The 139,211-nt window shown below is 32.3% G+C and overlaps 19 protein-coding genes and 1 long non-coding RNA gene across 28 annotated transcripts in view; 11 read left to right on the plus strand and 9 right to left on the minus strand.

Moving 5' to 3' along the window:
• Positions 1 to 3,969: 3,969 nt before the first annotated feature.
• LOC126674391 (uncharacterized) lies at positions 3,970 to 6,892 on the plus strand. Its single transcript, XR_007639522.2, has 2 exons — positions 3,970 to 4,053; positions 4,290 to 6,892. It is a non-coding gene; the product is annotated as an uncharacterized LOC126674391 (long non-coding RNA).
• A 94-nt stretch (positions 6,893 to 6,986) lies between these two features.
• LOC126674390 (NAC transcription factor 25-like) lies at positions 6,987 to 7,922 on the minus strand. The gene is made up of 3 exons (XM_050368837.2): positions 7,727 to 7,922; positions 7,331 to 7,632; positions 6,987 to 7,193 (listed from the first exon to the last, which is right to left on the minus strand). The coding sequence occupies exons 1-3, from the start codon at positions 7,905 to 7,907 to the stop codon at positions 7,134 to 7,136; spliced, it is 543 nt and encodes a 180-aa protein (XP_050224794.1). The 5' UTR covers positions 7,908 to 7,922; the 3' UTR covers positions 6,987 to 7,133.
• Positions 7,923 to 13,733: 5,811 nt separating this feature from the next.
• Positions 13,734 to 15,112, plus strand: LOC126675495 (40S ribosomal protein S19-3). The gene is made up of 4 exons (XM_050370140.2): positions 13,734 to 13,901; positions 14,102 to 14,192; positions 14,282 to 14,465; positions 14,871 to 15,112. Exons 1-4 carry the CDS (start codon positions 13,818 to 13,820, stop codon positions 14,944 to 14,946), a joined length of 435 nt encoding a protein of 144 aa, XP_050226097.1. The 5' UTR covers positions 13,734 to 13,817; the 3' UTR covers positions 14,947 to 15,112.
• Positions 15,113 to 17,921: 2,809 nt separating this feature from the next.
• LOC126673134 (diacylglycerol kinase 1) lies at positions 17,922 to 25,702 on the plus strand. Its single transcript, XM_050367123.2, has 8 exons — positions 17,922 to 18,071; positions 18,204 to 19,601; positions 20,111 to 20,477; positions 20,958 to 21,034; positions 21,602 to 21,721; positions 23,831 to 23,995; positions 24,315 to 24,452; positions 25,317 to 25,702. Exons 2-8 carry the CDS (start codon positions 18,441 to 18,443, stop codon positions 25,464 to 25,466), a joined length of 2,178 nt encoding a protein of 725 aa, XP_050223080.1. The 5' UTR covers positions 17,922 to 18,071; positions 18,204 to 18,440; the 3' UTR covers positions 25,467 to 25,702.
• A 2,516-nt stretch (positions 25,703 to 28,218) lies between these two features.
• Positions 28,219 to 33,098, plus strand: LOC126671003 (plant intracellular Ras-group-related LRR protein 7). Its single transcript, XM_050364692.2, has 10 exons — positions 28,219 to 28,514; positions 28,849 to 28,918; positions 28,998 to 29,044; positions 29,289 to 29,397; positions 29,584 to 29,669; positions 29,940 to 30,030; positions 31,024 to 31,109; positions 31,793 to 31,879; positions 31,953 to 32,092; positions 32,752 to 33,098. Exons 1-9 carry the CDS (start codon positions 28,416 to 28,418, stop codon positions 32,061 to 32,063), a joined length of 786 nt encoding a protein of 261 aa, XP_050220649.1. The 5' UTR covers positions 28,219 to 28,415; the 3' UTR covers positions 32,064 to 32,092; positions 32,752 to 33,098.
• Positions 33,099 to 47,958: 14,860 nt separating this feature from the next.
• LOC126671242 (zinc finger protein ZAT4-like) lies at positions 47,959 to 50,109 on the plus strand. The gene has a single exon (XM_050364996.2). It carries the CDS (start codon positions 48,345 to 48,347, stop codon positions 49,815 to 49,817), a length of 1,473 nt encoding a protein of 490 aa, XP_050220953.1. The 5' UTR covers positions 47,959 to 48,344; the 3' UTR covers positions 49,818 to 50,109.
• A 1,994-nt stretch (positions 50,110 to 52,103) lies between these two features.
• Positions 52,104 to 53,652, plus strand: LOC126675320 (uncharacterized). The gene is made up of 2 exons (XM_050369942.2): positions 52,104 to 52,693; positions 53,034 to 53,652. Exons 1-2 carry the CDS (start codon positions 52,439 to 52,441, stop codon positions 53,193 to 53,195), a joined length of 417 nt encoding a protein of 138 aa, XP_050225899.2. The 5' UTR covers positions 52,104 to 52,438; the 3' UTR covers positions 53,196 to 53,652.
• Positions 53,653 to 54,659: 1,007 nt separating this feature from the next.
• LOC126672871 (uncharacterized) lies at positions 54,660 to 57,011 on the minus strand. Its single transcript, XM_050366819.2, has 2 exons — positions 55,185 to 57,011; positions 54,660 to 55,091 (listed from the first exon to the last, which is right to left on the minus strand). Exons 1-2 carry the CDS (start codon positions 57,009 to 57,011, stop codon positions 54,660 to 54,662), a joined length of 2,259 nt encoding a protein of 752 aa, XP_050222776.1.
• Positions 57,012 to 59,523: 2,512 nt separating this feature from the next.
• LOC126673519 (uncharacterized) lies at positions 59,524 to 65,961 on the plus strand. 3 transcript variants are annotated; one of them, XM_050367690.2, is made up of 8 exons: positions 59,524 to 59,631; positions 59,963 to 60,150; positions 60,299 to 60,401; positions 60,837 to 61,431; positions 63,935 to 64,070; positions 64,318 to 64,485; positions 64,576 to 64,687; positions 65,616 to 65,961. In XM_050367690.2, exons 2-7 carry the CDS (start codon positions 60,019 to 60,021, stop codon positions 64,630 to 64,632), a joined length of 1,191 nt encoding a protein of 396 aa, XP_050223647.1. In that variant the 5' UTR covers positions 59,524 to 59,631; positions 59,963 to 60,018; the 3' UTR covers positions 64,633 to 64,687; positions 65,616 to 65,961. The 3 variants fall into 3 exon arrangements, with proteins under 3 accessions (XP_050223647.1, XP_050223648.1, XP_050223649.1); XM_050367691.2 differs by having other exon boundaries at positions 65,760 to 65,961; XM_050367692.2 differs by lacking the exons at positions 64,576 to 64,687; positions 65,616 to 65,961 and having other exon boundaries at positions 64,322 to 64,488.
• Positions 65,962 to 70,423: 4,462 nt separating this feature from the next.
• On the plus strand, positions 70,424 to 76,459 carry LOC126672872 (uncharacterized). Its single transcript, XM_050366820.1, has 4 exons — positions 70,424 to 70,549; positions 70,724 to 70,838; positions 73,931 to 75,720; positions 76,034 to 76,459. The coding sequence occupies exons 1-4, from the start codon at positions 70,424 to 70,426 to the stop codon at positions 76,457 to 76,459; spliced, it is 2,457 nt and encodes an 818-aa protein (XP_050222777.1).
• Positions 76,460 to 77,789: 1,330 nt separating this feature from the next.
• Positions 77,790 to 78,750, minus strand: LOC130015347 (uncharacterized). Its single transcript, XM_056105252.1, has 2 exons — positions 78,204 to 78,750; positions 77,790 to 78,107 (listed from the first exon to the last, which is right to left on the minus strand). Exons 1-2 carry the CDS (start codon positions 78,710 to 78,712, stop codon positions 77,885 to 77,887), a joined length of 732 nt encoding a protein of 243 aa, XP_055961227.1. The 5' UTR covers positions 78,713 to 78,750; the 3' UTR covers positions 77,790 to 77,884.
• A 20-nt stretch (positions 78,751 to 78,770) lies between these two features.
• Positions 78,771 to 81,069, minus strand: LOC126672873 (uncharacterized). Its single transcript, XM_056105083.1, has 8 exons — positions 80,465 to 81,069; positions 80,242 to 80,385; positions 80,054 to 80,146; positions 79,797 to 79,976; positions 79,457 to 79,663; positions 79,332 to 79,385; positions 79,012 to 79,202; positions 78,771 to 78,930 (listed from the first exon to the last, which is right to left on the minus strand). Exons 1-8 carry the CDS (start codon positions 80,915 to 80,917, stop codon positions 78,771 to 78,773), a joined length of 1,482 nt encoding a protein of 493 aa, XP_055961058.1. The 5' UTR covers positions 80,918 to 81,069.
• LOC130015287 (uncharacterized) lies at positions 80,928 to 83,194 on the minus strand. The gene is made up of 4 exons (XM_056105084.1): positions 82,898 to 83,194; positions 81,564 to 82,421; positions 81,105 to 81,348; positions 80,928 to 80,971 (listed from the first exon to the last, which is right to left on the minus strand). Exons 2-4 carry the CDS (start codon positions 82,269 to 82,271, stop codon positions 80,928 to 80,930), a joined length of 996 nt encoding a protein of 331 aa, XP_055961059.1. The 5' UTR covers positions 82,272 to 82,421; positions 82,898 to 83,194.
• A 10,073-nt stretch (positions 83,195 to 93,267) lies between these two features.
• Positions 93,268 to 96,699, plus strand: LOC126675206 (SNAP25 homologous protein SNAP33). Its single transcript, XM_050369815.2, has 6 exons — positions 93,268 to 93,464; positions 94,305 to 94,862; positions 95,215 to 95,308; positions 95,581 to 95,711; positions 96,112 to 96,209; positions 96,322 to 96,699. Exons 2-6 carry the CDS (start codon positions 94,365 to 94,367, stop codon positions 96,419 to 96,421), a joined length of 921 nt encoding a protein of 306 aa, XP_050225772.1. The 5' UTR covers positions 93,268 to 93,464; positions 94,305 to 94,364; the 3' UTR covers positions 96,422 to 96,699.
• Positions 96,700 to 100,226: 3,527 nt separating this feature from the next.
• On the minus strand, positions 100,227 to 100,749 carry LOC126673870 (uncharacterized). The gene has a single exon (XM_050368180.2). It carries the CDS (start codon positions 100,681 to 100,683, stop codon positions 100,429 to 100,431), a length of 255 nt encoding a protein of 84 aa, XP_050224137.1. The 5' UTR covers positions 100,684 to 100,749; the 3' UTR covers positions 100,227 to 100,428.
• Positions 100,750 to 101,135: 386 nt separating this feature from the next.
• Positions 101,136 to 105,114, minus strand: LOC126674405 (heparanase-like protein 1). 3 transcript variants are annotated; one of them, XM_050368852.2, is made up of 10 exons: positions 104,686 to 105,114; positions 104,006 to 104,280; positions 103,831 to 103,867; positions 103,551 to 103,734; positions 103,230 to 103,378; positions 102,904 to 103,137; positions 102,642 to 102,831; positions 102,392 to 102,517; positions 102,168 to 102,267; positions 101,136 to 101,672 (listed from the first exon to the last, which is right to left on the minus strand). In XM_050368852.2, exons 2-10 carry the CDS (start codon positions 104,216 to 104,218, stop codon positions 101,292 to 101,294), a joined length of 1,614 nt encoding a protein of 537 aa, XP_050224809.1. In that variant the 5' UTR covers positions 104,219 to 104,280; positions 104,686 to 105,114; the 3' UTR covers positions 101,136 to 101,291. The 3 variants fall into 3 exon arrangements, with proteins under 3 accessions (XP_050224809.1, XP_050224808.1, XP_050224810.1); XM_050368851.2 differs by having other exon boundaries at positions 104,006 to 104,269; positions 104,686 to 105,113; XM_050368853.2 differs by lacking the exon at positions 104,686 to 105,114 and adding an exon at positions 104,614 to 104,668 and having other exon boundaries at positions 104,006 to 104,269.
• Positions 105,115 to 111,657: 6,543 nt separating this feature from the next.
• LOC126675540 (uncharacterized) lies at positions 111,658 to 120,288 on the plus strand. 4 transcript variants are annotated; one of them, XM_050370195.2, is made up of 9 exons: positions 111,662 to 112,165; positions 112,799 to 113,222; positions 113,319 to 114,421; positions 115,350 to 117,146; positions 117,353 to 118,441; positions 118,609 to 118,713; positions 118,862 to 118,951; positions 119,216 to 119,326; positions 119,406 to 120,288. In XM_050370195.2, the coding sequence occupies exons 1-9, from the start codon at positions 112,106 to 112,108 to the stop codon at positions 119,907 to 119,909; spliced, it is 5,283 nt and encodes a 1,760-aa protein (XP_050226152.1). In that variant the 5' UTR covers positions 111,662 to 112,105; the 3' UTR covers positions 119,910 to 120,288. The 4 variants fall into 4 exon arrangements, 3 of the variants coding, with proteins under 3 accessions (XP_050226152.1, XP_050226151.1, XP_050226153.1); XM_050370194.2 differs by having other exon boundaries at positions 112,799 to 114,421; XM_050370196.2 differs by lacking the exons at positions 111,662 to 112,165; positions 112,799 to 113,222 and having other exon boundaries at positions 113,463 to 113,554; positions 113,643 to 114,421.
• A 96-nt stretch (positions 120,289 to 120,384) lies between these two features.
• LOC126675541 (F-box protein At5g49610-like) lies at positions 120,385 to 121,971 on the plus strand. The gene has a single exon (XM_050370197.1). The coding sequence runs from the start codon at positions 120,687 to 120,689 to the stop codon at positions 121,830 to 121,832; it is 1,146 nt and encodes a 381-aa protein (XP_050226154.1). The 5' UTR covers positions 120,385 to 120,686; the 3' UTR covers positions 121,833 to 121,971.
• A 1,262-nt stretch (positions 121,972 to 123,233) lies between these two features.
• On the minus strand, positions 123,234 to 125,332 carry LOC126675542 (dolichol-phosphate mannose synthase subunit 3). Its single transcript, XM_050370198.2, has 4 exons — positions 125,146 to 125,332; positions 124,891 to 125,015; positions 124,386 to 124,493; positions 123,234 to 123,616 (listed from the first exon to the last, which is right to left on the minus strand). Exons 2-4 carry the CDS (start codon positions 124,990 to 124,992, stop codon positions 123,557 to 123,559), a joined length of 270 nt encoding a protein of 89 aa, XP_050226155.1. The 5' UTR covers positions 124,993 to 125,015; positions 125,146 to 125,332; the 3' UTR covers positions 123,234 to 123,556.
• Positions 125,333 to 125,897: 565 nt separating this feature from the next.
• LOC126673653 (uncharacterized) overlaps positions 125,898 to 139,211 on the minus strand; it is a 14,997-nt gene continuing 1,683 nt past the window's right edge. The window contains exons 4-24 of one of the 2 annotated variants that reach the window (XM_050367881.2): positions 138,948 to 139,123; positions 137,784 to 137,857; positions 137,549 to 137,584; positions 137,365 to 137,455; positions 137,019 to 137,078; positions 136,189 to 136,324; positions 135,633 to 135,829; positions 134,784 to 134,885; positions 133,697 to 133,807; positions 132,727 to 132,792; positions 132,535 to 132,633; positions 131,490 to 131,708; positions 131,226 to 131,381; positions 131,018 to 131,125; positions 129,339 to 129,647; positions 128,992 to 129,179; positions 128,685 to 128,787; positions 127,611 to 127,756; positions 127,357 to 127,436; positions 126,639 to 126,811; positions 125,898 to 126,418 (exon numbers count right to left, since the gene is read on the minus strand). In XM_050367881.2, coding sequence (XP_050223838.1) covers positions 126,302 to 126,418; positions 126,639 to 126,811; positions 127,357 to 127,436; positions 127,611 to 127,756; positions 128,685 to 128,787; positions 128,992 to 129,179; positions 129,339 to 129,647; positions 131,018 to 131,125; positions 131,226 to 131,381; positions 131,490 to 131,708; positions 132,535 to 132,633; positions 132,727 to 132,792; positions 133,697 to 133,807; positions 134,784 to 134,885; positions 135,633 to 135,829; positions 136,189 to 136,324; positions 137,019 to 137,078; positions 137,365 to 137,455; positions 137,549 to 137,584; positions 137,784 to 137,857; positions 138,948 to 139,123 — 2,747 coding nt within the window. In that variant the 3' untranslated portion in view covers positions 125,898 to 126,301. Of the gene's footprint in view, positions 126,419 to 126,638; positions 126,812 to 127,356; positions 127,437 to 127,610; positions 127,757 to 128,684; positions 128,788 to 128,991; positions 129,180 to 129,338; positions 129,648 to 131,017; positions 131,126 to 131,225; positions 131,382 to 131,489; positions 131,709 to 132,534; positions 132,634 to 132,726; positions 132,793 to 133,696; positions 133,808 to 134,783; positions 134,886 to 135,632; positions 135,830 to 136,188; positions 136,325 to 137,018; positions 137,079 to 137,364; positions 137,456 to 137,548; positions 137,585 to 137,783; positions 137,858 to 138,947; positions 139,124 to 139,211 lie in introns of those variants that run through there. The other variant, XM_050367883.2, reaches the window with a different exon arrangement.

A 139,211-nucleotide genomic window follows, 5' to 3' on the forward strand; every position in this document is an offset into this window, starting at 1 on the left:
TTGTGAATAGTAATGAAAAAGTGGAATACCTTGCATAATTATTTGAATATAGTTGTAGATCATGATCAAAGAAATTGTAGAAATTCATTCGTTTTACTATAAGTCAATTCCATTAATATATTTATAAACTTATTTTTAACTTTACACTAGTGTGTGTTTAATTTACTTACAAATTTATTTGAAAAATGTAATCTTTGATCTAACTATATTTTATTTTATTTTGAAAATATGCTAATGGATAGTTGACTCATTGAGAGCATGTGATAATGATATAACTAAATCATTTTTTTATGGAAGTTTATGTTTAATTATGATATAACTGATAGTAGAATATGCTATGGAGTTTATGTTTTCCTCTATGAAAGTTTTGTGATGTTCTTTATGGGTTTTGACATTCTCTTAACTCTTTGTGGAGTTTTTAGTGCATCGGAAATCCGAATTGTTTTAATTCAGATTTTAGTTTTTTAGTTTTTTAATCCGATATTTTCAGAGATGAAAATGATGATATGTGCTTTATAAAAACCATCAAGTGGAATGCACGCTCTCAAATGCACATCAAAATAATTCTATCAAAACGGTCGAAGAACAAAATATAAATCTTCATAATATAATTGAGCAATTCAGATTGAAGCTGTCATAGCTATAAATTATGATTTTAATAAAATATATTTTGAATCAAATGCCCAATTAACGATCAATTGAATCCAAGTCGGTTGTTTGCAGAAGATATTATGGTACTTGATCAAAATGTTACAGTTTTCCGTTTTCAGTTTGTTATCACGGGAATTTTTTATCTCATTTATTTATAAATTTGTAGCAATTGGTTATTTTTGTCTGCTAATGTATTCGCAAACAAGTAATATGTTTGAGGTTATAATTTGTAGTGCTGCAATAAAATATTATATTTATTTTAAAGAAAAAATAATTTTATTTTTATAAAAATTGTCATCCATAAATACTCCACTTTTTTGACTTTTTATGACTCAAAATTTTCCAATCTTAAATTTTAGTCTATATTTTAAGAGGCTATAACCCTACTTTTTAATCCACCTTTTTAATTCAAGTGACGTGGCAATGAAAGAGTGAATGGATTAAAAATTGGTATTTGATATACACTTTTGGAGGATAATTGAACGAATTAAATGCTGGTACGTAAGGGAAAATTAAGGTGGTATAAAATGGTGGGTGAAATTGCATTTTTCATTTTTCAATTTCAGTTTCAATTATTTCACAGTACATCATATTGTTTCAATTTGCCTTTTTATTATCAAAATTTTAAAAATGAAAGATAAAATTGACTTTTTTCTTTCCAACTTAAACAAGGCCTAATAACAAAAAAAATCCAAACCTTACAACTTGTTCAATTTAATTCAAAACTTTTAAATTTTGCAATAAAACTTAAATTTCATTTTTCTATTACAATAATATTCAAATTGGTGACGAAATTTGTTATTTTTAATTTGACTATTATTATTTTTAATAAATAATAATATATTAAAAGCCAGAAGTGGGAAAAAACTCAAAATCTTTCGCTTAAAATATGCAATTTGGATATCATTATAACAATAAAATTTGTTTGTTATTATAAAAATTAAGAATTTAGATTAAATTGCAACAAATCTAAAAGGTTTATTTTTTTTTACCATTAAACCTTTAAACAAACTACTATTGAAGGTGAAAAATTAACTAAAATATATGATTTTGAAATTTTGGCCATAAACAAAAAAAAACTTATAAACTGGAAAAGTTTCGATAAGTAAACCATCTATAGATAAATTTTTAATAATAAATAAAAAATACATAAATTTTTTAAACTAAATGTATTTTAGTCTACTACTTTATTAAAGTAAGATTTTATTTTTACTTGTTTATTCTTTTAAATTAAATTAGTTAATATTTCATATTTAGTTTTCCTTATGTTATGGCATAAGTTCTATGGTGTGTATTCATAAAAAAACAAAACAAAAAAGTTCTATAGTGTGTTTTTTATGTTTTGGGTAACTCCAAAAGTGTTGAGCTTTATCAGTAAGATTTCGATGATATTGGCAACAATTTCTTCTAAATCTAAGGACCTTTAAATTGTATCATTTTCAACCAAATAATCTAAAAGAGAATTTACATATCAAATTTTTTGCTTAGCATCACAATTTCTTATTGTGAAAACGGTAACCTATTTTATTGATATACAAATTATTTTTATATGATTAAGTGGATATTTATTAAGTTGTTTCGAAGTTAAATTTGAGCTTGTTATTTCAAACAACTAACTTATATACTGAAACAAAATTACACAAGAAAATAAATTTTTTAATAATATTGGAAAAAATATATTTATAAAAGATTGATTATTTATCAAAAAAAAAAGATACTTGATTAAAAAAAGATTACACTGGAATTAAGCCAAATTTTTAGAGTTTACTTTCGATTTACGTTTCAATATTACTTTTGGGACTTAAGTAGCAATTTACCCTTTCAACTTGTAAGCAATGGGCAATTAACACATAAATTAACTTTATTGGCAAATCAATACACGAACTTGGTGATTATGAGCAATTAGCCCATTTTGACAAATTAACTTACAAGTTTAGGGGGCAAATTGCCAGTTTAAGATACAATTAACTTACAAATTAAAGAGGTAAATTGCCAAAATGGGGCAAATTGCCCATAATCACCAAGTTCGTGTACTGATTTACCCACCAAGTTAATTTATGTGTTAATTGTACATTGCTTACAAGTTTAGGGGGCATATTGCCACTTAAGTCTTACTTTTGGTTTACTTTCAAAATAAAATGTCAAAATATATTAAGAGCACCTGAAAATTCTTAAGATACTCTTAAAAATTACCAAAAAATTACACTAAAAACACCAAAAAAAACCCTTGTAAGATACACCAAATAAATACTTTAAAAAGTCATATTTAACCGTCAATAAAAATTATTAGTCCACTAGTCAACATTTAGCATATCGTGTGTTGACTGTATGTTTACTGTCTGTTGACCATCGTCAGTCGAATATTTTTAAGTTGAAATTTTATCGATCGATCATTGGACTCTGGGGTGTAACTTTTTTATGTTTTGTGGTGTTTTTCTAATGTAGTTTATTATAAATAAAAAGTAAAAAATGTTAAAATTGTCAAATATAAAATGCAATTTGTATAAATAGTATTGAAAGATGACGAATGATGTGCTTTTCTCATTTTAAAATTGTATTCTTAGAAAATGACTTATTTAACTTTATTAAATGTTTAGTCAAAATACTAGTACTAAATTTATTATTTTATAAGATATAATCTCATATAAATTATAGGCAGAATCTATCTTAACTCTTAAGGTTCATATACTTTTAATTTTTTCTTTATTTCGTCCTTAGACGATTTAATTTCTTTACTTAATTCATGTACTTTCGAAAATAATTTTAAAAATTTATTTTATTAATAAAAGTACGAAAGTGTGAGGGATCGAGTTAATTGTTTTTGAAAGTGCAAGGGTCAAGTAAAAAAATAAAAAGATTTTATAAAATTATTTTTAAAAGTATAGAGATTAAGTAAAAAACAAAAAACTACATAAAGACGAAATAAAAAAATGAAAATACAGAACCTTGAGATAGGTTAAACCTAAATTATATAAACAAAAATTTATATTATAATAGCTTTAATTAACTCAGTGAAATATTTTTAGATTATTTGTGTATAAATAACTTTTATTATTTTTCTTATTTTGTAATTTTAAATTATTTTATTAAATATTATTCAATATGATTCAACTTATTATAACATAAAAATGAATATTAAAAATAATAATATTTTTCATATAATTTTAACATTAACATATCACTATCCATAGAATAGAATTATGGTTTTATCTTGGATAGTTTATAAATTTTAAAAAAAAAACTAAGGTTGGATATAAACGTAATTTAGAGAAATTATGAGGGTTTGAGACATAATTTTTGTGCTCAACAAAGCTTTTTTTTATTTAATGATACAAAACCCTGACAGGTTTCCGCGCGCATCTTCGTCACTACGCCGCCGCTGACCTCAAACTCTCCGGCGAGGTATTTTCCTTTTCTTATTTTCTACACTTTTTAAACTTATCATTATGCTCGCATGACTTGATTGTTAATTAGCTGAATATTTATTTAGCATTGCAGTTGATGCGAGGTTTCAATTTTTTTTATGAATTATGCTGTAATTTGGTTTAAAATTTGGGAATTGTAATAAATGTACAGCGTCTCTTGTGTTTTTGATGTAACTTATGTTGACAATCTCGAACTGAATCGATAATTTACAGCAAATAAAAGAATAAGTTTGAAATATATGCTATAGTCTGAATTGAATTGGTCAAAGTTCATTTGGAGTATGTGCCTATGAGGGGTTAGGTGAAGCTTAATACTGATGGAGCTCGTGAGAAATCAACTAACCGAATTGCTGCAGGAGGTTTAATTCGGGATAGTGAAAGCTCCTGGCTAGGTGGGTTTGCAGCTAATCTGCTTAGAGTTTTTCATGGTCTTAGTTTTTGTTGGCAAAAGGCTTCTGTAGGGTGATTCTAGAAATTGATAATCAAAGTGTGGTCACAAATTTCAGTAAGCGCAATGGGAGGATTAATGGTCTTCGTCAGATTCTCCATCGTATTTTTCAGCTCAAGCTAAATTGGCATGTCGAAGTTGTCCATGTTTACCGAGAAAGCAACCGTTGTGCAGATATGCGTGCTAATCTAGGATCGTCCGTGTCAGCTGGGTTTCATGAGGTTACTGCTAATCCAAATTGTGTTTTTAGCTTATTGCAGCAGGACTGGCAGGGTATTCCCCTAGAATGGTTAGGCTGTGAGTTTGTTTTTTGGCCTGTTGCCCCGTGTCTTAGTTTGAAAAAGTTGCAATGCAACTTATACTTGAGGGGTGGTCTTAGTGTTGGTGTTCATTCAGGAGGATTTATGGTGGGAGCGAGAGGAATGGAAGTTGCTTGGCGAATTTAGGTCTGAGCAGTGATTCTATGGCACTGTATGTTTTCACTATATGCATAGAAAGAGAAAGGCCAAGAGTAGCTTCATAGCTTTGAAGTTCTATTTGAGCAAGGCGTATGACTGATTAAATTGGAGATCTATAGATGCAGTGATGGAAAAATTTTGTTTTTCCTATTCAGTTCAGGAATTTAATCATGAAATGCTTATCATCGATTTCATATTCGGTTATGATCAACGAGCGCCCTCGGGACCGATTCCTCCCCTATCTTCATTTATATATATCATGTGTGCGGAGGCTTTTCCAGGTTTGATATATAATGAAGTTTAGAATCAGAAATTACATCGTATCACAGTTGGTCGAAATGAGCCAGAGGTATTACTTTTTTTTTTGCAGATGATTCGGTCATTTTTGCCAGAGTTGACAGAGAGGGTTAGAAATATAACATGTTATCAAATGCTACAAGAATGTGTCCGATTAGGTGATCAACTTTGATAAAAACAACAATTACTTTCAGTAGAAATGTAAGTAATGTGAGCAATAGATTGATTGCTGGAGCCTAGTGGGGAGATCTAGAAAAGAGAGATGTCCAACATCTTAATGAATGATTCTGGAAAAAATGTTCTGATGGAAAGAGAAATTACATCTTTCAAAGGCGGTAAAAGAGGTTCTTCTATTATCAGTCATGCAAGCGATTCCTACAACGACCGCATTTAAGATTCTGATCGCCATCGTTAAGGAAATTCAGAGCTTATTGTCTAGTTTCTAGTGGAACTGTGGGGACTGAGGAAAGGAACGAGTTAGGTCACTCAGTTGGGAAAAGTTGTGTATGGCAAAAAGATAACAGAGGTTTGGATCTCAAAAACATCAAGTGCTTTAACAATGTTATGTTAGCCAAGTGAGGATGTTGCATGATATATGACGAAACCTCATTGACAATAAGGATTCTAAAAGCCAAATACTTTCCTCAACAATCTCTTGAAAGCTAAGCTTGCACCAAGTACAAGTTGCACCTGGAGTAGTGTGCATGGAGCTATCCTGTTATTCAAAAAGATGATGAGGTGGAAGATAGGAATTGAACATGAGTTCCGGTTTTCAAGGATCTATGGCTTCCTCGCAATAACGGAGGTCGATGAATTTGAGTGTTTGTGACCTCGTTAGTGCTAATGGGAAGGTTGGGTTACTCATATTATTGATGAAGTGTACAGTGAGTTTGACACTGGTCAAATAAAGAAACTGTTGTGGCAAAACTCGAGTCACTGTGATTTGTTAATGTGGCATTACTCTAAGAATGGTTTCTTCTCTATCAAGGCAGCCTACTACCTCGCTGTAACGAAGCTCTCGAAGGCTAGCACTTCTAGCTCCTCTGAATATCATCTGCAACATGTTCTCATGGAATCAAGTTTGGCGTCTTGAAGTTCCTCTGAAATTCAAACACTTTGTGTGGCGAGTGCTCTAGCAATAGTATTTCGAGCAAAGTGCCATCTTATGGAGGACTGGACATGGAGACGGTTTGTGTCAGCAGTGCAGCGAATTGAAAATAATGGATCACGTATTTAAGGACTGTCCAACTGGCCTTGGGTCTGCGGTTACTGGTTTGCAAGCTCTTTCGTATTGGACACGGCTTGAGTTGAAATGCTGAGGATATTGAGCGGTATATTTGATCCGCTTGTAATTAGTTATGTTTTGGGGGAGTAGTGGAAGTGGAGTGTGGCAGAATTCTTGACACTAGCTAGAACACACTGTTGGAACTTCAGGCAGTGACTAAACCCAATGGTACAAGGGCTAAGAAGGATAGGGTGCGACGTTAATGGGCACGTCGGATAATCACATAAATTTTCGCTGTCATATAAATATTTTTAACCTACTCTTAAACCCGCCTATTGATCGTATTGATTATATAATTATTGAGAATGTTTCCTCTTTTCCTGATCAATTAGTAAATTGTATTTGAATAAAAAAATAACAAAAATTGTACTCTTGAAGACCAAAAATGAAATTCTTGTAAACTATTAATTTCAATATGGAATTATATGAATTGATAACTGTACTACTAATAATAATAAATAGCAACAAACTCGTGTCTATGATGCTAAAAAATTAACACGAGTGTTTAAGAAATTTAGATGTAGTTTTGCGAAATTTAGAAATTGTTTGCGATAGAAAAAAAAAAGAAATTAGAAATAGTTCTTGTAGCTCATTCCTCTTTTAAGCCTTCCTAGTACCCACTCCTTTCCCTGCACACAATTTTCATTTGTAAAATATCAGCAAAACTATATACAAACATAAATTAAATGTTACAAATAACAATAAAAAAAGTCAATTATTATATCATTATAATTATGTACAATTACCACTAATTTGATTTAATCACCTTGCAATTGCAATTTTCTCTGTGAAATTGACCACTAGGTAATCGATAAATATCCATCCTCCAATGTGTTTTTCTAGCATCTTTTGGAGAATTTCCTGAAAAATAAGTAAACTGGATTTTGAATGCAAACACATCCCCATCACAATTAAAAATAGGTTGTTCTTGCCCGTTTGCTCTCCAAAACCCTAATCCCTCTCCAACAATTCTAATCGACGATCTTTTATTTCCTTCGTCGTCGACAAACTCCTCTTCGCCTATGTGAATAAAGAAGTACCACTCTCTTTCTCCGCACGAATACTTCACTGAAATTACACAAAAATAATTATCTTTCTATTTTAATAATGAAACTAATATAAATTAAATATGGAAAAATATTTCAGACCTAGATAAAATTACCAAGATTGCATGGAGGCTTGCTATGGAGTTCATTGTCCTCAATTTCTTGAAAATCATGAGGAGGAAGAGACTCATGATCAGAAACTTTGTTCATCAAATAATGAGTTATTAACTCTTCATCAGTAGGTAAAAATTTGTAGCCTGGTGGCATTTTTGAAAGAATACAATTTTGGACAGCCATTAGGTCAATTGAATCCTAAATTGAATAGGAAAATTTAATTTGTGATCTTTGTGTTGTGTATATTTATAGACACAAAGTACGGTACAACAAAAATATCCTATTGGTTATTGGATTCCAGTATAACACTTATACCAAGTGTGAACAAAGAATTTGACTTTGTTTTCTCCACTCTGTCTAAATTTTAATATTACTTCCAGAGATATAATAGGAATCCTTAGCTTAATGGAATTCTAAACCACAATATTGATGAGTGTATTAAGAACCGGGTCAGACCGACCGGTTCAACCAATTCGACCAAATCTGGTTATGGTTTATCACGTTGAACCGAGAAGAATTGTATGAACCATTCAATCATTGAATTGGTCAAGCGTTAAACATATCGGTTTTTGTGAATTAGCTAGGTTATATTATAAGTCAAACGAAAACGGAAATGGAAAAAAAATGACGTGAAACGGATACCCTAGAAACATTATTTTTACAAATTATATAAATAATAAATTATCTACAAATTATATAAATATAATATAAGTCAATAAAAAGTAAGATAATATTTGTCATCGGATCTGAGTAATAAAATTTATGGGTAGCTAATTAATTATTTTTATTTGTTGTAAATGTTATATATTTTTTTATATAAACGAATGCCTAAATTTTTTCTTTTATCGACACAATCCCAAAACGTATCATACAAGTTCTTGAGAATTTTGGATACCGAAATGTTTAAAAAATGAAAAATAACTTTTTTAGAGTTTTTGTGCTTCATTAATATTAATTCATTTATTTATTTATTTTAAACAATCAAAGCTCATAAATAAAGTCTAAGTATATTTATCATTGTCTAAAAGAATCTCATAAATATGCTAATATTTACTCAAACGGTTCTATCAATGATTAAACTGATTAAATTAATTTAAACCGGTTCAATCTGGTAAATTTTGAACCGGTGGCTACCGGTTCCATCTTAAAATATTGTGTTGTGATTTTATTTATATTCTTTGAGAAAATCTTGAACAATTTGAAATTATTATCGAAAGATCAGGGATTGCTTGACTTTCTAGTAAATGCTGTTCTAGTTTTAAGACAAAAAATATATATTTAGTTCATTTTTCTGTTATCTGTATAAGTTTCTATTTTGTAGTTATATTCATATGCGTGTTCTGCATGAAGTTTTGGCTTACCTGGATAATCTAATTTCAGTCTGATCTTTTAAAATTAATAAGAATTTGACTATCAAATAATTTTATAGAAAATACTAAACACACGTTCTAAAATGTAACTAAACTTCATTAATTTTTTTTCTCAAAAGAATAAAACTTCATTACTTTTTAGTAAAATTATTTTTGACTTTACACTAGTTATGTGTTTAATTTACTTACAAATTCCTTTCAAAAAATTAATTTTAAATTAAGGATCCTTGATCCAAATTTATAGTTGACTCATTGGGTGCAACTGAAATTTATTTATAAATTTAAGTGATTGTAATAAATTTGCATACAAATTTATTTTAATTTTAATTTTGTTTGATCCCAATATACATATAAATGAATTCTTAATAAATATAAGAGCAAATTACTTAGAGGCTCTGAGTTATATTATAATTAAAACAAAGGATCACTTTATCCCTTCATCTTGGCACAAAGTATTAAAAACGTTCAAAGTAGAAAAACCGGATCACTTTTACCCTGAACTTGGCAAAACCGGGTCAAAAAAACCCCTATGCTGATGTGGCATCTTAATTAGAAAGTGGGTTTCTTAAATACTCATTAATCCTAATTAAATACGCATTAATCATACTTAAATACTCATTAATCTTAATTAAATCAGGGGTCTTTATGAACTTTTTTTGGAAAAAAAATCAATTTCTTTTTTTACAAATTCCGGCGAGGAGGAGCTCCTACTCACCGGAACCTGCTACTGCTCGTCTCAGACGAGCATGTCGGTGCTCGTCTAAGATGAGCAAGGATCTGCTCGTATGAGACAAACAGATCCTTGCTCGTATGAGACGAGCAAGGTGGTGCTCGTTAAAGACGAGATCTGCTCCTCTGAGATGAGCACAAGCTTGCTCGTCTGAGACGAGCAAGAACGGAGGAGCTGCTGCTCCGGCAGCAACTCTTCTTCTCAGGCGAGCTCCTCCTCGCCTGAGAACATAATTTTTTTCGCCGGGGTCGATTTTAATATTAAGTGTATAATTTTTTTTTACGATTTTTGATTTTATGAAATTAATCATATCTATATAAATTAAAAAATATATTTTGTAAAAAAATCAAAATTGAAGGGCTAATTTGTTATTTTAAGTTTAAAGGGATGAAATTGTTTTTTTTAATCATTAAGTATTGATTTAAAATGTTTAAAAAAAAATAGGACCATTTTAAGCCTTTTTCTATCAAAAACCACCATGGTAAAATGAAACCACCATAAAAAATCGGAGAGTGTATCTCACTCTCTTAGGTGAGATTGGGCAGGGGGTTTTTTGTACCAAATTTGCCAAGTTAAGGGTAAAAGTGATCCCGTTTGTTAATTTAGACGTTTTTGATATTTTGTGCCAACTTCAGGGGGTAAAGTGATCCTTTGTTCATTATAATTAACAGTTTTATAGCCCTTATTTTAAAAATTTACTTAATGGTCCATCAGTTTTAATTCCATTAACTGAGAGATTCTTCTATTAATTTGAAAGAACAAATCGTTTAACGGATTGAAACTTGGTACTAATCGTTTAAAAGCGAGGATCAAATTGTTTAATAAAATTAAAAGTGAGGGACCAGATCGTTCATAAAATTAAAGGTGGGATACGAAATCGTTTGAAGTAAGTGAAAAATTAATGGAGAGACTTAATGGTTAACAGAATAAAAATTAAAAGACTATTAAATAGACTTTTGAAATAAAAAATACCATACTGTTAATTATTATATACTTTATGAACTTTAACATAGTTTATTCTAAATATAACTTCTATCTATCTATATTTATAACTATTCTATTTCTATAAGTGTGAAGGAGGAGATAGGCATACATAATTATCCTCCAATGATTAAAAAATTTATAAATTATATACAAATTCAATGGATAGATAAAATTATAATATAAAATAAATATAAATTAATAATATCTATAAAAATAATTATACTCCTGATCAAACAATATTAATCGTAATGTCTTATTATATAAAAAAAAACTCACAATGTCTTATAATTATGATAATTTGTTGCGAAATTTTATACTCCTTATCAAACACTACTAATGATAACTGGTTTCTGAATTCTATACTCCTGCTCTTATTAAAACACCACTAAGTATTTATGTCTTAAAATTACGGTAATTTTTGATAAGGATGAAATAAGAGAAACTTCTTCAACCATCATTTACTAATTGGACTGATAATCTCTTATAATTACGGTAGTTATTGATTGTGTTAGATATTAATTTATGAATATAATAATACATTTTTCATTCTACATCCAGCTATTATCAGAAGTTTATTCTAACTAGTATTAGAAGTTACGTACTAAACAATTTTAAAAAGGATTTACTCTTTCTCAACCATTATTATTACTAAATTACTAATTGAATTGTATGTTAATTTAAGTCTAATAGTAAAAAAAATTCAAACCTTTACGATTGATAGCAATTTAAACTAAATTTTTTAGTTTTTACAATAAAAGCCAAACTGCATTTTTTTATTATAATAATAGCCAAATTGGTGGTCAAACTTGTTGTTTTCAATTAAAATATTAGACTATTATTATTTTTTAATATATAATAATATATTAAAAAGTATAAAAATTGACAAAAAAACTCAAAAAAATCACATAAAAGTACAAATTTAGATGTTATTATAATAAAAAAATACAATTTGGCTATTATTGCAAAAATTAAAAGGTTTTGGTTTAAATTGCAACAAATCGTAAAATGTTTGGATTTTTTTTGCCATTAAGCCGTTAATTTATGAATACAATAAATATATTTCATTCCGCATCCAACTATTATTAGAAGTTTATATATATACGTGTTCTTAAAAAAACTATTAACACAATTAATTTTATATTTCAAATTTATTCTACGATAAAATAATTTTTTTATAAAAGTTAAATTAAAAGAATAAAAAAATACATAAATTCTCCACAAATTGATACAATTGAAAATGAAGTTTCATTTGACAATGAAGTTAATAGTAATAAAGATAAAAATAAAAAAAATTAATTTTTTTTAATAATTGGTAAGATTGAAATAGAGGACTCCGTTGATCCTCTCAATTGTATAAATACATAGATTATAAATTTACTTTTTTATATTATTATTTTTGAATTTAATTAGTGAAATAGAAAGAGTATTTATTAATATATGAAATTGTAATATTTTAATGTACGGTTCTGTTTTGTCATTTATATGAAATTTATTAATTTTTTAATATGTGTGGTTTATTAAAAATGAATAATTTAATAGAAATAGAGGAAGTATTAATAGTTACTTTAGCTTTATTAACTTTTAAACATAGCTTACTGAATTTAATTTAAATAAATTATACTAAAATTAGCTTCTTATTTATAGACTATAGTCCTTCTAGAATTAAGATTAATTATAATAGGTTTAAATTATTATTTTTTCAAATCAAAATTTATTAATATGATATTCATTTTCATATAATTTATTCATTCCCTTCTAAAAATTTAACCTTAGTAATTTTACATTAGTATCAATAACAATAATTAATCAAAAAAAATTAATTAAATTCTACAAATAAATGATCTGTATATCAACCAGTTAGTTATCATCCAACGGTTGGCAATAATTATGAACTATCATCAGTAGAGAAATGGTTTATTTACGGTTTATCAAAAGCGGTTCATGAATACAGACACACACATCCATTTTAAAGGGTTTTACTATTCGCCGCCCCTTTTTATTTAACACCGTCCCTACAAAAGACATTTTCGTCCTTCTAGCAAAACCAAAACCAAAAAATTCTTTCAACTCATTCGAACAAATACGTAAAAAGTTGATTAAAATGACGGACAACGATTACAATTCATCGGATAATAATTATCGACGTTCGGAAATAAATTTTTCCGATTTTTTCGAAAAAAATAATATTTTTTTTAAATTACTCGGAGATATCCTAGAGGGACATCCCTCCAAAGGGAGGGACGTCTCCGAGGGACGTCTCTCTATATGGAGGGACATCCATATTGGAAGTCCTCCGGGATTTTTTTCGAGTGATTTTAAGAAAAAAATGTTTCTTTTTTTAAAAAAAACCGGAAAAAATTATTTCTGAACGTCGATAATTATTATCCAACGAATTGTAAACGGAGGGACGTCGATAATTATAAATTTTTAAACGTAATTATTTATGTTGTGCAGATTCATTTAGAAAATTTTGGCGGTGACGAAATTAATTACAGCGATCGGTCTTTTTCGGTTACATATTCTGATTCAGCCGTACGAAAAATTATTAAGTCATACTACTAATATTAAGTAAATATTAAATCGATTAAGTTTCTAAAATAACTAAAATTACAAAAAAAAAAAAATTAATTTTATATTTTTTTTTAACAAAAAAACCCGGCTGCGACGTTTCCGGTCGCAGTCGGAAACAGTCCCTTGAAGGGGACAGTCACGTAGAATATGGTTTTAGTTTGAATGGATTGAGAAGTTTTAATTTTGTTTAGAAATAGGAAAAAGGGCAAAAAGGTAAAGTGTGAGGGCGGTGGGTAGTAAAAAGGGGCGGTACTTAGCAATCCAGATTTTAAATTAAGACAGGACAAAACCGTAATTAAGAGAAACTCCAAGGGTAAAGATCAAATTCTCAGGCTCAACAAAACCCTGGCCGGTTCTAAAAACCTAATTATCGAATCGCCACTCTCTTCTCAAGTGTCTGCTGCGCGGCAAGGCGAATTTTCTCATCGGAAAAGCAGAATGGAGACACCAAGAACCGTCAAAGACGTCTCTCCTCACGACTTCGTCAAGGCGTACGCCGCTCACCTCAAACGCTCCGGCAAGGTCTTTTCATTTTCTTATTCCCTGCACTTTTTAATTAGAAAAGAATTATCTCTATATCCGCTTCATTTTAGTGTAAATTAGCTGAATATTTGCCTAGCATTGCAATTGATTTGAGATTTTTATTGTGTATTTATTTGATGAATTGGGATAGAATCTGTGTGTTTTATGTGATTTATGTTAGATGTTTTTCTGCTTGTTAGATTGAGCTTCCTACATGGACCGATATAGTGAAGACGGGCACGTTGAAGGAGCTCGCTCCCTATGACCCAGATTGGTACTACATTAGGGCCGGTACGTCTATGTGAAGGCGTAAACTGTTTACCTAGTTTGGTGAAAATTGTGTCTGTGTGATCTAATTGAGTTGCAAGTTTGCAATGCAGCTTCGATGGCAAGGAAAATATACTTGAGGGGCGGTCTTGGTGTTGGCGCGTTCAGGAGGATCTATGGTGGGAGCAAGAGGAATGGAAGTCGCCCGCCTCATTTTGGGAAGAGTAGTGGTTCCATTGCACGCCACATTCTTCAGCAATTGCAGACCATGAACATCCTTGACCTTGATTCTAAAGGGTTAGTAGTGTTTTTCTGTAATTCTCAAATGAGGGTATTGCTAAACAAGTTAGAGTTTTTTTGTAGTTTTCACATGAATTTTCAACTTTGGTAATGTAAAACACGAACTGTCTAATTTTTGTAATTTGGAGTACCGAGCAATTTTCCGGTCATATGGTGTCCACACCTATTTTATCGGAAAAGTGCCCAATATTCCAAATTGTAAGTAAAGTAGTTCGTGTTTTCAAATACCCAAGTTGAGATTTCGTGAAATTGCAAAACACACTAAAGTTCACAATTCATTTTGCAATAAACTCTTCAAGTATTGCTAATCGTTTTTGTAAATCAGAGCTGATTTATTATGTGTCACTTATTATTGCAATGCAATTGTGAAAATAACAACTTTTTTTCCCTTTGTTAACTCAGTGGGAGAAAAATTACATCTAGTGGCCAGAGGGATCTTGACCAAGTTGCCGGAAGGATTATAGTTGCTGCTGCTTGAGTGATTTTCCGTCTCCGATAATGATGACGAGAACTGGTATTTTGGAATAGAAGCAGACATAGAGAGAAAACTGTTTGTTAAACTATCTTGTTGGTTATTCTGATGTTGTTATGGCTGAGCGTGACTTTTGATATTCATTTGCAAAAGGTTTTGATTTTTGCCTTCATTTTCCCATCTGTTCTTTCACTTTAATTGGTTACATTCAGGCAGGCATTCAATCTTGGCTTGTTAGTTTTTTATAGTGTAACTGTTTCTTTTTAAAGTTATTTTTGTATGCAACCCTTTTAAAGACACTTTCTCTTGCTATTGTGAGATGGTTAGTAACTTACTGTGACTGATATTTTATGCAAAATCACGTTGAGTTACTCGGTTGAACCAAAAAATGGTGTTGGGTTCAAACTGAATTGAACTATATCAATTTGTTTATTTTTCAAAATTATATTGAATTGAATGTGGTCAATATTTTCTTTTTGCGCCTTCTCTTGCCATAATCTACAGCTAAAAACTAGTGATACACGATCAGTTTGCAGATAATAAATCTATTTTTTGGTCAGTTACTTTTATGTTTTATAATTACTTTTAAAATATTTAATTTAATTATAACATAGTGTAATGGCTAAAGTAAAATTACCAGAAGAGTGTAAATTTTAGGCTTAATTTCTTAAAAACCCCCCACCTTGCACTTTTTCTTCGTTTATACCCTGACCTTGTAAAAACACCATTTATACCCAATTTTGAGTTTTTATGTTTCATCCCTACCCAAAAGCATTAAATTGTACTCTTTTCATTTGGAAAAGAGTTTAAAACATGCTTTTTTCTATTTTTAAAAATACAAATAAATCCTTAAACTTAAAAAATAATCAAATACATCCAAATAATTAATTAATTTTTTAATTTTATAAAATAATAATTTTTTTTATTATTTTAAATTTTTTTGTCGGACACATTTTTTAAAAAAATAAATAAAAAATTAAAAAATTAAAAAAAAATCGGAAATATTTTTTAAAAAATTAAAAAAATTAAAATTATTTTTAATTTTTTGAAGAAAATGGTATTTTTGTACTATTAATAACATTAATATCTAAATAGTATATAAGTTAAAAATAAAGGATTGTTTTAAACTCTTTTTCAAATGAAAAGAGTATAATTTAATGCTTTTGGGTAGAGATGAAACATAAAAACTCAAAATTGAGTACAAATGGTGTTTTTACAAGGTCAGGGTATAAACGAAAAACAAATACAAGGTGGGTTTTTTTTAAGGAATTAAGCCTAAATTTTACACTAAAAGAATTATCAAAACATAAAAAGCTGACATAGAGTGTGGATTCAGCAATACAAAACAAACCTTGATTGTGGCTATTATCATGCTATGTCCATGTGACTCTATATGGGATTATGTCAACATTTAGTTTCGTTTGATTCTTGAATAAAAATTATTATGGAGTATATTATATTAGAATACAATAACTAATTTTATTGTTACATTTTAAATTGCATTTTTATTATATATTAGTAAATTTTAATATATAAATTTGGTAAATAATGTTGGGTCCCTGATCTGAGTCTCTGATAGATGAATTCTTTTAGGTGAATCTAGTTCACCATGTACTATTCATTAATTGGGTGAAATATGACGTTATTAAATAAAACTAATCACTCAAAAATAATATTTAATGATAATTAAAAAAATCGCCAATTGATGCACTATTTAATAATTGGTTATATTTATTTAATAACACCACATTATTTAATTAGGTTTATCTAAGTATTTCAACTTAGATAGGGGAAGGGTTCAAGTCTAAGTTCTAGGGCGGATTAGAATTTAAGTGGAGGGTTTAGAATATTAATTGGGATTTTATAAAATATTCCTTTTTAATTAAATAATTGTATTTGTATGTGTTCATTATTCCTCTTGTTATATCATATTTTGTCTCAAAATTCTTGTCTATTTTTAATAAATGTCAAATGATAATCCTTAAAATTAATTTTCTATGTCATTTTAATTTAAAATTCATTAATAAGTTAATATTTATTGCTATTTATCAAAATATGTAAAATGAAAACTAATGACTATATTAGACAATGTATAGTAGAAAAAATAGAAAAAGGTTATAAAAATATATAACATTATTGTGTTTCTAAAAATCATTTTATAACGAACACGTGAACAATAAAACTGGACGGAGGGATAACTTTTTGAAATAGCACTCTTAAAACTAAACTAATCGCATATATATAAAAATTACAAAAAAAATATTTGCATTAAACACGTGATTTATACAACACTTCTAAAGCAACAAAATTTGTGTCTTTTTCTTAGCATATGCTGATAATCCAATGGAAGTTTATAAGCACAAAATAAGATTCGTGCTCAATTCATTTATAGTATGAACAAACACAAATATAATTTTTACGAAGTTGAATGCGAACCCGTTTTAAACAGCTCGGATCATTTACAATCCTATTCATGTGAAGTTCGACCACATACAACTACTTTTCTTGCTTTGTTATGGATTATTAAGCTATTGGTTGTTTCGAATAAATAAAGAGAGAATAATTGCATCAAATTCTCTTTCCATTTTCAGAAAATTCAGATTCGAAGCCAATACCTTTCCCTCTCTTCCCTACGAATTGACATCTTCTAGATTAGGACTGAACGGATAGGTCACAGGTGGTTTGGTTTGGTTTGGTTTCAGTTGGGGCCTATTACAAAATTCAGGAGAAAATCTTATGTCGGTATACACGTGTAACAATATAAAATACCCTGTCAATTATCAACCCACCACCGTGGCAAACCCACTCGGACCGACATCACAGTGGGACCCAAACCTGCCCGCGTGGCCATTATTCAAATCAAGATTCATTAAGAATCTAATCTAAAGAGTCGGCCTAAACACGCCGTTTCCACATTAAACGCTGATTCTCTACACTTTATTCCATTATTTCTATTCTAATTTTGCCAATATAAAATCAAAAGTAAAGCCCATACTTTAATTTTCTGTGAATATCAAAAACAAATCTCAGATTTATTTTTATTTTATTTCATTTCCTCAATTTCCCATTATTTTTGTCAGATCACAAACTTTCTCTAGGGTTTTCAGTATCACTCGATCGTAACTTACTCGGTAAGCTAATCAATTATTTAATCACGTTTTATTAATTAATCAACGATTTACTGTAATTTTTGCTTAATTAATCATCTCTCTTACTTCTTTGGCAATCAGTGAGTAATTATGTGCTTTTAATTTTGTTTACAGGTATCGTATTAGCGAGTTCAGTCTTAATTTTGTGGAATTTGGAGCTAATTTTGATACTGAGCTGGCATTTTAGGTTAAATTGGTATATTAATTAGTAATTACTATAGGTTATGTTAGTTAATCTATGTTTTACTTGTGAAACTAGCTTAAATTGGAGTATAATGATTTTGGCGGTCGGTTTTTTTGATTACTTTAGGACTTATAGAATGAGGAAGAAATTGTAAATGTTCTGGAAGAATGGATGATGATAGGGAGATTCAAATGTTGCTTCCAGGTTGGAATTATCCGACGGAGTCTAAGATTTTTATTTTTTCGTGTCTTGTTGCTGCTTTAGTTGGGATTTTGACTATTGCTTACACGGCTTTTCAATGGCGAAGGAATATCAATTTAAGTTGGATGAAAGCCATAGCTAGGTCGAAGAAAAATCCCAAGACTAGGCATCATAAGGTTCCTGTGGCTCCACATGATTGGATTCTTGAATCTGCTTCTCGTGGAAAGAATTTGAGCTGTTGTGTGTGTTTTAAGTCTGTGTCTCCTTCACAGACTTATGGACCTATGGTTGCATCAGATAGTTTCATTCACCATTGTAGTATTTGTAGTGCTGCGGCTCACTTGAGCTGCTCTTCAAGTGCGCATAAGGATTGTAAGTGTGCGTCTATGGTTGGATTGGATCATGTGATGCACCAATGGGCTGTTCGTTGGACCGAGATTACAGATCAACCTGACGAAACTTCATTTTGTAGTTACTGTGAAGAGCCATGTAGCGGCTCTTTTCTTAGTGGTTCTCCTATATGGTGTTGCTTGTGGTGTCAACGGCTTGTACATGTCGATTGTCATAGTAGCATGTCGAATGAAATTGGTGATACTTGCGATTTAGGCCCATTTAGAAGGCTGATTCTATCACCACTTCACATCAAGGAACTGAACTCAGCAGGTGGGTTTTTGAGCTCTATCACTCATGGAGCAAATGAGATTGCTTCTACAGTGCGTGCCAGTATTAGGAGTCAGAGCAAGAAGCACAAGCATGTTAATGAATCATCTGTGGACACCGGCAATAGTGGTAGCACTTGTGATACTTCCATGGAAAGCACAGGTGATGCACATCCTACAATAAATGGTTCTCATGGCGTGGAGGACATCTGTAATGGTAGCATGAAAGTGGTTAGTCCACAAAATGGTGGTAATATGGATAGAACTGAGTCAAAGCGCAGTTTTAAAAGAAGTGGATCAGCAAATCAGAAGGATGAGTCTCAGACATTAGGAATGAGACAAAGATATGAAATAATTGATTTGCCTCATGATGCAAGGCCATTGTTAGTCTTCATCAACAAGAAGAGTGGGGCTCAGCGTGGGGATTCCCTCAGGCAGAGGCTGAATTTTCTTTTGAATCCTGTTCAGGTATGTGTGGCACCAAACTGAAGTATTTTAAAAGTTTTTATTGCTTTTCCAGGTTTCTAATTCAGTCAACCTCGGCTGTCCAAATAAAGTGCAAAAATTTGGGTAGAATAAGAGTAGGCCAAAGAAAGAGGTGATCAATTGATGCCTTTGGTTTTCCTTTCAATCAAAAGGTTGATTAGCGGAAAAATTTATTTCTACATGTTATGTAAGCATAAAATTCACTTTTATATCTGCACCTGTATATACAGAAGTGTAAACATCTCTTTTAAGCTGTCAACTAGATCCCCTTGCATTTATTAGCTGTTGCTGTTACTTTTAGTTGGTTAGTTCCACTTGTTCAATTTCAGTGCGGTTTTAATAGTGATCAGACGTTTTATTTAAATTTCAAGAACTTCATGCATGTGTAATACTCTGTTGGTTGAATTTTGAAAGGTAAACTTTGTACTTATTCTTCTTTGTTGTTGCATAATTTCCAATTTGGTGCGTGTCTAAAACAATTCATCTTACAGGTATTTGAATTGAGCTCAACACAGGGACCGGATGCGGGTCTTTACTTTTTCAGAAAGGTTCCCCACTTCAGAATTCTTGTATGTGGGGGCGATGGCACTGTTGGCTGGGTCTTGAATGCCATAGACAAGCAAAACTTTGTTTCTCCTCCACCCGTGGCTATTCTTCCTGCTGGAACTGGCAATGATCTTGCTAGGGTTCTCTCGTGGGGAGGTGGTTTGGGATCAGTTGAGAGACAAGGAGGGCTTTGCACATTGTTACAGCACATAGAGCAGGCTGCAGTAACCATTCTTGATAGGTGGAAGGTAGCTATTGTCAATCATCATGGAAAGCAACTTGCCTCACCCAATTTTATGAACAACTATCTCGGTATGTGATTCCTTACTGTACAGTGTTCTCCATGTAAATGCATTATTTAATTGATATTGGATGCTATTAGATGATATTTTTTTTGCGTGTAACGTTGGATATGCGCCTATTGTAAGGTTTGGATTGATGAAATAGGATATAGCTTGGACTAAACCTTACTGGATCCAAGTATCTTCTCTCAAACCTTGCATTAATTATTAACTTTGTGTTTCAAATGTTATATTTTAGTGGTTTAGGCCTCGTGGTTGTTACAAGATTAGTACCGTCAGATATTTCTGTAAATGTTATTCGGTTGCTTCTGTTATTCCAGAAGTGCAGTAAAACATGATGAATCAGTTTTCTTTGCAGCAGTTGTGTGAGCCTGCTATTTTTTATTTTAGAACTTGAGGTTGGTTTTGGTTAGGTGTACTTTATTTTGCTTATTCTAGAATCAATTTGTGCAGTATGATTACTCACTGTAACAACAAGCATTCTTTACAGGAGTTGGATGTGATGCAAAGGTTGCACTGGAAATCCACAATTTACGGGAAGAAAATCCAGAGAAGTTTTACAACCAGGTAACTGAAATGTTTTGGTAGGATGGAATACTAGCTGGTCTGAGAAATATTTTACATGATTAGGACCACCAAGGATGAAGTCTGAATATCATAGACTATAAATTACTTTGTTTTATCAAAATAAAATAAAAGTGAGTGCTAGCTGATAGAAAACGTAAAATTTTCCAATGTAAGGGAATTATGGGACGATTTGTGGTGATATTGGTAGAGTGATTGACATTTCAAATTCCTATGTGTATTAGTGTATAGATGATGTCATATCATAATGCCTTCTTGCTTTGGTTGTTAAGGTGCTCCTAAGCTATGGTACTAATTTATTGCACGTAGTTGACATTCTAAAAAGTAAAAAGATTACAGGGGAAATAGAGTAGAGAGGTGAAAAAGAAAGAACATCATTGTATGTTTTATTTTGTAGTGAACAAACATGAATCAATTCTGTTATGATCATCTTTACTCAACTAGGTAATCATTATAATGCCTGTTCGTTGCCTTTCTGCTATCATACTACAACTTGCAATTCTGCTTCCCAATTTATGTTGGCTGATATTTGTTAAAATGCAACTGCAGTTTATGAACAAAGTTCTTTATGCAAGAGAAGGTGCTAGGACTATAATGGATAGGACATTTGCAGACTTTCCATGGCAAGTCAGAGTGGAAGTGGATGGTATTGAAATAGAAGTTCCTGAGGTTAGTAGCATTGTCTCCTTAATTATTTGGGTAATGTGATTTGGTCATTTTTTTACGGAAAAAAAGGATTCACTCTTTTTTATTGGTAAGCGGAAAAGCAAAGGCTAAATGAGGGAGAACAAAGCATTTAGGAAGTATTCTTTTTTTTTTAATTCGTATTCCTAGTTTTTGAAAATATGCTTTTTATCTTTGCAAGATAATGGCTCCATAGCTCCTAGCTATGTCTAGCTTTGGTGATTAATACAATTGGCTGTTATTGCCGTCTTCCTAGAAAGTTTTTTGCAATGAGTTCTTTGACCTGCTTCTGTGTGCGGGATTACTCAATTTTCCTTATGGTTGCTTCAAGCCACAAATTAGACGCAACTCTGTATGTTTATAAATAACTCTTAAGTACCTGATTTGTTGGATAACATATTTTAGTCTCTTAATTTTGTTGAATGCAACATACGTAAATCAAATTAAGCACCTCGGATCTTGCTTGCTGAGTTGGTACTTTAATTAGGTAATGAGATTCTCTGAACTTGGTTTAGACGGACAAAGTTTTCCTTGTTTGTCTGTAAACAGTTAGTCCACATGTTTCCAAAACCTTCTAAAATGTTCAACATTGAGAAGGTCAGCATAGAGAAATGAATGTAGGCTTATGCTCTGGTACTTGGGACTCAAATAGGCATAGGTCCCAGGAGGTTTAGGAGGATACATTAAAGAAGAAATGTATATGTACAGTACAAGTTAAGTAGCATAGAAATGGAAACATAAAATGAGAACTAGACAAAACAGACACCGGAAAATGACATTTTAAAAGTAAAGGACACAAAACGTGAGGAATGTGTGTAAATAATAGAAATATAGCGATTAATGAACAAGTTTTATTTATAAAAAATATATTTTCATACAAACTAGTTACTATACATATAAAAATGGTTAAAGGGCCGAAAAACGAGTAGTGAGGCGTCAGTACGGAGTTGCGTCAGCGGTAGATATAAACTAGGCTAAGGGACAGACTTCATCTCTTCTATTCTCTTTACTTACACCTTACACTTCCGCTGAGTCTAACGAGGCTCGGGTGCGGAGCCTTCCACTGTGGACCGAGACTACGCAAAGGAAGAAGCGCCACTCGCTCTGTAGTCTTGTCATACAAGATAAGCACACCGCCCGCTTGCTGGCCGAGCGAATCTAAGTTCTCTTCCGGTCAACTATCCTCCAGTCAAGTGCAAAAAACACAGTAGAATACCGATCTTTGTTTTGGTTTTCAATTTCATCCCGACGTTGCAATTTTGTCAATGTTACCCTATTTTGGATTTTGGATTTTCAATAGCACCCTGAAGCATTAAATTGAACTCTTTTCATTTGGATAATCTTCAAAATAGACCCATCATATTTATCAAATAATCTAAACATTCTTTAATGTTATAAATTACACACACAAAAAAACATCTTCTCCAGAAAATAAAAAAAAAATTAAAAAAATTTAAATTGATTAAATAAATCTCATCCGACTCCGTCACCGCCTACCTCGAACCCGCCGCCTCCACCTCATTCTCGGATCTATAGCCGCTCGTCTTCCTCGTGGAAGACGAGATGCTCGTCTTCCATGAGCAGATCTGCTCGTCTTCCATTGAAGACGAGCTCGCAGTGGAATATATGAAATGATCCTTTGTTTTATGTATTTTAATCCTTATAGTGATAAAATCATCTAATTTTTCATGCTTCAGGGTGCTATTGAAAACCAAAAATCCGAAATAGGGTAAAATCGACAAAATTACAACATCGGGGTGGAATTGAAAACCAAAATAAAGGTCGATAGTTTTTCCGCTTATTAGCCTATAAAAATTAATGAAATAAATCATTTAAATATGCTTAAAACTTAAGCTCATAACAAATAATCTAGGAATTCTATGATTTGGGTTCTAATTTGGTAACACTATTCTTGTCATGTCACGCATGTCCATATTCAGAACAAGCATATATAATATGTAAATTAAATGAAGCAAGAATTAATTTGTTATATGTGCTAAATCTTTGGGGTGTATTACCTTTCATTAGAGAGCTCTCATTAGTCAGTAATATTGTGATGATGTTAGAAATTGATGATTTGTTTTACCTATTCAGGACGCGGAGGGTGTACTTGTTGCAAATATTGGAAGCTACATGGGTGGTGTAGATCTATGGCAAAACGAGGATGAATCCTTAGATAACTTTGATCCACAATCTATGCATGATAAGCTACTAGAGGTTGTGAGCATTTCGGGAACATGGCACCTTGGGAAGCTTCAGGTAACACACTGTGAAACTGCATCTGTGCATGTCTGCATTTGGTAATTGAACTGTAGAACTCAAAGTCCTGAGGACTTTAGAGAACATATGAGTTTTTGCAATGTTTCTTGCCCGAAGCCTAAAAGCCATAAATTTAGATTTTTGTCAGTGCCCTCTTTTTTGATTTATTGCTATCTTACTTTTCCTAAGATCCCATGCTTTTTCACCTGAGGCGAGATTTCTCTATCTCCATGCCCTGGATTTGTTATCAGTCAAAATAGGCTTACTGCCTTGTCTTGGCTGTGTTGATAAATATATCGAAATGCTATGTGTGGGATAGGTTGGTCTTTCTCGTGCTCGAAGACTTGCTCAAGGACAGTCAATAAAGATACAGCTTCTGGCTCCACTGCCCGTACAGATTGATGGGGAGCCTTGGTCTCAGCAGCCTTGTACATTGGTTGTATCCCATCACGGACAGGTTCTTGTTCTCTCTCTCATATTTTATTAAAAGCAATCAAATGTTATGCTACCTAAGCTGTGGCATAACATGTGTAAATGCTTTCCTGTATGCAGAGACTAAATGCTGTTTTTTTTTGTTTTGTGATTATTTATCTTTTTCTGGTCAGTACCGAGCCATAAGCTGCACTATTGCTCAAATACAGCTAAATACACTCTATCAGTTCCATACAAGTGTTGGTCTAACCAATTTATAGAAGACGTTTATTTTTGTTTTGCGCTTGTTTTAGTGCACAAGTACTGAGCATTTATTTCAGTAGTTGTAATGGTCAGACATAAACATTTTACTTGATTCGCTTTAGGTTCACCAGTGCATTGTGTGCACTGTGTCTGGGACAGTCTGTTTCATTGCATAAGAATCTTCAGATACTCACGCGATTAGTTAGTTTGTCCAATTAAGCGTCGTACTGAAATCTACTGCATATTTGAGTACCCTAATTTCTTGGTCACTAGATCCTGTCATCCTGTCATCAACTAAGAAATATGTTTTACAAGTTTGGCAGAGGCTCAGATTGGCCATCCTATAGTTTATCTACGTGCAGTGCAAATCTCTTGCATGGATTATATCCTATGGTTTATATTTATCTTTTGCAACTTTTTTCTAGCTTCTTTATTAATGCATATTGCCTGTAATTCTTGCTGTTTTCTTTATTTTGTGCGGTGCCTGAAGAGGGTTATTGTGGTTAAGCCTTTTAAGCTATGTTAAAATTCATTTTCTATCTTAATGTTTTTCCCCCGCGCATAAATTTATGTCTACAACTCAGAGATTCATCATTTTTTTTGTTTTCAATTAGCTTGATGATTAACCAATTTCTTTGATATGCAGGCTTTTATGTTAAAGAGGGCAGCTGAGGAACCTCTTGGTCATGCTGCTGCCATAATCACTGATGTGCTAGAAAATGCCGAAAGTAACCATGTAATTAATGCTTCACAGAAACGAGCGCTTATTCAAGAAATGGCAATCAGACTAAATTAGGTCGTCTCTGGCTGCCCAGCAAAACAGTTGCATGTCTTCGGTCATCAACTGCATCTCTGCATACAAAATGTCCCATGTTTTGGTGTTTAAAATGGTGCTTTTAGCTGCAGTATTTTTGTAAATGAACTCAGGTTTTTAATAGTTTTCCCCGTGTTGAAATATTAATTAAAGGGGAATTTTGGTTTCAATTTCTGAAGCAATATAGATATATGAAAGCAAAAGAAAAGTTTGAATCAGTATCCTTCTCTTCGACCTTTTAGGTAAAAATATAGAGAATGAAAAATAAACACTGGCAAATCTACATTAATAAATATTGTCTTGGATATGTACTTATCATCTTTAGACAGAATTGCGAGTTTCAACAAGGCAAAATGTATATTTGTTCCCTGGCTTGTCTTGTTTTTGCATTGGATCCATGCATTTCTATTCGTCAATGTTAATATTTTATACTTTGATTTTATAGACATTAGCTCTCCCAGTCATAAAAATAAAGTGCGAGTATTTCATGTGGTGTTAGTACAATTGAGATAAAAAAATTATTTATTTTCATATTTTAACTCTGAAAATCTAGTTGACATTAAGTTTGTAAGGTCTTATTACTTCGATCTCATCGCTAATGCCTTTTACGATGGAGGAACTCAAAATCTGAAAGTTGTAAAGATTTATATTGATAAATTCGAAGTGATTCAGTCCTTTTTAAACAGGATAAGTGTAGTGCCTTGAATATGCGCTATGCCTAAAACAATGGCAAATGAATTCTGATATGCATGGTTATAGATGAGATGAGCTGCAGGAAATTTCTATAATTGAAACAAATTTGCTGCTATCACTTATGTATTTCTTTGCAATAAATTACAAGATGATTGATGCTTTATTACAAAAGCTATCAATGTGTACACATTCTTTAGCAAATGCTCTAGAATCGGCAGCCAGGGTTTTATGACTCTGTCCTCTCTTCTGTCTGCTTACGCCATAGCAGCCCGTGTTTAACTTTCTTCCACAGCTTGCTTGCGAATCCTCCAGCCGTCGACCATGTACCTTTCCTGCTACATGTTTTATCAAAGGATTGTGTGCATTTAGAATACATGATTCTCTTCCTTTGTGTCTTTGCTTGTTCTTTGTAAATGCTATCTAAGCAACGGCCATAGAACGGGGATTTTACATACGACATGAATGTTGGTGACGAGCTATTTAAGCCTTGGATGGCCTTGTTGAGTTGGGTGGCCATAGCTTTGAGCTCAAACGAGTCATACAAGTTGCTGCCGTTGTTCTGCCAAGGACTCATTCCGAAAACGGGTTTCGTAACCTGGCTTGGTGGTGTCTCGACCTCCCTGTCGAGTGATCGAAGCATGTTTGTTTGATCCAAAGCCTCATCCATCTTTTCAGAACTTACTCGACAAGGAATGTTGCTATCTTAGGACCTTGATGATTTGGGTTTAGTTGCAACCATATTCGTTTCTCGATGTGCTTCTAGTAGCATTTCGTGTTGATCAAAGAAATTCGCTTTGTTATCCACGCCTCAGGATGTAATGGCAAGGATTTTGGAGTATTTTTATAAAAAAATCTAAGTTGTTCTTGTCACAGGAAAAAGACAAGAATGTGTTTCTGATGAGATCAAAGCCCTTGGTGTTGATTTAAGACATTAATCTTGCTTGATTTTCCCAAAAATAAAAAGAAAAACAATCTTGATTGTAATAGAATCTCTAAATAATTTTGCCTTTTAGACACTATTTTGAAAGTTAATGTAATTTTTTCTAGATAATTAATTACAGACATGTGTATCTTTTAAGATAATTCTATTTTCAAAGTAAGAATTGATATAGACAAAGCATTTTTTTTTACAATTCTTTTTATTTTGTATTAAGAATGAATAGATAGGCCCATATTAAATGAAGGATAATTTTGTTAAAACGGATAATATTGCTACGTTCCTATTAATTCGTGTTATAGAAATAACATGAGTCTTTTACATCTTTTGTAATCTGTAATTTCCATGGGTGATCCTATTTCCAGATCAAACTAGAATAGATTTTTTACATGATAAAATTCTTTTTCATATATAATTAGAGAAAAGGAGCTTCACAACATAGTAGAGTATTGCTTAGCGTTTATATTATTGAGTTATAGTTTATTTGTGAAAAAAAACTCTTATACTAAAGAATTTTTATCTTTTCAATAAAAAAATACATTACGTTAAAATAAAATAAATTATTCTGACTGTTTTAATTTTTGGAATAGCTTTCATTACCTTTTTATTATTAATAATTCTGAAAGAAAAAAAACAATGAGACCCTTTATATTTGACATAATTCACATTTTAGTCCCTCCTATTTGAAAACTAGATTATGTGGTCCCTCATTTTTATTTCCGTCAATATTTTAGTCCCTCCATCCATTTTTGGTGTTAGTTAACGAAGTCAAAAGATTTATGGGTAAATTAATTATCAAATTTGAGGTGTGAAATCGTTGATAAAAATAAAAGTGAGGAGCGGAATCGTTGATAAAAATAAAAGTGAGGAGCGGAATCGTTGAGAAAAATAAAAGTGGGGGACCATATAGTTTTGTTGACTTCGTTGCCTAACATCCAAAATGGACGGAAGAACTAAACCATTGACAAAAATAGGGCTATATAGTTTAATTTTCAAATAAAAAGGATTAAACTATGAATTATGTTAAATGTAGAAACGTTATAGTAATTTGCTCATAATTATTTTATTTTATTATTATAGAAAGAAATAAATAAATAAGTTGCTAAGCTAAGCATTAAACAATCTCTAAATATATAAAGTGCCACTAAAATTCCAACCAAATCCAATAAAAAAACGCGGTTTGGTTGGCATTTTGACCCTTCACTATACACAAACATCAAACATTTTATGGTAACCTAACCTCCGCTCCTTGGCTTACATATTTGAGTCTGATCGGAGGTTCAACAACCAGCCAGACAAAGATGGGCTGCTGTGCAAGCCAAAATGCCGACTCCAAAGCTCAAAGGACTGCTCGCTGGCGATCCACAGGCATTGTTGCTATGCGTGACGCTAAACTTAAGGTCATTTCAAATCCCAATTTATTTTAATACTGCTGCTATATAAATTTATTCACACAATTTTGAGTAGTTACTGTCCTGTGATATTGTTCATGACATGATTATGATTATAGTATAAGATTATATTTGACTTGCTGTTAAGTTTTAGTAATTTATTACAGAATTTGTAACTATAAGGAAGATATGAGAGGTTTTACTGTTGCCAGACATTTGAATGATTGCAGTTTTTATTCTACTGAAGAAGTTTTGTTGTTCATGTTACATCGCGTTGTTAGGCTTATATGGATGATTTTTATTGATCAGTTTGTTTGTTTACACTTGCGATTTTGATGGACAGACTTTTCCAGATGAGATTCTTGATCTGAATAGTAGTGTGCGCACCCTCGATTTATCTCACAATAAATTAGGTAATAGTTTTTTCCCTTTCTTTTGAAGCAGGTAAATTTCGTAATCTTCTGAAGCTGATTAATAATTGTTTTACTGCAGTTGACATCCCTATGGAGATTAGCAAGTTAGTTAACATGCAGCGCTTGGTAAGATATGCAAACCTCAATTTTATCATTGAGTATAATATTATAAACTGTGGTACCATTGCCTCCTATATTCATTTTAAACCAGTAATGGCGTTGGAGATAGCGTTTTTAATAACCATGACACTATTTTGTGACTATATTGGAGAGCGTGTTAGCTTGTTGGCATTGAAGTGGAATGTTGGTATTTTAAATGAAAGAAAGTTGTACAGTCTTGATTAACAATGAGGTGGCGTGTTCTTTTCAGGTCGTACCGCATAATCTTATCGAGCGACTACCAATTAACTTGGGAAAACTGCAATCTTTAAAAGTTATGACACTTGATGGGAATTGCATCACTTCTTTGCCTGATGAATGTAATACTCTTCTCTGAATAAGTAAGATAATTTTATTTTATATTCTATTTTGTTTCCTTGACAATTGTGTTTGTGGATTTTTTTCTTATGGTGTTGTCAGGAAAATGCATGCCACTGTTGTTTCTTGAGTGAGGACATATGATTCGGTAGTGACATATTTTTCTTTGATTTTTTATCTTGTGCTAGTGGGTCAGCTTGTGAGGCTTGAGCAGTTGTCCATCTCAGGAAACATGTTAATCAGCTTGCCGGAGACAATTGGGAGCTTGCGCAATGTAAGTGATCTAAACTAAATAAATTCCTCTACAAAAAAGAAGAAGAAGACTATAGTTTAAAATACTGAGTGTATGTGAATATTGAAAGACAAATGAAAATAAGTCTAAGACTATACAGGATGATTGCAGTAGCTCCTGAGATGCTGACTAACTCTGCAAAATTTGCATGTTGAGCGATTAGAAATTGACTGAAATTTTTCTTCAATTCCTTTATTATTTATTTGGCATATCACACCAAATTACATTATCAAATAATTTCTTTTACTGCAGTTATCACTTCTAAATGTGTCAAGTAACAAGTTAACGACTCTTCCAGAATCAATTGGGAGTTGCTTTTCTCTAGAAGACTTACAAGCAAATGGTATGGTCAAATAGATATTTTCCATTTTTTATATCCTTACCAGTTTCTGGTTTATTAAGAGTTAATTTTTTTCATATGCACAAGATGGCTAACATGACTTTTAGATGTGTGGATATGCTTGAACTTAATTCAAATTTGGCAAAAGAATGTCTTAGTTTTACATATGATGAAATCAAAACTAATTTTTCTTGAACGATCCTTAATTTCTGCGAGGCTATATGTTGCCTGTTTTTCTTTTGTACCGACACTGCTTTACTTCTTTTTATCCCCAATGTGGAAGATCCTTCATTTTTAACTTCCCCAATTATGGAAGCTGATGGATGGGTGTTGTTAATTGTGATTCTTAGAATGTTAGATGACACGATAATATCAACATATGTCACCTTAGATATGATTCAGTTCTATTATTAACATTTGGCTGGGAACTAGGAAAACTTGTGTAAATTTCATAAGCTCTGCAAATCAAGTGTGTTAGAAATTGAGCGTTGGGGAAAGAAGACTAGTGGGGGCGTGGTTTTGAATCGGAAATGCCTATATAGAGATACATTCTACTTTTCACAAAGGTGATAAGTAGAACATATCATGTAGACTAAACTGAGAACCTCCTTATGCTTGCTCTTCCTTGACCTTCTTGTAACTTGGTTTAATACCATAAACTTGATTTTGTTTGCGATACGCTGATTAAGTTTGGGAAATTTGCACGGGCAATAATTGTTCACCATGTTTACCAAAAGATTGGTCGCATAATCTTTCCACATGAAAGTGTTTTGTCACATTGCAATGGCTTATACTGGTTTATGTCTATTGACGTATTGCTTCGAGGAAATGTACAATTGTTTCACGGAATCATCGTTGTGTGGGCAATTGCTAGAAGACTTGTTATTATGTTTTCTGATGATTTGTACACAAATTTGTCTTATAGTATCTCTCGATATTTTTGATCAAGCTGTTCTATGGCGGTCGATATAAATAATCTTATACCTATTTTTACAGATAATTCTATTGAAGATCTTCCGGCATCAATATGCAATCTTGTTCACTTGAAATCACTTTCCTTAAACAACAATAATGTGAGACAGGTATTAATTCTTATCCGGCTTCCAATCCCATCATCAGTGGTCAACTTGTTTAAAAACCTTTTATACTTTTACTTATATGCCTTATGTTATTGGACGCAAGAAGAACTTGCACATTTCATATTGGGTAACTGCTAAGTATTAACTAGTCTAGGTAGCTTTTTTGGTCTGGGCCAAACAGAAGTGCCATTGTTACCCAACTTCTAGTACTGGAACTGGAGGAGCTCTCATGCAGGGCCTAACTGCCACAGGTCGAGAGTTCAGGCTATTAAATGGATGTTGGTCTAATTTAATACTTGGATAAGTATAATTACTAAATATGCTTGGGTAGTTTTGTCAGTTGGGCGTAATTTCAACATCAATATTCACTTGCTGATGGTTCTGACTGTTTTTACTTCTCTTCAGTATCATAAATATTTTTAAGATCATTTTTGTCGAAGATTTAAATATATGATATCAGAACAATTCAACTATTAGAGCAATTTAATTTTGCTGTTTGTCAGAATGAACCCTTCATTCTTTAACTTTTTCAATCAAGTATAGCATTTAAATAAATTTTGTGAAAATCAATTTTTTCTTTCTTGGACGATGTAAATAAAAACCAATGTAACTTGTACACTTGTCAGGCTGCGCCGTGATATTCACGAAAAAGGGGTCTTTAACTTTTCTTTGTTCATACTTCATAGATTCCTAAAAATTTGTTGAAAGACTGCAAAGCTCTCCAGAGCATGTCCCTGCATGACAATCCGATTTCCATGGATCAATTTCAGCAGGTAAACTCACAGTTGTCTCAATTTTGTTTTCTGTACTTATATAAAAATAAAATTCTTGTAAAATTGCTTTCAGATGGAAGGATTTCAAGAGTTTGAAGCAAGAAGAAAGAGGAAATTTGACAAACAAATAGATTCAAATGTGATGATTAGTTCTAAAGGGCTTGATGAGGGCATTGATCTATGATGAATTCTGTGATGACACTCCTTTCAAGAGTAAGTTTCACACGGTTACATGAATTAAGAACAGTGTATTGCAGGTCGCGGATGGTGCGAACTTATGTTTGTCTTGGAAATATGTATTTTAAGATTTCAACCTGGTGTTCGGTTATGTTGCTTGGAAATAAAAAGGCTGAAACCAGAAAGCTAAAATATAAAAATGGCAAAACTATAATTTTTAGAAAATTAGGTTAGATATATAAATTTTCGGAGTTGCATAAATGTTAAAGGAAATGAAGTGACGAAACGTAGGATTAGATATATTTCCGTTAAAGTAGGTGTCCGGCTAGGAAGCATATGATTTTGCTGGTTTGTTCTTGGCCGATCCCTTAATAGTCATTGTTTCTTAACTCCATTCTTGCACTATATATATTAAAAAAAAAGTAGTTTTCAGTGCACTTGGTTGCACAATCTGTATTGAGTGTATTACAGAGGTTGATCAAATAATATGATCCAACCAAAGTTTTGATGTCTAATTTGACACACACTAACACAAATTATGTCATATATAAGTGCTTGTTCGCCAGTTCTATGTCATTTCCAATCATTGTCCCCCTGTAAAAGCATATTCGCTATCGTTCCTTTTTCTTTTATCTTTAGTTGCCTTTACTTTTAGATGGAAATATGATTTATATTGACCAACTTCTGTTGCACAGCTCTCTAGATGGGGACAGGTTGAGGCGACGGTTAATGCAAGGGAATGGACGATAAAAATCTGCAGAGTTTTGGATTCGAAATAGCTCATGTTTAGCTGGGGATAGAAAAACGCCATTCTTGAATGTTGTTCGCGTGTGAAATAAATAAATTATATTCACAGCTGAGACTGGTTGTAAATGTTATAGCTGTTTCTGTTAGTTATTTGTCTGTCACATTGCAGGCTTGTATATGCTGCTTACACAGAGTTTTTTAAAGATGTTTTTTTTTTAATTTAAGCTACAAGCTGTAAGGTCTATATATGAATGATTGACTGTATAAAATTTACTAGAAACATTGTTGCACGCCATTCTTTTCTGTCCAAATAGATGACTGCTCGACAGGCCGTATAAATTTTTATAAAATGATAATATATATTATGGCGTTCACATTATCCATCTTTTTATTGAAAAGTTGTTTGATATTTTTGAATTATAAAAAGAATACGTAGTTTGCGTTTTAAATATTAAAACTAAAATTTCATATTAAAAATTCTCAGCATTTAGTGATGAGGACAAATATTCATGCGTCAAGAAACTATATTCTGAACAGTACTGCAACTGAAGATAACTGCTAATTTATGTATTCTTCATTATGGCATTTTCCATATCATATCAGCACTCCTATTGTTGGCTCAATAAAAGAAACTGAATTATTCTTATCTCAAATACTATTGTATTTTTGTACCACTAGTTGCATTTTGACTCATTTTATTTTCATTTTTTTTCTATGACCAATTCTTCACATACTTTGTTAATTCCTGCATTATTTGAACAAGAATCTTTTTAAAAAAAATTCAAGTCTCTTCATTCTTTTATAGTGATTCATGATGATGTAAAGCAATATCTTTTTAAAAAAAAGTGAATGGTTAAAAATGAGTTATAAATATAGGTAGTCAAAAGGATGAAGTGGGATTACATTACACACTTTTCTTCCTCATCTGCTAGCAATGCTGTGGAATATCTGTCTCTCTACATAAATTTTTCTATTTTGTGCTTTCGTTTTTCTTTCCGGAAATATTTTTAAAATTTCAATTATAAGAAAATGTAATTTTGTTGTTTTTCATTTCAAGGTTTTCGTTTTTGTGCAAAATCTTATGTTGCATAGAAATTTATCGAGTCTTATGTTGTGACTTTTCGTTTATATTTTTAAAAACACTTATGAAGTTTATGTATTGATAGCCTATTTTCATATATATAAAAAAAACATTTTATCATTTTCGTGTTCATACTGTTCATTTTAATATTTTTATTTCCGTGCTAGATAGGGGAATACTTTATGCTCTTCGCTTACATATCTTATTTATGATTTGCGATTCAATCTTTTTTTTTTTTTGAAAAAAGCAATTAAATATTTTTACTCTCTTATAAACCAACCATTGCATTTCTTTAATTTCCTAATTTATATTAAAAAGGGATGTTTTTTGCTGGTATATTTTAAGGGCACTTGTTTGCAAGTTGTAGGCATAGACTCATAGCGTAAGTGCAACCTAAACAGCATCTATTGCATAATCAAACATAAAGTAGTCTACTAATCGGGTAGACTTCAATTGGTAATGAAATCATTTGTAAGAAGGCTTAATCACTATAAATATTCAATATTTTTTTATTCTTTTATTTATGATCTAATTTTTAATTTTATTAATTTTAGTCTAATTTTGATAAGAACATTTTAATTGTAACAAACTATTCAATTTAAAAGCATATTTATCAAAAGAAATACATTTTGTTTAAATTTTTCAAAAAATATTAAATCTTTTAATTTCGTCAATTATAGTCTAATTTTAATAAGTATCTTTCGATTAAAAAATGTTAAGTTTGATAGTAATTGAAGAACCAAATAAAAAAACTTCGTTTTTTTACATAAATATGACTAGTTAGTTATAATTTAAAAGGTAATTATCGAATTTAGATTATAATTGATAACTTAAAAGATTGAACCATAATTGAAATTAAATGAAAAGGTTAGATATTTTTTTAGCGATTATGGCATTTAAGAATTGAGGTATAACTTATAGTGTGAGCTTTGTGTGATCATATTCTTTAATTAGTACTAAAGCAAGCTCAACATGTTTCTCTACCTTTGATATTTCTTTGCCATGGGGAGACTTTATTGTAGTTGGGATGTACTATATAGTCAAGATTAATACTCAACTGTAATGGATGATTATAATGACTGTTACCTATAATTAACTAATTTGTTTCTGCTCAATTTGTTATTATAAGAAAAATTGATTTATCGGGTTTGTTGGATCTTAAAAGTAAAAAAATTTAGTTCTAAAACAAATCAAATCAATCAGTTTGGTTCGATCTAATTTCAATATAGAACAAAATGAAAACTGTGATAAATATAGAACTAAACAACTACAAATGTATCAATAGAGTCCCAATCCGAGATTTGTAATTTTGAAGACGGGTTTTTTCATTAAACTTATTATAAATATTGGTGGGAGTAATTTATTATAAATTGGTGAATGTGACAATCCACCCACATGCTTATGAGAGTGTTTAGATTCAATTATAACCTAATAACTAGAACTAGTTAATCGGTGGTTGAACCTTCACATTTATAAACTCATTTATATTTGTCCTTCTAAATAATGTGGAATTATCTTTAACAAAACTATGCAAACTTAATAATAAATAAAATTAAATTTAAAAAAATTGTTTAATTTTGTTTGATTAGTTAGTTAGACAAAATGTTTATGTATCAACTACCAAAGATTAATAGAAAATCGTGGAATCCATTAGGAGGTGAGATTTTTTATTGACTTAAAGAAAGATTAGTAGTGGTTTGTGTTTGAAGGTTTCTATGCTAATTTTGCTCTCCAAATGGAATGTGCTCATTCTCAAAAGGAGTGGTGGTTAGCACCTTTATTCAAATTAAAGATATGTTATTATTATTATTCTCATTATTATTTTTATTATTATTATAATTATTATTATATATATTCTCAATCTATAGCTAAGGTAGCAACTTAATTTGCTTATCATAACTATATTCAAGGATGACATTATTTTTCGTGATGTCTTCTAGATGGTGATTCTAGACTCTAATTTACCTTGGTTTGTTACTAATTATACTCGAGTAATTTAGTAGAGTAATTATCTTATCATGAGTTATCATTAGAGGGTTGTATATAAAGTGTAACTAAAAAGGCAGAATGGACAGTTGTTCCGATTATTTTTTATTTATTTATTAATATTTTTTCACTTTTAGTCGTATTATTTCTTTTCGGGTATCAATTATTTTTTAACTGATTTTTTTATTTTCTGATTTTACCACTATATTATTGTTTTATCAAATAATTTGGTTAAAGGGAAAAAAGTCCATCTATATGCATTTGTCAAAAATTTGCCATTTCCAGTATAAAAGAGTACCTTGTGTCCTGAAATTGATTAAGCATTGAATTCAACAAAACTTATGGATCAAATTAAGAATAGAATGAGAGAGAGAAAAATAATACTTTGGGGAAGATAAAACAAGAAGAAAAACTATGCTAGTGGACATTAATAAAAAAAACAAGAAATTAAAAAGAATAAAAGTCTAGTTGTTATAAACCAAACAATGCTTATACTGACCCACAAATTTAATTTACTATCCAAGTTAAATTAATTTTTGAGTTTAAATTCTAACATTTAGTTCCTTTGTATAGCAAAACAATTAAATAATACTAGTATTTAATAACTTATGAATCTATAAATTTTGGATAAAAATAAATAAATAAATAAATTTTGGAATTCAATTTAATGGACTTGTTATATTTGATGAATTGCTTGAGGACATTTTGACTATGTAATATTAAATCCATCTAGTCCATAGCTACACTTAGCACAAAATATGTGGCTCATGCTTATGGGTTTAACAGATAATGAGCATGTGGCATGACTGAGCTCTAATTTAGTTGAAAAATTAGGTTATTGGCAAAAAATAAAGGTAAACTAATTCCAACAATTTGTAACTTAATTCTTTCCCTCAATTTATTTTTTTAATAAAATTATTAGTAAAAATTAGCAAGAACTAATTATTATTATTATTAGATATATTTTAAACAGACAACACAGTCTGAGAAAGTTGGGGGTCGAACTCCAAACCTTATACATTGTTATAAGAGCTTGGCCACTAAGCCTAGTCTTCAAGTGTTTTCCTTTAATTAATATGCTTCTATATTCTGCTGGAATTTAGATAAATCATTTTAAAATCTTTTTATCATTAATTAAGAATAATCAAGCTTAAACTGATAATAGTAAATATTTAATAAAGAATTATAGTGTAAGTTAGAGGGACTTATTGAGATATTTTCCATCACCAAATAAAAATAAAGTTAAAAAATACAGCATATGAAATTTTTATTGAGGAACATGGATTAAAGTTTAAAAATTGACTCTCATTGATGATGATTCAAAATATAAAATTGACTTTTTTTGGGTTGGAAATGGAGTGGAAAGCAACTATTCATGTCTTGCATGAAAGTTGAAACCTTTGTGATTGGTAAATGTATATATTTGGCTGCTTCATTTATCCACTTTTAGTATTAAATCCTTACAGTTTTATTTATCAGCATAAATCCTTATCATCTGTTACATAAATTAAATGTGTGCACTTCATGCACTATTAGTACTAATTAGTATGACTTTCATAACTTTTTATTGTTTTTTATATTTTAGTTATATGACAATTTAATCCTGCACTTTTATTTTTATCGTTATTAAGTCTTTTAATTTTTTTTTCGGTCTAAATTGACACTGTTAAAACTTTTTATTACAAAGAGACACCAATATTTATAAAATTAGAAGTGCAAAAATTCAATATCGATAAATAAAAAGACGGGGATCCAATACCAAAAATATTTTAAATGCAAGAATCTAAGTATGTGTTATGCCTTTTTTTATATTCTATGGAACACCCACATGGCTTTGGATAAGGAATATGCAACTAAATGTGCATACATAACATAACTCAACACACAAAGCTCAAAACCAACAAATAAACAAATCTAAGTGTGATAGATAGTGCTGGTGTGCTACCTCCAAACTACCTCTCTACCCTCCAAAAAACACTAGGTAAGATTTGGGACCCAATTGTAACATTTTAATTTCTCAACAACAAAATAATAATTTTTCAATTATTCTGTATTTGTTTTTATCAATTTATTTGTTTTTTAATTTTCATATTCACTCTTTTTGAGTATTCCCTAAGCATTTGCTGGTGATAACTTGCTCATCAAACACATGCAACATTATTACTAGTATGAAGTAACACATGCACCTTTATGATTAGGCCATTTTTATTTTATATTTTAAAGAAATTGTTAGATATGTGGCTGCTTCATAATTATACATAAATTATAAAATCCAAGCATTAAAGGCAATAGATCAAGTGATCAACAATGAACTTGTTATACTCTTGCTTCTTATAATAAATTAATTCTTCATTGTTTCTTATTCTACTTTTTATTTAAAAAAAACAGTAACAAATGACCAGTATATAGAATAAATATTATTTAGTTAATTAGTAAATATAATACTCAATCAATTTCAGAAATTTTTCTATGTATTGAAACTCATCATTTATTTGAAATGGAAAGAGAGTGCTTAGTTATTTGTGTATTTTTAGAGTTATATACAAAATAAAAAATAAAATTTTATGTATTTTACAATTTTTAAATATGAATTTTTAACTTTGACAATTTAAAACAAGAATAATTATTTTTTTTGTAATTCCAAACAATAAAGAATTTTTTAAAAAAGTATTGATGAGGACACCAGAACATGCCGTCCACATCAATATTTTAATCAAAATTCATTGAATCGTAAAAAGTTATAGTTGATGTTTTAAATTGTCAAAACTGAAAATTCGTATTAAAATTACAAAATGTACAAAAATTTATTTACAAAATTGTAGTTACCCCTATTATATTTTATAATGAAGCTAAATGGTTGAATGACTTGAGCTACAAAAAGCAGTTTGAGTAAGAATGCTTCAACCTTTTGAGACTGCTAAAGCATATATATGCATGATGGGATTAATTTAAAGCTAAATATGCTTATAACATATGCAAACTCTTTAATCATTTCTTTTTTTTTTCTTTTTATTATATAAGTCATCAATCACTTATAAGCATGTTGGTGAAAACTCTAAATTGATCTATCAAGCAAAATCAAACTGTGTGTCTAAATGAGGGTTAATCCAATTATCAAGTTTTTTTTCTTAATTGGCAATCAACTTGATTACCAATCTCTATGATGTAGATAATTTCATATCTAGCCCAATACATTTTATTTGTTAATGATTTATTTTAGTTTTATGGTTCATATTTATGTATTCTGAAAGGACAAAAACCTCAAAGTTTTATTTGAATTAAGTTATTCATTGGAAGTCCAATGAGTTGTGTGAACTTCGTAATAGTAATTATTTTATTCATTTACATTTTATAATTATTTGCACACTAAATCTCAAACATTCATTATTATAGCGATTTATTTTTTCAAAATGTTACATTGTACATCCTAATTTTTCACGGGATATTAAACAACCTAAGTTACCGAACTTATCTATTATTACAAATTGAGTAATGAACTTCATTTTATTTAAAAAGATCATTGATTTATACCTTTTGTTAAAACAGGAGGTCACTATATGACGTGCAGTTAAAGTTTGTTATAAAAAGGATACAATAGAATTATTAAAAAAAATCACTAAGCTGTATTTTTTTGTAGTTCTGGCTTGCCACGTAAGTAAAAACGTTGCATTTTAGTGTGAAAATGTTGCATTTTATTTGAGTGGTCTCATGTTATAACAAAATGCGAAGATGAGCGATCTTTTATAACAAAATAAAGTTCGGGCGTCTTTGTATAATAACAAGTAAGTTGAGTGTTTTTTTACCAAAAAAAAAACACTCAACTTACTTGTAATTATACAAAGTAAGTTGAGTGTTTAATATCCACCTTTCACGCTTTTAGAATATGTGATATATAGTCATTTTTTAACCAAATATAAAGCTACAAAATGTGTACAAAACCGGCACCTTAAACAACGCTAAAAAATAGAAATATGAAAGATTAAAATGTACGATTTAATGTTTTTAAAAAATAAGATTAAATATAAAAATAAAACGTTAAAATTTCATATGCAAATGACTGATATATATATTTACAATAAATATGATCAATTTTCATCTAAGTTAAAGTGAAAATATTAAACAGATCACTTTATGATTGGTAATTTGATTTTGGCAAAAGTACTAGTTAAAGATAATTCTATATTTTTTAAGAGAGCAAATATAAATGAGTTTATAAATATAAAAGTTCTACTATCTATTAACTAGTTCTAGTTATTAGGTCATGATTGAACATAAGCACATTTTATAAGCATGCAAATTGTTATATTTTCGCCAATTTATAATCAGTACTCCTACTGATTAATCAAATAATATTTCTAATATGATATCGGAGCGAGTCTGGCCCAAAATTTTAATTACCCAGCTGTCTGTCTGGATGTCCGATTCCAACGGCCCGATCCGGCATTGCCGCTGTATTACATCACAATTATAGTTTCGGAGAAGTTTCAGGTAACAACCATATGTTCAGTCCCGATTGTATTTGAGGAGGAGCGTTAAAGATAATCCCACATTACTTGAGAGAACAAATATATATGGGTTTATAAGTGTGAAGGTCCCACCGTCTATTAACTAATTCTAGTTATTACGTTATGGTTGAATCTAAATACATTTTATAAGCATGTGGGCTGTTACATTCTTATCAATTTATAATCAATATTCACACTCATTAATCAAATAATATTTATAATAGTACTTCATGTATTCATATCTGGACCAAAATAATAATTATATTCTTAAAAATACGATGACTATTTGATCCGTCAACTTTGTTATTTGTGATCAATATATCCAATTTTCATTTTGATTTTTTTTTAGATTTATTGTTATAGTTAGTGAATTAATTTTGATTGCATGAATAGTTATTTTATATGAATAATATTTTATTTTAATTTTGAAGAAATTATATGTTTAAAATGAAAATTATGTATCCGGAAATAGATTTAAAATATCTATTATAGATTATAAAATTAACGGATCACATTATCATAAAATTAATTTTAAATTTACATTTATCATTTTGATAAAAAAAAAAGTGAATAGATAAAATCATTTTTCCTTTTGATTTCTAATATTTGGAAGGTATAATGTAAAATACACATTTTTTATATGTAATTTGTTTAACATGTTGTTCTCTTTCTCTCTCCCCCCTTTAAATAATATTTACATCTAGAATTAATATTTCAAGATTGAGTATATGCATGTCACAACCAGATCTGTACATTAAAGAGGCAACTAATACTGGTAAAGGGTCATTCCACTGCTACACATAATATATGTACCAATTAGCCATTCTTGATTGTCTCTTTACAACATTTTGTAGTTTTTTAATTAATCATTTTAGCTATTACATTATGGCCCATTATAATGACCCCCAAAATTTATATTAAGCCAACTCATAATTTAATCAAGATTAATTTGCTAAGTCTGTTAAAGATTTAGGTCCTCATCACTTAATTTTCCCTTCTACTTTTAATTATCTTTCCAAAATTGTATGCATTATCTCATTAATTACACAATACTATATCATTCATTTAAAATCTAGCTAAGCTACACATTGTCAAATTTTTATAATTTCATTTTGCTATCTATGGAGTGAAGCAAATACAAAATCTTGAAGTGCATTTGAAAAGGTAACTAAGCATATGGACAAAAAAAGTCAAAGATTAAAATCCCTTGGGTGGTGACAAAGGAAGGAATGAGAAGAGAAGAAATTGTAAGCATAATAATATCTCTAGATGAGTAGAACATTAAGTGAAAAATAAATTGTTTACAAAGTTTTGTTCATCTTTTCATTGATTTATTAGACTCTCGAGTGTAATATATATTTTTAAAATAATTATAATTTCTTTTGAAAATTAAATTTAAAAATTACTATTTTACCCCTGTTTAAAAAATCATTATTTTTAAAATTTTAATTTCATGTGAGGTTTAGTTTATCAAATACTTAAATATGAAGAGAGAATCAGTCATCTTTTAAAATGCAGGAGGAACTCTATGATCCAAATGGTGCTAAACCAAGTGATAATAATGAAATTGGTACTTATTTGGATAAAATTAATTAATTTATGTTAAGTACCATCAATTTCTACTTGTAAATCACTTGATATTGCTTATTAGTTGTGAAATTTTCTAATACTTATTGTAAATGGATTTGGACTTATTGTCACTAATGTAAATGGAGAATTTTTTTCATCCTTCACACTTTTTAGTTTGTATTGAAGTCTAAAATACTGAACGGATCATCGCTTAGTTAAGTCTCTTTATGCTTTATTATAGTAATTTTGACTTGATTTTAAGAAGTAGATGTAGTTAATTTTTTAAAATCTAAAGATGACTATTTTACTATTGATATGACATACTCACAACTAAAATAAATAAATGAAGTAGTGAAGCTAGAGAAGTAATATGGTCAAATAAGTAGAGTAAGGGTAACAAATTGTCCCACACAATGCAAGGTGGTTCAAAAGGGTTAGGTCATGGATAGTGATGAGGTTGAGGAAGCATAAAGCCAAAGTAGGGCATCTTATCTCAGTGTTGTTTCATTTAAATGTTAGTAAGACATGGAAGAGGCAGAAGAGTGGCATATAGTCTTTCCTTATAGGGGGTATAAATCTTGTACGAACCAAAGTGAACCGAACCAGACTGAATCAAATTGATGTTTTAATTTATTTTAAAATCAAAATACCGATTTTAAAACTAAAATAAACTAGTTGGTTCGGATAATTTTTTAAATTTGGTTATCTCGATCCGGTTTTTAAAAAAAAATCAAAAAAGTAATAGAGGGTATGGAATGGAAGAGGGAGAAGGGTGGGTGGCCTATTGTCTTTCCTTGTAAGATGTCTATTTAAGCATCACTTTAGAAGGGGCACCACTCTTCACTCTCAAGTCAAGTTTTCTTTGGTGCATTAGCCAATAGGCCACTACTATATGCCAAATTAATAAGCTTTACTCTGCTTCTATTCTATGCCTTTATTTGCTTGGCCTGCCTCCATGTATAGTAAGAATACCAGTGTTTTAAAAATCGAATCATTAGCTGAATAGGTGAGGGCTATCGGTTTCAATTAACGGTTCATCTGGTTGAATAAATTATATATATAAACATCAGAAGGTAAACAAATGACTTTTTAAAAATCACGGAAATACTAGTAATTATGACCTAATACTAAGCGGGAATCAGCAGTTATCCCAAAATTATATATGGTTTTGGGCCAAATTAGTTTAACCGGTTCAACAGAGTCGGACGATTTTAAACCTAACTAATTATTTACTCGTCCCTAATATTCAGCAACTATTTTAAAATATAAGTAGCTTTTAGGTAAACTCCATCTTGTTGGAAACTTCTTCTCAAACCAACTCTTTCCTTTTCTCAAATTATTAAAAAAAATGAAAAAAAAAATTGAAAAATGTTACTATTAATTAGGTCATTGTTGTCAACTTCTCATTGAATGCCAACAAACTAAACTACATTATTCAGTAACCTGCACTTCAATGATTTTGCTCTTTATAAAAGGTGCTTCTTTTTTTTTTTCAGAAAATCCGGTTTTAAAACAAAGTTTAGAATCTTAATAACAATATTATATTATAGTAATTGAAGTTGTTAATCAATAATTGGCTAATTGCCTCTTACTTGCATTATGCTTCACACACATAATCTCTGGCTATGCCATATAATGAATGTGCATCAACATGTTGATTACTTATCTTTTTATCTTTTTAATTAACAATGATTTATTAAATAAATAAGAACAATTATAGGGAGAGAAAGTGTATAAGCAATTAATTATCCAGCTAAACAGTGTAGTAAAGTGCCGGCAAGAAGGGCACAAAGAAAGGGGTTTCTAAGAAAGAAGAAAACATAAATTAAAGAGTCATTTCGGTCTTTGAATTTATAAATCGAACTCATATAAATTAAATTAAATCTATTTTAGCAATTTAGTCCATAACTCTCCATATTTAAGCCAGACAAAATTGCTCACTTATTTTTAGAGCTCGTGAAAAGAAATTGTGAAGATATTAAATATACATATATTTAAAGGGGTGTAAGATATTAGAAAAAATTATAAAAATTGCTTGAAAGCAGTTAAAAAAACATTCATTTTTATATTCTCTATGTTTTCAATTTATACCTATAAGTTTTGCTTTGTATACTATGTATCATAAATATATCGAAGATGTACCATAAAATATATTTTTGATATATTTGATATATATTTGCAATGTATTTTCTTGTAGACGAAACTAAAAGCGTAAAAACAAAAAAAATACATTTTTAGGTAAAGATAATTTTTTTGGGTTGAAAGTGTATTTTTAAACATTTAAGATTTTTGTTAGATACAGTTTTATATCAAGGTATTGAACATAAATATAGCGAGATTGTCATAAGATATTAAACAAAAATATCCTCACGGTTGCTTTATACATGTTCTAAGATAATATGAATGGATCTGATTGGCTTTATAGAGAATTATAAATAAATTATCAAAATTGACCAAATTTGATTTATATGGACCCAACCCACAAATTCAAGGACTGAAATGACCCTTTACTCACAGAAGAAACATTACATATGGATATGGTTATTAATTTTGGTTGATTTGCTGACCTAATAAGACATTAACACTACGGTTTATGCAAGGTAATTAAGCCGGCTTTTAATTAATTTTCTTCATCTTGATTTGGGTTTTGGTCATCACATTCATATAGACGGCTAAATGGCCGGCACAGTCACTCTACAGTTTGGCCAATTTGTGACATTGTTAGTGAATATATGAGCTATGAATTTCCTAATTTGTCTACTCTATTTTTTAATTCTTAAATTACCAACAAGAAAGTTCCTGCTAATTAAGCAAGCTACTTAGTGTTGATATCATGCAATTTTAGATTCCTGTTGCTAATTGTACTACTTAATGACCCCACTTGTTTTTTCTTGTAATTTGTAGAAATTTATTACTAATATTTAGTTCAAACTTCATACCATAATTAAAAAAAAATAGTACTAATACGTTTTCCATTATATTTAAGAAGATGTATTTATCTTTTTGAGTATTTTATTTAAAATGTCTCGCTTCTATTTTAATATTATCCACGGTCCATAATATTTGTCGCATTTTACCATTTCACATAAATTAAAAAACTAATAAATACGTCTTAATTTTCATATATTTTTAATAAATTGTCCATATTAATTACCACTAATTTTATTTTTAACTAGTCTTTCTAACCTTACTAGTTATTTATTGCTAGGGATAAATTTGAAAAAATAGCAATTAATTATTTCTTGAAATTTTAAACATGACAAATATTATGGATCAAAAGAAATTCTCAAGCGCGACAAATATCATGAATCGGAGGAAGTACTAACATTTTATGTTAAACTTATTTTCCATTCCTTATTATCTTTTCTGAATTAATTACTTCTCTTATGAATGTAGTTTATAAAATAATTATTAATAGATATAAAAATTAAAAATCATCTCTGCATATATTATAAATTATGTTTAAAGTAGACATATTCTTTTTTTAAAGGATAATAAGAGATAAGAATAAATGTATTATAAAAAATTAAAATTAAAGAATTAAAATAAATATTTTAATTAAAATAGAATGGATGAAGTATACAATGCCGATATTCTATCCAAGGATGCCAGAGATCATCAATACAAAACTTTCAACTAATGCTAAAATTTAGGGGGACCATTAATTTTAGCTAGGCTTAAATTGATCCCTTAATACTCTAAAGATGCCATTTAAATGAATTTGAGAAAATTTAATTAAACAAATGGGTTAGTGTGGTGGATTAGAAGAGTGTTAGTGTAACAATGAAACAGTGAGATGGATACAAAAATGCCAGCTACATTTCTCAATTGCATCACCACCACCATTACCACACAGACTTGCAGGCTGCTTTTCCTTATAAATTAACATAAATAACTTAAAATTATTAAATTTTTTCAAATTAAACATTTTGGTCCTTGTACTTGTCCACTTGTTGACGTTAAATACTTGTACTTTATTTGTGGAATCCCTAAAGTGTTAATTTTATAGACATTATGTCCTTCTGTCACGGATGAACATGCACCGTTAATGCGGCTAAGATAAGTTATTTATTCATCTTTTTTACTTTAACTTAATCAAAATTTAGTTTTTATATTTTTATTTTTGTTAACATTAAATCTATAAATCAATTTTTTTTGTCAGAATTGAGATTGTAAACTGTTTTCTGTGATGGAACGACATATCTATAAAATTAAAAGTGTAAATATTGACAAATAAAATGGAGGGCTTTAATGCCAAAAACATGACAAGTGTAGAGACTCAACAATGTGTTTTGGATTCGAATCGAAACTATATTGTAACTGAACCAATTCAAACCAAAATCAGATTTTCAATTTGGTTTGGAATATGTGATATTCAGTTTGGTTTGATTTTTTTAATCAAATTTGGACGAAAAAACTAAAATGGAAATATTTTTTTAAACCCAAATATCTGATGGAAAGGAATCGAACCGGAATATTAAGTGAGTATATGAGTTCGGTTATTTTTTAAAACCGGAATCGTTGGTTTGATTCGAGGTCGGTGTAGGAGAAATATAGGGAGAGAGTGAGTGAGTGAGTGTGGTGGGTCTGTCTAATCTTCGAATCCTGAATAGCAAGACAAAGCAAAGAATAGTTAGTTGTAAGTAGCTTCTTTTCAGTTTTGCTTATGTGGACAAAATCCTTTTGGTTTAAGAAAAGTTATACAATAATATCTAAACTTTTCTCAATCTACTATTTAGTATCTCAACTTTTATTTTTAAAATTTAACAAATTTTAGGTGTATCAAATGATTGTTTAAGTCATTTTCTGATCACTGGACTACGAAAAATAAATTTGATTTTTTTATATAATTTTTTATTTTAATCCGGCATATAAAATTATAGTATTTATACACAATATTATTATCTTTAGTAATATGGAAGTAAAAATTAAATAAATGAAATTTATATTTGATATTTTTAGTATATTGTTGACTGAAAATAGATAGAATCTCCTTTTTAATATATTTTTAAAAAGTTTAGACATTAAGTTAAAAGAACTAAAAATTCATATATTAGAAAGCAAATTCAGAAATATTGGTTTATGTGCTTAAAAAATCACGCACTTTAGCATCTTTTATAATTTTAACACAATTTCTTTATTTTTGTAATTTAAAACACAAATTATCATTTTTTTTTAAAGGCCTAATGTCTTAAAAAAACCCCGACCTTTTAGCCCCTTTTCAATCATACCCTGACGTTGCAAATTTGTCAATTTTACCCTATTTTGCATTTTTGTGTTTCAATTGTACCCTGAAAAATTAAATTAACGTCTTTTGCGTTTGGAAATTTGTTTAAAACATTCTACATGTCTCGCATATATTAATTGTATATTTTTAAAATTTATTTAAATTTAGTTAAATTAATTAAGAGTTTAAATTAGTGTTAATTTGATTATGCTTTTTAGTTAGTTTTTAAAAATAAAGGACTTATTTGTACTTTTTTTAATAAAAAAGAATTTAATTTCATGTTTATACTTAATTAATTGAATGATTTCATCATTTAAGTAAAAAAATTAACAAAAATTAAAATATTGGGGTACAATTGAAAACGGAAAATTCAAAAGTGGGTAAAATTGACAAATTTTCAACGTCGGGGTAGAATTGAAAAAAAGTTTAAAGGTGAGGGGTTTTTGAGTGATTAGACCTTTTTTAAAATATAGAACACTGAATGATTTTTCTTAAAAAAGATTAACGTTGACATTGTAACATACACTAATTATTCATATGTTTACATCTGCAATCTTTTAACGGAAAACTAATCAGTATGTTAAATTAAAAAATCGATTTGATATTACAAAAAACACTAAAATTCGTATTAGATTAACTAAAAAAAATGCTAAAATTTGTAGTTTTTAAAGCAATTAAGCCATTTTTGTTGTTAGAATTGGGTGAGTTTATGTATGGTAGAGTATGATTATGCAAGTAAAAGAGTTACACGTGCTCACTCACTTTCTCTTTCACTTTACCTCTTTTAATCTTTGCTTCCATGCATGGATTTCTCCTCCTCCTAAATATAGTGAACACTTGTTTTAGTTCTCACTAGAGAGAGAGAGAGAGAGATTTAGCATCATTTTTACACTCAACTTCTCTCTCTAAACACTCTGTTTCACCACTTCTCTCTCCTCCTCCCCCATCTTTTTATAATCTTTCTTGAAAATTTCAACTACCCAATTACCTCAATCACCTTATTACACACATTTGGTTCAGTTTTGTCAAATCTGAATCTTTTTTTTCTGTTGAATTCTGTTAAATCTGATCTGGGCCCTTCTGAAATCCTCTGTTTCATTGGTTTGGAGTGTAATTCAAGAATTCTTTGTTTGATCAGATTCAATTTTGCTTGAAATCTTGAGTTTTGTTTCAATGGAGGAAGAGCAAGAATTGAAGCAGCATGTATGCAAATTCTGCAGCAAGAGTTTTGCCTGTGGTAGATCATTGGGTGGTCACATGAGGTCTCATATGATTAATGACATTACTTCTCAAGCTGATGGCACTACACTCACCAAGAAAAAACTTCCATCTCTCACCAACTATATCAACAGTACTCATAATAAAGCTAATAATGAAATTACAGGCTATGGCCTGAGAGAAAAACCCAAGAAAACTTGGAGAATTTGTACTGATGGTGGTGATGATGATGATCAAGATCAAGATGCTGATAAATCTTGCAAAAAGTGTGGCAGAGTGTTTCAATCTTGGAAGGCTTTGTTTGGTCACATGAAGTGTCACTCAATTCTTGAAAAAGAAAAGGAAAAAGTGGTCAATAATGACCATTTTAGCCTTGAAGAAGAGGAGGAAGAGCAGCAAGAATCTTGGACTGGTGGTTGTAACCATAAGGTGGTTATGGATAGTCAATCTGATAATGAAAATACTACTCCTCCGAATCGGAGAAAAAGATCGAAAAGGCGAATAAGGTACATGGGTGCTGCTGCAAATTCTTCTTCTTTATCATTTGCTAATAATAATAATGGTTCTTCATCTGTTTCTGAAATTGATCAACAAGAACAAGAAGAGATTGCTATGTGTTTGATGTTGTTGTCTAGAGATGTTGGTGTTGGTTTTAATTCTGTTGCTGAATCTTCTGATAACAATTCTGTTTTTCTTGAGAATCATAATCTTGTTAGCTCCAAACCTGAAGTGAAACTGAAACAAATTCAAGAATTCTCATCAGTTTCTTTGATTCCAAGCAAAGGAGCTAACAAAATCAAGAATTGTTCGATAGATGACGAGAATTCGGTTATCGAATTGGGAAAGAATTTGAGCAAAAACAAGAGAAAAATGGATGATGAATCATTGGATCTTGAGTTGAAATCAGATGAATTCAAGAATTCTGACAAAGACAGCAAATTTGAGTGTACTACTTGCAACAAAGTGTTCCATTCTTACCAAGCTCTAGGGGGACATAGAGCTAGTCATAAAAAGACCAAAGGCTGTTTTGCTTCAAGAATTGACAGTACTGAAACCAGCATTGAAAATGAAATTTTTGTTGATCAATTGGGCATAGACAGTGACCATAAAGCTGAGACAAGTTATGGAGCAAAGAAGATTAGTAGAGGACATGAATGTCCAATTTGTTTCAAAGTGTTCCCTTCAGGACAAGCATTGGGTGGTCACAAGAGGTCTCATTTAGTAGTAGCATCAACAAGTACTGATCATCATCATCAGAAGAAGAACATTTCAATTCAAGAATCGATTTCGCCGCCGATTCGAGATTTTCTTGATCTTAATCTTCCTGCTCCTGTTGAAGAAGACACCAATGAACTTGTGGGGTTTAATCCATGGTGGATAGCAACCACCCACAAGCATGAACAGCTTTTAGGTTTGATCTCTAACTAAATCTTGGCCATGTTTTTTTTTTTCAATAAACAACACAAATTTTCAAGAATGTACAGATTCATTCATTCTTTTACACATTCAAGAACTAGCCTAAGGCATACTTCACATTTGCATTTTTTTTTCACTTCATCTATGTATCGAGGAAATGACGAAACGAAAAACGCTGAACGATATTTTTTTACAGAATTAGATTGAAAATATAGAGTTCTATTAGTGTTTTCGAAAGTGGAAATGAATTATCGAAATGTAAGACTCGAGGAATTTTCGTACAATATAGTTATTCTACTTTTTTAGAGTTGCAAACATTTTACATTATTGTAATTGAATTGGCATGTTTAATTACTTGATTAGACTTAGAAGTGTAGTTTGTTGATAAAAGGTAGTTTTCTTTTTGTGGGTAATTATTTTTTCTTTGCATCAAAGAGAGAAATATTTGAGTAAGGTGTTGAAGTTTGAGATGGGGTAAGTGAGTGAAGTCATGAGAAGATAAAGGCAATTTTATAATGTACACAAGGATAGCATGTGAGATCAAAGGTGGTTGTTTAGTCACCTACCATAAAACATGACAACCCATCTTACTTCTTCTCACTATTTCTCTTATATACTAAGTTAATATACCCATAGGAGTCTAATTTAATGGCATCAATAAACTATAATTTAGATAATATATGCGCTCGGCAGCATTCTTCTAAAACTAAGCAGCATTCTGCTAAAGTCGTGAGATTAAATTTTCTTTGAATGATAAAATAAAAAGGAGTTTACTTTAATGGCAAATCGTAATCTACTACTAGTGGGGTTAGTTTTGTGCTTATTTAAGGGTTATGTTAAGTTGAGACTTCACTAGCTATGTATTAAAGGGACCACATTTCTACTAGTTAATGTGGGTTTGATTAGTTCAGCAACATCAAGATAATTAGTATAAAAGGATTCTAATCCAACTAGATCAACAACATTTGGAGAAATAAACTTTACATGGAGGAAATATTTTTGGGAAGTCGTAGTTTTGATTAGGTTGAAATTATAACATATTTTTGGATTCAAAATTCATCATGTAAGTTACTTTTCGGACTTTTAAAGATTTGTACTTTAATTTTTTTTTTAAATCTTATTTTGGATTTTGAAAGCGAAAAACTTCCACTAAAATTATTCAATTAGCTCACCCGCTCATCAAGTCTAAAATGTATAGAAAAAATGTGTATAAGAATAGGGTTTTAGTGAAGCTCTTATTTTAAGTTGATGGGATTGATTGTTATTGAAAAATATGCAAAACTTTCATTAGGACTTATAGCGCCTTTTGATCTCATCCATTTAAGTACAAATAAACTAAGGTAGGTCAAAACTAGTGAGCTCATCTTAGCTCTTGGACGGCAAGCTTTATTTGTATGTCAAAATCTGCAAGAAAAATATAAATAATGAGTCATAGTGCAAGTAGATTGAACTATTTTTATCATTAGCTAATTTGTAATTGAGACGGTAGACCTCTCTCAGACAGTTTGAACTGAAAAATGATCAGTTGTTTGATCCAACTAAGTCTAAAAACTAAAAGTTTAGTCTTGGATCGAATTGAATTGGTTTATCCATACTTAACCGACATTTGAAATGGTACTACCATAAAATGTATTCAGACTATTGAATCGAAAAATGTTGCTCTTACCGGTTCGCCACTAGCTCAGATTTTAAAATATTAATTGTACCATCCAAATTCGAGATTATGATTGTAATAACTTTTTTTTTAAGAATGAGATATTCAACTACATTAGTAAACTAATACCACTTGCAAATTTCCTACGAATGGGGCAATGGATGAATGCTTCTTTGTGAAAAGATTATAGTAGTACAAAGAAGTAGTGGGCTACAAGTAAAGGATGAGGGTGATTTAGACATGGTCATGGTATTAGGGATGGATTAGGAAGATTAGGAAATATGAGGGGTCTTTTTTTGTCTATTTGGTTCCGTTCTACTTTTTAATTGGTTTTATCTATGAATAAATTTATTTACTATTACATTTGATATAAACATAATTATTTCTATAAGACTTAAAAAAATTACTAAATAATTTTTTAAATGAATCAAACATGATTATATTTATTTTTAAATGAATTTCAAAAAATTATATGGAATCCGTTTAGACCTATTTAATATTTTTTTATCAGAGATATTTAATACTATTATCGTTAAATATGTATTTTTAAAAATAGCCAAAACAATTGGTTGTCGAGGTTCGAGTCCAACCTGCGACCTAGAGATGCAGTAGTAGCGGCTAGGCCCTCACATGCACACTATTATTTTAGAGAAAATGTCACCATATACCCCAAAATCTGAAAAGTTTATGTTAGTGACCCAACATAATATTTTTAGCAAAAATCCCTCTTTTTTAATTTTCTATTTTCAGCTCTACCCCTTTTTTAGGCAAGTTACTTAAATAACCCTGTCTATAGTAGCTGCTTTACAATTGCTATAGTGTACTTCATACACTCAATTTTTTCCCCCCACTTTCTCTTCTCCTCTACGTTTTTTCCCTCACTTCCTCCATTACTCCATTTTCTCACTATCTTCTCTTTCCCATTATCTGCGAAAATCACTCAGCACAAACCTCTGTTTTTGTTATTAAATCATTATCAATGGCTCATACACGTTCTTCAAAACCGATTCCTAAAAAAGCTCTGAATATGAAACCGAAGAAAGCGGTTTCTAAGAAGAAGAAGGGTGAATCAAGCAATGTGAAGGATAAAGTTCAACAAGAATCTGTCTCTGGTGAAGGAGTAATCCGACAATCTCCTCCTTCTCTCAAAAAGAGACATGCAACCGAAATTACTAAGCCAAAGAAGAAGCAAAAAGTGATTTCAATCTCTGAACCAAAACGGCGAAGTCCTAAGGTACTGTTCTTGATTTTATTTTCAATTTTTAGGTTTTCGATTTTGTTAATTTTATGATGTTTGTTTATTTACTGATTATATGTTTGTATGTGTGATTCTATTTGATCCTTATTTGTTTCATTTTGTCATTCATTGATTTTCCCCTGATCTGGTTCAATTTAGGTTCTAATACTTAGTTTGTTTTGTTAAATTGCTTCATTCTATGTTTTAATTCTTTGTTATTGTCATTAGAATTGTTTGTGTTGTATTTTAGATTTCAATATGTAGTCCACTTTTAGGTCATATTTTGTTCATTTTTGGTTTTTATGGTGTCTGACAGTTTTATTATTTATTTTTATAGCTGTGGCAGTTAAAGCTCTTACGTGAAGATCGACTTCATTCGAAAATCGATACTTGTATGTCCTACGATACTATTTCTGAAATACAATCAACTTTGAGTCCTTTTGAGTTAGAGTTGTTTAGGAAGTCTTGTTTCGATCGGTTATTTTCTCGATATTCCTAAGATTATGGTTCAAAACCAGATTATTCATTGTTTGTTGTTGAGGGAAGTCGAGCAATATAACAAGTCTGAGATGTGGTTTGAGGTCGGGGGTCATAGGCTGAAATTCGGTATTGAGGAGTTTGCCTTAGTGTCGGGTTTAAAATGTCACGGGAATGTCAGTAAATATGGTTACCCGACGGTGTCTAATGGAATTTTGGACAAGTATTTTGGCGGTTCGCAGTCTATTTCTAAGCAAACTCTTCGAGATATTTTTAGGTCTAAGCGTTGGGATTGTCCGGAAGATGGTTTCAAGCTTACTTTTATGCATTTTTTGCATAACTTTTTGTTAGCTTCCCCTAAAACTGCTCGTATTCCTCTAAAAGATTTTGATGTTGTTGATTCCGATGACTTGAATGACTACCCGTGGGGTGTTGATGTTTTTAAATATACTTTTGATTCTTTGTCCACTAAGGCTGTTTTTGGTTCGGGTAGTCTTAGGGAATCTAAACACATGTTTTTGATTCATGTAAGTTTATTGAGCTGTAATTTTTTTAATTGTTTATAACTTAATAATGTCTTAATATGAACTGCTTAGTAACTAAACTAATTATTTGGTTTTCTTATTTTTTTGTTTCTTTTTGTAGTGATTGTGGAGTTCATATGTTCTGTGCTGCCGAGGCTTTTGTGGCTGGCAAAGTTTTGGGTGGCGATTTTAATATTAAAGAACAACGGACTCGGCTTGCTTCCTCGTTTTACACATATGCAATGTGGAAAGACGAATATTCTGCCATAAGTGAAGACGAAGCTCCTCCAAAAATGAATAGGAATGATTAGTGTTTTTAAATTTCAGTTCTTTATTTGGATTTTGGAAATTTTATTTGGTTGAATGTTCCGTATTTTCATACGATGAAATTGTTTATCTTGTTTCTATTGTCTTACAGATTCGATGGTTAATATTCTATTATTTTAAGCTTTTATTCCAATTGACCTTTATGGTTGTCTTATTTTTTATTATAGATATGAATAACTCTTATAATTGAAATGTATATGATGTCTATAAAACCAAAAATTAACCTTATTTGAACCTGATGTGAACCTATATCATTGAACTACTTTACTTTAATTTTTAATAAAATTTGTCTTACTTTGATATTTTATAGATACAATTGTGAGATTTAGTGTAATATACAAATTGAATCTTTTTTAAATGAAATATTTGGCAGACTATAAAACCAAAAATCTACCTTATATGAACCTGATGTGAACCTACATCAAATGAACTACTTTAATTCAATTTTAAATAAAATTTGTCTTGTTGCTCATTACAATCTTATATTACATTCCATATAGAGAGAATTTTGAGATTTAGTGTACTATAAGAATTTAATAACTGTTTTAAATTGAAATGTAAATTGATAGTCTTTAAAACTGAAAAACAACCTGATTTAAACCATATGTGAACCTCAAACAATACCACATACTGAACTATTTTTTCTTAGGCATACTCCTACAGGTCTTCACATTATGTCCATAAGCCTTACATCTGCTGCACCTGTTATGCCCTGTAGTTTCCACACGAGACTTGAATCTTTGCTTTTTAGGTCTTCCCGACTTTGTTCTTCCTTCTGGTGGATTGACAATCTTTTGTGCTACTTCTTCTGGCACATTCCAAAGACTCTTATCTGGCACCGGATAAACTGTTTCAGCATAAGCTTTGAGTATTGTTTCTTTTGTGTAATAAGTTGAACAAAATTTGTAAGGATCTTGATATAATTCTTTGAGTATAGCCATTGCATGTGGGCAAGGAACTTCATCAATCTGGAACCTTCTGCATGTGCAATTTCTTTCTTTGAGATCTACAATAAACTTTGTTGTATGCTGAAAGACTGATTTGACATTGTCATCAGAATTTGAAACCTGCATTTGCAGTCACCCATAGAAACCATAAACGAACCATATATTAACTACATATGAACTTTACTTATTGAATATTTTATAATCAAATCTTACCACTAATTTCAGAGAGAGAATGTAATTTTCATGCAATATGTCTTCTGCTCTTTTTGATAAGGCTGTGAATGTTTGTTTTGCCAAATTTCTGTTTGTAAAGCTCCAATCTTGCACCATTGTTCGTAGGTACTCAAGTAATGTAGTGATAGGGAGATCCTTACCTGCTTTGATTCTGGAATTCATTGATTCTGCTATGTTTGTTGTCAATATTTTGTGACGGTTATTCTCGCAATGTGACCTTGCCCATTTCTTGTATCCAACAGATTCTAGATATGGCTTTAAACCTTTACACATACTGTTAATTTGCTTCATGTAGATGTCAAATGCCTCAGTTGTATAAGCTTTTGCTGCTTTATAAAATGCTTCCCGAAGCTCTTTTGTCGACTTCTTGAAGTTCTTTTTGATATTGTTGAACAAATGAAATGTACATATGACATGAGCTGAATCTGGAAAAACAGAATTGGCTGCATTCTTGATGCTTTCGTGTCTATCAGATACTATACACATGTCGATTCTCACTCCAAAGGCATCTCTAATCCTCTTCATAAACCATTCCCATGATTCATCGTTTTCAGAGTCAACTACGCAAAATGCTAAAGGAAATATCTTACCGTTTCCGTCTTGTGCACATGCCGTTAAAAGTGTTCCTCCATATGCTGAAGTAAGGAATGTGCCATCAACTGCAAATACGGGAATGCAAAATTTCCATCCTCTTATTGACGCATTTAATGCCATAAAAACATAAAGCATATTATTGTCGTCTTTTACTTCTAATCTAGTGTAAGAACCCGGATTGCTAACCTCCAGCATATATAAGTAGCTAGGTATCAATGAAAAGGATTCGTCAGCTCTCCCTCTAACTTTATCCAGAGCTACTGCCTTTGACCTATAAGCTTTCGAGTACGACATTTTAATTCCATAGTCATCCTTCATGTCTCTTTGAATATCAGCAGGTTTATAAACAGTCTTGAGGTTTATGAATTTGGACTTACTAAACTCTCCAATTACACCTGATGTTGCTTGTCTTTGATCCGATGTTCTCACAACCATTGAGCAACTATGGTTGATATTGAGTTTCCGAATGATAAAAATCTCTGTTTTTCCTTGTTTTGAAGCATTAAGTTTCCATGTACAATCTGTATCCAAACAGCTCAAGAAATACTGTCTTTCACATGATCTACATACTTTGAATTGGAAATGGTTGTTGATTGCATAAGAGCTTAAAACTGACTTCAGAACCTCTTTGTTTATGTAGGACTGCCCCTCTTTGATCTCTTTATGTCTTGGGTCAGTTATGACATGTTCATGTCTAAAGCTACTCTCGGCTTCATTTTCATCATCATTGAAATTGTTTGACATGAACTTTGCATACTGTATCACATCAGATATATCTTCCCTTTCTTTTTCAGCTGTTGATTCAATCTCATGCGCTGATTTTGCTGCACTTGCTGACTGTTGTGCGGAATGGATATCCGCATTCGACACATTGAAGGTTGTTTCAAAGAATGCTAATTCCTTTCCGGACGACTCGAATGAAATGCATAAGGGGTACATCATGCAATCCGCTGTGTTTTTTTTTAGTTCCAAGTAGAATGATAAGCTCACGTTGTCAGTAATCTTCATTGGTGGGTAATTTGATTTCACTTGATATTTGATATCCAAACAGGTTGACATATGGTTCATATTCAGTTGTTGTGACAATATTTGTAGAAATTCTGTATAATCACTCTCCTTTCTTACCAACATTCCCATTGCTTCAAAGTTTTTGTACTCCATGTTTTGGTTCCATTCTCCATTATAATGAACAAAAATCATAATATTCTCCATATCTGCATTTATATAAGATAAAAATTAAATAAATGTGATTTTTAGCAGTAATATTTTTGTTATTGAGTGTTAATTTATGTATAACAGCTATAATATGAATTCAATGTCATTCAAATCATTTTTTATCACTTTGAACTTCATTGTTGCTGACATTAATTTGTTTCATTCTTATAATCTAATAACCTGTTTGAATCTGAATCAAACACAGAAAAACGCAGGTCTGAAGTCAATTTCACTTTCATTACCACTTTGATTTATTTTTAGATTTGTCTATGATAGAAATTTAATTGAAAAGCAATAGAGCAATTACTAATCAATCATAACTGTTACAATTCGAATTAATTACCTGATTGTGTTCTTGATTTCTCTTCTATTTCAATGATTGATCTGTTTCTATGTATTTGATCTTCACTTCAATTGCGATTTCAGCTCAATCTTCAGCAGCTGATTTGCGATGTTGAATCTTGTTATTTATTTTGATTATAATTTCTGTTTAGCTGATTTTGATAAGAAATATTGTTGTTGCTATATGAATCTTTGATTTTTGAGCTTGATGATCATGATTTTTCAGCTTGATAATCTTCCATTTTTGATTTGCTGAGAATTTCCTATTCAGTTAAACACGATACTATAAAGCAGGGTTAGTATAGTCATTAGCTTGTTTACATTTGTTTAATATTTAGTTATGAGGGATTTTTGCAAAGATCTGAGATCAATTGGGAGATTGTTGCTAAAAGGAAAATCTTGGGGTATAAACATAATAGGATGGTGATATTGGGGGAATTCTGTTTTTTTCCCATTATTTTAATCAAATGTGAAAATCGACTCTTTAGAGTCTCATGTTAGTTGTTAGCTACCGAGGCGTGGTTCGAATCCACAACCTCTTGATGGACTTAGAGACGTCTTAACCATTTAGGTTAGGCCCACATCAGCATGCACACTATTAGACTTGTGGCAATTTTGATAGAAATAATTGAAAGTTTTGAAACTGTGAAGTAAATGTAATTTAAAAATCTTGTATTTTATCGAATTGTATATACAGTACTTGTTTGACGATTGTAATGTATATGGATAATTTACATTTAATTAAGAAATATTTAACTCAAATCCACCACTATTAATCGTACTTAAAATCCAACCACGGAATATTATACATTTATTACAGGGAAGCACTATTGTTTAATATTAGAATTAATGTCTTAAAAACACCAATTCTTTAACGTCATCCAATTTAACCCGATTTTGTATTGTTGTAACTATACTCACTTTAAAATAATTTTAAATTTTATCTCATGTCAGCCATATCTATATTGACTCAATATATTTTAATCACAAATGTCGACATGTCACCTAAAAAATTGAATCGAACCATTTATGATCCTTAATCCAAAAATATAAAACTATCAACGAAGTTATGAATGACCATCAATATATTTTAATCACAAATGCCGACATGTCATCTAAAAATTGAATTGAACCATTTTGATCCTTAATCCAAAAATAAAACTATCAACAAATTTATAAATGACTAATGATTTAATTTAATTTTTAAATGATATATCTGCATTTGTGATTAAAATATGCCGACTTGTATGTGACATATAATAAAATTTTAGATTATTTTTAAAAACGATCATAATTGATATAATAAATAAGAAATTGATCTAAATATGATAATTTTAAATATGTTAAGTTTAAACTGATCTCACCCGTATAATTTTGATATTTTTAAAGCATTAAAGCTTAATACGTATTTGTATTAGACTTTGAAGTTTATATTATCTAGAATGGAATTTTACATTTTTAGAAAGAATGGGGCTGCACTCAATTTTTAATTAATTTTTTTCGGATCTAAGCAAAGAAAAATCTGCAGCCTTACGGATGTCAATTGAGTCAACTTTAATACAAAGTCAACTTCTTTAGAAATTTAAACAACTAACAAAACCCCAGTGGGCTTAACTACGTGTCATATTTTTACTCGTTAATATTTTGGAAATTCCAAAGCTATATGTTAAGAATATTCTTCATGAATAAATCAGAATCAAGTTGAATTCTTCACATTCGAATTTAGAAATCAACGTTATACTATGATATTGCATTTCGTTTTAAAACTAATCAATAATGATTAGAAAATTGATTAAATAATTAAAAGAGATTCTCTCTTAAATTGATAGATATTTTAAGACAAATACGATTATTTAAGAATATAAATTTGGCTAAATAAATTGAATTAATTTGGGAAAAATATTCTACTATTGTACTACATGATGGTGCACATCAAACACGAATATACATATACATTTACAGTAAAAACATTTTAAGCTATTTCTAACTCTATTGCCTCATCTATTATTAATTATTTTTCTGTTTTGAATAAAAACTGAATTTTATTTAAAGAAAATTACACTATCAGAATTTAATACAAGGCCTGAACCGAGTTCGGCCCATAAATAAGACAATTGAAAGAAGACCCAATTAGAATTGGGCTGTGCCCTAACCCCTTATCCCCTAACTTCAACCCTCGTTAATGTCAGTACCCAAATTACAGAGTTAATGAAAGAAAACACATTGAATTGAAGATAACTGAGGAGCTTTATTCAAAAATTATCAACTCTTTCAGGTATAATCTCTCAAGTTTCATTAATGGCTATTTCCTTGTAATTAAATTTTTCAAAAATATGCTTTAGAACTTTGTTTGAATAATTTTTTAAAGAAACCAAGGATTCTTAGCTTAGAAGTAGAACTGCTGTTGTAATGCATAAAATCAGTTAGTTACAGTTATTTTTCTTTATGAAGTTGCATGTTTCTTTAATTTATCAGTTGAGAAGCTAGAGAATGAAATTTCAATTTTGTTTTGTCAAATTTTATATTTTTTGTGTACATTTTATCATATTTTGTCATAAATGAAATGATATCATGTTGAATCATTGTTTCCTTCATTTTTTGTGTAGGTTTTTATGCTTAGAGAACAATATTTGTATCATCTGTTACAAGGCTTTTTGCTTAGATGTCGAGCAGCTCCAGCGACAGCGCTTTTGACATAGAGGAGCTTTTACAGATTGGGACGAGATGCAAAGAGCTGCGGAAAGAAAAGGACACGTTGAGAGAATCTCAGTCCCAGAGCTTCGAACTAATTAGGGTAATGTTTCATCTGATATTAGCACTTCTTTTATGTAAGCAATTCTGTGAGACATTGGTTTTTTTATAAAATGAAAAAAGGAATTGCTGTTTTAAAAAGAATGAAATGTCAATGGAAACATCCAATGGGCAAACTTTATTTGATGCAGAGACTAGAACTACATGTCAAATCTTTGTCGGAAGCTCGTAATGAGGACAGAAAGCACATCCAGAAGCTGGAAAGAGAGTTGGTTAACTGTAATCAAGAGATAGGTACTGTTCCATTCTTCTTTCGTAACATGATATTTACATAGTTTCTACTTGTATTTTTGTTTTTGCTGGTAAGATCCTAAGTTACTGCATTAACTTTAGTTTGAAGGTACGTTTAAAATTAACGTTTAATTTTAGGGTCATTTGTGGAGAACTTGCTACATGTTTGTTTTGTTGTTAAAACCATTAATGTTACGAATAAACTATCACTGATGCATTATTTTTGTCTGGACTTCATATTTATGGCATTTATTACTACAGTTCCATAATTGGTGCATTTTTTATTATAGGAAGATACAGTTGTTGCATTCATAGACTCCAGAAATTTTAGTCTATCTGTTCAGTATTAAGAAGAGACAACACATTGCGTTTGTCCAGAGTTGATATCTTAATTGTTTTGTCTGGATTGACAATATCATCACTTCATATCCCTCACAGATTACCTGCAGGATCAACTAAATGAAAGGAATGCCAAGGTTTATAGCATGGGAGAGCTTGTTCATGAGCTTGATTTAAAATTAGCAGAGATGAATAATTTACTGGTGAAGGTTAGTCAGTTACAGGAGGAAGTGAGAAAGTCTGATTCAGAGTGCTTCTTATTGACACAAGAACTGGAGAGCAAAGAAATAGAACTGCAAAAGTCAAATTCGTGTGTAGAGAAACTTGAGCAGTCTTATTCTTCTTTGGCCCTGGAGTCTCAATGTGAAATTGAGAGCTTGAAGCTTGATATAATGGCTCTGGAGCAAGCGTGCAGTAAATCTAAAAAGAATCAGGTTGAAACCACTATTGAAAAGGAAAGACTGGATGGATTAATCCAAGAACTGGCTGATCGAGATTGTAGTGCAGATGACATTATACAATGCTTAGAAAAAGAGAATAAAGAACTCAGAGACAAGCTTGATACATCTGAAGTGAATGGCAGACTATTTCTTCAAAGAATTAAGGAGTGGCTAAAAAACCAGGACAACTCAAATCTTTATGCACAGCCATACTCAAGTGAATTGGAGAGAGAAAATATGTTTAAAGAAATGAGGTTAGTTACAACCTGCTATTCTCTCCGTGTTAACTAAAAGTTCCTTATATTTATAACATATATGAAAGTGCGAAGGGAGAGGACCAGGGGCAAAAATGCAATAATAACCTCTACCGATACGTTGTGAAGCTTTTTAAGTAATTTATTAAGGGTTAAATACAAATTAAATAACTTTAGCTTGATTTGCAATTATTACATCAACTGTTAATTCAACAATATCAAACGCCAACTTTCATCTTTTGAAAATTCGTAACATCAATGGAATTTTTGATACAATTGCAGTGAAGTGGACGCTGGAAATTAACCTACCATGCCATGCTAAAATACAAAAGTCTACATGAAAATTAGTTAAATGAAAATTAAATCATACAAAAGTCTACATGAAAATTAAATTAAAATTGTACCTTTTGTTAGCATTTAACTAAAATACAGGGTTTTGACTTACAGACCATTGGTGTAAATCAATTTCTTCTTCAAGAAGCACGTGCGCCTATCCCAAAAGAAAAGCCAAGGCGCAGTTTTAGTTTACTCTCTGTAGATAAAAACAAGCAATTGAAGGAGTCCATTGATGTGTCTTTCATTAGGCATTTGCTTCCGATTTCTAATACTGATCAATTCTATGAGCCACATGATGTGGTTGATGCCTTTTATTGTCATGGCCGGGGGAAAGGAGTGGTCTATAAAGTTGATGTTATTGAGGACAGTGAGAGCTTCGCAAGTAAGTATATTGCTGTCTTTGAAGATTCATTTGAATAATTCAAATTTTCTTAAAAGATTTGATGTTTCATTGGGAGTGGACTAACGGGACATGGGGTAAATTTCCAAAACAAAAGGTACAATTTTAATTTAATTTTCAGATTAAATGCTAACTAAAAAATAATATTAAATTACGAATTTTAGCGTGTTCTATAGTTGTAGCTAAAGGACAGTAATGAAAGGATGCTTTTTAACACCGAAATCCTATTTCTATTTCTAATGCTAATTTTTAATTTTTGCAATGTCAAACATCAATTATCAACTTTTGACAAATCAAAACACTAATAAATTTTCAATACAATAGTGCTAAAACGATTGCTGAAAATTAACCTATCGTGCTACATTGGAACACAAAAGTCTGCATGTTAAACTTTCTACAGCTCATCGTTTTGAATGTCTAAAGGTAAAGGAACCCAGAAACCGTGAGAACCAACCATGCAAAACCATATAGAAAAAAAATTAAGGCCTAATTACTTAAAAAACCCTCACCTTGTAACATTTATTCGTTTATACCCTGACCTAGGAAAAAGTTCATTTGTACCCTTTTTTTATTTTTCATTTTCGTCTCTACCCTAAAGAGCTAATTTGACCTCTTTTCATTTGGAAAAATATTCAAAATGATCCTTTATATTTAGCTTATATTCTAATTAAACATTAATATTATTAATCATTTATAATGTTTTCATCCTTTAATTAATTTAATTGTCAACAATTTAAATTTTAGGGTAGAGATGAAAACGAAAAAATCAAAAAAAGGGTACAAATGAACTTTTTCCTACGTGAGGGTATAAACGAAAAAATGTTACAAGATGGGTTTTTTTTAAGTAATTAGGCCAAAAATTAATTAAAATTTTTACCTTTTTATTTTTGGGATTTAACCATGTCCATTAGTCCACTCAAAATGAAATCTCAAATCTTTAGGAAAAAATTCGAATTGTTGAAGAGGATTTTCAAAGGCAATAATATTTTTTTTTGAGCTGATCTTATAGTCCTTAAAAAATCAACATCAGAGACCACTCATTTCCACTAGTCATCATAATGAAAGGCATAAACCATATCATGCGGCTTATTTGACCGTCAATATGGAAATTGGAGACAAAGGTCCAAGGAAAGAAAGATCAATGGGCTCTATTAATGGCTTGTTTCCATCTACAATCAATGCCCTGGCTTTTCTTTTGGAGTAGGTGCCTGTGCTACACACTCCTGCTCCTGGGTGGTGCGTTTTCCTGGGAATATATCAGTATCCACTTTGATATCATTTCTCATCCTGTGTGTTCCTGCATGATATATTTATTTGTGAGAAACTTGAGTGCGTCACTACTATTTTATGAATTGGATTGTCTTCATCGAGTTGTGAGTTTACATTAATGAAATCCTAGGGAAAGAAATTGGAATGATAGCTGTGAAAGGAAAAAAAGATCAGTGTAAATTCTTTAATTAGTAAATTAGTTGAAAGGTGATAGTAATTTCCAACAAAAGAACGCAAATTCAAATGTGAACCATTTTTTTCCTATTGTGATCTAGCTAGATGTCGATAATCAGTTTAAAAGCCCTTGGTGATCTATTTCTGCAGAGTGAATTTGTGCTTTATATTAATACGATAATAGTCAATTTTTAGATAGGATGAAAAACTTTCTAACTTGAGTTTGATTTTTTGATAAGTTGCACTCAAGTTTCTATTTAAGGTTTTTCTTGCCTCAATGATTTTCATCTTTTAATGTCTTGTTATTACGTAAATTATCTTAAGCGCTTGTGGAGAGGTTCTTGGTCTACTCTTTTCAAAGCTGGCGATAGTTTTTGCACCAGAATCAAATTTCAAAAAGCAGATGGAGAGAATGTCGCACCAGATAAGAGGATATGAAGTTCTTGTGAAACAGCTTAAGGTATAAATCAGAACTCATGAAGATACACGTTATTTGAGCTGAGAATTTAGTAGAGCGTTGACAAGATGGATAAACAGAACTCGTGAAGATACACAGTTATTTGAGCTGAGAATTTAGGAGAGCGTTAACAAGATGGATAAACAGATTCTTAATTCTGATTTTGGCATGACGGATTTTGGTCCTTTCATAGTTTTGAGCTCTTATTATCTTACTGATAAATTGAGGTTAACATATTTGCCTTTTGTAGGAAGATTTGAGAGAGGAAAAACTAAAAGCAAAGGAAGAAGCTGAGGACCTAGCACAAGAAATGGCCGAGCTGAGGTACCAAATGACAGGTTTGCTTGAAGAAGAGTGCAAACGCCGTGCTTGCATTGAACAAGCTTCATTACAGAGAATAGCTCATTTGGAGTTACAGGTAGTATGATGTTTTGATTTGAGATCTTCTTCTTGCACCATAATCACTTAATTTCTTAAAATGTTTTGTGTGTGCGTCTTTGTCAAAAAGATACAACAAGAACAGAGGAAGTCTTCTTTTGCCAGCAGGCATCTCCATGAAGCATAAGAATCGGCTGCATCTAGACGCATTGGGGTATTGTCAAATAGAAATTGTGCTGAAGGTATGTATCTTTCTATTTCGTCGTCTTCATCAAAATTTGCTGACTGCTCTATAGACTTTCCTACATCGAAGATGCTGTTATGCACTTAATAGCTAGCATGCAAGTAGCTCTAGTTAACATATATTCCCTTCAAGTGCTAGCCATTATTTTATACAGTCACCATGAATGCAGATAGCTATCGATTAGTATATCTATGCATAATACACCAAAATACTGACCTAGCCATACAATAAAATTGGCTAAGCAAAGTGATAGGTAGTCATTAAGCTGTGCAAAAGCATTGTGCGCTAAACACTTGAGCTAGATATGATAATATGAATCTTTCTGCTCTGCATATGCTGAGAATGTGTTTGGATGCATGACTTTGAGTTGTAAATTTTGATTTTATATCTTGTAAATCTTGTTTGGATAGCATATAAAATTTCAAATATTAAATATGATATTTGTTTGATTCCATCTTAAAACCAATTGGTGTTAAGTGGAGATGTCCAACTAATATTTAAACACATGTTCATTCACACACACAACCAATGTGGGATACTCCCACTTCAACACTCCCCCTCACGCATAGCGTGTCTGGGCCGAGCAGCCAATCCCCCCTCACGCATCTTACGTTGGGTCGGTCTAAATTCAAATTGTGTGAATGGATAAGATACTATGTTGGATTCCATCTTAAAACCAATTGGTGTGTTCGTTTCGGCGTTTCTCGTTTCATTATATTTGTTGTTTATACACTTTACTGGGAGGGCAAATGTCTTTCTATATGTGTTCCTAGCCAAAACTGATAAAACTGGCTAAGCAAAGGGATAGGTATTCATTAAGCTCATAAGCTGTATAAAATCATTGTAAGCTAAATTTTGCATTAGATGTTGCTCATATGATCCTTTCTGCGCTGAATATGCATATAAATTGTGTTGTAACAAAACAGATGAAAATCATGGTTCAAATGTGTTGCCGTACAAGAAAGTTGGCAGGGTGGCTTTGATCACAAGAAGGGTGTCAAACCTGCCCGGCCGCTTCATTGATGAAGAACATTATGACCCGAAACTTGTCATTTTATGTGGTTTTGCAGGCAGCCATTTTTCTGAAGACAATATTATGGGCTAATGATTGGCTTGGGGTGGAACGGATTTTTCTTTTCTTGCTGTTTTGGTTCATTTGAATGTCACAATTCATATGTATATGGTTAGACTTTTTTGTAGAAGAAATCCGAATGTATAGCAAACGCCTGTTACATATATTTGCATGTCCTGATTTTATTGTGTTTCATATAATTCCTTCAAAGAAACTGAGAGCAACCATGAACCAGTAGGTAAGACCTCGTGTATACTGATTTTAAATGGACCGTGTCTACTACTTCCACAATATATAGGAACATGAAGTAGGTCGATCTGTTTTTGCTATATGATTATCTTAAATATGAATATAACACGATTAATAAGCATATTTTATACGAAAAAAAATAAAATATGATTATAAAATATAAATATGTTATATCGCCTGTTTCGTTAACTATAAAATAAAAATAATGAATAAATTAAGAATGATTTTGCTCATTTAGATAATGAATGATTAGCATATTAAAAGTAAGTTCATCTGATTAAATAAAAAAAATAAGCACAAGAAAATGCAATTTAGTTACAATTGATAAAAAAAAGAGGTTTTATGGTGGAAAAAATTCAAATGTTTAAAATTTGTCGTTATTTAATTCAAAAATTTTATTTTTTTTAATAATGGCCAAATTTTATTTTATTTTTGTCTCAATAATAGGCAAGTTGTACTTTTTGTGCAATTTTTTTTGAGAAGTTTTGAATTTTTTTGCCACTCCTTATGACTGTTTTTTATGAACACTCCTTATGACTTTTAATATATCATTATTCGTCAAAAATAATAATATCTAATAGTCTAATTGAAAATAACAAATTTGACCACCAATTTAACTATTATTGCAATATAAAAAGAGAAAATTAGGAAAAATACTTTATTTTCTAAAATAATATGATTTCCTACCTCAACAAGGAAAAGATCGAAAAAATACCTCACCTTTTTAAGAAAATTATTTTTTTACTTTAAGACATGTTTATATTATAATTATACCTACTTCTTATTATTATTTTACTCTAACTAAACTTCTTTTACTCTAATTATATTACAACCTGTCATTTTTTTTATTCTCTCTCTATCTCTCTCTCTCTTCTTCTTCTTTTTCCTTTTCTTTTCTATTCGCCATTTTTTTTACTTCTTCTTTATTTCTTCTTTGTTTTTGCTTTTTTCTTCTTCATCGTTCCTTCATCGCTCTGCCGTTGCTCCGCCATCGTTTCGTCGTCATTCTGCCGTTCTTTCATGTTTGATTTTAGCGATTTTTTTCATAATTCGTGGTGATCAATACGATTTATGTTAACTTTCAGATCTAAATAAATTACTCTTTGATTTTTTCAATTTTAGATCTAAAAATCTGCATGAAAAACGATTTTATGATGAAAAAAATAATTTTCTGCACAAAAAACGATTTTCTGCAAACAAAACAGCGTCTGATTATCATATGAGTATCACTGCATTATCATCACATTATCATAACACTGCAGAAAAAATAATTTTTTTGTAAAAAAAAGCCTCTGATTATCATATGAGTATCACTGTAATATCATATAGTTATCATAACATTGCAGGAAAAAAAATTTGCATAAAATAATGTTTGATTATCATATCGTTATCATAATATTATCATATATCGTTATCATAACATTATTATATGATACCGAGATGATGATATTTATGATATCAAGATGATAATGTTATGATAATATCTATGATTATGTTATGATAAAATAGTATCTGATTATCATATCAGTATCAATATATTATCATGTTGTTATCATAACACTGCAGTAAGATAACTAAATGATAATGAAATATGATACATTGATCATTATATGATAAGATGAAACTGTGATAATCATATGATAATGTAATACTATGATAATCATATGATAATATGATACTGTGATTTTGTCTAATATTATCTAGCAGTATCATCACATTATCATGTAATAATCTGCTACATACGATACTGATAATGACATGATAATAAGATGCCAATGCAATATGATACACTGATAATTACATGCTAAGATGAAGTTGTGATAATCATATGATAAGTTGATACAGTGATAATCATATGATAATGATACTGTGATTTTGTCTTATATTATCCAGCAATATCATCATATTATCATATAATAATTTGCTACATATGATACTGATAATGACACTATAATAAGATGAAAAATGGAAATAAAATAAATTCTTAACATTCATTTAATTTTAATAAGTTTGCTTTAAAATCTAGTATTTATAGCAAATGAAAATAAAATAAATTCTTGACATTCATCAGATACAAAAGAAAATATAATAAAAAAAATAGTAAAAAGAAAAAATTAGTTGCAAAAAAAAAAACAAAATGAGTAAGTGCAGGTCATTGGAAGAGAGAGAGAGAGAGAGAGAGAGAGAGAGAGTAGGGAGGCTGGTAGTTGGTGTGAGAGTAAAATTCTAAATATTATGCTACGGAGAGTACAAACACAAATAAAAAAGATTCTTAAAGTATTTTCAATATCTTTTCCGCAGTGAGGTATTATTTCATATTATTATTATTTTTTAGGTAAATACCTAATAATCTCATATAAAAATTCAATTTAGCTATTATTATAAAAATTAAAATTTTTGGATTAAATTAAAATAAGTCATAAAGATTGAATTCATCATTAGACCTAAAAACGATAAATGTTTGAATTTATTAGTGTTATTTTTAGGGGTGTGCATTCGGTTCAAACCGAACCGGATTTTGGCCTTTTTAAAAAACCGAACCGAACCGAAATTTTAGGAAAAGAAAAATTTTCAAACCGAACTGAACCGAACCAGTCGGTTCGGTCGGTTTCAGTTCAGTTATTTCGGTTCGGTTTACATAGAAATTTGTCCGAAATTTTTTTTAACTCAAAACTGAACCGAACCGACCAACCGAATTTCTTTGAAATCTCAAACCGAACCAAACCGAATTTGTCGGTTCGGTTCGGTTTTTCGATTTCGGTTCGGTGTACCCCTAGGTATTTTAGCTACGTAGGTTATCTTAGCACTATGGTAATGATTCTCAAAAGTATACCCAAGATGGAAACACAAAATTGTTATCCTATGAATACTTTACTTTGGTGATAAGATTTTGGTAATAAAATCGGGATTATATGTAACACAATAATATTTTGCCATTAATTGGCACTTTGGTTGCTTACTTGCTTTGTGTTTAATTCTTCAAATTTTATTGTCATGTTTGTTTTTGATTAGTTTCCTCGAAGTTTCCCCAAAGATAAAAGTTTATATATTTGATATTTCTTCCGTTCCAATAGAGCTGTCCACTTTGAGAAATTTTTTTGTTCTATAACTCTTATCCACTTTTAAAAAATAATTAACTTTTACATTCAATTTTTCTATATCACCCCTATTTAAAATCTACTAATGAATAAATTGAAAATAAATTGCAATTGGACTCTATATTGAATAGGGATATTGACAAGAAAAATAAAGAAAAAAAATTAAAAAACCCATAAACAATAATTACTTTTCTTAAATTGTATGATAAAAGCAAAGTGGACAAATTTATTGGGACGGAAGGAGTAATAATTTTAATTTTAAATGAAATATAGAACTATTTAACGCCGAAAATAGGTAACTCAAATCATATATTCAATTAATTTGATTATTCCCTTTTTTATTTTCTTTTACGTATCATAATTTGTAACACATATATTATTAGGTTAGTTACTGTTTTATTTTCTCTAATCAAAATAAATGTTGGTAAAGTTTATCAAATAAAATGCTTTAATAAGTGATTTGGATTTTATGGAAATAACACAAAATACATATATTTTTATGGCTGTTTTTATGGTTATTTTATTGTAATTTATTTTATATTGGAAGAATTAATATAAATCTTTCTAATAGTAATTACATTTGTGGCTAATTCTATTTTATTTTGATTAATATTTGGCTATTTAATTATGGAAAAATTATCGAAATTTTAAACACATATGGAGAAATTGCTACTGCAATTGTAATACCCCAAAAAATATTTAAGTATTTAATTGGACTATGTGTCCAGTCCTGATTCGCCAGGGTGGCGATATTGAAAATAATTTTTAAGAAATTAAAGTGAATAAGTCTTTAGTAGGTCGGTCTTGGGAAAGTAATTATGCAGAATTTAATATCATATTCCAAATCTAAAGTTGGAATTTTAGTTAAAAGGAAAAATGTCAGAAAAGTCCCAAACTAGAGTTCAGGGACTAAAGTGGTACTTTAACCAGTTAAGTCCCAAAAAGGAGAAATTAGTTCGCCAATGTCCGCGAAATATTTTATAGTATATGTGGTAAAAGTCTCGGGTCAATCGGAGACCTTTTAAAATTTGGACGCGGATGCGTTTGGGCTAAATTGCAACTTTTGAAAAGTTCAAGGACCAAAGTGCAAACTAGCCAAATAAATCTCGAGAATAGTAATTAAAAGATTATGGACGGGAAAATATTAATTTTGAGATTCGTATTATTTATTGGATATAAATAATACGTATACGTTATGATTAAATTGTTGATTTAGTTGTGGACGAAATTGAACAAAAAGAAAGTTTAAAGAACATATTGTATTCATTAAAGAAAACAAGGATTAAAGTGTTTCTTTAGCCAAACTATATAAGAAATGGATTATGAAAGAAGGAATCAGATAGAGAAAAGAAAAGAAGGATCCAGAGGTTTCAAAAATCGTCGATCAACTTCGTTCGCTTGCCATTTCGCCGTTCGGAGTCCGATTCGAGTGATTTTTGCGGCAATCTCTTCGGAATTGGAATCTCTATCAATCCTAAGCTTCATTTCAAGGTAAAACTCTCAAGATATGGTGCGAAATTGGTAATATGCTAACTGTTTAGAATAAAAAGTTATAAACGTGTCGTATTCGTCGGCAATAGGTCGGTTTTGATGTTTTGGAAGTGTAAAATGATAGATTAAGTGTTTCTATGATTTGGGTATGAATTGGTATGAGTTTTGGGAGTTTTGGAGCTCCGAAAATGGTCTGGGGATGCCGGAAAACGTCGTACCCGAAGGGGCAGGATGTGCTGGTGCACGACGTGCACAAGGAAGGGCACGACGTGCCCTTCATGAAAATTGAAGGGCACGATGTGCCAAGCTAGCACGACGTACCCTACTTCGATCGTGACCTCCGGGGGACCTCCGGAAGCTAAAAATAGCTTCCGAAAGCATGAAATGGACATGGAACTTGACGTTTTGAGCTAGACTTTTGGAATGAGCATATTAAGCAAGGCTTAATTGATTAGTTGAACACCACTAATGGTATTAACCAAGTTAAGAATGAGATTTGGTAATAGATATCAAGAAAGATACGTTTAGAACGCGACGGCTTATGTTTTGCGCTTTTGGTCATGTTTGGTGGTTAGAATAATCGTTAGAATAGATTCTTTAAGTATACGTTTTAACGATAGAATCCTATGATAGATGTGACGGGCTATCGAGCTACGAGTATGACGAACCAAGGAGCTCGGCAAAGATTGACGGGCCAGTCTCTTAGAGCTTACGTTCGGATATAAGAAATAGCGGTTTCTGTGAGTTGCATTTAAATACATCGTATCTATATAACTTGCTCGTATAAGATATTACTACGTTTGATTGATCCGCTTGTATGGATGATGTTTTATTCATTGCTTTGAATACATGAATCTAGTATGCGATGCAAAGAAACTAACTACCTATTGGGTGTCAATAGGTTGCGTGATCAACAGTATTGAGTCAGTCTAGAGTGTCTGACTTTGTGATTAAGATTTAATATGTTTATGCATGATATGATAGGAATGCGATACGAGAGTGAACTCGGTTACGGTGTAACCTGAGCCCTGTATCTAGTGGGTTGGACCCACTAGTGAGTTGGACTCACACTTTGAGATCCGATACGAGTGAGAACTCGGTTACGGTGTAACCTGAGCCCCGTATCTAGTGAGTTGGACTCACACTTTGGAATTAAGAATGTTTGATGTTTGCTTATATCATGAATTTACATACGTATTAAGCATATGATGCTATATTTTGATAATACCATTAGTAACTTGCAAACTCACTCAGTATTTTTCCAAATACTGACCCCTCACTCTGATGTTTGTAGGTATTAGAAGTCGGATCAGACAAGCCATCTCCATTGTGCCAGAAGTCATTGGACTTGCACAAGTATGAGTTCCTAGAGCTGCAGTAGTCAGTAGATGTCAGTATTAGATAGACGCTTTAACTTCAAATGATATTTTATATTGTAAACTCTGATATGATACTCTAATATCTATAAGTATATTATTTAAAAGAGTTCTTCCGAAAATGTTTTAGTATATAATATATATTATACTTTTATTTGCGAAAAATTATTAGTGGTTTTAGGCTTACTACGGGTTTCGGAGCTATCACTCCCATTCTCTAGCGCCGGTCTCGGCTCCATAATTTGGGTCGTGACAACAATGTCTTCTCGTCTTTAAAGGAACGATTATATTTTTTTTTCTTTATTGATGATGAGAGTTGAAGTGATAATTGGTTTCAGTTTAATTTTTCGGTTATTTGTTTTTTGGCGGCTCATTTGATAGTTAAAAAGTCTTATTAGATGACTGTTTTGTAGTATCAGTATTTGATTTTAATATCACTCACTCATTGTAATGAGGAGTTGTTATCTTTGTGTTATAAATATTTTTACATTATTTATTAAAATTTAGCCTATGACAAAAAAAAGATTATATATTATCATAAATAAATATTACAGTATTGTTTTTTTTTTAAGAAAAAGTGGAATTATTTATTGTTATACATGCTTAATTTAGTGATAAATACATTATATATAGATTTAATGCCGAAAAAAAAACAAAATCTTTACGACTTATTATAATTCAAACCAAACTTTTTAATTTTTATAATATTAGCCAAACTGCATTTTTTTGTTGCAAGTTCGGCCACTAATTTGGCTATTACATAAAGAAATATAATTTGACTATTATTATAAAAATTAAAAGAATTATTTAAATTATAATGAGTTGTGAAAGTTTGATTTTTTTTTATCATTGGGCCTTATATTTAAATCTAGAAATTGTTTTTGAACCTATATGGTTAAAACAAGGGATTTTTAGACAAATATATATAAAATAGGAAAAGAATCTCACAAATACAATTTGACCAGGACTTATAGAAATTTACAGGTTGACTTTAAAATCTAGCAAAACTATGTTTCCTCTTTCGCATATATACGATTCAATATAAATAGGAAACAAAACCCATGCAAAATCAATCATTCAAAAAGTTAAGAGATTCTGTTAAACTCAAACAACAAATTCTCTCAAAATTCAAAACAGAGCTTCGATTAATCACTGATTAGAACACGATCAATTACAAAATTGATCATCGCGATCAATCACAGTTCAACAGAAGAAGGATAATCAATCAAAAAATTGGAGAAAAAGCGATGAATCACGACGACATGTGTTTACCAAACGATTTCGGTGAGTTTGATCAATCACATTTGTGCTAACTTTCAATCTTAATCGTGATTTTTAAACGAGCTGAAATATCATACAAATTTAACTAAAAACAGATAATACTCAGTTAAACAGCTCAAATCAAACTAAATTTAGGTTTTGAATGATTCTCAAAATGTTTAGATGTGTTTATTTAGCTGAAAGCTGTGTAAATTGTTAAAATTATGAGTTAAGTTATGTATTATGAGTTAAGTTAAGTTATGTAAATTGTTTAATAATCAGTTAAACACTTTTAGTATTGTTAGTTTACTAAAAGTGTTCTATGCGTTTGAATATGTTACAATGTGTATGTGTACTGAGTGATGTGTTACAACGTGTATGTGCATGAGTGAATTTCAGCTTTTGAGAATTTAGAAAAATTAAACTTACAATATTTTTTTATAAGTTTTCAACAATTATAATTATCACTGTATTTTTCATTTATTTTAATGTACATTTCTTAGTTTAGGTATTCTGTTTATAGATTACGAGAACTTTTATAATAAATTAAGTGCTAGTAAACAGTTAGTAAACTCATAGATTACCACTGGATTTCAACAGTTTAATAGTTTTATAATAAATTAAGTGTTTATTTTATTTTTAGATAACTAATGCTATTTTTATAAGTTTATTGATTTTATATAAATATGATGCAGCAAAAGCAACACTTCAAGGTCTTGTATACTACAATGGAGTATGGGATAAAGATTTAAATTACTCCAACTATAAGGTGAAAGGAATAATAATAAAGAAAGACATAAACTTTCAAAAACTGAAGGAAATGATAGTTGGAATACTGAAGGTAAACCACTGGGAAACAGAGCTGGAAATGAAATATCGCTTAGAAGACAGCTACCAGATTTTAGAAGTTGAAGACAATGACAGCCTACAATTCTACATTGAACTACAAAAAAAGGAAATGCGAGTAACCAAATTTCCTTTGTGTGTTACTAACAAAGTATGCGAAGAACAGTGGCAATCACCGGAACCTGAAAGCTTCAATTCTGCCACAATGATTGAAGGACAGTCAGAAAATATGATCTCCAGTGAAACAACAATGGATATTGTCAAATATGCTGAAATTTTGGGAGAACAGAATAGCAAAGAAGAAGAAAAAGCTGAGAGAACACCAGAAGACATCTCAATGGTCACTGAACCTAGTATAAAGGATATATATGTCGGGCAGATCTTTAAGGATAAAAAGATCATGATAACTAGTTTTTGTTTTTACACAATTGCTAACCACTTTCAATATAAAGTGAGTAAATCATGCCCGAAGGAATATATAGTCAATTGCTTAGACGACAATTGCAAGTGGACTGTAAGAGCCTCAAGAGATGGAAAGACAAGTATGTTTGTTGTTAGAAGAGTGAATAACATCCACATCTGTCCACCAGAAATTAGAATGGAAGACAAACGGCAAGCTACATCATCAATAATTGGGGAATATATAAAAACAAAGTTTTTGGATGTTAAAACAATTTATACCCCATCAGACATAATTGCAGACATACAAAAAGATTTTGGGGTGATTTTGAGTTACAATAGGGCATGGAGATCAAAAGGAAAGGCGCTAGATCAGATTAGAGGTAATCCATGTGACTCATATTCTATTTTGCCAAAATTTCAACACATGCTTTTACAAACTAATCCGGGGTCAGTAGTAGATATACAGACAACCGATGGAAAATTTGAATATGTTTTTATGGCTCTCGATGCATCCATAAAAGGTTGGAAGTACTGTAGGCCAGTGATTGTAGTCGATGCGACATTTTTAAAATCAACCTATCGTGGAATGCTATTGACAGCATCCACCCAAGATGGGAATGGTAAGATTTTTCCACTAGCATTTGCTGTTGTTGATTCTGAAAATCATGCTTCTTGGGAATACTTTTTTGCAAAATTACTGGAAACTTTTGGTCGGAGGGCTGGATTGTGTATAGTATCAGATAGGCACGATAGCATATCTGAGGCAGTCAAAAACATTTTTCCAGAAGCAAGTCATGGAATTTGTGCATACCATTTACTAAACAATGTTAAACTAAAGTTCGGAAAGAAAACAAATGCAAAAGCGTTGAGAGAGTGTTTCTATGGAGCTGCAAAGTCTTACTCAGTTCAGTCTTTTGACTATTTCATGGGACAACTAGATGCTATAAATGTTGCAATTCGACCCTATCTGGAAAAAATTGGGGTCAAAAAATGGGCAAGATCACATTGCAAAGACAATAGGTTCTCAACAATGACTTCAAATATAGCCGAATCTATGAATGCAGCTATCAAAGCAGCTAGGGAGTTACCAGTAGCGACACTTCTTGAATATTTGAGATTCTTGACGCAAAAATGGACTTACACGAATAGAAATGCCGCAATCTGTACAATGACTAAGTTGACAAGCAAAGCAGAAAATGATCTCAGAGATAACTATGCAATTTCTTTGAGAATGAAGGTACATTTTTTCACTCTTTTAGCAATATGTTAGTTAAACCTTAATAGACTATATATATATATATATATCTTTGACTTTTTTATCTTTGCTTCTATGTTTTTAATTATTGTGTTTTATGTTTTATTTTTTTGTATATATGTTTTCTAAACCTATTAATGCTGTTATTATCTGTTTTCACTCTTTTAGTAAACTGTTAGTTACTAATTAGAGGACTAAATGTTTTATTATTTTTCACTCTTTTACTGACAGTGTTCTATTTATAATTTCTAATGTATTCTATAATTAAGTTATAACATGTTTTTTTATAACACAGGCTTCAACATCAGTTACTAATGTGCATGATGTGCAAGATGGTGAAAAGACATTTATAGTGAAACTGAGAGAAAAGAACTGTACATGTGGCAGATTTCAAATTGATGAGATGCCATGTCCACATACACTTGCAATATTATCCTCACTACACCTAGATCCTTATCAATACTGCTCTAAATTCTTCACCAAAGAGAATCTGTTTGCAATGTATGATGGAGTTGTGTATCCAATGCCAAGTCAAAACAATTGGGATATACCTACTGAAATTGAAAGGATTGAAATACTTCCACCAATAGGAAAGATACCAGCTGGAAGACCAAAAAAAAGAAGAATAAATGGACCAGCGGAGACAATTAATCCAAGTAAGTGTGGAAGATGTGATCAAAGAGGACATAACCGAAAGACATGTCGAAATCTACCAAAGTAGAATGTTATTTTTCAGTAATTGATTTGTAATAAAACATCATTGAAATTTTTTAGACACTATTATTGTTTGTTTGTGAACAAGTTACATATGTTTACTAATAAAAAACTGATTTTGCATCTGAATACTAATTTACTAAGTATTTTAAAAATATACTAAGTAATGTTCTTTTATTAATTTTTATACTCTTTAACAATTTGCATGTATATATAATTGGTCACTAACAGTTTACTAAAGGTTAACTAACTATTATCTATAGTTTTTATATATATTTCAGTGAGTTAAGGGTTAACTAACATTATATATACAAAAAAATTAATGGTCACTAACAGTTTACTAAACGTTAACTAACTATTATCTATAGTTTATATATATATATATGGTAACTAACAGTTTATTAAAGGTTAACTAACTATTATCGATAGTGTTTTATATATATATATATATATATATATATATATATATATATATATATATATATATGATAACTAACAGTTTATTAAAGGTTAACTAACTATTATCTATAGTGTTTTTTTTATATATATATATATATATATATATATATATATATATATATATATATATATATATATATATATATATATATATATATATATATATATCAGTGAGTTAAGGGTTAACTAACATATTACTAAAAGAGTGAATATTATATACAAAAAAGTTAAATGGTAACTAATAGTTTACTAATGATTAACTAACTATTATCTATAGTGTTAAAAATTTATAATAATTAATGTTCTTTGATTAATTTTTATACTCTTTAGCAATTTTTTAGTTAAATCTTAGTTACTTCTTTATCCTTAAATATAGTCAGGAAATCAAAGTGGTAGCTAACAATTTACTAAAGGTTAACTAATATATTACTAAAAGAGTGAATATATATATATATATAAAAGTTAAATGGTAACTGACTGTTTACTAAGTGTTAACTAACAAAAATTTATACTCTTTTAACACTATTTTGATCTTTCCATCATAAAAGAGATAAAACTAAAATAACAAGTTTCTAAAATTTAAAATTATATACAGTCTTCTAAGAGTTAACTAACAAGTTTCTAAAATTTTAAAAAACATTTGAAAAAACATTAGTTAAAGTAAAAAAGCATTCATAATTTTAGAAAATCTATATAGAAAAAAAAAACATAAAATAATCGAAACATATAAGAAAAGGCAAAAATTAAATATCACATATTGTTTTCTAAAAGAAAACTAAAAGGTTGCTAAAAGAGAGAAAAATTTAGAACAACATTAGTTTAAAGTAAAAGCATTCATAGGTTTAAAAAACCTATATACAAAAAAAAAAACACATAATAATCCAAAAACACTAGTTTAACTAAAATCCATGCTATACTAAACTTTTACTGATTCAAACATACCATTAAAAATCCATACTATACTAAACATTTACTAATCTGACACCTTTTTCTTCCCTTTTTTTGTTGCTTTTTCATCGTTCTTCTTCGATTCAATCTCTTCATCACTAACAATATTTTCTGCATTCTTCATCATGCCATATCGGTACAACAGATATGAGAGACGCATCCGATAGCGATTAATATCCAGAGTCAACGGAATAGGTTTATTATGAATCAAATGCTCTGCAAACGCGAGAGTGAACACTCCACAATCACTGTTTAAAAAAAGACTTAATTAATAATCAACAAATGACCTATTTAATGCACAAAAACGCAGATGTATATAAAACTATAAATATATAAATACTTACGTTTCTTGTTGCTCTGGAAGGCTGGAAACAGATACAATATTGAAAGGATCACAAAAATCCTTATTCTGATAAGCAGGAGAGTTGAAATCAATGTCGCTCCTCATTTGATAAATATTCATACGAGTTAAAAACAGAGGAATGAGAACTGAATATTTCGTGGCTGCTTCGATTCCAAGAGCCCTCGACAAAGCTGATTGCATGGAATTATAGACATATATGCATCTCTCTTTAAAGACCAAACGTCCCAAAATCCAATGTTTCTGACTGTTCACGTGTATGGGAAAAAGAACCTCATCCACGTCCTTCCAATGAGTATTGCAAAGAACCTTATCTCCACGAATAAAATCAGCTACAGTACCACGCTCACTGACAGTAGATACATCATGCTTCTTCTTTTTTGTATATGCCACATACGTTGCACACATTCTATCGTCAAACAGACAGTCAGTTGTGGTAATTCGCAAACCATCTAACAGCTTATACTTGGCTTTCTTGCGGATGTAATACATAACCACATTGATATGCTGTAAATAAAAGTTAAATGGAAATTAAAACCAAATGTAGTACTTAAACACAATAATAAAACAAGTAAAAAATACTTACAGATGACGTTAAAAATTGACCACTACACTTAATCGCATAAAACCATGATTTTTTCCAAATATGTTCCACTCCAAAATCCATTCTTGGTCGAATCATGTTGTCATTATCTAGATAAAACTTTTTCCTACAAATATCAAAACAAAAAACAGTTAAAATATATTTATAATGCATTAAAATAATAAAACTTAAAAATAGAAAAACGTACTTAAGATCAGGCCTCAGGCCACACTGAATCCAATCAACAAAATCTTGTAGTTCTGCACATTGGATATCTCCATCAACATTGTCGTCAAGAGGATTCAGTTTCTTCACACATTTTACGTTCTCTTTAGCCTTGATAAATGCTAGTGGCTTTGCATAAGGAATTTTGAACTCAGAGGCAATCTTTGAAATTTGCTGCCATTATTATTATTATATCAAATAAAATCACAAAAATAACTGTAAAAACTAATTAGTAGACTATTAGTAACTATTTAGAACCTACTTACTATAACAAAAAAACAGTAAATATAATTGAAATACTACCTCTGATGGACTGCCTCGATACACAGTAATTTCTTTCAAAGACGCCTTCTGCAACTATTTAAAAAAAATTAATTTATAAAAAAACAACAATAAATTATTATTCACTATTAAATTTTAATAAATACCTCAGAAGCTTCTTTTGCAACTTGACCAGCGGAAGCTTCTTTTGCAACTTGACCAGCGGAAGCTTCTTTTGCAACTTGATCAGCAGCTTGTTGTTCAATACGATCAGCAGCTTGTTTTTCAATACGATCACAAACATAAGCAAGATCATTGAGACAAGCTTCATCAAATATAGATTCATCCTCTAATCCCTCATCAACTTCATAAACCTTCTAAATAAAAACTATATATTAATAACAGTCAAAAAACAAATAAAATGTATATTGGTAAACTATTGGTATACTGTTAGTAATTTGTCAAAAAACTTACTTTAAATCAGAATAAAAGTAATAAACAAATTACCTTGCCAAGAAGACCAGCGTCTCTTTCAGCTTTATCAACAGCGTCTATTTGAGCTTTATTGATAGCGTCTCTTTCAGCTTTATCGATAGCACGTATTTCAACTGAGTCAAATGTACTAGAAGTCCCTTGTGTACTTGCTTCAAAAGTATTGAGAGTAGGACGACTATCAACTAAATCAACCTTAAAAATTTTTTTTTAATAAGAATGACAAAAGCACAAGTTAATTAATTAAAAAGTGTAAGGGTAATCAATTCTACCTTTTCGCTATCTTTGATATCATTTTCACCCTTTTGCATCACATTAATCCCCTCATCAACTTTCTTTTCAAAAAAAGAATCAACGGCATTAACCTTAAAAAAAATTCAATTAGCAAACTATTAGTAAACCATAAGTACACCATTAAATAAAAAAAAAATTATTGAAACAGGAAAATAAAAATAATTACATTAGAAACAAGACCGGCTTCTATTTCAGCAAGATCAACAGCTTTGGTAAGACCCATTATTTCAACTGAATCAAATGTACTAGGAGTCCCTTGAGTACTTGATTCTAGAAGATTGAAAGTAGGACGACTATCAACAGAATCAGCCTTACATAAAAAAAAGAAGAAGTTAATAACCATATAATGCCAGTAAATAATTTAATAAAAAATACCTAGAAAAAATTACCTTTTTGCTACGTTGTCTAACTTTTTCATTCTCTTTTGATACATCATTACCCTCATCAACTTTCTTTTCAGAACTTTCACCATCCTCACGATCTTTGTACGCATAATTGAACCTCTCGTCAACTGCATTCCCATAGCTTGAGCCATCCCTTCTCTCATCATCCTTTTTTATATCACCTGCTCTGTCATCTCTTTCACTCTTATCATCTGTCATGTCATCATCACTATTTTCGCTATCATCACTTTCCTCTCTATCGCGAGTCTCATTCGGATCAACCTTATCCTCACTGCCGCTATCATCGCTGTCATCAGTATGGTCATTCATATGAACCTTAGAATCACCGACGTCATCGCTTTTCGGTATGTCAGTAGGATCGTTCGCATTACTTTCCACTTTCTTATTCTGCTCATTCTCATCACCCTTGTTATCAATGCTTTCTTGATTCACTCTCATCGAATGTTCACTAACAGTTTCTTCTGAAGAAGAAACAAGACCACGAGCATCCACCTACACAAAAGATCAAAAACAAAATATAACAAGGTAAATAATGAATTACATAAAAAGTTTACTAACTATAAAACAAAGGATTACTAAATGTTTACCTCGACAGTATCTCGACGAGCAGCCGCAGTGATTATACTTTTCAATTCAACCAATTGATTCTTGACATCAAAGAATTCAGTCTCTATGAATGTCTTGATAGCAGCAAACTCATTGAACATCTTCGACTGATTCAAAACCAATTTATTAATTTTGGTTTTAAAATTAACTCCTTCACTATCCTCTAGCTCCATTTCGACTTTACGCTTTCCTTTTAAAAACAGCCCCTCTAAGTTCAACAACGTCCTCTCCTCAACGGTTGGTGTAATATTGCATAATTTTAACTGAACAAAAAAAGACAAACAACATAAAAAAAACAGTTAAATAAACTCAGCTACGTGATAATATACATACTGTTAAACAAATTCTATTAAATAGTTTACCAATAGTGTTCCAACAGTGTTCCAACAGTGTATGAGTGTTTATTAACATAAATATATAAAACCAGGGTTTATAAACAAACTCTATATAATTTAATTAAAGTATATAAAATATAAACCTGTTCAGCAGATTGATCAAAGAGGTTTCGGCACAAATAAGACCAACTCTGAAGAGTTGTAACCTTCCAACGCAAAATGCGAGGAATTTCAGTTCCACAACAAGAAGCTATTCCACCTTCGAGAGCAGGGCAACACTCGAAAAACCAAGTTTGGAAGGCCAAAGGGAATCCGTCATATCGGCTTGAAGGTCGGGTATCAGAAGATCTCGATTTTTTCTTTAAAAAATCACAGTTTTTCCATAAACTGAGTTTACTTTTTAAAAACTCCAAAGTAGCATGAAACAAATCTTTTCCCCATGGGAAATTTTCAAAGTCACCACTACAAACAAGGTTAAAATGTGCATCACGAACATTTGACTCACTTTTGTTATTATATAAAAATATTTCAATGAAATACAAGACAGCCATTTGAAAAGCCTCTTCCTCGTTACTCCAACGCTTCGAAAGAAAACTATATTCCAAAAACTTTTTTGAAACTTTCTTTATATTTCCAAAACAGTTAGTTTTAAAATCAGAAGTCTCATTTTTGTACAACTTGAGATCAACACTACCAACACATTTCAGTCCAGTTATTAAAGCAAATTCATCAATAGAAAATTTTAACAACTGACCAGAAACTTTGATCCATAACTCATAAAACACAGGCTGTTTTACCTCTCTAAGAAGCAAACAGTGGATCAATTGGCCTTGAATTAAAAATTCTTGCATATTTAAAAACTTTCCAAAACAAGTTTGTGAAAATCTCTCCAAAGTTTCAGGGGTTAAATTCTTTTTAATATTAGAAATGACATCGACACCCTCATTATGAGAAACCTTTGAATGAAAATGATCTTCAGGCCTGATGAAAAAATCCCATTCCTGAACAAATGCAAATAAAAGAATACAATATATTACAAAAAACATAAAAGAACAAAAAAATAGTAGACTGAAAGAAACTAGTTAGTAAACCTATCTTAAATTTGGAAAATAAGAAAAACCAAACATAGCAAATACAAACACAGAAAAACCACAAAACTCAATAGAAAACCATTAACTAACATTAAGTAAACTATAAAATAGGTTAATAAATTGTAAAATTAGCTATTCAAAATTAATCATAACCAAAACAATTAAATCAGAAAAATATTGCGATATATGAAAATTAAAAATTCCTAAATCCTGAAATAAAATTTTATTTTTAAAAATTATTGCTAAAATCAACAAATACACATAACAATAATCATTAATAAAAATAAAAACACAGATCAAAAATAAATAAAATATCATAATTATTAAATAACTAACAAAATACATGAAAATGCAAAAAAATTAAAACTATAAAAAGAAAAAGTCACCTTAACGGTACGCACAGCCTTTGAACTAGAAGGAAGAACAGATTTAGCAATTTTTTTTTCGAAACTATAACATTTTCGAAATCATCATCGTCGTCTTCAACAACAACTCTCCTTTTGTGACCACTACTCTCAGCAAACTCAATCTTTCGTTTGCTTGAAGGATTCTTAATTTTAGGCATTACAGCCGTAGATTTAGGAGATTTTTTGGAAACAGACCTAGTAATCACCATAGTATAGAGAAAACTAATAAAATTGAAAAATGAAGAACACGATGATTAAGTGTGGAGAAACAGTTGAGAAAATTGGAACGGTTGAAAAAGAAGTGTGTGGGATTCGAATTTCAAACACATGCAGACATGAATGCTTAAATGTAGTGAGGAAATCAGAGTTTTGATAGAAACTGTAATCCTCTAAATGTTTAACGGTAAAAAGAAGAGAAGAAGGTATGAATCGTATATTTCTAATGAACTGGACCGGGCTGTAAAAGTGAGAATAATTAGGCCTTTGGTGGTGCTGGGCCTAATTTCCTCTAAAACAATTGTAAGAAACAACTTGTCAATGGATTTTGTGTCCATGTGGTATTGTATTTTAGAATTAATTATATGCCAAATACAAAGGCAGATATAAACACTTTTTTATGCTAAAGTCATCACCTAATTACCAAAAAATATCTGGTTAAGGTCAACAGGTGAGTTGAAATGGTCATCTAATAATCTCAAAACTAATTCTAATCAAGATTTTTTTGAACATTATTTAAAATTACTCGATCCATTAGTTAATTAATAGTCGCATAATACTTGCACCATATCCACGTAATGGCACATATGAAATGCTATTTTTTAAATTTTAATAAACAAAACTAAACAAAAAATAATACCCCCAAGGGCTTAGATTGACAAAAAAAATTAGTTGAATGAAGTTTTTTAAGTTCTGATCTTTTATATGTGCAACTAGTAATATATTATTGTTCACTAGGCTTAATCATATAAAAATACTTCATTTTTTCAATTTCTTTATAGACATATCATTCAAATTTTTTAATTTTAACCTATTTTTCGATTTATTGTAGCCATTTATTTAAACTGAAGTGGAAAAAAAAATTAAACATACTCTTAACACTTCATGTTTGAAATTTTTTATAAAATGCAAATTGCATAAATATGAACAATATAAAAGGCGTATTTAAATTATTTTTTTACTCCAATATAAATAAATGGTTATAATTAAAATTAAAAGTCAATATATGAGCTAAAACTGAGAATTTTAAAAGGTGGGGTATAAATGAAAAAAATCAATAAAATAAGATTTTTTGGGACGATTAAACCATTCAACTGCCATATTCTTAATTCATAAAAAACTATCATATTCTTAATACTTTGATTGAAATTAAATGGCTTAAAGAATCATTTAATGTTTAAAATATACAATATTATTTTCTTTTTAACTATATCTTTTCTGTTAAACATCTAAATTTTCATTTATTATCAATTTAGCCTCTCAAAGATTGTATTAATTCATAGAAAAGGGTATAAATATATTTCTCATATTTAAACTAAGAGAAAATGTCGCTAATGTATATTTTGACATGAAAAATTATATGACATCGATAAAGTGGAACAAACCTTTTTTATGAACATCGTAAAAAAAGAAAGATAAACTCTTTTTATTATTGTTGAGTTGGAAAAAATATAACTGTATGTTGAATAGTGTCCCATCACGAAATTGTTTGAAAAAAATTAATAGTTTTTTTATTTAATTTTTATAATTTTTTTCCAGATTTATAGCATCATCAGAAAAATTGAATATATCCTTCTCTCTTAGCTCAATCATTGATTGTTTGAAGTAAATAAATTAATTTATTTTGAATTTTATGTTAACATGTTTAAATTCATTTTAAGTGATTCTCAGCATGTTTAGTCACACTGGACACAGTATAATTGGAAGTTAAGTAATTGTAGTGTTGAGAGGTTCAATTGACAATAAATAAAAATTTAGACGCGATAGTAAAATCGAATCAATTATTACATTTTGCTTCCTTTCCGACACCTCCCAAAAAAAATTCCAAATTGTTAAATGGTGTTGTAGATCAAAGTAGTATATTCAGAAGTTAAATTACATATTTCTAAATTTCATAGCAACAATGCACACGTTTAACCACACTGGATAACATAAAATTGAAAATTTAATAATTACAGTGTCAAAAGGTTAAAATGATAAAAAAAATCCAATAAAAATAATAACTAAAAGTGCAAAATAAAAAGTGATTATTATTTATGATTAATTATTTATTAAAATTTAAGAATATATGGAAAGATAAATCTTAGCTAAGCAATTGTTAGTAAATGATGGATACCGAATCCTACTGTAAGTATAATGGAGCCGAGTTGCAGGAGATCCACTCTCAGGCGACACCGGACTCCCCCTGAAGACGGAAAGATATGAAGGAGATACCGAATCTCTAAGATTCGGTAATACACTAATAAAGACCGAATCCCACATGATCCGCCAAGAGCGCGTCAAGTCCGGGATTCGGATAAACGACTAAATATGGAAACCTTGTCCTATTTGGACACAAACACTACATATGGAAGGATAAGCTCTACTTTAGGAAGATAAGACTATTTAGGAAGACGTTCCTAAATAGGACTCTTATCAGATTAAGGTAGATCTCGACAAATCAGGAGAATCCTTAAGATACGGCCGAATCCCTACAAAGTAGGATTCACCTACCTAATACAACTCTACTAGGTATATTCGTCTACTATAAAAGGAGCACGAGGTATGCCTAGAATGACAATTACATTCATATACTCAAAACGCTGCTCAAAGCTCTAAACTGACTTTAGCATCGGAGAGTTAATCGGACAACCACCGTCCGGTTAGCTTCTACCCTGTTTTGCAGGTTCACTCACCGGTTCAGAAGGCAGACTCCATCAATTGGCGCCGTCTGTGGGAAAAGCTTAACTAAACTTCAAAAGAAGGAGCTTTTCTGAACTCAAAAACAAATCTCATTGAAGAAGATGACTTCTGAAAGAGTAAACCTGAAAGATCAAACGACACAGAGAAAACGAAAAGCAACAGAACTCTCAACTCCTCCTCCAGTGACTTTTGACGGAGAGGACTTCGGGAGAATAGCCGAAGAGCACAACGAAGCTCTGGTAGTGGCCATGATCATCGAACACTGGAACGTTGAGAGAATCCTAATCGATGAAGGAAGCGCAATAAACCTGATAACAAAAAAGGCCTACGAAAGCCTAGGAGGAGACCTAGCGGAACTAAAGAGAAATGCCACGCCTGTGGTAGGATTTGGGGGCTTGCCAATTAAGCCCAATGGAACAACTACTCTCGACGTCAAGCTAGGAAGGACAAGGAAAAGCGAGGAATTACCTACACGGTTTAGCGTCGTAGAAATCGACCTGCCGTACAACGCGATACTGGGGAGACCTTTCCTCCACGACTCAGCCGCCGTGACAAGCATAAAGGCGCTAACCATGAAGATACCGACGAAACAAGGAATTATCACGATACAAGGAAACCGAGCCGAGGCGAAAAAGTGCTACGAACAAGCAATAAGAGAATCAGGCGAAGCAATGGCAATAGAAGAAATCCTTAATCACGACATCGAAGAAAAAGAAACAGCACCCGAAGGCGAAACAAAGAAACTCCAACTCGACAAGGAGAAAAGAGTAAATCTCGGCGCAAACATGAACCCAAAGATCGAAAGCGAAATCACAGCCATGCTAAAAAACAACGTCAAAACCTTCGCTGCTAACGCATCAGAAATAGTCGGAATAGACCCCCACGTCATTACTCATGATCTAAATGTAGCAGAAGCGGCGAACCCAGTGAAGCAAAAGAAAAGGAAGTTCTCGGAAGAAAAACAGAAAATAATCGCTGAAGAAGTAGAAAAACTGGAGAAAGCAGGATTCATACGAGAAGTCCACTACCCCGAATGGGTAGCTAACGTAGTTATCGTAAAGAAAGCCAACGGAAAAAATAGAATGTGTGTGGATTACACCGATCTAAACAAAGCGTGTCCTAAAGATAGTTACCCTCTCCCCGATATCGACCAACTAGTGGACTCTACTGCCGGACACGCGATGTATAGCCTAGCCGACGCAGCTCAAGGCTACCACCAAATCCAGATGAAGGAGCAAGACCAAGAAAAAACTTCATTCATCACGGAGGGAGGAACTTACTGCTACACGGCAATGCCTTTCGGCTTGAAAAATGCTGGAGCAACGTACCAAAGACTTATGAATTTCATGTTCAAAGACGAGATAGGAAAGCGAGTCCAGGTGTATGTAGACGATCTAATCATCAAAAGCGAGAAGGAAGAAACCCATGCAAAAGATCTTGAAGAAACATTCAGCATACTGAATAAGTTTGGAATGAAGCTGAACCCCGACAAATGCACGTTCGGCGTACAAGGCGGGAAATTCCTGGGATTCATGATATCTCAAAGAGGAATAGAGGCGAACCCCGAGAAGATCAAAGCAATTATGGACATGAAGGCACCAAGAAGCATAAATGAAGTTCAAAAACTCAACGGGCGAATCACAGCACTCGGTAGATTCATGTCTTGCTCAGCAAAAAGATGCTTGCCTTTCTTCAAAGCCCTCAAAGGAACACAAAAATTTGAATGGAATGAAGACTGCGAGAACGCCTTTGAAGAAATAAAGAAATTCCTCGTCACCCCACCATTGCTAAGCAGACCGCTGAAAGGGGAGACACTATACCTATACATCAGCACCACGAACGAGACCATCGGGACAGTGCTGGTAAGGGAAGAAGATAACGAGATGAAGCCAATCTACTACATTAGTCGAGTCCTGAAGGGCGCGGAGACACGATACCCCGAGATCGAAAAAATGGCACTTGCCGTACTGACCACAGCTAAAAAGCTGAGATACTACTTCCAAAGTCACAATGTTGTAGTAAGGACAAATCAACCATTGCGAAAGGCGATCCAACGACCAGAAACCTCCGGAAGATTAGTCCACTGGTCCATCCAACTCAGCGAACACGACATAAGATACGAACCTCGCCCAACTCTGAAAGCACAAGCTTTGGCGGACTTCGTAGCAGAAATAACTCCAACCGAGACCGGCCAACCCAAACCAGCCTTGGTATGGGAACTCCACGTAGATGGAGCATCAAATGAAAAAGGAGCTGGAGCAGGAGCCATCCTCAAAGGACCCGACAAAATCAAGATTGAATATGGAGTAAACATCCAATTCGCCGCCAGCAACAATGTAGCTGAGTATGAAGCCCTAATCGCAGGCCTCGGCCTCGCATTAGAAATAAGAACGGAAATCCTAAAGATCTATAGCGACTCCCAGCTGGTGGTAAATCAAGTCAAGGGAGAATATCAAGCCAAAGAAACAGGGATGATCGAATACCTGAGTCAAGTCAAAACACAGCTTCAACAGCTAGAAGCACAAGGAGGACAATGGGAAATCATTCAAATCCCGAGAGAGGAAAACACCGAAGCCGACGCCATCGCCAAATCAGCGTCAGAACTCGGAGATCTATTCACTAAAATGCAGCTAAAGGAAATTCTCGAGTCACCAAGCACCAGAAAAACAGAGGTCATGGCAATCGAGGAAGCCGACTCCTGGATGACTCCACTGATCAAATATCTAGACTGCGGCGAGTTACCAATAGACAAAGTCGAAGCCATTCGCACCATCAGAAAATCTGCCAACTACTCTTTTCACAATGGAGTTCTTTACCGAACCTCATTAACTCATCCATGGTCTAGGTGTGTCTCGCCTCAGACAGGAGAATCCATCCTAAAGGAAATCCACGAAGGAATATGCGGCGCGCACGAAGGAGCAGTCACCATAGCAAGAAAAACAATACTCCAGGGATACTACTGGCCAACCATTAAAGAAGACGCAAAAGCATTAGTCAAGAAATGTGATAAATGCCAAAGACACGACAACATCAGTCGTGTACCGGCAGTACCTCAAGGATCAATGGAAAGCCCATGGCCGTTCGCCACTTGGGGGATTGACATAGTTGGACCGTTCGAAACGGGAAAACATCAAGCGAAATTCCTAATCGTCGCAATAGAGCACTTCACAAAATGGGTAGAGGTAGCACCTGTCGCAACCATCACCGCAGCCAAAGTAGAGGAATTCTTCAAAAACGAAGTAATATGCCGATTCGGCATACCCCACACTGTAATAGCAGACAACGGCAAACAATTCAATTGCAAGCGGTTCAAGGCATTTTGCAAAGGACTAATGATCAATTTGAAATTTACTTCGGTGGCGCACCCCCAAACAAACGGAATGACAGAAGTCACCAACCGAACCATAGCACAAGGCATAAAAAAGAGACTTTCTCAGTACAAGGAGAACTGGGTAGAAGAATTATACAGCGTTCTATGGGCATACAGAACAACTCCTAGAAAAGGAACTGGCGAAACACCTTTCAGGCTCGCCTACGGCACTGAAGCAGTAATTCCAGTAGAAATTGGAATACCCAGTATCAGAGTAAACTATCTAGAAGAAGAAACCAATGAGGCTAGAACAAGACTATGTCTAGACCTACTAGAAGAGAGAAGGAATGAAGCGGTAGCCCGAGCCGCTACATACAAGAAGCAAGCCGCAAAATACCATAACAAAAGAATGAATTTTAGAGAATTTCAAAGAGGCGATCTGGTCTTACGAAACGCGGAAGTTGGCAGAGGAAACGCAGGAGTAAAGAAAATGCAAGCTAATTGGGAAGGCCCCTTCATCATAGAAGAAGCTACTGGCAAAGGCGCATATAGACTAAAGACAATAACTGGGTCCATGGTACCCAGATATTGGAATATAGAACACCTGAGAAAGTATTATCAATAAATTCAGGGCTTGTACTTGTTTCCATTTTTGAAATAAAAAGCGATTCGGCGAAACAAATCTTATAGGCTCGCTCGAGACCTAATACATACAACTTAACAAGAATCGTTTGAATCTTAGTTAAAAAATAATTTAGACTCGTCCGAGTCAAATAAATAAAAGGATCCATTCGGACCTACAAATAAATTACACCAGCAGAAGTTTAGATTAACTTCTCAAAACAACAAACGAGTTTAGATTAACTCTACAAATAAAGAAAGGCAATGGTCAAAAGATCATTATATTAACAGAAGAAAAATTACAAAGGATCCGCCCACGATCCAATACAAAAAAAGAGAGGCGAAAGCAACAAATACTAAAAAGCAAAAAATACAAAAAGGAGAAAATAAAAACTAAGCCTTATTCAAAGCGTCTTGCTTCTGCTTATCAAGCTTCGCCTTCACCTCCTTCGCTAAAGAAGCAGGATCCAACTGATTGACTCCAGAAAGATCGACGCCAGGATTCTGCTCCCGCAGCTTTGCCCCGATCGCCAACCGGTATTGAGTCATGACTTGGGAATAAAAGCTCCCAGAGTCACCCAATCGCCGGCGGAGACGCCCTCTTCTTTCTTCAGATCATCCCTCTCCTTAGCGAGAGCACCTGAAGAAGATTGTAGAGACTCGACTTCCTCGGACAAAGTTCGAACCCGAGCCTCTAAAGCGGAAATCTCCCGAGTCTTGGTAGATACGGAGGACCTCAGCTGTTGGATCAGACCGGTCGCCTCGCCAGCCTCCTCCTCCATCTTTTGTTTCTCGGAGAGCCAGGATTCGGAATCTCTCTGGAGTTTCTTCAATTGATCCACCGCATCCCTTCGGCGGCGCTCCAAAACAGCGATGGACTGGACCACCTGCGAAAGAAAACAACAAATAAGAAAAACAAAAGAAAAAAGAGAAACAAATCATAATATAAAAAAGAAAGAAGCATACCGAAAAACCGCCGAGACAGGCGAACTCAGCCAAATTATCGCCATGTTCGCGATCAATGGACTCAATGTCCTCTTTTATCATAATATTCTCCATGCAAGCATGAAGAATGGCGACGTTTGAAAGACGAGGCGGATTTTGCGCGTCCGCCCAAGCAGCAAACCGAGGTGCCTCCTCGAAAGACACCCCAGAAGATTTCTTCTTCTTGGGACGCTTGGTAGAAGCCCCAGCCTGGTCCTCAGCAGGACGCTTCTGGCCGGCGGTAGGCAACCCCTTCAGAGAAGGACCTGACTCCTTCGAAGGAAGCAGAGGCGACTCGGAAGTCGCAGCAGGAACTTGATCTCCAGAAGCAGGATCAAGATCCGGATTCACCGAATCAGGCGTCGGATTCGGCACAGCAGTTGTAGAGGGATTAGGAACGCCGCTAGTCACCTCGCCCATATCTACAGTCATATCGACATGAAAATTATCAAGCAAATGTTCAAGAGAAGTCGACATCCTACAAAACAAAACATAACAACAAAGATTAGAAAAATACCTTCTAAAGGAAGATCCGCCAAAAGTATTTCACGGCGACTTAAATACTGCTCTAAAAGAACGCTGTGCTTGGGCTTGTCAAAACGACAATCCGACAGCAAAGACAGGGCGAAGTCCTTCTCCCCATCATCCAAATCAGGTACATTAGTAAGCGAAACCTTACTAGAAGTAAAACTCCGCGAAAAAGAGGAGAAAGAAGAGTGTTGAACCAAGAAAAACTTAGGGGTCCAGCCCTTCAAAGAAGAAGGAAGACTAAAAAGAGACCGATTCGGTCGACCACCAGCAAAAATAAATTCCTCACCCTTTCGGCGGGAGAAAACATAAAAATAATTAAAAAGAGCAAGCGAAGGCTCCTGCATCCGAACCCTGCACGATTCCATAAAAGAACAAAGAAGGCGAATCGCGTTCGGATGCAGTTGGCCCAAAGGAACACCTAAATTATGACAGACCTCTACAATTAAAGACTCTAAGGGAAACCTAAGACCCGCTAAAAGTTGCTCGTGAAAAATTACTATCTTAGAAGGCGAATCCGTGCTATGATTCGCCCGATACGATTTCGCCGGCCTCAAAATAACATACGACCCGGGGAAGCTAAAATCCTCGGCATAACCGAGTATCTGCTCTCTTGACAAGGAGCTCCGCGTATATTCTAGCTCATCACGAGCACCCTTCGCCCCCTCAGTTACTTCTGACATTTTAAAATTTTTAAATGGGGGGGAAACACGGAATGATGAAAAAATTAAAACTCTAAAAGATCAAAAGAAGGGGAAAGAAGGAGAACAAGACGAAGAACAATGCGAAGAACAAGAACAGAAGGAACAAAATCAAAAACGAAGAACTACCAGGAAATTAAAATTAAAGAAAAGGTAAAATACCTCGCAAGCAAATACGCAGGATCAAAAGAAAGGTAAGGAGCAACTTGAAAACGAGGAATCTTGACAGCAGAAGAAGGAAACCCACGAAAAGCTTGAAGAAATTGAAGGTTAGCAGTTGCAGAGAAAGCAAAGGTTGGAAAAGAAAGAAAATGAACTATTATATAGCCTGAACCAAAGAAACTGAAAAGACGAGATCCCATAATACTAATGGCGCACGAAGACACTTGTCGTTCATCCAGTCATAACCCTCTACTGATGGACAACACGTGGCAATACAGAATCTTACTAAAGAAGAAACGTCACCCACAAACATATGAAACGACTCGCCCGGAATGTAAAGCGACTCGCCCGCATAAAAGAACTCAGCTCCAAAAGAGCTAAAATCCACTAAGGCATAAATGCCAAACTACTTCAGCTCACTTGCGGGGGGGCTAATGATGGATACCGAATCCTACTGTAAGTATAATGGAGCCGAGTTGCAGGAGATCCACTCTCAGGCGACACCGGACTCCCCCTGAAGACGGAAAGATATGAAGGAGATACCGAATCTCTAAGATTCGGTAATACACTAATAAAGACCGAATCCCACATGATCCGCCAAGAGCGCGTCAAGTCCGGGATTCGGATAAACGACTAAATATGGAAACCTTGTCCTATTTGGACACAAACACTACATATGGAAGGATAAGCTCTACTTTAGGAAGATAAGACTATTTAGGAAGACGTTCCTAAATAGGACTCTTATCAGATTAAGGTAGATCTCGACAAATCAGGAGAATCCTTAAGATACGGCCGAATCCCTACAAAGTAGGATTCACCTACCTAATACAACTCTACTAGGTATATTCGTCTACTATAAAAGGAGCACGAGGTATGCCTAGAATGACAATTACATTCATATACTCAAAACGCTGCTCAAAGCTCTAAACTGACTTTAGCATCGGAGAGTTAATCGGACAACCACCGTCCGGTTAGCTTCTACCCTGTTTTGCAGGTTCACTCACCGGTTCAGAAGGCAGACTCCATCAGTAAATTAAAATAAAATATGAAAGTTGATGATAGTGAGTTAAATTTTTAAAATAAAAATTAAAAAAACTAGTCAAAATAAGTACATTTCAAAAAGAGAGACCGTTTCCTTCTTCCCTTAGCAATTTGCAAATGGCAAATTTCTTACCAGTTTCTCATGACTTGATTTTCAGTCTTCATTAGACGCGCTCATTTCTTCTTTAAAATCTCTAGAAAAAAAATATTTCAGGAGAATTCTTTCTCTCGCTAGAAACAAGAGATTCTTTAGATTGCTTTTGTCCTTAACTTTTGCAACTTCTTTTCACCATATTATCAGGTAATCCCCTGTTTTCTCTCTAATTTCAATTACTTTTTAGATTTTATACTCTTTTATTACTTGAATTTACCTGGGCTTTGTTTAATCTTTTGAACTTTGTTGTGTTCTTCTTTGTTTTGTTTTTTTAGATTAATTGTGCTCTTCTTGATATTATCGTTAAGTAATTAAAATTCTACTTGTTTTGATTGTTTTCTTGCATCAAGTTTTGACTTTTCAGATACCCTTTTATCTATTCTTTCATGGGTATGGGTTTTCTGTTGATCCATTTCAAGAATTTTTGGCCGTTATTGCTGTTTGGTTGGTGAGAAAATTCAAGATAGAAAATATTTCAAACTGGTGTTTCTTTATGTTTTCCTTTTTTTAACTGATTTACTGTGTTGGTTGTTAATAATGTCATTTCATATATTTTATGTCACTTTTGAAATTATTAAATAGGATCTTGAATTCTCAATAGCTTTTACTTTTGAATGAATCATGTAAAAATTAGAAAAAGGAAAAATTTACTTTTCACTGTTGCTTTAGTCATTTAATTCTTAAGACTAGAAAAAATTATGATACCCAATTTGAGTTTAATCTTGATTTTTTTTTTTTGGCAAAGCAGCAATTGTATTAATTTCGGTAAATAGAAGTACATAATGTTTGTGAGAACTAGATAACAAATATTACAATAATAAATCCTAAAAAGGAGGCTTTAAGGACTTTTTAGCCACTTCATGATTACTGTATTTCACTAATGAAAATATGAGTCATTTCTCAAACTTAAGAGCTCAATGTTACTTCTTTTGTTAATTTAGTAAATTCACCGAGTTGTCTCACAAGTTTCCTGCTTCATTTTTGTAGGATTATATTTGATTATTCTTCAGTTGCCTGATCAGCGTCTGCGCTTATCTTCTTAAGAGAATGTTCGGTTTAAAGAAATCTCCTTTACACCTTGGTAGGCACAAGAAGGTTGACCAACAATATCACGAACCTCCTCGTTCTAACCCTTTTGATTCTGATGATGAGTTGGATAGTAAGAAAACCCTTAAACCTTCGAGAAGAACTTCTTCAGAACCTGATCTGACTACACCAACAAATTTTGGTAGGAATCCTTTTGATGATGAGGATGGAAAAGGGACATCTTCAACCTCATCGTATTCCAACACCTCATCGGCAAGAAATAACTACAAAAATGATTTCCGCGACTTGGGAGGAGTAGAGAACCAGTCGGTGCAAGAATTGGAGAACTATGCGGTGTACAAGGCTGAGGAAACTACAAAGGCAGTCAATGGCTGCTTGAAGATTGCTGAGGAAATTAGAGATGATGCAAACAAGACTTTGATCACCTTGCATCAGCAGGGGGAGCAAATTTATAGGACTCATAATAAGGCCGTCGAGATCGATCACGATCTTAGTAGGGTATGATCTGAATCTTAGCCGCAAGCATATTTTATAGGAAAAAAATATTATATATGAAAATGATATTGCCATTTTACTTAGATTATCTAACCTATTGGTTTCTAATATTAAACTTGGGCAATATCATCCGGCATTCTTATAGTGTTAATTTAGTTGAATTTATAGAATTAAGCATGGTTTTTAATTTCAACAGTTTGCTATCGCTCGATTGTATTAATTATTATAAACCTCTCCTACTCGATATTTTGATATTATTTGTCGTCCCTTGAGGTTTTGATTTGTTCCTGGATTTGTTTGTATCTATTGATTTTATGAAATAACATTCTAACGGTTGTTTTGCTTCTTATTTCAGGGTGAGAAACTTCTTGGAAGTCTTGGGGGCATGTTCTCTAGAACTTGGAAGCCAAAAACTAATCGTCCGATTAATGGTCCTGTTATCACAAGAGGTTGCTTTCCTTTCTTCTGGCTTATGATTATTATTCATTTAAAAGAATTATTTATTATAAAACTTTAATCCCAAATTATAAGAAAATGAGATTTATATGAATCGTACATATTGGCTTTGGCTGTTTGGTTTGCCTTCTATTTTTCTTTTTTCTAGTTGGTTATATAAGTATATTGAATTCATCACTGTTGTACTAAAGTTGCGACATTATGTTACGTTAGAACTTCTATGGTTTCATCCGTTTTATTGAACATAGTTATATTCTTTTTTTAGATAGCTCACCTAATAGAAGAGGTAACCACTTGGAGCAGAGAGAGAAGCTGGGATTGAACACTGCACCCAAAGGTCGGACTGGCACAAGAACACCCGTTCCTGAGCCTACCGATTCATACCAGAAAGTTGAGGTTTGTATACGCTTTCATTCTCTTTGCACTATGTACTTTTAGTACATGAATTAATGCATGCTTTTTATCTATGAAATGATTTTGTGTTATGTGACCACAGACAGCCCTATGCAATTCTTATTTACTAACTATTGGCAAACTACCATAATTCCTTTAGCCTTTTTCATCAAATACTCTTGGCTGGTGATGGAGAGACTTTGACTGCATTTTGTAGAACACTGTGTTTCTTTAAACAGATTCCTGATTATTCTTTTTGGGCAACAGTTTTCGTTAGGTCAACTTGAAATGTCTTCTCTCTTTCCGTTTAGTAAAAACAAAGTGTAATGCTACAATCAGCAAGGTTTTATATTTTCTAATTGTAATCTAATTATATTTCTTTCTTTGGGATAATGTTAAACAGGTTGAAAAGGCAAAACAAGACGACGGTCTTTCTGATCTGAGCAATCTTTTGGGAGAGCTAAAGAATATGGCTGTTGACATGGGGAGCGAAATAGAAAGGTTAGTTTCATTGGTTTCGTATAAAAATCATATTATTGAATGAATTGTAGATAAAATATTTTATTTGAACTTCAATGCAATTATGAACATAACCATTTTGCTGGCCCTGCAGGCAAACCAAAGCTTTGGATCATACTCAGGATGATGTGGATGAACTGAATATCCGTGTTAAAGGAGCTAATCAACGTGGCCGCCGTTTGCTTGGAAAATAGGCTGCACCTTGCCGTGTTTGATCAAACACTGACATGCTCATTCCTTTGGACATTTTTCTCCGTTCTCATTCCTTTCATGTTTGGATTTGGAATTAGATTTTTATGTTGAATTCTTTTTTTTTTGTCGCTTAATCCACGTTACTATATATTCAATATTAGAAGCTGTACCCATGCTGCTGTATGTATATGTCAGAAAAGGTTTCAGGATCCTTTAATAATTTTAACCAAATTGAATTGGAGCAAAATGCATTTTATTGAGTTGATACCTTTAATCACAAGCTTTTCTGCTGTTCTTTCATAGTATTAATTACAGCTCTCTTTTTACTTCTCTGTAGCATGTGAAAAGGGAAGAAGCAGAGCCTGTGTTGTATAAATGCTATAAATGCACAAATCAATGTTTATTGTACAAAAATAGTGCTTAAATAGCATTTCTTATATACTACATTATGCAAGAGTGCTCTTCAAATATTCTTCAACAATATGAAGAGTTTCCTTCCTTTTATAGCCATTTCAAGTCCCTAGGTTTTAGCAGTCTTCTTTTTCTTGCTCATTTGCATGCCAAGAGTTTACTCCTCCCATGCAGGCAGGTCGTCCCCTACGATGGCCACACTGCTTCACAAGCACCATCATCCCGGTGGCCTTGGCCGCCACCATGTTGGAAGAAATCATCAGAATCGTGAGAGTGTACCAGACTTTGATGTTGAAGAGCGACGTGTTCACACCGGACCGAATCCTCTCCATAACTGAAAAGTAATTTTTGTTTGTTTATGTGTAGTGTAAATTGCAATTGATGATTTTGATTCACATTGCATTTTCATGCATATTTAAGTGATTTTTTTTACATTTGTAGTTTCATGTACATATATTGTGGTTCTTTTAACTTTTTATTATCTTCTCATTGATAAACTAGAAGTTTTTGCTTGGCCATTAATAACATTAACTATGAGAAAATGAGGTTTCATGTTGCTGTCTAGTTCTTGCAATATTAAATGTAAATTGAAAGTCAAGTAAATGGAATGTATTTAGTCAAAACCGAATTATCCGACCAAATCAAATTGAATCAATCGAATAGAAATATCCATATATAATCTGGTTCGATTTTCTGTTTTGACCATTTAAAATTATTTTAACGGAATCGGCTGAAATTTTAAATATATAACACATAATAATTTTTTTCTGTTGTAGTGGTAAAATACATTCGATATCACCTAAAGGTTATGAGTTCGAAACCCTACAATACAACCGACTCAAACCATGGTCACATGGAGAATACTTTGAACGTCACCGAAAATTTCATTTTGATTTGGTTTGGTTTGATATCAACTTTTTTTTAAAAAGCAAACGATTTGAAGTGAATCATTGATTGAGTAACCGAACCGATATGTAAAGGTATCAGTAATCATACTCCCTTACCTTCAACTAAGTTACAAAAGGTAGTAACAATTTATAATTAGAACTCTATTTAGAAACTCCATTAAACCTTAAGAAAGTCTATAAATAAATGATGTATATAGGTGAACATAGATGATGATATGCAAGTTCTAAATTGATCCAAAGTCTATTATCCAATAATATAAACTGAGGAACATTAAATGAAAAGGAAGAGGAGACATAAAATAAATGGTGTTCAGCTTTATTTGAGGCAATGTTACTGCTGATGCCAAGTAGGTGAACTGTGTTTGGCAGTTGTGTGTCAATTCCTTTTTAACTTGCATCCATTAATTCTCTCTGCAACTCTACCATTCAAACCGGTCAATTTGAAGGACCATTGAGCCTTTTCCTTTTGGCTCTCAGAAGATTTGGTCATGTTTAGATAGACAGGGAAATGTTGATAAAGTTTAGACCAAATGTCGTAAAAAGTCCAAACTTTTTTAAAAATTTCACAAAAGTCATGACCTTTCAATTTTGTCCATTTTGGCCAAAAATTGATTATTTGATTTCACAAAAGTCCCGACCTTTCAATTTTATCGATTTTGGCCAAAATGGATTATTTGATTTCACAAAAATTCTGAACTTTCAATATATGTGCATGCCACGTAGGCGCCATATAGGCAAAATTGAAATCAAATTGAGAGTTGGCCACAATTGAAACTAAATAATCTGTTTTTGGCCAAAATCGACAAAATTGAAAGGTCAGGACTTTTGTGAGACTTTTATAAAAGGTTTGGCCTTTTTACGACATTTGTCCTAAAGTTTACTACATTAATATAATATAGTTTAGTTTTCTTCTTTAAATTTAGGCCAAATGTTATAAAAAGGTCAAATCTTTTACAAAAGTTTCACAAAAGTCCTGACCTTTCAATTTTGTCAATTTTGGCCAAAAATTGATTATTTGGTTTCACAAAAGTTCTGACCTTTCAATTTTGTCAATTTTGGCCAAAAATGGATTATTTAGTTTCACAAAAGTCCCGAACTTTCACTATTTGGCATGCCACATAGACGTCACATATGCAAATTGAAATCAAATTGAGAGTTGGCCACAACTGAAACCAAATAATTTATTTTTGGCCAAAATTGACAAAATTGAAAGGTCGGGACTTTTGTAAAACTTTTATGAAAGGTTTGACCTTTTTACAACATTTGGCCTTAAATTTATCAATGTGCTTATTAAGTTGAATCTTTTTTTTATATAGCCAATAGCAAGTACTGAAGGGAAGATCTTACACTTTTTTTTATAAATAGAAGTTTCTGTGTTGCTCGCAACACGCCGGCAATCTTCTAATTCAATCAGAATATTATGACGTTGAATAATTTGTTTTTAAAGAAAATGATAAGACCAATTTTCACCCCAAAGTCTAAGAGATGTCTCTAGATGAATTACACAATTTTCTGATAGCAGCAAAATAGTACTTCCGAGCTGCGAGAGACTCATGAATCTCTATAGCCTTTATAATTCGCTTGAAATTTCACTATGTTAAAGAATTTGTGTTTCTCGCTACGAGAAACACACTAAAACTCTAAAGATTCTATACAGAAACAAAAAATGAGAAACCAATTTTCGCCCTGAGTATATCTAGGAGGATTGCGATGCTTAAGAGTAATTTATTTTCATCATCAACTACCCCAGAACACAAAGGAATATTTCATGATTGAATTAGCATCCCTCTCATCAAACAGATCCACAAATCTACATCCCATCGGTAGACGTCTACCTGCATCAGCTGGACAAGCTTAGCATCTTCCATCCTTGTGACCATCTCGGTAACAACTCTACTATTTCTTTCGTCTGGTAACCATGGATCAACCTGAACACTTGTTTGCTTCCCGTCACATATCCAAGTTTTATTTTGTTATATCAAATGGGACTGCTCTACCTAGCGACTATAATCGTTTGCTAACCAAATATGATCTTATTGGAAACACTACCTACTGAATATGTACAACTAAGGTGGCTCAGACCATCACTGACAAAAAGCTTAATCGTCAATGGAGACTCCATCACTACCAAAACGTGCACAGCAAAGCAAAACATCACCTAAACTGTCAACCTATGTAGCACGGAAACGGACACAATACACTTGGATACAGACAAATGTCGTTATTTTAAGGTTTTTTTATGTAAAAAAATGAAATTTCGTGTCCGAAACGTTTATGAAACAGGACACATTGATTTAATGAATTGTCCGTGCTACCTAGTTGTAAACTTAATCATTATACTCAGCTATACATGCAAGTCAAGTTCTTCTCAAGCATTCAAAACCCAGTACCCACATACATATATACCTAAAATCAAAATCGCATAAACAAAATCAAACTCGCAACATAAAACAAAATTGATCAAATAACATCAAATTCAAAGCCAAGAAACACAAGAGCATAGCAATTAACTCGATAAATAATCAACTGCAACCGGTTATTTAAAGAAAAATATTTATCGTTCAATTTTTCCACTATATTAAAATGATCAAACAACATAAATCACTCAGTTACTCGAAATACAAAAATTATAGTGACAACAGATAAACCCTAAAAGACCAAAACAAACCTAATAATTGGCGAAAGCTCAATCATGTTTCCATGATGCTCTTAATTTTGGGAGCGTAAAGAGAATAGACAACGGCCTGTCTTTTGGCGACATCAAGCTGAGATTTTCCGTCGGAGAAAGCGGCGGAGATAGAAGAAGGGTCGGTTAAGTTCCGATTACCGCGAAACGCGTCGATTGTGCGGCGCTTAGAGTATTCTCTGATGTTGTAATCGGAGAACTGGCGAGCTGTGCGGAGTAGTGATCGGCATAAAGACAGTACTTCTCCTCTTGACGCCATTTTTGCTGCCTTTGGTTCTTTCAATTTTAACTCGCTCACGGAGACGATGAATACCTTCTATTCTAGATATCTCTCTCTGCTATTCAATTGCGTAAAACGATGCCGTATTTAATATCTCCAAAAGTCTCGTTTTGGTCCCTTAAGATAAAATAAAGGCCTAATTGTCTCGTAAAAGTTAAAAGTTATAAAAAGTTTGATTTATTTTTAATAAAGATAGAAGCTACCTGGGTTATTTTGATCAAATATCTTTTACTTATTCCTTAGTTTATTGATTATAATTTTAATCATTATTTGAGAAAAGAACTGTAAATATATTTTTCTTTCGACAGAAAGAGAATGAATGCTCGTCCGATCTTTGATCCTTATGAAGTGAAAAAGAAACTATATTGAACCTGTACGCATTTTCCGACAATATCATAAATAGTTTGTTTTTGGTATTGACTTGATCTTCATGATGTAAATCTATTCATTCAATCTTATTTTTTCTCCAAAACATTACAAATAAACTATAGCTTGTCCATAATTACAATTACCATAAAATTGCAGTTTCTGCAACTTTATTCATATACACCACACTTATAAAGCTAAACAATATTGAGAATAACCAATTATGCACAAGAGGGAGCATCAAAATTTGGAAAAACTACGAAAGAAATTGACAAAGGACTAACGTATATCGGGGATTTCACATTATTATGGACAGGCTCTAACCTCGGAATGTCTCCCTCTCCGGTAAGCTCTAATGGAATTCCATTGAGAAGCATGGTTTGGCTTTGAAGATATCCATTTTTTGGAGTTAAATGGTACTCCTCTCTCGTTAATGATTCATCGGATGCTTCGTTTCCGATCCATGAAACTGATCTCTTAAGGCCACGCGCGAAAGGGCTTTCTTCTTGAATGCTGTGCAGCTCCATTGTCATGCTATTTTGAGCACTGATTGTAAAAGATGTCTGATTGCTTAAGTTTATGAGTAGTAAAGTTACACCTGCCTGTTTTAAACCAAAAAAATAAACAAACAATCAAGATGTGAGCTCAGTGAAGTAACAGAACTTTGTTGATGTAACATCCCATATTAAAAATGTGAAGTGGTTTATGTGGTTTATAATGCTCAAGATTTGACAACTAAATTAACTTGAGTTAACTATTTTGGAACAGTAGTAGAAATGTGACCAGAAGGAGACCGGTTCATCGGAGAACCAACGCACTCGGAGGACTAACACTCGGAGTGCAGGTCTGGGACTGAGCTCATTACATGTGGTATCAAAGCCGGCCTAAGCACTATTGTGCTGAACTGGACTAAGAGGAGACCGATTAACCGGTGAACCACAACATTCGGAGTGCAGTCTGAGACTGAGTTCAGTTGCCAATTAGGGGATGAATGTTTAGCTTATAATGCTCAGTGTCTTTAATGCCTACATTGCTTGCTCTAAAAAATTCTGATGAAAGTTTTCTTTATAGTTTGTAGAGTTAAAAGACAGTCTTACTCTTCCTTTTGTACAATGGGCATAAGCACGCAGGTACGGCGAAGCATCGCTACCAACAGCCAGAACACCTTTTCCCATAAGTCGATTCCATAGGAGGGCACTATTGAGAACCAAAAAAGCAAGAATTTCATATTAGATGTACGTTTTCAAGAGAAACCAAAAAGAAAATAAAGAAGGTGGCCTCTAATCTTGATTGAGAACTAAAAAAAATGCCATGCTCTTGCCTGTAATAGTCAGGGTTTGGCGCAAGTGTGGTTGTATTCAGGAGACCGTAATTTCCGCCAACTAGTGTCTGCCTGCAATATGCTTTTGTGTTGTACTTGGATGCCAGTCCAAGTTGATCTAAGTACCTGAATCAGACAAATATCTTAAGCCATCATTATAAATCTCAAGTAAACTCTATGCCTTGATAGCTAAATTTTTATTCTGCATATTAGAATGCATAATTGAAGCAAATTAGGGAAGCAAGATTACCAAAAGCTATTCACAAATGTATTAGAGACATGTCGTCCGCCACTGTTATAGGCGCCACCGGATTCACCAACCCACGCAGAAGACCACGGACCATTCTGTTGAATGGTTTGAGCAACACCACTGAATGTTTCTGTTATCTTGCTCAAGAAATGGGGATCCAGTATTTTACTCACAATGTTCGGATCGACACCTGCAACGGAATAGGGACTTATGTATTTACAAGAAAAATTACTACCAAATAACAGCACATGATGCAGCTTACCTGCTCCTAGATTGTATATGTGATGAGTCAAAACATTGACTATGCCGGAACCTGAAACCTGAAGCAACTTGGCATACCACTGCTGATCAAAAAATCCTCCAGGTGCTACAAGCGAAGGCTTGAAATCCGAGTTCTTATACAAATCAGATATAATATTCTTAAGGTTAATTAAATCTTTGCCGTAGAGTTCTGCGTTCACACTTGCACCAACACCACTTCCGCTTAATTCATTACCTGTCAGAAAGAAGACAACACGAGAGAATAAGGCGAGAGAGTCTGAGAGGCAATGAATTTAAACAGAAGAGAACTCTGACTGAGTTTTATACCAAATTCCCATGAATCTATCTTGTATCCCTTTGAGACGGTGTACTTCATAAAATCATAAGCATTGGCGGAATCCCAAGCTCCTCCCCAAATGCCCCTCCTGATCTGGTGCCTTCCGTGGAGAGCATTCAAGCCAAATGTCACAATAGCCCTGCATATGAAACTTATATGAGAGGGCACACTAGTAGTAAGGCATTTCAGGTTCAAATCCCCCGGAATTGGAAATCAGAGCTCAGGGAAATTCCGAAACCAAAAGGTTTCGGTTTTTCAATTATTCAGTGAAAGATTATATAAATACTTATGGTTAAAATGCAAAATCTTACCCAGTTCTACGGAATAAAAGATTCAACTCATCCCACCGGTTCATATGTAAGCATCCCTTTGAAAATCCGAACAGCCCATATTTCATCTTTTGAAATGGACGGCAAGGATACTTCAAATCTCCTACATCATATATCACTTCGTCTTGCAAAGAACCTCCTACTCGTATTCTCAAGTGCCCGAAAGCTACAAAGAAAAAAAAAGACCACTAAATTACATTTCGATATGTAGAATGAGATTATCATTCATTAAGCTATAATTTCTCTCAAAAATAGTTCAGACCTTGGATAGCTTTTGCAAGAAGGGGTTGAGACAAGTTCTGAAAATACAGAACAACAATATACAATTGTCAAAATTGATCCAAACTTTCTCTAATTTCAATTTCAATAAAATTCAATCCGAAAGCCAATTAAACAATTCAATAGCTCATTCAGTTTCATCAAGTTCCAAATCTCACCAAATTGATGACAGATGAATAGCCCCATGGACATTGGTTGTAGTCACACTTATCATGAGGCCACCAATCAAGAGTAGCACAGATGAAATTCTCATCAGTTTTCGCGATCGTAACAGTCCCATCAACCATAATTGTGGCATGTTTAACATCTTCTTGAGCAAAAATTACAGGCAGAGAAGCCAAAATTAACAGTAAAGACAGGGAGAACCCCATTGGAAGATCCACTGAAATTGCCTCACCACAGCCTTAACTTATCCAGATGAACTGCAAGTGCACTAATCAAAATTACAAAACAATTGAAGAACACATAAACTTTACATCATTACAACATCCCCTAAAAGAAAATTACAGAAACAGTTTGCATAACTGACACTATTCAAATCAAGATTCAAGATGGGAAATTTTCAATGTACCAAAACAAATAATCTAGCTAAAATTCAGTTTCTTTATGGTTCCACACGATCTAATATTACAAAACTAGAAAATCCTAATAAACCAACTAAGAATTCACTGCTAATTTTCAAAAGGGCAGCCGAGATTAATCATCAATCTTAATAAAGCAGAGTTCTTGATTAGTTTAAAACATAATTAACACAAAAAAACATTACCAAAAGAAAGCAAATTTCACATAATTCAACAACTAATGAAAAAAAACATGAAAAACTCAGTTGGAAACTGACCTTAAAAATCAAATAAACATGAAGAATGCAGTGAAGCTGAATCTTGAATAAAGGGGAAGTTTCCTTGTATAGAAAAAAACCAATAATAATGCAATTTTGTCAAAAAGTTGTCCTTTGAATCTCTATTTTCACCTTTTTTTGTTGGTTCCAATCATGTTAGCTAAAATGGGCAAGTCTTAAAACAAAGAAATAAAAAGTAAAGTCAGTGATTATAGTTATAGAGTTCAGTGTAAGCATGAAATTCTGTGAATTACTAATTAAGTGTGTGAAACAGTTAGGCTAGTAATAGAAAATATTATATTTGGAGAAAAAAAGTAAAAAAAGTTAGTGGATTTTAGATTAGATTTTGTGTTAAGTTTTAAAATTCCAAAATGAGGAGTGTGAGCTCTAAGCTACTTAGCTTTAAGTGGAAGTTATGCCTTTCTCACCAAATCTTTGTTGTGTTGGAGACCTTGCTTTTCTTACTAGTAATGTCAAACCTCAAGAAATTGTTTTATTTGTATAGTGAAGCCAATCTCTAAATTTTTTAGCTAATTTTTTTAAATGAAGATAGAATCTAGCTACGTTAGTGATTAAATATTAAAATTTATGTTGAAATAACAAGCCGTGATGAGATCCGGATTGAATCTAAAATTTCAAGGTGTAATTAGAGAGTTTAACCATTCGAGTGAGCCCTCACATAAAAATCAGCCTCTAAATTGATTTAATTGTTAGAAAATAAGATAAAAGGATTAATATAATACTACTAGATTTGTATATGAAATTATGTCACTAATTAATTTGTTTTAATCATATTAATGTTGAAATGTAATTTTTTTTTATTGTGATAAAAGTGTATTAAATATTTAGATATCTTTTATTCAATGGTGATATTGAAATTCTGTTTCAATCCGCCTTAATTTATAGTCCACCTTTAACTTTTTGCAAATTCAGTTTAATTTCTCTCTAATCGTAAATCCTACCTCATTTTCTTAAAATTTTCTACTACAATCCGAATATAAATTTATTCCACCCTCTTAGTAAATATGTCATTAGTCTTTTAAATAGATATTTTATAGTTCGAACTGTCTCTTTTTTTTCATTGTTGGAGACAGAAGAGTGTTTGTAGGAGAAAGTGAACTCACGATTTTAGCAAAATACTGCTCAACGTTTATACTTATACCATTTGAGTTCAATTTATTGTATTTGATTTAAATTTTATCATTTGCTCCACATTTCGAGCTGCTCGAATATAAACATTTCCAGCTCGAATATAATTATCTTATTGACATTAAATTTGATCATACAAACATTATGCATTTATCCCTAAACGTGCGAATATGTATGCATCAAAGTTGTACACTCTTTTTGATGGATGAAAGTCGTGACTTTCCAAACTATAAAATTAGTATGACATGATTGATATAGCATTCGAATGCAATGATACAATTTAAGTGGCGAAATTAAAAAATTAAAAAATTAAAATAATACTAATATATTCAGTCAAATAAATAAATAAAATATTATTATAATATATAAAAAGAATTACAAAGAATGATTGGCAGTAGAAACAGTGGCTGCCACCTTAGTTGTTTAGTTCAACTCCTTGCTATCACACATAAAACAGAACTTTATAGAGACTTGTTGTGAAGGCCAAATATCTAAAAAAGTAAAAAATTTAATAAAAATTTAATTTTTTTAATTTTATTCGGTTTATTATGAAATGCATGATTTCATTTTAATTTTATCCAAATACATAATTTTATTTATATGGCGCTGATTTGTGTCAATGCCACATCAGCGCCACGTAGGTGTCGTATGAGCAAAATTATATAGTTGTATATTATTGAAACGAAATCATGGCTTTCATGATAAATTGGATAAAATTAAAAAGTTTGAATTTTCGTGATTTTCTACTCATTTAGTCTTTTGTGTCATATCTATTTGAGTATTTTATTTTATTTTATTCAGCTTTAAATGTAAAATTATGGATTTGTGGTATATAAATTGGCCAGCGACATAATCTTCATTTTAAGGAAAAAATATATTTAAGGCTGTCGCACACTTTATTTGGAATTCTATTAAAAAATATGCAAAATATAAACAATTAAACCTTTCACATGATCAATGATTCCTTATTAGTAATTTAATGGCAAAAATATTAGTACTAGTCTATTTGAACAAAACGACGCAACAAGTAGCACGTTCAAAAGGAATGATAGGTATTCAGTGATTTAGATTAATCATGTCTTTAGTGGACTTTACATGCAACATTATTAAAAAAGCTTAATGCCTTTAAAAAAAACCCAAACTTTTTACCCTTTTCAATCCTATTCTGACGTTAAAAATTTATTAATTTTATCTTATTTTACATTTGTTCATTTCAATTGTACCCTGAAGTATAAAATTGACTTTTTTTTATTTGACAAAAGTTTAATTTTTTTTAAAATGATCAATTTAATATAAAAGTTAATCTAATGCAAAAAAAGTCAATTTATAGAAGTTTTTTGAACTTATGCCAAATAAAAAAAGGTCAATTTTATGTTTCAGTGTACAATTGAAATGAAAAAATACAAAATAGGGTAAAATTGACTGATTTGCAACGTCAGAGTAGGATTGAGAAGAGGATGAAAGGTCGGGGTTTTTTTTAATACATTAAGCCTATTAAAAATCACTTTTCTCAAACCCGACCTGGCCGGTTCAATTGGAAAATCCAGGAACCGGTGCCTCGATCGATCCGCAATGTCTTTAAAATTCTTTTTTATAAGACCGTTGAAAACATATTGACCTGTCCGGTTACCAGCCGACCCATATAACTCGATCTGAATAAATTGGGTTTGCGGGCCTTTTTTTATTTGATTTAACCTATTTTTTTATTTTAAACCTGTTATTTATTTATTTCAAACTTATCAATTTAATGACCGAATCGATTTTGATAACATTGTTAAAAACTAAACAGGTAAATGATGTTTAATAATTTTTTAAAGTTATTAGTTTGTTTGTTTTGATTTAAATTATATATTTACATCACTTTAAAAACTATAAAAATTTAAAAATTTGGTTGTCTTTCATAAAAGTCCAAAGATTTGAATTTAAAAGTGATGGTGCCTAGTTGCGCTACTTATGATAATATGATAATATCTATCTTTTTTTTTTAGAAAATGGAAATATCTAACTCTATCTATAAGTAAATAACAAAGGAATTATTTGCCAAATTTTATTTTTTCCAAAGTATTTACCCTATTTTTGACTATGTTTCTCTTATTTCCCACGCTACCTATTTTTGTAATTTATTTATAAAAATACCCACTATATACATTAGTTTTATCTCATATTAGTTTAAATTTTTATATAACCACTTTTTTTCTCTTTCTCTTCTCTCTCCAAGTTCTCTCTTCTTTCTTTTTCTTTTTCTTTTGATTTTCAGTTTGTCTCTTCCGGTTGCTTTGCCGTTTGTCTTTTCCGTTCGCTTTTCTGTTCGTGCTTCCGTTCGTCTCTTCCGTTCGCACTAGTCCGTTCATCTCTTCCGTTCGCGCTATGAATTTCTCGCCATCGTTTTTAGATTTGTGTAGTTTTTTATGTTTTTGTGATGATTTAAACATTTTGTAAATAAATTATTGTAAATCTATAATTTTTTTATTTATAAAATTGTTCTATTATTTCTCTTATTCATAGATTTGTTTACTGCTACTGATTTTGTAAAGAACAAATTGATTTATGGTGTATTTGTAGTGATTTTATAATATATTTACGTTATAGTGTATTTTTGGTGTATTTGTTGTGCATTTCTGGTGATTTTCGGAATATCTATATTTTTTGGTGTATTTCTGCCGTTTTTTTTAGTATACTTATGTTGTATTTGCAGTGTTTATGGTGTATTTGCAGTGTTTATTGTGTATTTGCAGTGTTTTTATGGTATAAACCACAAAAACACTACAAAAATGTCATAAATACACTATATATACACTATACATACATTATATCTACACTATTTTTACATCACACATCATAAAAACACTATATATACACTATACACTATAAAAACACGATAAAAAAATTACAAGAAAAAAATCTATAATTTTTTTTTTATTAAAAATTAAAAAGCTGTGCAATCGGTCAGTTCGGTCGACCGAACCGAAAACACCGAAAACCGAAATTGGGTGAAAACCTAAAACCAAAAAAAGGTATTTGTAAAATTAAAAAAAAGTATTTTTTGTAAATAAAAAAAGTCAAAAAAAAGTCAAAAACTGACATATAAAAGTATAAATAAGTTACCGAAACATGTATTGTAAAATTTTATGAATGAATAATGATAAATTTTAGGTAAAATATATATTTGTAGTCTTGTATTATTATATATTTTTTTATTAGGTCCATTTAATTTTGTTTGCTAAAATTGAGCTTTTATATTTTTAATTGTATAGATTAGATTCCTTCATTATGAAAATAAAAAGCGTGTACTCTACATGTTAATATATTTGGAACAAAAAAACTTATTTATTTTCTGCATTAATTTTTTATTTTGGCTTCCCGTATTTTTATTAAAAATAAAACCCTTTATCAATTTTAGTTGGTCTAACTTGATACCATTAATACTCCTTGTGACTAAAAGACCTATTGTCTATAAAATTAAAAGTATTATGATTGTATATAAATAGAAGTGAACTAAAAAAAATATAAAAATTCAAATATATCTTTTTCCGAAATTTTAATTAAGACCATAAATATTAAAATTTCAATAGAAAATGTCCTTTTTCCAATTTAATATGATCGTTTACATTTAATTAAATTCTAGAAAACCCATTACCAATTCCATGCGTTTCTTAACAAATTGAGATCTCAACAACCTTGCCATGAATACACCTCGTTATGTCAAATACCAACCCATGTCTACAAATTGTATTGTCACCTGTAATTGAACCATTTATTACAACAAAACAGTGGTAGTGTAAAATAAATGAATATGTTATTGAAAACAAGTGATTGGCACCAATAAAATTAATAAAAACAATTAAGATAAATTTGATATAATATTTTTGTATTTTCTATATAAATATCACATTTTTAATATCCAAAAATAATATACTAATAAATAAAATATTCGTACAGAAAAATAAAGAATGAAAAATAATAAAAACTAGCAAAATTTATAGAAAGACCGATTTTTTTTAAAATTCCTTAATGAAATATAATTCACAGCTTTTTTTATAATAAATTTTATATTTTAAGATTATCTTTAATTTGATAAATTTTATATTCAAGTCATGCATAACAATTTATTTTCATAAATTTAAAATTTAATAAACATTTTTAAAAAAATTCAATTGTATTGCGAAAAGAGAAATAATTTTGATTTTACTTTAATTTTTAATTCTTTAAGAAAAAAATTGGTTGAGTTTTACTCTTACTATCTCATTTATAAAGTTTTTTTTATTACTTTTACAGGTTTTAATATAATTAAATTTTTATATTTTAAATTTGTTGTTTTATTTTAATGATTGGACATAAATTTATAATAGTTAATATTAAGTAAAATTTTAAAGTAAACAATAAAAAATAAAACACAAAATACAACTTTTTTTGTATAAAGAAACAAAAAGTGCTAGTTTCATAAAATTAGTAATCTTTTTGACTAATTTTACAAGAATTAAAAAGTTTATTAATTTATTAAAAAATTTCAACAGTACTCTTCAAATGTTAAAGGTGAATTTTTATGATGCTATTATATTTAATGTCATACAATAACATTATACAAATATTTAAATATTTTTATTTTGGGTTAATTACATATAAAATCACCACCTTTACACGAATTTTCAAAAATAACACGACCTTTAAAACGTGTCAATTCAGGGCATCACCTTTCATTTCTTTTCAAAAACAACATGAGCACGTTTTTTGATAAAATTTTGCTGACTTGGACACCAGATGGGAGCGACACGTGTCATGCCATGTTAGCAAAAATGCCACTAAAAATGTGCCTGTGTTATTTTTAAAAAGAAATGAAAGATGGTGCCCTGAATTGCCACGTTTTAAAGGTCGTGTTATTTTAGCAATTTCGTGTAAAGGTGGTGATTTTATATGTAATTAATCCTTTTATTTTTGATATCAAATATGATAATGTTCTATTTTTATGGGACATCATTTTTTTTAATTTTTACGGAATGAAGAGAGTACTCCATCCAGTCCATAATATTTATCGCATTTGACTTTCACATAAGAATTAAAAAAGTAATCAATATGTCTTAATTTATAGGCATTTTTACTAAAATATTCCTATCTTGAAACTTGTTAACATTTATAATTTCTATTTTTATTTGTGTTGCTGTATTTTTTCAATAAATTATTTGGGGATAAAATTGGAAAAATAGCAATTAATGCTTTTTTTTATATGTTAAAGGGATAAATATTATGAACTAATTTTTTTTTCCAAATACGATAAATATTATAAACCGAAATGAATATTAATTTATACTCGCTTCGTCCCGTTTAAGGAGGGACGGATGAATTTAGCACTAAAATTAATAAAATAAGACAATAAAAATCACAAACTTTAGCATGTTTTGCAAATTTAATATAAATTTTTAATTTTAGCAAATTAATACATCAGATTTTGATTTTTTTTGCAATTTTATCGCCGAGCAATTTTGCATCAGAAAAATGCTGATATGTACGCCGGAACAATGGTTATTCCGGTATACACATCAGCATTATTTTCTTTTTTTCTGAAGAAAAATTGATCGGTGCTAAAATTGCAAAAAAACAAAATTAATGTGTTAATTTGTCAAATTAAAAATTCGTGTTAAATTTGCAAAACACATTAAAATTAATGATTTTTTACGCTATTAAGCCTTTCTTAAATGGGAGGGGATATAATTTTAAATGGTTGAAACTACTAACTAGAACTCATGTAAATCGATAAAGTAGTTCTAAAAAGAACAAACATTTGTTAGATAATATTTTGCAATTTGGTCCAAAATAAAAGCAATTAGTTTATAATAACCCAAAGAAAAAGTTGCACTTTTGACCATCTTCTTCCTTTTCTACCTACAAAAGCTCACATTCCCTCCTTTCTTGCCTTGAGAAATCCTAAAACAAAACCCTAATAAAAACCTAAAAATCCCTTAATTTTTTTGTGAAGCATTTCACTGTACCTTACCCAACTTACCCACATTTTCTCTTACTATCCTTTTTCTAAAATTCAATAACACAAAATTTTATTTTTCCCACTATCACTTATTTAGCTTTAATTTAGTTTTTGATCAAAATCCAATCTTTTTCTTACCCACGTCATGATCATTGATTCTTGTCATTGCCCAATTCAATTTTTATCATCAGGATAATGTATGATTGATAAATTTCACATTTTGATGTACATGTTGAGGGGTATTTTTTGATGAGAAGTTCAATAATTGACCCCCTTGTAAACGGGAGTTGATAGATGGATGGCAGTGGAGAGGCAGTGGATGATCAGGGTTCAGGATGGTTTCAAGTGAAAAAGGTTTTAACTTTTATAATCAAACTCTTTTAAGCATTGGATTATGTTTTGCTGTAATTTTTGTGTTAATGTTGCTAATAAAAAGAAAAAAAAATGAAGTTAAATATGGGATATTACCAAATGCACCTTTTTTTTTTAATCTTGTATGATATATTTAATTTGTTAATAATAGTGTCAATTTCCAAGTTTTAGGATTTTGTTCTTATAGTCTTGTCAATGGTTTCAAATTGTTTTGATGTACTAGCTAAAAATTGCTTATTTTAATTACTAACCAAGCAAGTTGGTCCTATATTTGGTCCATATGATAATTAAAATGTTCCATTGCATCTCTTTTAACCTTGTGGAGAGGCTGCATACGAGTTTTAATGATTCTCCATGGCCTGCAGAACAAATACATGACTTCATGTTTTTGCTCCAGTTCAAATTGGTGATTTTTTAATGAAACTATTTCGGTCTGCTGATCGTATTTTAAGTTGTTTGGGTGTTTGTTATGGTGTTGATCTGTGAAGAATCCATGAATCTCAGCTTAGTGACTTTGGTCAGAACTCAGAAGCATGCAGCTTGATTGAGTCTCCATTTTGTGCTCGGTTTTTGATTTGTGTTTTTCTTTATTTTTGTTATTGATTTTGCCTCCAGAAGCATAGAAGTGGTGCAAAGTTTTCCATACAAGGTTGGTCTAGGGGACTTTTGGGGAAGAATGGTTCTAATATCACCAGTGAAAAAAATGGGAAAGTTAAGAATAAAACCCAAATTCCAAAGAAAGGAGTAAACTTGTCTGTACACGGCCAAGGCAGTGTTGTTAGCTCTGTTTCATTGGATATTGAAGTTGGAAATGATGCGTCCTGCTCTAATAAATCAGTGATTAAACAAGATACTAAAGACGATGAATCTCCAAAGTTGTCACAATTGTTGGTTGCTAATTCCAGTCCTAGAGCTGGAGATGCTAAAATTCTTTTAGATGTGGTTCCTAAAATTAAATGGGGTGATCTAGAGGATGATGTTTTGATAAGGCATCATGAAAACACTTCACAAGGTGTTGCCAAATGCAGCGGTACTGGAGGTAACTATTTGGTGGCTACGATGCATGATAACAATTGTCATCTGCACACGGATTCTTCTTCTCTTACTGACTTAGAACAAAATAAATTGAGTGCAGAACCTGCAGATGATACATCTCATTATGAAACTATCTCAGTGACTAACAAGGAAGATATGATTGAAGCAACTTGTAAAGAGGGGAGTGGAAGCTCTTCAAATCATACGGAAGTACCAAATTCAAATGGAAAAATTAGTGTTCCAAATGATGTTGGAGACTGCAAGAATGTCGATAATGAATCTTTTAAAACGACAGACAATCACTTGAGTTCTACATGTCGCTCGGGTGAGGCTGAGGTAGTGTTGAAAATTCAGATGCCTGTTGTTCTATCTGAGGTAAATGATTCTGATATTCCAAACGTACCTAATAAGATTAGAAATTCAGCAATGATTTTACAGGAGAGTGAGTCGGAGCTTACAGAAAATGGCGAGCCTGAAATTTCCACGGAGGCTGATATAGTGGTGAAACTTCAGATGCCTGTCATATCTGCAGAAAATGAGTCAAAACCCTCCGAATTACAAATCACAAATGGGAATTGTGGCAGTGTGGTGATTCCCTTGGATAGTGAATCAGTTTGTCTTGAAAATACTGATTCTGAAATCTCCAGCGATGCAGGAACAGTGGTAAAGATTCAGTTACCTGTTATATCTGAGGTAAATGAGCCACAAATCTCTGAAGTTTCTGTCAGAAATAGGAAATCCAGCCCGGCATTAGTTGCCCGGGATAGGAAGTCACTTGCAAGGGAGAAGTATGGATCTGAAATATTAGGACAATCTACCAAAATAGCTCTTGTTGAAGGCTGCAGCAATCCACCTGATACAGCAGTAAATAATGAGCTGTTGAAGGCCCACACTGTAAGCCCCTTCGAAGATGGTGGCACAAATGAAAGCAAAGAAAGGTTTAGGGAACGGCTCTGGTGCTTTCTGTTTGAGAATCTTAACAGGGCTGTTGATGAACTTTACCTCCTTTGCGAGCTAGAATGTGATGTAGACCAAATGAAAGAGGCTATACTTGTTCTTGAGGAGGCAGCATCTGATTTTAAAGATCTGACTACTCGAGTTCAGGAGTTTGAGAATGTGAAAAGATCCTCTTCTCAATCAATTGATGGGATCCGAACTCCTTTGAAGTCTGACCATCGTAGGCCACATGCTCTTTCATGGGAGGTAAATGCTTCTCTGTTTTTCTTAATGCAATAAGTTCACTTTCAAATCTTTTTCTTACTGTTAGTTTCTTTAATAAGAGATGTTACTTGATTGCCTGAAAGAATAAAGGAGTTCTCGACTTCTTCCTATTCTATTCTGTAGTCACCAAAGGAGTTTTTTTGTAGAGTTCCCCTGAAGTATGATAATGCAGTTCTTATACTTCTTTTCATTTTTAACATTAATGCTTTGTCATGTCTGACATGTCCTAGACATTCTAGAACCTGAATACTTAATTATAATATCAAGAAAACATAGATAGAATATACGGAAAGTCGTTTTTTATTTGTGACGATCTTTTCAAATAATGCAGTGCAAAAACACTCTGTTGAAATTGCGCTAAACAAGTGTGAAAATGAAAATCACAATACCAGGAATATATACGTAAGGTTCAGTGGTATCTAATTATATATCTTTTTATTATCTTTTCCTGTCTTCTAGTGTTCTCTTGTTCCCAAAGTTCTAAATTTTTAGTATAATGCTTATGGTCAGACATATCCTTATCTTTCTTTGTTTGCAACTATAAATCCTCATTGTGCATCAGTTAGAAAGTCTCTTTTTGGGTGATGAATGGAATTTGTCTTTAGAATCCTTTTGGTTTGCCATTGTACACATGGGAAAATCAACATAAACAATTTTTTTGACAAAGACTCAGTGTAGAGATTGCTTTGGAAATGTATTTGTCGATTTGTGAAGTCATCTACATGTCTGATGGTTGATTTGTGTTTACAGTGCTTGCCCCCATAGTCATTTAGAGGATAGTAATAAAGTTTTGTTTTTTGTTTTTTTTTCAACATGTAAATTTCTTTTTACTTTTTGCTTGGTAAATTATAACCATCTTTCATTTATTTAGCTTACTTGAAAATTGCTAGTGATTTATTGCTCAGTGCAGGTTCGAAGAATGACTACTTCACCTCATAGAGCTGAGATATTATCTTCATCTTTGGAGGCTTTTAAGAAGATTCAGCAAGAAAGATCTGACATGCTTGCAGCTAACGACGAAAAAGCTTTTTTGGCTGAGCCTTTAAGTCGTCATCATGTGCCTGGTAATAATGTGAGGAAATTAGCAGGGAAAAGTGACGGTAAAGATCCAATTGTGAAATCAAAGAAACAAAATGGATATTCAGATCCTTCTCAAGGTAGCTTGAGTGGTGATAAGCGGTCTGTTGAATCAGGCAGATCCAATAAAGTAAATTCTTCTGTGAACAATCGTGACCATCCTTATAACTCTTCTTCATCTGATATCAACGTATCTTTATTGTCTTCTAGAGACATTTCTGCTCTCTCTGGCGCTGGAAAAAGCAAAAGAGAATCTGAAGCAGAAAAACTGCTTCATAAGAAAGAGAGAATATCGGTAGAAAGTGCTGTTGAGAAAAACCTAAAATTCATGGATCCACTGCAGAAACAGATTCCTATTGCAGAGAAAGATAAGGAAAAGAGATGTTCTACTTCATGGAAATCAATGTATGCATGGAAGGAGAAGAGGAACTGGGAGGACATACTTTCATCACCTTTCCGTGTCTCATCTCGCGCGTCACATTCTCCAGGTTTGAGCAGAAGAAGTGCTGAGCGCACACGCATTTTGCATGATAAACTAATGTCACCTGAGAAAAAGAAGAAAACTGCTTTGGATCTAAAAAAAGAAGCTGAAGAAAAACATGCACGGGCTACGAGAATCAGAAATGAGTTGGAGAATGAAAGAGTTCAAAAGCTTCAGCGAACTTCTGAAAAATTGAATCGAGTAAATGAATGGCAGGCTGTGCGCACTACGAGGTTACGAGAGGGAATGTATGCACGGCAACAGCGCAGTGAATCCCGACATGAAGCTTTTTTAGCCCAAGTCGTGAGGAGAGCTGGTGATGAAAGCAGTAAAGTTAATGAGGTTCGCTTCATTACTTCTTTGAATGGCGAAAATAAGAAGCTTATGTTGCGTCAGAAACTTCAGGATTCTGAGTTGAGGAGAGCTGAAAAACTTCAAGTGATAAAAATTAAACAGAGAGAAGATATGGCTAGAGAAGAAGCTGTTTTGGAAAGAAGAAAACTCATTGAAGCGGAAAAGTTACAGCGGCTTGCTGAGACGCAGAGGAAAAAGGAAGAGGCTCAAGTCAGGAGAGAAGAAGAACGCAAAGCATCAAGTGCGGCACGTGAAGCAAGAGCCATTGAGCAGCTTCGGCGGCGGGAGGAGCGAGCCAAGGCCCAGCAAGAGGAAGCTGAACTATTGGCTCAAAAACTAGCTGAGAGACTTAGTGAGAGTGAACAGCGTCGCAAGTTTTACTTGGAACAAATACGAGAGAGGGCATCTATGGATTTCAGGGATCAGTCCTCACCTTTAATCCGCCGTTCTATAATCAAGGATTTTCAAGGCCGGTCAACGCCAACTAACAATGGCGAAGGGTACCAAGAAAACAGTGTAGCAGGTACAGGAGGCTCTACTCTTGCCCCAGGAAATGGCACTTTGCAACACTCTCTGAAACGGAGAATTAAGAAGATTCGGCAAAGACTTATGGCTCTAAAGTATGAATATTCTGAGCCTTTAGCTAGCTCTGAGAATGGTGGTATTGGTTATAGAACTGCAGTGGCAACTGCAAGAGCAAAACTGGGAAGGTGGCTTCAAGAACTTCAAAGATTACGACAGGCAAGAAAAGAAGGAGCCGCAAGCATTGGTTTAATAGCAGCGGACATCATCAAGGTACTTGTTATGTTCCTTTACATAGACACTATTAAAAGCACCATATAAATATTAATATGAACCATTGTTCCGTTAAATAAATGGTGGACGTTGTTGCAATATTTCGACATGACTATACTATAAAAAATGTTCTTTATTTTATAGTATAGCCATGTTAATAGATACTGTAATAAAGTATTAAAAATGTTCTTTGTTTTGTGGAACAGTTTTTGGAGGGAAAAGACCTTGAGCTGCAGGCTTCTCGACAGGCTGGTTTGCTTGACTTTATTGCTTCTGCACTTCCTGCTTCTCATACATCAAAACCTGAAGCTTGCCAAGTTACAATACACCTTTTAAAGCTTCTGAGAGTAGTACTATCTTTGCCCACAAATCGCAGTTATTTTCTAGCACAAAATCTTTTACCCCCTATCATCCCTATGCTGTCTGCATCCCTTGAGAACTATATAAAAATGGCTGCATCTTTGAATGTTCCTGGGACCTCCAACTTGCCGTCCAGCAAAACATCCGCTGAAAACTTTGAACCAATATCTGATGTGCTGGATAATTTCTTATGGATTGTCGGAACTGTTATGGGTCATAGAAGTTCTGATGAGCGGGAACTTCAAATGCTTGATGGATTGCTGGAGCTATTGACTGCTTACCAGGTTATTCATAGGTTGCGAGATCTTTTTGCACTCTATGATAGGCCTCAGGTGGAAGGATCACCCTTTCCTTCTTCCATTCTTTTAAGTATACATCTTTTGGTGGTTTTAACATACAGACCCAAAACCACCAATTGCATTGATTGGGATTTATCTCCAGCGGGAACAGCATTTGAATTTGAAAATAAAATGTCCAAACCGGCAGATACTGCGCCTGTTGTGCTCGACTCAGCAAATTTGACTTCTGAAGATTCCCGACCTCCATTGTCTGTATTAAATGGTAGTGAACCTGTTACGCCTCCAGATGTATTAGAGGATAGACAGAATGAATCATGTAATTTAAATAGAAGTGACGAATTATTATTTAATTGCAAAGATGGTGAAAGGAATCCAACTTGCTGTTCAGAAGAGTTGAATGATTCTAACGTTAGACTGAGAGATGTTCCGGACAGAACTCGAGAAATTCTGGTTGAGGAGAAGGATGATAAACACATGGTCAATGTTATTGTAGATCAGAAGAGTGATAACATGTTGAGTCCGAAACAACCAGTAGCCTTTCTTCTTTCAGCCATTTCTGAAACTGGACTAGTTAGTCTTCCCTCTCTGTTGACATCTGTGCTACTGCAGGCAAACAATAGATTGTCTATTGAGCAGGTAAAATCTCTTTATTCACGTTGATACAAATTTCGCCATGGTCATTTAATTGGTCAGTGTTCTCTATTAGTTTGCGTTTTGTTTTGAACTGTTATTTACGCTGCTATTATGACCGTACTATATGTATTATATGCTTATGTCAGATTACTCAATATTTAAATTTTCAGGGTTCTTATATCCTTCCATCTAATTTTGAAGAGGTTGCAACTGGGGTGCTGAAGGTTTTGAACAATTTAGCTCTTTTGGATATTATATTTATGCAGAGAATGCTAGTAAGTGTTATTCATCGATCATATTGGGTTTTGGTTAAAGTGATGGTAGTTTTCTGGCTTAAAAAGATGATAAAAATTCTGTATCCATATTCGAGATTTTTCTCCTTGATTAATAATTTGATTCTTTGTTTCTGAAAATTGTTCACAGGCCAGGCCAGACTTGAAAATGGAATTTTTCCATTTGATGAGTTTTCTTCTTTCTCATTGCACTAGCAAATGGAAAGTGGCCAGCGACCAGGTACCCTTTTGCGTGTTTATTGTTAACTGTGTCAATCCAGAATCTGCTTCTTGAGTTCCTTCAACTGGAATGCTAAACATGTGAAAAATATGAGCTCATCAGCAATATGAATGATACACAAAATGTTGTAGGGATCGCTAGTAAGGTTATTGGATTAACATGAACAGTAACGAGCTTTAATTGTATTGCTATACTTGTACAGCTGTATATCAAGTATCTTTTATTTTTCGGGCGTCAGGCTAAATTATCTTCAATTTTTATCAGGTTGGGTTACTTCTGCTCGAGTCGCTTTTGCTTCTTGGCTATTTTGCTTTGTTCCACCGTGAAAATCAAGCAGTCCTACGGTGGGGAAAGAGTCCTACCATACTTCACAAGGTCAGTAGACAAAATACTATTTTGCTTTGCTGTTGGGTTGTTGAAGATGAAATCTAACTTTTATGATGGAATAAAATAGGTATGCGATCTGCCATTTGTTTTCTTCAGTGATCCGGAGCTGATGCCGATTTTGAGCGGCACGCTAGTTGCTGCCTGCTACGGGTGTGAGCAGAACAAATCTGTGGTTTTGCAAGAGTTAAGTATGGATATGCTGCTTTCTTTGTTAACATCTTGTAGAAATGTTCCGCTGGAAAATTCGTTATTCGAGGATTCTGGAGAAAATAATCAGCAGAATTCTGAACATAGAAAAATTCACGGAGAAGCTGCCTTAAGATCCGGCCGTTACACTGCCAAAAGCACGAGGGTTGCTTCGGGAAAAGGTTGTGCTTTAGTAAATGGTATCAGAGGTGGCAAGACGAAAAGCCAAAGAGATTGCAAAACAACAAAATATAATGAAGATTCTCTGAAACATAATCCGGTGGCTCCTGAAGCTTCTGTTATGCTGCATTGTAGATTCCCAAGTAGTTTTATTGACAGAGCAGAGCGGTTCTTTTCAGCAGGAATAAATGGGGGTGAAGTTTGATTCAATCATAACACTTTAACAAATGCTATATGGCATACACATCAAATTTCTGTAGGCAAATAATCACCATAAGTGCCCTGGACGATTTTTGTCCGAACTGCGGCCGAATGATTAGCAGACACCTGACATATGCAATAAGTTACTTATTATCTAATGATCTGACTTCTGATGCATTCCAACTGCGGTACTAACGGAAGGTGCAATGGAGATGACTGGAATATGGTAGCTGGTACACACGGGAATTCTCATCACTCTGTAAAGTTATAAGAGATTAACTAGCTTCTGCGCTTTTTAAGCTGCATCTTGTTTGAAACTGAAATCAGAGGCTAGTTGATGTATGTTATAAAATTGTATGATATGACAAGCTTCTTTATTTAAATGGCTTATGGTATTCAAAAAGTTCCAAGTTAATGACAAATGTGTGCATGATTAAGAAAAAAAAAAGATATTGGACTTAAGTGTCAATTTATAAGAACTTTGTCTGAACTTGTAATAAGAAGGTGCTTGGAGTTTAGGGACTGTCAATGAAAATTATCCTAGAGTCTCACATTGGAGGAATACTAATATCCAAGCATTTAATTTCAATTCAAATATGAACACCACGTGTCATATATCTCCAACATGGCTAATTAGGTTTAGAATTTCTCCTCACAGAAAAGGATTTTGCAGCAATTGAGCCGCTCATTCCTTATAACTTGCGGCACAAGATAAAATAATTATCAATCGAACAAAGGTAGCGTCGTTTTTTTGTTTTTTTTTCTCAAAATCGAAAGTTGAATGGAGATGAAAGGAAGGAGAGAAGATTGTGATGTTCCTGATACAGTTTGGTTGGAGATTCTGTCAAAACTTCCACAAAAATCAAAGTTCAAATTCAGATGTGTATCCAAAACATGGAATCTTCTTATTTCTGATACATATTACATGGCAACAAAAACACTTTCACCTTGGAATCTTCTTGTTTCTGAAATTTATTTTAAAGATACTCGTCGTCCAGTAGTTCCTTATACAGGCATCCGCTTCGCACTCCCACAGCATTCCGAATTCACCTCTATAGACTTTTCACTCAAATTTCTTCCTCCTCAGGAAAACGGAGAAATTCGAGTTCTCGCATCGAGCAATGGACTCTTATTATGCGGCAACTTGTCGGGATATACTTACTATGTCTGCAATCCTTTAACTGCGCAGTATGTTTCTCTTCCTGACTCTGCTTCTAAATGTGAATTAGCAGGTGTAGGTTTTCTCAGCACGGATAGAGATTACAAGGTAGTGCAGATACGCAGATGCTATCCTGTCCATGATACGGTACGTCTTCGAATCTTTTCTTCTGACGTTGGTGAATGGAAGAGTATAGAGCTGTCATGCCCTCTCCTTCCTAGGATTGATTCCGAATCAGAGCAAGCTGCTGTATTTTTTAATGACACTATGCACTTTTTTGCAAGCCCCGATATTGTTGTAGCTTGTGATCTACACAAAGAGCAATGTCGTTTGATTCACTTGCCTAAAACTGGTAGTTTTCGTCTCATTAGCGACAAACTGCTTCGAGTATGCAATGGTCAGTTGCAATATCTTCAGAGCGTAACACGGTTTGTGTTGAAGCAGAGGCATCAACTCCCTGATTGGGATTTAATTGTGCGGAAACTCGATGATTACGATGCTGGAGAGTGGTCTATACAAGTTAAGATTCCAATGGGTCAGTGTGGACCGACTCGTTTCAGGGTATTGGCTTTCCATCCTTTTGATGTGAATGTAATTTATGGGCAACGTCAAAAAAGCATTTTTTGCTTTAACTTGGAAACCTGGACTTTTGAAAGGGTCAATGATGAAGGTTTTCCACCTCTACTCAGAAGTTCAGCCGTCTTTCCGTTTGTGCTTCCGCCGTGGCCGAAAACTATTCCTCAACCCACCTGGAAAACTATTCCTTGAATTGCCATCTGAGACATTGTTTGGAAACATGATGTTTTATTTGATTTCATTGCTGCTCTTCTATGTAGCAGGTTTATATATTCTTCTTTTTTTAGAATACAATTTTAAATTTTTATAATTTATTAATGCTCAAACGCAATCATTCAATGTGTAATTTATTTCTTGAACAGTACAAAATAAACTCTGCTCATGTGCTCTAATGTGTGGTGCAAAAGAATTAGCATTTGATGAGCCATGACAAGAGGGAAAATCGGCCATTACCTAAAACTTCAACTCGCAGAAGAAATATGCTGTGATGACAGTAGATAATAACTTATTCTGTAAAAATGACAGTAGATAATAACTTATATAAGAAAAGTTACAGAGACTTTGACATTAACTTCTTCTCTGAAGCTAATAGGCAATAGGACGGGCGAACCCAAATCAGATCATTCAAAGTCAAAATTACCAACTTAAATGAAGTAAAAACTTCAAACTGAAATTTGAAAGCAAAAGATTTCTCCTGGGTTCTTAAACAACAATCAAGTTGATGTGCAGATGCAGAATACGGCCAATTTATCGAGCCACAACAACTAGTTTATGCTGTCTCCAAGTAGAAGAATTGCACACTGGCCCCCAAGCCATGACTGAGTAGGACTAAGGACTAATATAATATGGTGGTATCCATTCTTAGAACAAAGCTTAGGAATCATCACTCATTGCTAAAACATCAAACTTGGATACAACTAACTGACAGAGCAGAGCGGTTCTTTTCAGCAGGAATAAATGGAGGTGAAGTTTGATTCAGTCATAACACTTTAACAAATGTATATGGCATACACATTAAATTTCTGTACGCAAATAATCACCATGAGTGCACTGGACAGATTTTGTCCGAACTGCGTCCAAATGATTAGCAGAGACATCTGACATACGCAATAAGTTACTGATTATCTCATGACCCTACTTCTGATGCATTCCTACTGTGGTAAAAAAACCATAATTTTGTTACTTACGGAAGGTGCAATGGAGATGACTGGAATATGTTAGCTGGCACACACAGAAAATTCTCATCACTCTGTAAAGTTATAAGAGATTAACTAACTTCTGCGCTTTGTAAGCTGCATCTTGTTTGAAACTGAAATCAAAGGCTAGTTGATGTATGTTATAAAATTGTATCATATGGCAAGCTTCTTTATTTAAATGGCTTATGGTATTCAAAAAGTTCCAGGTTTCATTTCTATGGAGTTTTTTTAGCTGATGCTGTCATGTTTGCTTCTGTTTTCTAGGATATCACCTGTTTGTCCGGACGTTAATGACAGAATGTGAGCATAATAATTAAGGGAAAAAAAGATATTCGACTTAAGTGTCAATTAAGAACTTTGTCTGAACTTGTAATAAGAAGGTGCTTGGAGGAAACTCTTAGAAAAGCTCTCATTTAACCACTGTATAAAAGGTAGAGAATTAGATGTCCGCAAAATGTTACAAAAAATTACTGTAAACAACCTAATGTAAAAAGGAAAATAATAATGTGTAAGAGAATAAAAGAAACTGAAATCTGTTGTTACTTTTTCCTAGAGTCTCCTGGAATTGATTTAGAATTCCAAAAGCTACCTCCCTTCAGTACTGCAACTCATGGCAAAATTTTAAACAGGGAAAGAACTCGGCACTGATCCACATGGGCGGCGCCAAAAACCTTCCGAAAATCCACCATTGACAATCAAAGCATGGAGATGCGAGCATCATCAATCTGAACCAACATCAACACCATTTTGCTTTAGAAATCCCTTGGCCTCTATTATATCCTACAAAATGTCACAAATCTAATAAGCTTAAGAAAGTTATAATACACCAAAATGTTGATGAATATACTTTCTTGAGGTAATGTACATCAACAAGTCCATCACTTCTATAACAAAACTTCTTAATACTCTGATGTACAATTTGCAGAACTTGAAACTTCAGTGACTTACAAAGGAAATAAGAACAAGCATGGATCAGTTCAAGCCAATTCAACCAAGCATGTTCATAGTGTCATAGAAATATGATAATTTACTTGAGAGAAGAATGCAGATCACTCATTTCAATCCAAATGCACATGCATAACGCAAAACAAGAACATTTCAAAAATCAATTCAAAACACAAGGGTCTCAATTTAGCCAAATATACTGATGCAATAAGCTTATTGAACACATTAGGGGACTCGTAATATTGATTGACTTATACACTCATCACTATTATTCACACTTGCATCCAAAACATGCAGTAAGCTTATTGCACACATTAGGGGCCTCGTAATATTGATTGACTAATACACTCATCACTATTATTCACACTTGCATCCAAAACTTCTGATGGTTCTTTAGAATCGAGCAGGGAACACCAATTCACATACTATACTAAAACATTTAAAATCAAGTAATTCTACGATATTAGCGAAGAACAGATTGTGAAGACAAACAGTTTAAAATGACAATAAATATTGTTTTAGAAGCTAGAATTAGACAATGAAACAGACAGAGTAACAAAATGCAGAGTAAAGATATAAAATCAATGCAGCAGAAAAAAAGTACCTGCTGTAATAGAATAGCTTCCTGAGGACAAGTTGGAAATTGCATTAACCCAATACCAACCATCATCAATCCATAGCATCCAAGTGATATAACAAAATAAATAGGTAACTGTAAAGAAAATAAACAACAAAGCCAAGTAAATTTCAATTTTAAAAAATAAAATAACAAAAGAAAACACAAAGGGTTATTTATATATAAAATCCCAATCTCTAGCGTGTTTTGCGATTTACGCACATTATTAAAAACTTGGCATAAAAAAGCCCAACCTTTTATCGTTTGGCATTTTACAGCCCAAATGTCTTATCCGATATCATTTTAGTCGTTTAAAACGGGCAAAAAGACATCAAAAAAGACGCCTTGGTGCTAAAAATTGCAAAAAATGAAAAGTTGAGCCTTTTTATAACAAGTTTAAAGCACGTGCTTAAATCGTAAAAAACGCTAAAGGTTAGGATTTTATACGGAAATAATCCAAGAAACAAATAAAACTTTATTGCAGAACACATACCAACCAAGTATGAGTAGGAGGAATAACAGAAGTTTGCAAAAGGCCAATCCAAAGAGCAGTAATTGCAACTATAATTGCCGTTATTTTCACAATATGCTTCATTCTACCATGTAATCACCAAAACCCTAATCACAACATACCCAATTAATCAATCAAGTAAAAGATACAAAGATTCAAAATTTCTAACATTACATTATACCAAAATACGCAAATCAACCAATGAATTTGAAACGAAATATTTGATTCAGAAGTTACCTTTAGGAGATCAAAGAGATGCAGAGAATTGAAAACCGGCGGCTCTTCTCTGGTTTTCTTGTAAATTTACTGCAATTCAAATTGATTTGTATTCATAGCTTCGGGTTAAAACCGGGTTCGTTAATCGGATCATTGGTGTGGACCGGCTTGAGCAGAGAAATTAACGGAAAAAGTAAATATTTATATTAGTACAGCTTCCCTTGCATAATGTTAAGGGTGTACGTGTCAGCTGCTCGATACTCAGCTCGATACAACTTATTTGAGCTCGAATTTTAGTTTTTTTTTTAATAAACGAGTCAATTTTAATTTTAGTAATATTTAATTTAAAAGTTTGTGAGTTAACTCGTTTTATACTTATATACTAATTTGATATAATATAATTATTTTAATTTGTGAACTTTAAATTTTAAATTTTTGTATTTTTATTAAATAATTGAAGGTCATTTTAGTTGCTTTTTAATGCATAAAGGAATATGATATATCTTTTTGTTAAAAAATTCAATAATTTAATTTTGATTTAATTTACGAAATAATAATAAAACTCGAGAAAACTCATGAAATTTTGCTAAGATAATATGATACCTTGATTCTATTTAATATCCAATGTTTTTAACAACACATCTCAAATTTTAAGTTCATTAGCTTTCCTTTCTCTTTCTCTTTTATTTTCCTTTTTTGGTTTTATTTTTGACAAAGAATCAGTTTACCCCCTCAACTCGACAAGGAAGATCAAACATATCAAACTAATAAGATTTTAGCACAAAAGAAAATTAGCATTTAAATAACAAAACTAAAATGGAAATACACTCAAGGGTAGTTGCCCTGTGTGTATATGCAGATCAAACAGAATACAATTTTCTATTTGTCAAATAAATGATTAAATGAAAGTTCATACTGAACATAATTGGACTCACTTTCTGACAAAACAAAATGTGCTCCTATACCATTTGGCTGCTCTCTACCTAGAATTTTACAAGCCATCCAAAAAATATGACAAACAATGTGGTTAGAACTCAGAACCATGTGCTACATCATTTTGCGGAAACTACCGATGCTCTGGATACAAAAACTGTACATGATTTTCCACAATTCTACGACAGACAGGTAGCTTTAATCGAAGCAACGGATTTGAATATGAAGCTGTTCTGATCATTCTTCAGCTTTCCGGAGATTTCTTCAAATCTTCATTCTCAGGACTTGTGACTTTGATGACAGAATAGGCACTTCCAGGAACCTTGACTAGAAGCTCGTCTTCCATGTCATCGTCTTGCATCTATTTTAAACCAGAAGAAAGCACAGATAAAAAATGTTCTTATTTACAAAATCTCATTCCGACATCTATTTTCAACTCCACATGTTAAGCCTTGTTATATACAGAGAAAGGATATTCAACAATCCAAATCATCTTATTCATGGACTAAATTAAATATGTGCCGTGCTCTGTTACTTAACAAATTTGGAATATTTGCAAGTCCTAGTGTTTTGGAATTTACCTTAGAACTACTGCTACTCTCCATTGTCTTGTCACTTTTGAGGTCATTCAAAATGGTTTTGAGATGTGCTTTAGCTTTGGCCCTTATCTGCCGACGTTCAGTGCGTTGTGCAGCAGTGACATCATAATGGCATGCCACACACAGAGTCCTCATATTCTCTAGTCGGCATTCTCCTGCAGAAGAAATGCGGGACAAGAACAGAAGCAGCAACAGTTACCTCTAGGCCACCCCGCCAGAAAATAGAAAATAAAAAAAAGAAAAATAGTGTTTTTTTTCCTTGTGAAGTAAGAAATGAAACATAAAAGATGCTCGTGTTCACAAAAGCCATTTCTGAATTCTGACCCTTTTATATAAAACATTAAAGTCTAAATATATGAAGTATAAGGGATTACTGCAGAGACCATTAGTTTTAGATTCTTAGCCTTGAATGCTTAAGGAGACCATTGATATGGCTTTAGCTACTACATCAAATGAAAACCTAGTCAAAACATTGACTCAATTACCTCTATCGAGTACGTCTTTTTAGGATTTATATTGACATTGCAATCCAGATGATAAATGCTTACTTATACTGAAATGTATAAAATTCGATTAAGATTTAAATTAACCAATTACCGAGTGTCCTTGTAATTTAATCAACCATCCATCGAATTAACAAATCAATTGTTCATGCCACATAAATCCTTGAATATTGATTTAAAATGAGACATTGTAATACCTCCACCCCTATATACAGGAATAATGTGGTCCGCATGCCATGCGTTGCCTTCAGATGGAGCATTGACTAGCTTATCAACCCTGCATACGTCAAGTAAGAAAGCAGTTATTGACATTTGTTAATCTGACGAGGTACGGTGGCACCAAAAAACCTATTAAAAGCCTATCATTTACGTAATAACAAAAAAAATATCAATCTCAGTGAATGACTTTGTCATTGTAAACGATAAATTAATGTGGCTACCATTGACTTACAATTTCTTCCGACTTGCCACATTTGGTGCTACCTTCTCAATGTACTCTCTTCGCCTCTCCATGGATAAAGGCTTCACGGTCTTAACAAGATTATGGCAGTCTAATTGGCAATTCGTGCAGATCCCATGTTCCATTTGAAAAAGTTCCTGAAGCACAATATAGTTGTTTGCTAGGCTATGTTAAATGATAAGTGATTAATGACACTTCAAATAGCAAACTAAATCCACAATCAAGTTTTTTCATTCAAAAGGCTAAAAGTAAGCTGAGATAGGGTTCTTTAAATTCCTCCAAGCTACAAATCTATATCTATATATATATCTATATATATATCTATATATCTATATATATATATATATATATATATATATATATATATAATTGAGCTTTCAAAAATGAGTTAATTATATGGTGTCAGGTGTCATATTTAAGTTCGCAAAATATTGACAAGTGGCTCTCTGATCTCTCTATGAAAACAATATTAACACACACAATATTGATAAGTGGTTCACTATGAATACAATTTTAGATCAGGTTTGTAACAACTAAAAACTATTTACATGTTAGCTAAATATTTATTTAAACTTGTCATATTCTTCACATAAATATGCATCATTTTTGGAAAAAAAAATGAAGAGCTGGAACTCTTTAATTTCAATCCATTATTCACGTGAGCTTGAATTTGTGACATAATTTAATGTCGGCTAAAAATACTCATTTAAACTCTTCATCTCTTTCAGTTCTTATTTTTCATCAAGAGTTGAGAGAAACTTGGGAGTTGTAAACTTTTCAGTTTCAACAATTAATTGATTCAGTTTTTGTTGATTATGGCAGTCACACAATAGGTTATTCATTCCTTACACTTAAATTTTTTTTCTTTTGATTATATAATTTTCTCTTTGCATACATTTTTTGATTTAACTATTTTTGAGAAAAACAATTCTAGTTTACAAATGGAACCTTCTTTTCAATTTTATAATAATAAGTTTTCAATAAGCATGGTGCATTGGTTCATATCCAGTGAACTAATAAAGAGAAGTAAAAAAAAAGGTCCTTGAACTTCAAACTTATCCTAACCTGTCGAAGGGATCTGCCACTAGTTCTTAAACGGTATTCTTCATAGCAACTAAGTTTGCAGAAAAGATCCTCAAGGAATTCAGGTGTCTTAGCATTGCTTCCCCTGAAAGTAAATATGCAAGTAAAACACAACAAAAATACGAAGAAGAAAGGTCACAACAAAAAAATACGAAGAAGAAAGGTGCACAACCATTACCTTAAAAGAAACAGAAGGAATGGAGAAAAAGGCAAAACAAAAACTAAGAAAATGCAAGAAAGTAACTGAATAACAAATAATTACAGCAAGTGAGAATTAATTTGGGCCTACTTGCATGGTGTTTGACAGAGTTTACAAAGTGGACCATCTTCTATGCTCCAACCCTGTGTGTACGCTTTTTCCTTCTTGCCATAGCTACTTGACAGGTTTACTGTTTTCCAAATAGCATTAGACGGTAAGGGATAGCTAATCTCAGACCACGGGGTCATGCGTCGTTTACTTCCGCCCTTCAGAAGTCCCTATAAAATAATTGTACAACTGGGTTATTCATAAGGTAAGATGAACTGATCTTTTCCTAAAAGAATAGGTGCTCGCTTATCCCTATCACATTTTCACTTTTCAGTAACATTCATAGATGTTACAAGCCAGTACAGAAGTACTAGTTCATGCGGACATACCTTAGTATTATGATTATTATTTTCATTCAAGTAACATAGCTCAATAGACAGAGGAAGCTGCAAAGATTTCCCAAGTAGTTTCCTTCTCTCAACGGGCCTTAGTTTATTCCACTCTTCAATGAATGCAAGAAGTGCATCCTTATACACTGGGTTGCCCTTAAAAGGCTTAACAGTTGATTTGTTATCACTGGCAACAGGAGAAAGTGTTTCAAGTTCCTCTTGTCGGAAATTCTCGAATAGCGGCTGCGGTCTCGAGTCTGTCCCTGGAATGCAGGAATACAAGTGAATCCTCCCAGTATATTGGCTCACCTGAAAAGAGGTAAAGTTGGTAAATAAAGTTAAGGTCTAAGGGCCATTACATTCCTTTGATTTCTTTTCTAGAAAAATACTTTGATAAAAACCAAAATCATTCAAGCAACTGACAAGCATATTCTTATTTGGTGGATGTTGGATGCCTAAATTCAAGTTGCAGTTGCAACTACCAGATTTTCCAAGAGAAACAAACATATCTGCGTATATTGTGACAACAGCACAGAAATATGTGAAGTCAAAAGGGTGCGAGGCTAAATTAAAGAATGACCACTGATCCTTGAATTACAAAGTAATACATCAGAGAAGGCTAGTTGAAGAACTAGCCACTAAGGTGCTAGTAAATATAAAAAGGCAACTGCACCCAGGCAGCTTGAATTTATGAAATTTCAGACATTAATGGAGCCAGTTTTAGAATGACTGCGGCAAAACCATAACTTGAATGAGGTCTCAACAACTGCACCATGTGAATTCTGACCTAGATGAAGCTTCTAATAATCTCTCTCTAAAGTTGTTTCACCCACAGATAGCTGAAAGGTACAACATATATACACCTCCCAAAATTTTACAACTGAACTAAATCTCGAGCTATCTCAATCATTTGTTCTTCCAAATTCTAAATTCACCACTTGACAAGCCCTCCACAGGCCAATAGAGTCACAACTCATCAGTTATAATGGATGTTCCAACAATAAGAAACAAACAGTTTGAAGCTTGTAGAAATCCCAGAATTTTACAATTTAAGAGAGAACAATAGGATATAACAACTGTAGAATACATGTTAAATCAAGCAATGACACATTCAGAAATAAGTTGACACATAATTAAGCATTTGGATACACAAACTGAATTTCATAATATGCAAGGTAAATCAGTTTTAAGGCTGCAGCAAAAACAGTAGAACACTGCAAATAGAGTAGAAACAGATTCTTGCAAATTTTGATATAGGCCAAATAACCAAAAAAGGCTAAACCTTTCATAATAGTTCCACAAATGTCCAAACTTTTCAATTTTATCCAATTTGTCCTGAAACGCGTGTTATCGTTTCTATTTTGTCCAACTACACAATTTTGCTTATGTGGCGCTGATGTGTGGCATGCTGCATCAGCGCCACGCAGGCGCCTCATGGGTAAAAATACATAATTGGACAAAATTGAAACGAAATCATGTGTTTCAGGACAAATTGGATAAAATTGAAAGGTTTAGACTTTTGTAAGACTTTCATGAAAGGTTTGGCCGTTTTTGGTCATTTGGCCTTTGATATATCATTATACAAATGATGAAAGCAGCTTGAAATTGGGTTGTGTTTCTTCATGTGTAAAGCAATAAGAGGATTGAACTGATAACATATCTCAGTATTTATTTTGTACCTCAAAGCGCAGAGAATATACTTGATTGCAGAAAGTTTCACGAGCTTCATTTTCCAAAACAGGTCCATGGCCGTCTATTTTTTTTGTCTGAGGAGAGGCACTTTGTTCCTGCATATTTCAAATTTATGAGACAAATTTCTTTACATAGACCAAAAAGTAAAGTCAATTGCCACCCCTATTGTAACGACAAAAACTTCTCCAGGTATACCTTTGCTAACCAATTCCGATCTCCCATATCCAACTTAGAAGGTGAAACTCCATCATGACGGCTGATTTCACTTCCAGAAACATCTCTCTCCGCTTTTCCGTTTGGGGAAAAATACTCACACAATTCTTGATCAGGAACCATACTAGCCTTCTCCACCTATGAAACTTTGTTACTCAGTTCACAAAGAATCAAATTGAAACAAATGAAAGATTAAGTGAATCCCTACAGCAATAATCGAATCAAGTCTCGATTTCTCAGTTACACCTTAAGTTGAAATTCATCTGTTTGAACAGCACTGGCACTAGAACTAGATTGCTCGTTGGATATATCAACTGGCATTCCAACTCTATCATGGGTTTCAAATGATTGCATATCCACTGCTGTAATGGCAGAATTCTTGTCGGATGAGTCTTTCTCCAAAACCTGATTGCAAGAACTTCCCTCAGCCTTACTTCTTGTCTCTAAAAAAGAAACTTTATCAACCTGCCAAGTCAGATGGAAAAAGGATGAAAAGCCGCAATCCACTCATTTGAATAAGAAAAGAAACAAGCTAGAGAATAATTCCAAAAGCAATCATACTTGTAATCATACTTCAACGTGAATTTCAAATGCATGCATGTTTATGTATTTCAGGAAGGTGGGAAATAAATGGCACTCTGTTATGCATTTCTCTTTGGCTTAATGTCTTAAAAGACCCCGACCTTTCATCCCCTTTTCAATTTACCCCGACGTTGAAAAATTGTCAATTTTACCCCAGTTTGATTTTTTTCATTTCAATTGTACCCTAAAGTATAAAATTGACCTTTATTTATTTGACAAAAGTTCAATAATTTTTTTTAAAAATGGTCAATTTAATATAAAAAGTTAATCTAATGCAAAACGAGTCAATTTAGAGAATTTTTGCCAAATAAAAAAAAGATCAATTTTATGCTTTAGGGTACAATTGAAATGAAAAAAATGCAAAATAGGGTAAAATTGACAGATTTACAACGTCAGGGTAGGATTGAAAAGGGGATGAAAGGTCAGAATTTTTTAAGATATTAAGCCTTTCTCTTTTATATAAGGAAAAAGGAAAGGAAGTCCTAAAAAATTACAACGCTTATGCAAGATAATGCCGCAGCAAGAAAGTGAATCAATATTAGATTCACTGATAGTAAGAGGTCTACATAAGAGGTTTTTTTTATAAATAATTAAAAGTAATGATAAATGCTTTGACAAGTTATTTTGGTGGTAACAAAAAGTATAAATTGATCAAGAAAAAAAATTAAATCTAAAAAATAAGTAGAAGAAAGAAATAAAGATAAATTACTGGTATCTCTGGAACTGCATCATATTTTCCATCAGTAATTGATGAAACACGATGCAGACTTTTGTTTAAATATTGCCAATGTTTTTCATCCATACTGTCCTGCAATTTTAGGTAATATACTAAAATTAGTTGTCAGGAAATTCGAATATCTAGAAAAAACTACTAGAACTATTTTATAGAACTGAAGTATACCTTTGCACAGAAGATGTATATGTTGACTGCACTTGTTTGTCCTCGCCTATGAGCTCTATCCTCAGCCTATGGAAACAGGTTCAGAAGAGATATGCACATCAAAGATCATTAGTTATAGACCAGAAACAAAATGTATGGAATTCATAGCCAAAAGGATTGCTAAAATATCTAGGCCCAACCCTTCACATCCCCTTTAGACTTTTCAATTAAAGATAATGAAATACTCCCTCCGTCCCATTTTATTTGTCCACTTTCTAATTTCATACATATTAAGAAAAATTTAATTACTAACAACTTTTCCTTTTGTACCCTTTTTGATTCTTGAGTTAATTTAGAATTACTATATTAGAAAAGAAGAATAGTCAATACAATAATAGTAATAACATTAAATGTCAATATTCTATAAATTATATCCATTTATATTAAGGGTAAAAGAGGAAAATATGTGTATATAATACAAATGTGACAATCATTTTGGGACATCTAAATATAGAATAGTGGACAAATAAAATGGGACGGAGGGAGTATAAGATAGCGGAAGACATACAACGTTAGATACTTTGGTAAACAATCATTTTCATTAAGGCATTTAGATGTCAAACTACACCATAACACCAAATGTACAAAAAACATGCAAGCGTTATGATCTTGTCAATAAATTCTATTTGAAAACTGAAAGCATCAATCCAAACAGAAAGGTAAGTACTGAAACGTTTCTCAGCAAGAGATCAAATTCAAGACGAATGGAATGAAAGAAATCACTCGTATCTGAAGAATGGAAACACATTTACAAACAATATTGATGAGCTGAAACTGAAAGCCACAAATAGAATTTACAAATCAGTCATTCCTCACTGCCCAAGGTTGGTAAGTTAAACTGATTACCGCTACTATATTAATTAACAAGTACCTTATTTTACATAATCAACTTTCAACTTTCAATTCTTCCAAAAAAACTAGCAAAACAAACCTGAAGCATCAGTGATGAAGACTGAGGCAGCTCCAAGAACACAACATTTTGAGCTGAGGAGAAATCAAGTCCAACACCCCCAGCAGTTATACCAACAATTGCAATCTTAATCTGCATTAAAATAAGAAAATATGGATCATCAGGCTATGGTGTATGCACTTTGTAGTGTTCAACTATTATGCCGATCTTCAACTGTTATGCTGACAAATGCATTTATATGTGATAAAAGGTGAATATAAAGATGAAAACTCTCCCACTGCAGGCTCTAAGGAATCCCACGTGTATAAAGCATTCTACTTGCATTGCAATCAAGACCCATGTTATTTGAAACCAATGATATTCAAGTCATTTTAAAGCAACCCACATTTGCACCAAAACTCCTCATTTAATTAAAATTTGTGGAACTATTGCAGAAATTGAAGCGAGTAGAAAATAACCAAGCTGATGACGCCTTCTCCTTCAAACAGTCACGGGCACAGTTTTGACAGTGTTAAAAGTGTAGACTTCTTTAGCGGAGAAGATTTTCATTCAACAAGGAAGAATTGGTGTTGCCAAAAAGAAGTCGGGTGTAAACACTCAGGCGGAACTTTCTAAAAAACAGCAAAGATGGCTGCTGAAAGCAGGAATTTTTTTATAATTACAAGATTTAGCAGATGTGGAAGGAGAAGAAGAATCTCAAAAGTTTAAGGTGTTCTAGTACAGTATTTATATTTTGTAATTAGCATGCGAAATTTTCTTTATCTTTCTGAATACACTACTCTGACTGTATGCTTTTTAACTTTTAGGCCTTTCAACAAGATACCTATCTCTAATAATGCTTATAGTGATAAAACGGCTCAAATTCATCTGTTATTCTACATTGGCCTTTTGATTTTTTTTTGTTGGCTCGTGTAGCAAAAGCTGCCTTGTCCTCTTCATTCTATCTACTCCCCAATTTTATCGCAATTCTTATTATTATGAAAGAGATAGAATCCGATTAAATCCCAAAAGGAAATTAAGACCCCAGAATATTGGATAGCAGAAATTGAAAGAAGAACTCTACTGCAATCAGAACATTTAAACAGAGATACAAACGTATGGTACTAACCTCATTTTTTGATTGGAATGATGAAACAGCTAATTGCCTATCTCTGGGAAGTGTATTTCCATCAATACGGACAAAACCAACCCCTTTCTCACAAATGAGCTCCTGGCAAATCAAATGAAATTTATACTAAAAACAAGAACTACATATCATATATTGGTAGCTTTAAAAACAAGCTAGGGCTAAATTGTAGAAACAAGTACAGTAACACCAAATCTATAAAGGGTGGGAAGAATAATTTTCCAATACCAGCTTTGTTGAACATATTAGGAAATAATAATCTCCCGCTACTCAACTAAAAGTGTCAGTCAATTTCTCCATTTTAGATCTTTATGATAAAGTAGCTCCATATCTCAGGAAATTTTGTGTTAATACCTATATTCCATGTTGCTTATACGAATGCACATGCTTGCTAGCTCATGACCTGCCTAGTTTTCCTCAAGGAACGTTGGAGATCAGAAATAACATTAATTCATAAGAGTGGAAATTACTCAAACCAATATCCAGGATGCATGAAAGACAACAGGAATATAAGTAAGAGTAAACCAAATTTGATGCAGTATCAGTTATTCTCGCTAGAGTTGCTACTAGTCTGGAACCATAATTGGGATGCAGGATGAAGAGGTGGGATGAAGGGACAAGATTGACACCAAGTTTGGACAATTCGGGTGGCATTAAATAAGAATAAACTCCGGTCAACTTTGACGACATAGCAATGTTCCAGGATGATTTTCCAGAGTAATTTGCACTTGCATTTGTCATTTTGAAGAAGAGATAGTGTTACAAATTTATTATTTCAAGCAGAAAAAGAAATGTTCAGTGCAGTAAAGAGGAACCAGTAAAAGCTCTGACCTGCACTCTATCAAGAACTTTATGGTGATGAGCAAAAATTATCATCTTTTGGGAAATGGGGTTTACATCCAATTCTGCTACGCTGTCTAATTCTAAAATGAGCGGATGAATGCAAAGCCAATCTCGAAACCCAGGTAGTTTTGCAATACCAAGCTCTTGGTAGGAGAGTTTACTTGATCTGCAAGAAGCACCACCACCTAAAAGAAAATGAAGCTTTAGGATAAAATTATGCAGAAGATTTCCGGCAAATTATAAGCTTGATAAAATGCTTGTTCAGCCATTGATTAGTAGTTACTTCTTTATTATATTTTGAACATATTATCTGACTAATAACTTGAAAAGGAAAAAAAATAAAACCTTATAACATAAGCATTCATCAACTTGTTGTATTCTACTATAATACTAATTTTTCTTACTTTACTTAGGTCTTACCAAATAATTTGCACAACCTTGATGTCACAAAAAAAAAGTCAGAACTATGAAATCACTTTCATTATTTGATAATTTTAAGACAGATCTGACACGCATAAAGATTTTAAAACTTTAAGTGCAATACCTTCAGAAGTATCATCATTCACAATCCCAACGGCTTCCTTTGCCGATACTATGTCTGATTTCTTCAACAATAATCGTATAATTTGTCGACGTTTTGGTGGTAACTGCTCCATCACATGCTTCTTCAAACGTCTTATCTACAAAATGAAGATAACTATGATGACAATTTTTCACAAGTAAGCACAAGTAACACTGTACAAAATCCTGTTTGACTACCTAGAGAAAGAGAAATGCACTGCCAAAATCCTTCCACCAACCCCTTCTCTCGGAATACCTCCACTCACCCACCCCAAAAGAAAAGAAGAGAAAAAAAAGCATTAGTAATCGATAGACTAATTACCTGAAGAAAGAAACAGGTAAAAATAAAGCTGATATTTGAACTAGATATGTGCTTCAAGTATTTGACCCTCATAGAGGCTTAGGCACTGAGGTACTTGTTTCCAAAGTTTTGACAGTTAAACCATAATTTATTACGCGAGTTTTTTAATAAAAAAAATTTACAACTGTTCAAGGAAAGATAATTTACAACACACATCTTGAAAAACCTTTGGTAAACTAGACAAAAAGAAAGATGACAGAGACAATTATTAGTGTAAGAGTTGGAGTAATTTAACAATATCATTTAAAGCAACAGCTAAAAGTTAATGCATGGACTTTAGTAGAAGAAGAAAAAGACAGTAACAACCCAAGAAAGGAGAAGGGGGTTGACATAATAAAGATTGAACTAAAAACAACATGATTGTAAGACAGCAAAAGCGAGAACATAGTAGGAGGCAATAATATTTGCAATATAGAACACAAAGTTTTAAGACATCAAAAGTAAGAGCATACCATAACAGTTTGCCGAAGTAGCACATTCAGTTCTTCCAAGCGGATGCCCTTTGAGAAATCCTGCAATAAAGATATTCGCTAAACATTAAATACCTCATGACTTCAACGCACAGAACTCAATATTGTTATTGTCCATGAAAACTGGAACCTACTTCATCTCACAAACCAATCAAGCAGCAAATTTTTTTCTTTTTGATTCTTCCTAGTACCCCTTCCAAATTTTTCTTTCTTTATCAACCGTACACATGAGATGAAGTCTTATAAACAACTCAGCATAGTCATAAACAATATTTCTGTACAGCTTTTAAAAGATCATTTCATGCTTTTGAGCTAAACTTACAATTACCTGGAAACGATTCCCCTCAGAAGTCTGAACATGTCTAATTGCACAGTAAGTTTTTGCAAAATCAAATTTGCTCTGTCCTAGTAAGCCAGGCCTACAAAACAGAAGCATTTTCAGACAATGGTAATCCCGATTAATAAAAAGGTGAGAAAGATAATTAACAGAGCAAGAGTTGGAGAGCACTTGCCATAACATATTTATCTGATGAAAAATGTCATATGGCCTATGATCACCTAAGAGTTCACATAAGGAACGCATCAGAATACATTTCCAGAATCAAAGGTAATGCAGACAGAAACTTGAGAAAGCGAATACAGGCAGAGGGAATGATTAAAAATGAAACTGTTTTGATTCAAAGATCACTACAAATAATATGATAAAAAGATACAGAAATCCTGTTGCTTCATAAAACAAGCTATGACCTGGATAAAGAAGGTGTCCCAGATAAAAGAACTATGCGTTTGACCTTTTCTGCCACATTAAGAACAGCTTTTATCTGTTAACACAAAAAGTATTAACATAGTTACTGGCACAAAGATAACATGTAAATGTAGTTGAAAGAAAATTGAGTCATAAATTTTAATACAAAATTATGAAGCTCTCTCACTATGCAATAGTGCAATCTTCAGCTAGTTATTCGAAAGGAGAAATCTACAATGCATACTGTTGGACCAAGTCCTTTTGATCTCTTCAATTTTGACTTTTGACAAGCAATTTAAAGGTTCTAATATTGTTTATTAGTGTGTAGGAACCTATTAAAACCATCGTAGGTCAATTCGGAAATTTCTAACGAGAATCAAAAAATCGGAAATTTGACTTTCCCGTAGGTTTTCGCGCCTGCTACCTTCAGGCTGTCACGGGCGCGACTCACAAGTAGCGGGCGCTACTTCAGGCCTTCGCAGGCGCTACCCAGATGTTTGACATACCCTTTGTTTCACTTAATTTATTGCGGGCGCGACTCAGAGTCGTAGTGGGCGCTGCCTTTTCAACCGTTGCAATCCACAACGGTTATATTTGAATGCCCCAATGAAGAGGTGCCCTGTGGCACTTGACCGTTGGCTTTTCTGAAGACACCAGAGGTCGCGGGTGCAACCCCAAAGGGTAGCAGGCACTACCCAGTGCTTTTCAGCACAAAAATAAGTTTTCTTCTAGAAGACTTTTGGGCTAGTTGTTGGGGTTATAAATACCCCCCATCTATCACATTTATGTGGTTAGACACTTATACATTAACAACAACTACAAGCATTCAATTATATCTCTCTCTTATTAAATAGTGCATCATTAATCGATTGTTTTTCTTTGTTGTTGATACTCAATTTTGAATTATTATTAGTGTTTGTAGGTTTGTGATTAGCCTTGGAAAAATCAATTTTGCTTTTCTTTGTTGTTGATAATATTTTCATGTCTGATTGTTATAAACCACAGAACCAATTATACATTACTATTAGTCGATGCACTGAAGATACAGTCATTCCAATGTATCAAAAGAACTTCATGACGTCAGAAGCTTGATAAGAGAATCACATCTTACTCATGAGACAAACATATATATTATACATCCCCAACTTCCAAAAGCCCAAAAATACCTCATTTGGTTCTGACTTCTTTTTTGAGCAACGCACATGGTGAGATTCATCAACTATTAGAAGAGCCCATTCTCGCTCAAGCATGCTCTTTTGCAGGTGTTGAAGCATTTTAAAAGAAATAACCACAACTCTCGGGCATCTTGTAAGATATGCAGGGTTGTTTTGATGACCAAAAACTGAAATAGAAAAAATTGTAAGTAATACATTTAAGATTAACGGCAGCTAAGAAAAGTTTCAGAAATTTGGCTAAGGTGAACAAAGGAA

This window comes from Mercurialis annua, linkage group LG3 (genome assembly GCF_937616625.2).
Source record: "Mercurialis annua linkage group LG3, ddMerAnnu1.2, whole genome shotgun sequence".
Classification (NCBI taxonomy): domain Eukaryota; kingdom Viridiplantae; phylum Streptophyta; class Magnoliopsida; order Malpighiales; family Euphorbiaceae; genus Mercurialis; species Mercurialis annua.

Excerpts from the sequence above, each read along its gene's own strand:
- LOC126674390 (XM_050368837.2), bottom strand. The coding sequence starts at position 7,907 with ATGGCTGTCCAAAATTGTATTCTTTCAAAAATGCCACCAGGCTACAAA. Across the intron at positions 7,633-7,726 it reads CAAGCCTCCATGCAATCTTG|TGAAGTATTCGTGCGGAGAA; the intron begins GTAATTTTATCT and ends GTGTAATTTCAG. Across the intron at positions 7,194-7,330 it reads GAGAAAATTGCAATTGCAAG|GGAAAGGAGTGGGTACTAGG; the intron begins GTGATTAAATCA and ends AATTGTGTGCAG.
- LOC126675495 (XM_050370140.2), top strand. The coding sequence starts at position 13,818 with ATGGAGACACCAAGAACCGTCAAAGACGTCTCTCCTCACGACTTCGTC. Across the intron at positions 14,193-14,281 it reads TTGGTACTACATTAGGGCCG|CTTCGATGGCAAGGAAAATA; the intron begins GTACGTCTATGT and ends TTTGCAATGCAG. Across the intron at positions 14,466-14,870 it reads CTTGACCTTGATTCTAAAGG|TGGGAGAAAAATTACATCTA; the intron begins GTTAGTAGTGTT and ends TTGTTAACTCAG.
- LOC126673134 (XM_050367123.2), top strand. The coding sequence starts at position 18,441 with ATGGATGATGATAGGGAGATTCAAATGTTGCTTCCAGGTTGGAATTAT. Across the intron at positions 19,602-20,110 it reads TTCTTTTGAATCCTGTTCAG|GTATTTGAATTGAGCTCAAC; the intron begins GTATGTGTGGCA and ends TTCATCTTACAG. Across the intron at positions 24,453-25,316 it reads TTGTATCCCATCACGGACAG|GCTTTTATGTTAAAGAGGGC; the intron begins GTTCTTGTTCTC and ends TTTGATATGCAG.
- LOC126671003 (XM_050364692.2), top strand. The coding sequence starts at position 28,416 with ATGGGCTGCTGTGCAAGCCAAAATGCCGACTCCAAAGCTCAAAGGACT. Across the intron at positions 28,515-28,848 it reads TGCGTGACGCTAAACTTAAG|ACTTTTCCAGATGAGATTCT; the intron begins GTCATTTCAAAT and ends TTTGATGGACAG. Across the intron at positions 29,045-29,288 it reads TAGTTAACATGCAGCGCTTG|GTCGTACCGCATAATCTTAT; the intron begins GTAAGATATGCA and ends TGTTCTTTTCAG.
- LOC126671242 (XM_050364996.2), top strand. The coding sequence starts at position 48,345 with ATGGAGGAAGAGCAAGAATTGAAGCAGCATGTATGCAAATTCTGCAGC.
- LOC126675320 (XM_050369942.2), top strand. The coding sequence starts at position 52,439 with ATGGCTCATACACGTTCTTCAAAACCGATTCCTAAAAAAGCTCTGAAT. Across the intron at positions 52,694-53,033 it reads CAAAACGGCGAAGTCCTAAG|CTGTGGCAGTTAAAGCTCTT; the intron begins GTACTGTTCTTG and ends TTATTTTTATAG.
- LOC126672871 (XM_050366819.2), bottom strand. The coding sequence starts at position 57,011 with ATGGAGAATATTATGATTTTTGTTCATTATAATGGAGAATGGAACCAA. Across the intron at positions 55,092-55,184 it reads TTCTCTCTCTGAAATTAGTG|GTTTCAAATTCTGATGACAA; the intron begins GTAAGATTTGAT and ends CTGCAAATGCAG.
- LOC126673519 (XM_050367690.2), top strand. The coding sequence starts at position 60,019 with ATGTCGAGCAGCTCCAGCGACAGCGCTTTTGACATAGAGGAGCTTTTA. Across the intron at positions 61,432-63,934 it reads AATATGTTTAAAGAAATGAG|CGCTTGTGGAGAGGTTCTTG; the intron begins GTTAGTTACAAC and ends AATTATCTTAAG. Across the intron at positions 64,486-64,575 it reads TAGCTCATTTGGAGTTACAG|ATACAACAAGAACAGAGGAA; the intron begins GTAGTATGATGT and ends TTTGTCAAAAAG.
- LOC126672872 (XM_050366820.1), top strand. The coding sequence starts at position 70,424 with ATGGATTATGAAAGAAGGAATCAGATAGAGAAAAGAAAAGAAGGATCC. Across the intron at positions 70,550-70,723 it reads CGATTCGAGTGATTTTTGCG|ATTAAGTGTTTCTATGATTT; the intron begins GCAATCTCTTCG and ends GTAAAATGATAG. Across the intron at positions 70,839-73,930 it reads CGAAGGGGCAGGATGTGCTG|CAAAAGCAACACTTCAAGGT; the intron begins GTGCACGACGTG and ends AATATGATGCAG.
- LOC130015347 (XM_056105252.1), bottom strand. The coding sequence starts at position 78,712 with ATGTATTACATCCGCAAGAAAGCCAAGTATAAGCTGTTAGATGGTTTG. Across the intron at positions 78,108-78,203 it reads CTTCCAGAGCAACAAGAAAC|TGATTGTGGAGTGTTCACTC; the intron begins GTAAGTATTTAT and ends TTTTTTAAACAG.
- LOC126672873 (XM_056105083.1), bottom strand. The coding sequence starts at position 80,917 with ATGAGAGTGAATCAAGAAAGCATTGATAACAAGGGTGATGAGAATGAG. Across the intron at positions 79,977-80,053 it reads ATATCAAAGATAGCGAAAAG|GTTGATTTAGTTGATAGTCG; the intron begins GTAGAATTGATT and ends AAAATTTTTAAG. Across the intron at positions 79,203-79,331 it reads ATCGAGGCAGTCCATCAGAG|CAAATTTCAAAGATTGCCTC; the intron begins GTAGTATTTCAA and ends TAATAATGGCAG.
- LOC130015287 (XM_056105084.1), bottom strand. The coding sequence starts at position 82,271 with ATGCAAGAATTTTTAATTCAAGGCCAATTGATCCACTGTTTGCTTCTT. Across the intron at positions 81,349-81,563 it reads TTGATCAATCTGCTGAACAG|TTAAAATTATGCAATATTAC; the intron begins GTTTATATTTTA and ends TTTTTTGTTCAG. Across the intron at positions 80,972-81,104 it reads TCAATTGGTTGAATTGAAAA|GTGGATGCTCGTGGTCTTGT; the intron begins GTATAATCACTG and ends TCTTTTGTGTAG.
- LOC126675206 (XM_050369815.2), top strand. The coding sequence starts at position 94,365 with ATGTTCGGTTTAAAGAAATCTCCTTTACACCTTGGTAGGCACAAGAAG. Across the intron at positions 94,863-95,214 it reads TCGATCACGATCTTAGTAGG|GGTGAGAAACTTCTTGGAAG; the intron begins GTATGATCTGAA and ends TTCTTATTTCAG. Across the intron at positions 96,210-96,321 it reads ATGGGGAGCGAAATAGAAAG|GCAAACCAAAGCTTTGGATC; the intron begins GTTAGTTTCATT and ends CTGGCCCTGCAG.
- LOC126673870 (XM_050368180.2), bottom strand. The coding sequence starts at position 100,683 with ATGGCGTCAAGAGGAGAAGTACTGTCTTTATGCCGATCACTACTCCGC.
- LOC126674405 (XM_050368852.2), bottom strand. The coding sequence starts at position 104,218 with ATGGGGTTCTCCCTGTCTTTACTGTTAATTTTGGCTTCTCTGCCTGTA. Across the intron at positions 103,138-103,229 it reads GATAGATTCATGGGAATTTG|GTAATGAATTAAGCGGAAGT; the intron begins GTATAAAACTCA and ends TCTTTCTGACAG. Across the intron at positions 102,518-102,641 it reads ACATTTGTGAATAGCTTTTG|GTACTTAGATCAACTTGGAC; the intron begins GTAATCTTGCTT and ends TGTCTGATTCAG.
- LOC126675540 (XM_050370194.2), top strand. The coding sequence starts at position 112,106 with ATGGATGGCAGTGGAGAGGCAGTGGATGATCAGGGTTCAGGATGGTTT. Across the intron at positions 114,422-115,349 it reads CACATGCTCTTTCATGGGAG|GTTCGAAGAATGACTACTTC; the intron begins GTAAATGCTTCT and ends TGCTCAGTGCAG. Across the intron at positions 118,952-119,215 it reads GGAAAGTGGCCAGCGACCAG|GTTGGGTTACTTCTGCTCGA; the intron begins GTACCCTTTTGC and ends AATTTTTATCAG.
- LOC126675541 (XM_050370197.1), top strand. The coding sequence starts at position 120,687 with ATGGAGATGAAAGGAAGGAGAGAAGATTGTGATGTTCCTGATACAGTT.
- LOC126675542 (XM_050370198.2), bottom strand. The coding sequence starts at position 124,992 with ATGAAGCATATTGTGAAAATAACGGCAATTATAGTTGCAATTACTGCT. Across the intron at positions 124,494-124,890 it reads CTCCTACTCATACTTGGTTG|TTACCTATTTATTTTGTTAT; the intron begins GTATGTGTTCTG and ends TTTTCTTTACAG. Across the intron at positions 123,617-124,385 it reads AAGCTATTCTATTACAGCAG|GATATAATAGAGGCCAAGGG; the intron begins GTACTTTTTTTC and ends GACATTTTGTAG.